General features: G+C 43.2%; 1 non-coding gene across 1 annotated transcript; it reads right to left on the bottom strand.

Annotated features, from left to right (window-relative positions):
- Positions 1-66372: 66372 nt before the first annotated feature.
- Positions 66373-66454, bottom strand: trnal-uaa (transfer RNA leucine (anticodon UAA)). The gene has a single exon. It is a non-coding gene; the product is annotated as a tRNA-Leu (tRNA).
- Between the last annotated feature and the right edge of the window lie 77725 nt (positions 66455-144179).

The following is a 144179-nucleotide window of genomic DNA, read 5'->3' as shown; positions in this document are numbered from 1 at the left end:
AAAACCTCTGTATGAATGAGTGAGGGTGGGGGAGTTTAGCTGATGGGCAGTGTCAGCAGTGCGTCCGCATCACCTCCTACTTTTGATTCCAAGTCAAGACAACAAAGCTACATGTTGCCACTTTATTCTGAATCTGCACAGCATTTGTGCACGAGCTGGCAGTGTCCGTGACTGTCTGTGTGTGTGAACGTCCATGTGTGTCTGAATGTGTGTGTGTGTGTTTGGAATTCCTTAGGTGTTATTTGTTATTGTAAATGTTGATATGTATGGCTATCTCTCCCTATGTGCTTGTGTTGTGTAAGTTTGCATATGTGGCTGTTTCCGTGAACCATGCATTTCACGTGCCTGTCTGGGGCGTGTAGTGTGTTTTTTGTGTATGTGTGTTTCAGTCACTGTGTTTATCTTTCTGTGTGCATTTATGATTCTATGCATGTATCTTTCTCTGTGTTTCTGTGTGCCTCTATGTCAATGATTCAGTCTCTGTGTATTGGTGCATTCCTGTGTGTATCGATGATTTTGTTTTATTGTGCACCTCTATTCAATGTGTTTTCTGTAATCGAGTAATAGAGACCTAAAGCATGGAGATATGCCCTTTGATCCAAACGGATCCATGCCGAACAAAATGGCCATCCACGCTAACCCCATTTCCTTCAAACCTGGCCCATATACTTCTAATCCTTTTCCATCCATGTATTTGTACAAATGACTTTTAAACATTCTCAAACCCTGAGAAAAGGACTGTTTGCATTCACGCTATCCATTCCTCACATGACCTCTTAGAAACTCATTCAGTCTCCTAAACGCGAATAAAAAAAAGACCTTGCTTGTCGAACCTCTCCCAATAACACAGACTACGGAAACCTGGCAGCATCCTTGAAAATTTTGATGCAGTCTTTCCAGATTAATATCATCCTTCCTGCAGCAAGGTGACCAAAACCGAACACAATAGCCCTGATGAAGGGCCTTTGCCGGAAAAATAGATTTTAATGCTCCTCGGATGCTTCCTGAACTGCTGTGCTCTTCCAGCACCAATAATCCAGAATGTGGTTTCCTGCATCTGCAATCATTGTTTTTACCTAGTTCAATAATCAATGCCCTGTCGAATGAAGGCGAGTGTTCCAAAAGCCCTCTGCACTGCCCTGGCTACCTGTGACTCCCCTTTCAGAGAACTGTGCACCTGAAATCCAAAGTCCCTCTGTGACAATCCGCTCCTTAAAGCCCGACTATTCACCATGAAACACAGACCTTGATTTGACTTTCCAAAATGCAAGACCACACACTTATCTATATTAACTATCATTTGCCATTTCTCGACCCACTTCCCATGATATCAAAGTTCTGCTTCCATTTCTGACAATCTTTCTCACCTTCCACCATACATTTTTTTTTTATTTTAGTGCCGTAGAACTTTGAACATGAAACAGCACAGGCCTTCCGGCCGTCAATGTTATGCCGACCTGTGAAACCCATCTGAAGCCCAATCAAACTCCACCATTCCATTTTTGTCCATATGAAAACGCAATGACAATGTAAATGCCCTTAAATTTGGCGAGTCCACTACTGTTGCAGGCAGTGCATTCCATGCCCCTACTACTATCGGAGTAAAGAAACTAACTCGGGCATCTGTCCTATATCTGTCAACCTTCAACTTAAAGCAATGCCCCCTCTTGCGAGCGAACACCGTCTAAGGAAAACAAAGCACACGCTGTCCACACGATCCAACCCTCTGATCATCTTATAAGTCTCTACCAAGTACCCCTCAATTCTGCTCACCCACGAAAACAGCCTCAAGTCCCTCAGACTTTCCTCGTAAGACCTTCCCTCCATACCAGGCAGCATCCTCGGAAATCTCCTCTGAAACCGTTCCCAAGCTTTTACATCTTTCCAATAATGCAGTGACCAGAACTATCCATAATAATCCAAGTGCAGCTGCAAAAGGGTTTTGTACCGCGGCAGCATGACCTCATGTTTCTGAAACTCAATCCCTCTACTAATAAAAGCTAACAATCCATATGCCTTCTAAACAACTGCATCAACGTGTGTGTCAACTTTCACGGATCTATGGCCATGGACACCGAGATGTCTCTGGTCATCTACACGACCATAAGCTGAGAACTCTGCATTGCTATTCCTCCTTCCAAACTTAAACACCCGACAATTTTCCGCATTAAATCCATTTGCAACTCTCAGCCCAGCTAGGCAGCGGACCTGAGAGCCTCTTAAACTAACAACATTCTTTTCCACTATCCATAACTCTACGGAAGGTAGAGTCATTAGCAGTTTTAACAACCCATTCTTCTGGGCCGTAATGCAGGTTGTTTATAAAATGACAGGCAGCAGTGGACATAAAACAGATCCTTCATGTATAGCGCTAGTAAATGAACTCCAGGATGAACAATTCCCATCAACCTCCACCCTCTGTCTTCTTTCAGTCAGCTAACTTCAGATCCAGACCGCTAAAGCACTCCCAATCGCATGCCTCTATATTTTTCACAAGAGCCGACGGTAGGGCACCTGGTTAAACGACTAATTTAAATGCATATGCACCACACTAACTGCTTTCCCCTCATGCACCTATTTTGTTGCCTTCTGAAAGAACTCAATCAGGTTTGTGAGGCACGGCCTATTTTTCACAAAGCCGTGTTGACTATCCCTATTCAGCTTATTCGTTTTCAGATGATTATGGATCCTCTCTCTTATAACCTTTTCCAACACATTAACCACAACCGAAGTCAGGTTCACTGCTCTCGCATTCCCAGAGTAGTCTCTACTCCCCTTCTTGAACAGGGGAAAAACATTTTCTATCCTCCAATCTTCTGGCACTGTTCCTGTGGAAAATGATGACATAAAGATTAAAGCAAATCTCCTTCCTGCCTTCCCAATGATTCTTATGATAAATCCCATCCGGCCCAGCGAGCTTATCAATTTTTACGTTTGCGAGAATTGCTAACACCTCCTTCTTGTGAACCTTAATTTATCCAGACTCGTCGACTCTGTAGCAGTATTCTCCTCAATAACATCATCTTTGTCTGGTGTGAATACTGTCAAAAAAATATTCATTTTGCGCTTCCACTATCTCTTTGGAATTCACGCCGAACTTCCCAGGACTATTCTTGCTTGGCGCTAGTCTGACTCTCGTAATTCTTTTATTCCTCGGATAACGAGAGATAGTTTTAGGTTTATCCTTGATAATATCCGCCAACAACATTTCGTGTCTCCTCCTGGCTCTTCTAATCTATTCCTTTAGTTCTTGCTTTGCTGATTTGGAATTCACAAGTGCCCTAACTGATCATTCACATCATATTGCAACGTAATTCTTTTTCTTCCTCTTGATAAGACAGTCATGAGCTAACTTATTAATCATATCGTATACATTCGCATCCAAATCATTGATATTGATAACAAAGAGTAATGGGCCCAGCGCCGATCTCTGAGGCACCTCACTGTTGTTTTGAGGATTAATCCATTGATGTGTGGGTCCAAGTCTCTCTCTCTCTCTCACTCGCTCTCTTCCGCTCTCTCTCTGTTTGTCACTGTTGTATTGGAAACCATGTAATGCTGCCCTCTGCTGAGCCCACATGACATTGCACGATAAGAAGAATTCAACAAAGAGTGGGAATTGCTCAGTTTTCACGGTTGCCTCATTCATCCAATAATTTTTTTGTTGTTGACAGATATCAATTCAGTCTGTCCTTCGCAATATAATCAAAAAGAGTATTAACAGATTAAGATGGACATGGGCAATGATGATCGTCCCGCACCATAGTGTTCCCTCCAGGAGTTTTCAACGATATCTCACTTAAAACCTGTGAGAGTCCAACAGAAAACATTGCAAGTTACTGAAATGGTAATTACATTCATTTCAACTTTTCCAATAATGTCGTCAAGCAGAAATGCTTGCATGTAGTTGCAGGGTAAATGCATGGTGATACGAATGATGCCCAAGGACAAATTATTTATTTAATGCAGAAACAGTATAAGCACTTCAGCTCAAGGGCATGTTTCAGACTGTGGTGTCTCCGTCCTTGGACCTTACGTCTCGTGTGTGTGTGTGTGTGCCTGTGTGTGCTTGTGTGTGTATTTGTGTGTGTGTATGTGCATATCTGTGTCTGTGTTTTGTCGCCTGTGTGTGTATTTTTGTGGGTGTGCGTGCGTGTATGAGTGTGTGTGTGTATAATTCTGTGATTTTTGTGTTGGCGCACTTGTTTTTCTGACTGAATCCCTTCTGTTTTTCGATGATGTCTGCTGCAGGCTGTGCAATGGTTTCAGAAATACCAAAATGGAGTGATTTCATCGCTTTAAACACCACACAGTCAGACCTGCCCATGCCCCCACACGCACGCTGATAAAGTAATATCGTGTGATGTAGATCGGAGTAAATTAAAGCTCGATAGAGTTTCTGCAATTCGACAAACTTGTCAATCTTGGCGTAGTAAGCCTGATAAATTGCAGACTGGAATTGAAGCGAAATCACTTAACACAGAGAACTGTTTCCTGTCAGGCTTCCAGAATCATTCCGAGAGAACTGAAGTGTGTCCACAGCCCCTCAGTCCTACAGGTCATGTCATATTCCTGAAGGGACTGACCACACCTTCATTTCCAAGTAGGCAATTCGATATGTGACCTAAACGCCAGGAATGAAAAGAATGTTTCTCGTTCTTATAATGGTTAGTAAACCGATCTGTAAGGTGGTAATCTAAGATTCAATTCCCTGAAAAGGCAAGTGTAATGATTTCATTTAAACAATGAAAACAGCGACATTGGAAGTAAATCTGGAAATCTTGCCCATAACGATTGCCCACTGGGGACAGACACGGGAAGTTTCTGTTTGAATCAGACACAGCAGGCCGAATCAATAGCCTGAGAGGAAGGGTACGCCACTTCAAATTCCAGAGGACAACTCCGTGAGCGTTTTCACACTTGTCTGAATCGGAATTTTTGGAAATCCAACGAGCTGATCCCTTGAATTCACGACCATTTGCTGGAGCACGATCGTAATGAACCGAGAGTCACCGCCATTTCGAGTTAATGTTGAGCAATCGGGCAGAATTCACGCATAATCTGACAGTTATCGAGTATCTAATAAACAATGACAGGGACATGACAGAGTAAACCAATTGTAACGTCTACTGACACTTTTTTTCTTTTTATTTACTCTTAGATGGTAACCGTTCATTATCCTGTCACTTACAGACCCAAATTCAGTTCCTTAAATTCTTTCATTCGTATTAAATTATTAGAGAAAGTATTCCAAGTCCCATCCTGAAAAAGAGTTAAATACATGGACATAATCCGTCAGGAGTGCAAAAAGTAACAGGGACCTGAGCGCTGAGTGAATTTTAACCTCGTGTACAACACCAGAGACTTTGAAATAAACTCTATCATACGCACTGACAGCCGGTAAGATAACAGAGACAGAATGAATCCCGCAATGAGTGCATGTCCAGAAACAGAATCCCAGACTCCTAGGCATTCATGAATCTGACAGTGAGAGACCATGGAGAAATCCTTAGTCAAGTACAGAAGCAGGCACTGGATAATGCAGGAGGAATTCTATATTCGCTTGTAATACCTGAGATTGAGAGAAATGGGCACAACCTGCTGCACTTGTTAACGCACAATACAGTTTTCGCGAATGCCAAACAAAACCCGTTGAATTAATGTCTCAATCTCTACTTTTCGATTGTAATATATTTAAGACATCGAAGGGAAAACAGTATTTAACTATATTACAACTTGTCCTTGACTGGACAAAGTGTCCCAGAGATCTTTGGTCATCCCTGTATTTGACAAAAGGGCCCCATTTACGTCATCAGTCAATATGTGGATTCGCTTCTCTACTTTGTAACCTGCATTGTTAAGGACTGCGAGGACATTTATTGCCCGGAATTTAGGACTCTGACAGAATTGTTCAAGTTTACATTTGATTTCAGTATTAAAGAAACAAGCCAGTTTGACCTTAGGCTGTGTGGGTATATCTATTCTATTAATGCAATTATCAGAGTCAAGCAGCAGAAATTTAACGGTTGCAAATTTTGTCCACCAGGTTTTTTCAGAGATGTAACAACATTTCTGACGGATTTCTTAGAACGTGGCTGATATTACATGAGACAATGTAATTCACAATCAGAACTGAGGGCTAGTCCAGTCAGTTCACAGTGACAAAAATTTGCAGAGAGCGAGAGAATACAATAAAATAAGAAACTTTAACGTTCATAGGAGACGTGATGGGCAGGTTTGTGAAACAGAATGTGATAGGATTTTGGAATGCATAGGCAGGGATAGTGGTGGAGTCAGTAACGATTCGGGTACTTACGGGACGTTTAGATAAGCACATGAATATGGAAGGAATTGAGGGATATGAAGCAAGTTTAGACATAAGGGATTAGTTCCGCTTAGTGTCATGTTTGGCACAACATTATGGGCTGATGGGCCCATTAGTGTGATGTGCAGTTCTGTGTCCTGTATCAGTGGTAACAACAGTGCAGCGGATAGATTCAAATTTACAGACAGAGCAGATCAGTGCAACACTCAGTCGTGTTGGTCTGGAGTCACATGTAAGGACGAGCAAGTCAGGGGAAAATAAGGTGGTATGGTTCTGGAGTCAGATTTAGAGACAGAGTATGCCGTTTGTACTGTGTGTCCAGCGTCATAGAATGACACAGTTAAAAAGCAAAACCTTTGCAAAACTCGGACTTGCAGAAAACATATCCGAAATTTATCGAACCCCATTTGGAATCATTTTCCTCATATCACTCTAATTGCTTCCTATTCAAATCCACAACCAGGTGCCTTTTAAATATTAAAACTGTTGCAGTATTTTGCACTTCCTCTGCCAGTTCATTTCATGCATGTGCCATCCTCTTGGCGAAAGGAAGTTGCCACTCAGGTTTCGTTTAAGTCGTTCCCCTCTCAGCCTGAAACAGAGGCTCTTTCCTTTGGTCTCCCCTATCGGGGAGAAAAGACAACACTTTTCACCCTATCCATGCCCATCATGATGTTTTAAAAAATTATAAGATCACCCATCAGCTCTAGGGAAAACGAAGAATCAGCCTCTTGAATCTAATCCTCAACGGCAAACCCGCCAAACGTGACGATATCCTTATAAGTCCTTTGTGGTACCCACAGAGCTGAGGGTCCAGAGTTACATACAGAGACAGATCAGACGAGTTGTAACTGCAGTTTTGTGGGCTGGAGTCACGTTTAAATTCACAGCAGGTCAGTGTTAACCAGAGTGCTGTGGGTCTGTTGTCAAATGTAGAGACAGAGTAGGTCAATGGTAGCCACAGTGCTGTGGGTCTGGAGTCACGGATGGGAACAACTTAAGAGAGTGGTAATCACCGTGTTCAGCGTCTGGAGTCACGTGCAGAAACAGAGGCGATCATTTCTAAGCATAGTTTTGTTTCCCTATGTTACTTACTGAGACAGAGTGCACTCAGTGCTATGGCCCTGTAGTCACAGAGCAGGTCAATCATAACTACAGTGCTGTGAGTCTGAAGTCACCTGTACAGGCAGCGCCGGTGGATACTGACCACATTGCTGTGGATCTGATGCAAATACAGGTACAGTGCAGATGAGTGGTAACCAAAAGCTGTGTTTTGGGACTTATACGTAGAGAAGGAGCAAGTCACTGGAAACCACAGTGCGTTGTGGCTTGACTCGCCCTTAGAGACAGAGCAGTTCATAAATAACAATTATGCTCTCCTTCTGGTGTCACATGTAGAGCCAGAGTCGAACAGTGGCACCCACAGTGCTGTGGGTTCAGAGACACAGATACAAAGCACATAGTGATAACGATGATGCCGTGGGTCTGGATACCAGTACTGAGCAGTTCAGTGGTAATCACCGTGCTGTGGGTCTGGAGTCTCATGATGATACAGGGGAGATCAGTATATTGACAATGCTGTTGGTCTGGAGTCAGATTAGTGATAGAGCAGATTAGTGATATACAGAGTGTTATGGATCTGGAGTCACATATAGATTATGCAGTAGACTGATAAGCACAGTGTTTTTGGTTTGGAGTCAAATGCAGGGTGAAAACAGGTCAGGGAAAATCATTGTGCCGTTGTTCTGGAAGGAGATGTTGAGACAGAGTGGATGAGTAGTACCCATATTGATGTCGACTTGCAGTCATCGTTCATAGAAACGTACATCAAAGAAACAGAAACTTTAGTCACCCATGGCGACCAGCTATCCTAAATTTATCGAATTACATGTACCAATATTTGGTCCATATCCCTCCAAACCTATCTTATTTAAAATCTCACTCTGATGTCTTTTAAGTGTAGTAATTGTAGCAGACTCCAACACTTGCTCCGCCAATTCATTTATGGTTGCACTGCACTGTGAGTGAAAAAGGAATTGCCCATTTTATGTCTACCCTCTCACACTGACAAGAATGCCATATAGTTTTGTACTCCAATAACCTGGGGGAAAGTCATGAACTATTCATCATACCCATGCCTTTCATGTTTTTATAAACTTCTGTAAGGTTCCCACGAAGCCTCTGATGCTCCAGAGAAAAAAGCAACATCAGTGCCGCTGTGTGTCTGGAGTCACATGCAAAAGGAGAAAGGAGTATTGGTAACCACAATGTTGTGGGTGTGTAGTCGCGTATACAGACACGGAACGTCAGTGGTAATTGCAGTGCTGGGAGACGGGCGTCACTTGCAGAGACAGTATAGCGGGTAGTAAACACAATGCTGCCGGTCTGGAGTCAATTGCTGACAGATATCCGTCCCTCAAGCGTACTTGGGGAGTCTGAGGAAGTTTTCCACAATGACCATCAGAAGATTACGATGAAGCAACTATTCCTTCCACAATTTTAATAAAATCAAATTTGACCTTCTGTCTCGATGCCATTCAAATCTACATCTCATATGGTTTTAAGTCGAACGTCTGGAGAAGCTTAGCATGTTTTGTTTGTTCCCTAAATCAATTTGATGTGTTACTTATTACAAGTTGATATGTCACTCGTTTTGTCATCAGGGTTTTTAGATTGATAACACAGATTCTACAAGGAAGTGAATGAATGTAAACAGGATTGATAGGGGCATTTTGGAGAAAATAATCAAGGCAGCAGAAGCAATGCTGGCTTCTACTCGGGGACTGGAGCATGAGGGCACAGAGGTTCTGCTGCGAATTCACAACACTCTGCTAACACACGATTTGGACTACTGTGAGCAGATATGCGAACCGGGTCTCGGAACTGTGATATTGACTTTGGAGCAAGTAAATTATGGGCTGACAAGAATGATGTCTGCTCTTCGTGGGTTGTTTTATCAGGAGGCCCGCATTCTCTTGACTTTAGAAGGTCAAGGGGTAACCTAATTGTTGTGTTCAATAGGTCATCAATAAACGACAGTGTAGACAAAAACAATGTAATGTAGGGCCATCGAGTCCATGTCGACCCTCTCAAGGACATCCTGATTAGACGATATCCTCATCCTCTCCCTTTAAACTTGGATTCCCCATGGCTAATCCAACGATGCTGCACATCTTCAAAGTATGGGAGGGAACCAGAGAAATCAGAGGAAAGCAAACAGTCATGAGTTGAATGCGAAAACTCCACACAGCCAGTTGTACATTCGTGAAATCAAGTCTGTGTCCTGGTGGTGTGAGATAGTAATGCTAACTACTGAGCTATTGTGCTGATGAATGAACGAATTTGAGGTGAAGTCAAGATTCTTGCAGCTGACATAATATTTTATAATATAATATAATAGCAAAATATAATGATACAATATCGATGTTGGTTTGCACGCTGAGCTGCAAGGTGCATTTTCAGACGTTTCATCACCATACTAGGTAATATGTTTCGTGAGCCTCTGAATGATTCTTGATTCGGAGGCTCGGTGAAGATGAAACCTGGTATGGTAACGAAACGTCTGAAAAGAACCTTCCAACTCAGCGAGCAAGCCTACATCCAGAAAGTCAACCTGATTTGCCAAACATTCTCAAGATTCGCCCTGATATAATATAATGATATAAAATCGTATAATATAATATGACATGACATAATGTAAGACAAGGTAATATAATATAGGACAATGTTACCTTCTTTATTTCACCTGTTTTGACCTCCTCATCTGAGGAAGAATGTTCATGGAGTCAGTTCATGAAAGGTGTACCAAACTGATTCCTGAGTTGGTGGGACTGTTCTATGAAGAAAGATGTGATCGTTTTGGTTATGTTCACTGTGGCTCGGTCATTTTGGTGCAGACAGTGGGCATTCTCAGAAAATCAGGTCACGACCTCTTTGAATGTCAGAACAAGGCTTAGGATTGTCAGTGTCCTGAACCTAATTAATTCTAATAAGACGATGTTGATTGAAAGCAGAAAAGCATTTTCCCAATAACTAGAGGACTTCTGAACCATGTGGGGTCTCAGTCTAAGGCAAACAAGATAGACCGTTTAGCACTGACGCACAGAAACCTTTCTGACCAAGTGAGTGGGGAGACTGTGGAATTATCTGCCACTGAAAGCAGTCAAGGAGAAAACATTGACATTTTTTGTTTGAAAGTATTTAGAAATGGTTCTTGGAGCTCAATTGATCAATGTGTACAGGGATAAAGCAGTAACAGAGATGGTTTCGAACTATCAGCCAAGGTCACATTGAATAGTGGAGCAGTGTCGAATGGTTGAATGGTTTATTCCTGCTCATAGTTTCGATGTTTCTCCGTGAAACGAATAACGCTGTGATTCATTCATGAAAAGCTTAATAAATTAGTTCCAAGCAGGCAGAATGGCAACTGACAATCAATTTGTTCCATGAACCTGGTAAATATTTGACAGGATGAAATAACATACTGGCAACATCAGGTGAAAGTTTCAGAAACTGAAATAAAAGTGTCATAGCATGTTGACGGCTTTGACTAGGTACATCATTTAATGTCGGTTAACGGAGGAAGGAACAATATTCTGTTTCCTCTCGTTTGTATGTCAGCACTAAGGGATTGACACGGTTAAGATTATCAGCAAGAGAGGTGGGAGTGAGAAGAAAAAAAGCAGGGATTCACTTCTGAGGCTTTATAAGACTCCAGTCAGATTGGACCTCATTTTGACTATTGTGAGCAATTTTGGTCCCGTATGTCAGGAAGAATGTATTGAGGAGGATCAGGACAATAATCTCAGGAATGAAAGGATTACCATGTGGGGAACGTGTTTGGACTGTAAGTCCGTTTATTGTAGAAGGATGGGAGGTGGGCGATCTCATTGAAACGTAAAGAATACTGAACGGCCGAGATATAGTGGAAGTTGGGAGATGTTTTCATTTGCAGGAGAGAACAGAGCCCGAATGCAAAGGCTTTGAGTAAAGTGAAGACTCTTTACTGCGGAGATATTTCATTAGCCACAGCATTGTGAATCTATGGAAATTACTGCAACAGAAGCCTGCGAATTCCAGGTCATTGAATATATTTAAGAAAGAGATTGATAGGTTATTCATGGTTAATGGGATAAAGTCTTACTGGGAGAAGGCGAGAGACTTTTTTGAGAAACTTACCAGTCATAATGGCATGGCAGAGCAGAATCGATTATCTGAATATCTGCTTATTTGTCTTATGGTCTTATGTTCCTTATCATCCATTTCTTCCAGAAAATTCGAAAAAAAAACTACAGGCATCATTATATGAGAAGATATGGAGACACATATAACACAACTATCGTCAGCTTAACTTCTGTCACTGTTAGCATGTTAGATTCTATTATAAAGGAAGTAACAGCAAATCATTTAAACATTGACAATATCATCCAATACACTCAGCACAACTTTAGATTAGATTTAGTTGTATTGTCTCATGCATGCATTGTTATACAGTGAAAAGTGTTGTTTTCTGTGCCATGCAGGAAGGTCATACCATCAAAGTACAGTACAGTAACATAACAGAGTGCAGATTTCAATGTTGCAGCTTCAGAGAAGCAGCAGAGGAAAATTAAGATGAGAATTTCAGAGGTCTGCTCAGAGGTCTGATATTGGAGTGCAAAATGTTGTTCTTGAATCTGTTGCCACGTGAATTAAAACATTTAAATCTTCTGCCCGTCGGAAGAGGATGGAAGGTAGTATAAAATGGTCGATAGAGTCAAAATATTTGGATACTTAGATTCATAAGGTATTACAGATTAATCGATGTAAGAAGAAAACAGGCTATTGCTCATATTGGGCAGTTGAATGTCGATCCTGCTGTGGTACTGGATCATGTGAGGCCCAGACTGTGTGATCACTGCACATTTCATTCCCTGACCTGAGCCAGATGGACTCTATTTAAACAGACTCACAGTGAACAGGTTCGAGCAGCTATTATTTCCATATTGCTTAAAATTCAAATATGACTTTAATCGATCGAGTGGTGGGGAATACCCAGTGGGCTAATGACGTGATTCTGCATCTATTCCTTCTGCTCTAACTTCGTGCCTGCCTGAAATCTGATCTGATTTTTGTACATAAAGTGTCAGCCTAGACCGCTGTGTGAGGTAACGTTAACACTGTGCCACAAAATCCTGAAGGGAGCATTTATCAGTGAATACTGGACACACATAAAATCGTGGCAGGAGTCGAGTGCTGCTGCCGTTGCCCGGGATTTCCCCTGTGCCATGAAGAAACTGGAAAGCTCCAAAGGTGATCGTTGCTGTAAGCAGCGATAGCATTTAGAGGGGGTTAAAGAGGAATATATAATATTACAGCAGAGACCCTTTGGCACATTGTCCTTCCAAAACAAAATACGACATCCAGCAGACCCGTTTTCCCACTTGACCTAGAGACATGCATTTTCAGTCGTGTCAAGTGGCTCATATAAGTACATAGGACTTTGGTTAGGCCACATTTGGAGAACTGTGTGCAGTTCTGGTCGCCTCACTTTAGGAAAGATGTGGAAGCTTTGGAGAGGGTGCAGAGAAGATTTACCAGGATGTTGCCTGGAATGGATAATAGGTCGTACGAGGATAGGTTGAGAGTGCTAGGCCTTTTCTCGTTGGAACGGCGAAGGATGAGGGGTGACTTGATAGAGGTTTATGAGATGATCAGAGGAATATATAGAGTAGACAGTCAGAAACTTTTTCCCCGGGTGCAACAGAGTATTACAAGGGGACATAAATTTGAGGTAAAGGGTGGAAGGTATAGGGGAGATGTCAGAGGTGGGTTCTTTACCCAGAGAGTGGTGGGGCATGGAATGCGCTGCCCGTGGGTGTGGTAGAGTCAGAATGTTTGGTGACCTTTAAGCAGCATTGGATAGGTACATGGATGGGTGCTTAAGCTAGGACAAATGTTCGGCACAACATCGTGGGCCGAAGGGCCTGTTCTGAGCTGTGTTGTTCTATGTTCTATGTACACTTTCCATTAGTGATGCTTCCCTTCTCAATTATCAACCCAGGCAGGGATTTGGAGACTAATCACCAACCTGTGGATGAAAACATTTTTTTGAACTCCCCTCTGTACCCCTGCCTTTCACTTTTTAATGGTGGCCTCTTGATATTAAAGGGTCGGATAAGGAAACTAGATGTTTTTTCGTCTTGTTCATGCCACTCATGTATCTCTCTCTTGCCCTCACTCGACCTTCTCTGCTTCTCACAAAACAAACCGAGTTTCTCCTGCTTCTCTGCATTGCAGAACCCGATCACGCTGGAGACATTCCTCTACTGAGCCCAGTGTCTAGTGAGATCATATCCTGCCCGTAACAAGTGGAAAAGAACAAATCTAAAGCCCAAAATGGGACTTAAATTCAGAGTTGCTAGCTTGGAGGAAGGGGAGTGTTCTAGGTCGGCTTTTAACACTTCTTATCAGAGTACTTGAGCCGACACATTGCACAGTAAGGCAAATTCGCTGTTCTCTGTTTGTGAACTGTCACTTTAAGAAGTCGAGAGCTCGCAGAGAAGTACGGATGGTGCTGCGCCTTGCCAAGAGTTTCAGAGACTATTCACCACAGAGTCTCTGAACCGCTGCATGTAACTCTTGTTATTCATCGATCTCACTGGGATATCGCGGATGTTTGTACGTGTTAATGAAAGCTCTGCTCTTGCTCACTGGAACGTGGCATTTTGATGAGGCGAACACTGATACCAGGAGGCTGAAAGGTAAGCAAATAGCCACAGGTGGATGCATCCATCAGGAACTGATGTGAAGGGTTCTTCACAAAGTGAAGACAGCATTCACCATTTCCAGCCACGCCTGCTGCTGATTTCGAGCCTGCTGGACTTAGAGATTCACACTGCATCGCAAAGTGGAACCGAAGAGAATGTTAAGACATCCAGAAGAAGGGGTAAAAGATAGAGTGAGAGTGCGAAATAAAGGTCGACTGAGTAATGAGGGATTAAGGGAGAAGCGTTATGGAGTTTGAGAAAGGCAGAGGAGAGATGGGAAGCGACAAGAAATGCAATAAATAAAAGTATTACAGAAAAAATGAGATGGAGACAGGAATGAAGGATAAAGAGACAGGTTAAGTTGTTAGAGAGAGATTAATGAGGAAGTCTGAATAAAGATAAAAGGGATTAGAAAGCGCAATCGAGAAGCGAGAATAATGAAGGACTGAGTGAAAAAGGATAGGCGTTGCCGTGTAATGTTTAATATAGACAGAATTGTGCGTGAGAAAGAGAGCAATGAGGGACAGGGAAAGAAGGTGAACAGGTTGAAAAAACAGGCAGACGAGAATACGAGAGAGGGAGACCAACATGGAAAAAGAATTGAAAAGAAAATTGACATTGATTGTGAGAGTGTTTGAATAAAAACTTCAGAGAAAGACCAAAACATGTATTGAATGACGACTGCGAGGGAATAAACATAGCGCCGGTCAAGATCGTAATTGAGACTGAGATTGATGAGGGGAGAGAGAGAGAGAGAGAGAGAGAGAGAGAGAGAGAGAGAGAGAGAGAGAGAGAGAGAGAGAGACAGAGAGACAGAGAGATAAGAATAAAATGTGAACAGAAAATAAACATCAGGGATTGAGAGAGAGAAGCTTAGTGTGGTCTGTTTGTTGATTGTACGCTCATCTGCCATCGTCAGGATCCTTGTTTCTTACAATCAGTTTAAATGCTTGCATAAAGTTAACTGTTTCACAGTCAGTTCTCGTAATTGGAGCAAGACAGAGTGGGGGAGGGCAAAAGGACATCCGACGTAAGGTCCACCTGAAACCACAGCGCTATTGTATTCACTCACCCTTCATTACTTTTCATTCGCAAGATATTGGTCTGCGATATTGACCGTTCCGCCGTATGTTGCCAATCCCCAGTTGTAACCCTTGAGGAGAGTGGGGCTGAACTCCTTCTCAGACTGCCTCAGTCCGTGTACCGCATACAGACCAGCAATAAAATGGCAGGGAGGCAGGTACGGGATTTTGTTTGATGACAGTGAAGGAACAATCGATATATTTCACTCACACTTCATCCGATTCATTCATGGGATTTGGAAGGCGTTGTCAGACAGTAGGTATTGCTCTCCGTAGTTGGTCCCGTGAGAAAGTGGCAGTGAGCTGCTTTCTTGAATAATGCAGTCCATGTGCTCAGGGTAGACCAGTAAGTCCATCAGGGAAGGACTTCCACAATTTTGATCGAGAGCACTGAATAAATGGTGATATATTTCCAAGCCAATATGGTGAGTGGCTTGGAGGGGAAAGTACAGGGGTTAGTGCTAAAATCCGTCTGCTGCCCTTGTGCTTCTCGATGTAAAGGAACATGAGTTTCGAAGGTGCTAACTAAGAACTTTTGTTAAATTTTTACAGTGCGTCTTGTAGATGGTGCACACTGCTACTTGGTGTCCGAGAGAGTGGATATGTGTAGGTGTTTTGCGAATCAAGTGTGCTTTATTGTCATGGATACCGTCGAGATTCTTGAGTGTAATAGCAGCTGCAAAAATCCAGACAGGTGGGTTTGACACTATTCACTTGTGCCTTGTCGATGATGAACCAACGTTGTGGGGAGTGGAGGTGGAGATGAGGAGCTGGAGAGCAAGGAGCTGAGAAAGGCGCAGCAGAATTCCTAGACTCTGACTCGCTATTTAGTCAGTGTATTGAGCTAGCTGCTCCAATTTAGTTTCTGGCTCACTTTGAAGCAGCTGAATGTAAATAGTTGACGAATGGGGGGCGGGGGAGGGTGCTTGCGAGGTGTACAATAATGGTGACACCATTGAACATCAAAGGGCAATGTTTAGATTCTCTCACAATGGCAAACGTCAGGGATTTGAAGGTTGGCAGGGAATAATACAGTTATGGTAACACCACTTAAGTTCAAGCGGTGACAATTACTGAAGGAGTGAGATGGGGTTCAACTCGGAAGATGATGAGTGGGCATAAGTGGTGAAGGCATGAAAGGATAACCTGAGAGGTAATTGGTTTCATGAAAGCCTCTGTCAGAGCGACTGAGGGTGGGGGAGTTGAGCTGATGGACAATGTCAGCAATGCGTTTTCCCTTTATCATGTTCATGAATGATGCTGCTTTGCTGAGAATGCTGCCACTTTAACAAGGTAACATTGTCCTTGGTTATGTTGAAAAGGGTTGGTAAAGACTGGGGTTCTGATATGCCTGGGGATGGCTACCTTCAATAATAGGAGGAGAGAAGCCAGTTCTTCCAATTCATGATGTTTTGTTTTTCGTTTGCATTAGTATTGGCAGGTTGTGTGAAAATCACTGGTAACAGGGAAGCAGCTACAAGGAAAAGAGTTTCCGTGCTTCAAAAGCTGTTTATTGTCACATTCCTCTCGGAAATATCTCCTGCCTAAATGAACCTGAGATTGAATTATCTGTTGGTAAATGGTGTGTTTATGGGAGGATGCAGAAATTGGAATAGCTCCTGCGTTAAGTTGTGTCGGAGCTGTTTGGTTTTCTAAATACGTGAAGTTATTTTAAATTCTCTTTTTGTTTAGTCATGTTTCAACGTAGTGTTTAAATAAGTTTTGCTGTGGATCAAGCCAAGTGGTTTGATCTGCTACAGCACTGCTGGAATCTTCATAAAACATCTGCCTAAAACAAAAGTCACGCCCAGGTCTACCTTCTTAAAATATTCCGAAGGCGTCTGGCCTGTTAGTAAACAGATGTCACTGTTGGAACTGCAGCATACCCTTTTGCCATCCACGACAAACCCGGGCCACAAACTGCTACATCAACAGATGCGAGCTCCATGATGGGGAGATGCGAGCTCCGTGATGGAGAGATGCGAGCTCCGTGATGGCGAGATGTTTTCCAACGGTACAGTTTCCCAACCTCTAACAGTGGCCATGCCCAATTTAGGCTTTTGGCTGAAGGTGTAGTTCCCATGACCTCGAACTTACGCCAATACCCACTCGCTAGTCCACAGCCACAAGTTTCCAGAATACATTTAAAATGCATTGGTCACTCGAATGTGTGTAATTCACATCCGTTTTGTGGTAGAGCCATGGTGAGACAGATGGGGTTTCGGCCTTCTACCCCTTTTAGACCGACAGATTCGGGAAGGTTAGGGGGCATTGTTGGGGAATATATGGGTTTCAGGAGGTAATTTTCCTGTGTGCGAACACTGAACCCATCGATCTGACCCTGAATGCATGGACCCAAAAGTTAATGTATGGACTACATACCGAACACACAAACCCCACACAGAACATACGAATGTCCTCGTGAAAACACAGATACAACACTGTTGTTGAACCAACTCTTCTCCAAATTTACAGCCATTAAAAATGTAATCTGTCTTCCTAGTTTTGATACCAAGTAAAGACAATAAAGTCACATTTTTCGATGGTATTCTGAATCTGCAAATCATTTGTACACGACCTAGCTGTGTCTGTCTGTGTGTGTGTGTGTGTGTGTGTGTGTGTGTGTTTATGACTCCTTAAGTATTATATGTTGTTGTATATCTTGATATGTAGGCCTCTCTGTCCCGATTTGCATGTGGTGTGTAAGTTTGTATATATAGCTGTTTCCATGAACCTTCCATTTGACGTGTGTGTGGGGCGTGTGGTGTGTTTTGGTGTGCGTGTTTCAGCCTCTGTGTTTATCCTTCGGTGTGCATTTATGGTTATATGCATGTGTCTTTGTCTGTGTTTCTGAGTGCGTCTATGTCTGTGATTCTGCCTCTGTGTGTTAGTACATTCGTGTATGTATCGATTATTTAGTTTTATTGTGCATCTCTGTTGAACGGGTTTTCTATGATTGAGTCATAGAGTCCTAAAGTATGCAGATAGGCCCTTTGATCCAAACTGGTCCATGCTGAACAAAATGTCCATCCACGCTAACCCCATTTCCCTTACACCTGGCTCATATGCTCCTAATCCTTTTCCATCCATGTATTTGTCCAAATGGCTTTTAAATGTTGTTAATGTGCCTGCCTCAACGAGGTCCACTGGCAGCTCATTCCATATGCAAACAATCCCATGTGTAAGAAAGGTTTACCTCACTTCCTTTTTATTCTTTCCCTTCCAACATCAAATTTGAGTATTCCTTTCCTCTCTTCTCAAACCCTGAGAAAAGGACTGTTTGCATTCACACCACCCATGCCTCTCATGACCTATTAGACACCCACTCAGTCTCGTAAGCTCGAATGAAAATTAGCCCCAGCTTGTCCAACCTTTCCCGATAACACAGACCATTGAGACCTGCCAGCATCCTTGTAAAATTTTGCTGCACTCTTTCCAGATTAATGCCATTCTTCCAAAAGAAACGTGACCAAAACCGAACGCAATACTCCAAGTGTGTCCTCACCAATGTCCCGTATAACATGACTTCCCAACTTCAATATCAATGCCCTGACTGCAGAAGGCGAGAGTTCCAAAAGCCCGCTGCACTGCCCTGGCTACCCATGACTCCACTTTCAGAGAACCGTGCACTTGAAATCCAATGTCCCCCTTTAGCAATCCGCTCCTTAAGGCCCGACCATTCAACATGAAACACAGACCTTGATTTGACTTTCCAAAATGCAAGTCCACACACTTATCGATACTAAACCTCATTTGCCATTTCTCGATCCACTTTCCAAGATATCAAAGTGCTGCTTCCATTTCTGACAATCTTCCTCAACGTCCACCATATATATTTTTAGTGTCACAGAACGTTGAACATAGAACAGTACAAGCCTTTCGGCCGTCAATGTTGTGCCGACCTGTGAAGCTCATCTGAAGACCATCTAACCTCCAATATTCCATTTTTGTCCATATGAAAACGCAACGACAATTTAAGTGCCCTGAAATTTGGCGAGCCTGCTAATGTTGCATGCAGTGCATTCCACACCTCTACTATTATCTGAGACACTAACTAGGATATCTGTCCTATATCTGTCAACCTTCAATTTAAAACAATGCTCCCTCGTGCTAGCCAACACTGCCCGAGAAAAAAAGGCACTCGCTGTCCACCTGATTCAACCCTCTGATCATCTTGTAAGTCTCCATCAAGTCCACCTCAATTCTTCTCACCAACGAAAACAGCCTCAAGTCCCTCCATACCAGGCAACATCCTTGGACATCTCCTCTGAATTTTTTCGAAAGCTTCTATATATTTCCTATAATGAGGTGCCCAGAACTGTACACAATAATTCAAGTGCGGCTGCAAAATGGTGGTGTACAACTGCAGCATGACCTCATGGTTCCGAATCTCAATTCCTCTGCTAATAAAAGCAGCAAACCATATGCCTGCTTAACAACTGCATCAGAATGTGTGTCAACTTTCACGGATCTATCTACAAGATCACCATGATCTCTCTACTCATCTACACTACAAAGAATCTCACAATAAGCCAAGAACTCTGCATTGCAGTCGCTCCTTCTAACGTTAAACACCTGACACATTTCCACATTAAAATCCATGTGCCAACACTCAGCCCAGCTGGGAAGCAGACCTGATAGTATCTTAAACCAACAACATCCTTTTGCACTCTCCACATCTCTTCCAAAGTTAGTGTCATTAGCATATTTATCAACCCATCCTTCCTGGCCGTCATGCAGAACGTTTATAAAACGCCAAGCAGCAGCGGACGTAAAACAGATCCTTGAGGAATACCGTTCATAAGTGAACTCCAGGATGAACAATTCCCATCAACCTCCACTCTCTGTCTTCTTTCAGCTAGCCTATTTCTGATCCAGACCGCTCAATCACTCCCAATCACATACCTCTCTATTTGCACAGTAGCCTACGGTGGGGCACCTGATTAAACGATTATTGCAATTTACATGCACCACATTGATCGCGTTTCCCTCATCCACCTATTTTGTTACATTCTCAAAGAATTCAATCTGGTTTGTGAGGCAAAGCCCTGTTGACTATCCCTAATCAGCTTATTCATTTTGGATCCCCTCTCTTATAACCTTTTCCATAAAATTAACCACAACCGAAGTCAGGTTAACTGGTCTCTCATTCCCAGGGTTATTTCGACTCCCCTCCTTCAACAGGGGAAGAACATTTTCTACTCTGCAATTTTCTGGCACTATTCCTGTGGAAAATGATGACATAAAGATTAAACCAATCTCAATCCTGACTTCCCAATGATTCATAGGATAAATACCATCCAGGTGAGTGGACTTATCTATTTTTACATTTGCTCGGATTGCTAACATGTCCTCCTTGTGAACCTTAATTTATTCTGTCTCGTAGACTCTGTCTCAGTATTCTCCTCGATAACATTATCTTTGTCTGGTGTGAATACTAACAGAAAATATTCATTTAGCGCTTCCCGTGTCTCCTTGGACTCCACGCAGAACTTCCCACTAGTATTCTTGATTGGCCCAAGTCTTACTCCCGTCATTCTTTTATTCCTCGAATACTGAGAGAAAGCCTTAGGGTTTTCCTTGATTATATCCACCAACAACCTCTCATGTCTCCTCCTGGCTCTTTTTGCCTCTTTCTTTAGTTCCTTCTTTACTAAATTGTAAATCACAAGTGCCCGAATTGAGCATTCACATCTCATTGAAACATAAGTCTTTTCCTTCCTCTTGACAAGAGAGTGATGAGCGGACTTATTAGTCATGCCTAATATATTCTCTCCCGAATCATTGATATTGACAAGAAAGAGAAATGGGCCCAGCATTGATCCCTGAGGCACATCACTGTTGTTTTGCGGATCAATCCATTGACGTGCTGGTCCAAGTCTGTCTCTCTCTCTCCCCCTCTCTCTCTCTCTGTTTGTCACTGTTGTGTTGGAAATGATACAATGATGCCCTCTGCTGAGCCCCCATGACATTACATGATAAGAAGAATGCAGGAAAGACTGGGAATTTCTCCGTTTTCACGATTCCTTCATTCTTCCAAACAAAAGCTTTTGCTGACAGAAAGCAGTTCTGTCTGTCCTTTGCAATGTAATCCAAGGGACTATTAACAGAATAAGATGGACATGGGCAATGCTGACCCTCCTCTACCATTGTGTCCTTACCAGGAGTTTTCGCTGATGTCTCGCTTAAAATCCGTAAGAGTTCATCAGAAAACATTACAAGTTTTCAGAAATGGCAAGAAATTCATCTCAGCTTCTCAAAAAAAGGCGTTACGCAGAAATGCCTGCATACTGTCGCCGGATAAATGCACGGTGTTACAAACAATGCCAAAAGACAAATTGTTTACTTATTGCAGAAGAAGTATAAGCACTTCAGCTTATGGGCATGCTGCCAACTGCAGTGTCTCCGACCTTACACCTTATTTCTCGTGTGTGTATGTGTGCCTGTGTGTGTCTGTGTCTGTGTGGGTGTGCAGGTCTGTGTCTGTGTGTGCGTTCCTGTGTGTGCAATTGGGTGAATGTTTGTTTTTCTGTGTGCGTCAGTGGTCTGTGTGTGCATAATTGTGTGATGTTTTTGTTTGTGTACATGTGTTCCTGACTAAATCCCTGATGTTTTCCGAAGAAATCTGCCACCGGCTGTGAAGTAGTTTCAGAAACCCCCAAAAGGAGGTATATCATCTCTTTAAATACCAGACAGACAGTCAGTCCTACCCATGCCCCCACACGCACGCTGATAAAGTAATATCTTGTGATGTAGATCGGAGTAAATTAAAGCTCAAGAGTGTTTCTGCAATTCGACAGACTTATCAATCTTGACTTAGTAAAATGGTAAATTGCAGACAGGAATTGAAGTGAAATCACTGAACACAGTGTACGGTTCCCTGCCAGCCTTCCAGACTCATTCTGAGAGAACTGAAGTGTGCCCGCAGCCCCTCAGTCCCACAGGTCGTCTTATATTCCTGAAAAGACTGGACCACATCTTCATTTCCAAGTAGGCGATTCGAAATGTGACCTTTATCCCAGAATTGAAAAGAATGCTTCTCGTTCCCAGAGTGGTTAGGAACCGGGTCTGTAAGGTGGTCATCGAAGATTCACTTCGCTGGACAGGCAAGTGAAAGGATTTCTTTTAAACAATGAAAACACGACATTGGAATTAAATTTTGATCTGGAAATCTGTCGGGTTGAGGAGACTGCTCATGACCACAACGAATACCCACTGTCGACAGACACGGGAAGTTTCTGTTTTATTCAGAGATTGCAACCCAAAACAATAGCCTGAGAGGAAGGGCACGCCGCTTCAAATTCCAGAGGACATCTCTGTGAGCGTTTTCACACTTGCCTGAATCGGAATTTCTGTAAATGCAATGAATTGATCATTGAATTCACGACAAATTGCTGGAGCAAGATCATATTGAACCGAGAGTCACCGCTATTTCGAGTTAATGTTGAGCTATCGGGCGGAATTCACGAGTATCTTGTAAACAACGACAGGGACATGACAGAGTAAACCAATTATAACGTCTGCTTCCATTTTCTTTCTTTTTGTTTACTTTTAGATGATAACCATTCATTATCCTGTCATTGACAGACCCAAATTCTGCTTCTTCACTTATTTTATTTGTATTAAAGTATTGGAGAAAGAATTCCAAGTGCCATCCCAAAGAAAATTAAAAAGTGGACGTAATCCATCAGGCGTGCAAAGAATAACAGGGACCTGAGCGCTGAGTGAATCTCAACCTCGCGTACAATACCAGAGACTTTGAAATAAACTCTATCATAACCACTGACAACCGGTAAGATTCAGAGACATAATGAATCCCGCAAGCAGGGCATGTACAGAAACAGAATCCCACACTCCAAGACATTGATGAATCTGACAGTGAGAGACAGGGAGAATTCTTTGTCAAGTACAGAAGCAGGCGCTGGATAATGCAGAAGGAACTTTATATTCGCTTGCACTACCTGAGATTGACAGGAATGCGCACAATCTGCTGCACTTAACAACACAAAAGGCAGTTTGCAAAAATGCCAAACAAAATGCGATGAATGAATGTCTGAATCTCTACTTTTCGATTGTGGTAACGGTCAGACATCGAAGGGAAAACATTATTAAACGATATTACTACTTGTGCTTCATTGAACAAAGTGTCCACAAACCTTGGGTCCATCCCTGTCTTTCCCAAATGGGCCCGATTTACGTCGTCAATTAATGTGTGCATGCATGTACTTCACTACTTTGCAATCTTCATTGTTAAGGACTGCGAGGACATTTATTGGCCGGAATTAAGGACTCTGACAGAGTTGTTCAAGTTTACTTTTGATTTCAGTATTATGAAACAAGCCAGTTTGAGCTTAGTTTGTGTGGATAAATCTATTCTGTTGCTGAAAATATCAGAGTGATGCAGCAGAAATTTCAAGGGAGTGTAAAGGACTTTTTCTCTCGTTAAATGGTTGTAAATTTCGTCCACCAGTTTTTACAAAGACGTAACAGCATTTCTGACGGATTTTTAGAACATGAATGATATTACATGAGACAATCTAATTTGCAATCACAACTTAGGGCTAGCCCAGTCAGGTCACAGTTAAAAAAACGTTTAGAGGGCCATAGAATACAATAAAATAAGAATACTAGGGAATGGCAAAATGTAGAAATATTAGAACGTCTTTGTGGAGAAGGGATGCTCGGGGCAACAGTTCAGGGAGCTGCACCTGACAATGGCGGATGTTGGACTTTCTTCCTCAGAACATTAAGGAACTCCAAGTTCAATGACACCAGAGTTCCAGTATGTCTCTATTTGTAGATTCCTATCTTGCATGACTCAGAGAGACAGTCATCTTGGCACTTCTGCCTTGCAGATATCCCACACACTTGACAATAGGGCCTAAACTATAGAAAGTTAAACATCACCCTCCTGATATTTTTTGCACCACCATGTGCAATTGCTGACTTCTCCTCCACCTGTACTCACAAGAACTTGGTTCTAAGAGGGGGGATTTCTACACCAACCTCTCCAGTCTGAACATTTTATCTTTTACGGGAAAAACGAAGTGAATCACATGCTCCCCCATTGCACACAATTCCCACTGCAAAACAATTCCCAAACATTATTATGCAACCGTTGAATCAGTTTGCGAAGGCTCCAACAGACTGAACATACGCTCCTTTACTGACCATGTGTTTTATAAGTTAATTCCTTGTGTAGATTTGCAATGAATCTGTCCCTGGTTAAGTTCCTTCTTCAGTATTCAAAACTGCTTCAAGAATATATTTAGGCCCTTATACGCGAGGCAGGCTTCCAGCGAAAGAAAGCTAATTGCTGTGTCAGCCATTATTTGGAGATGCTGGTATTGGACGAGGGTGTACAAAGTTAAAAATCACACAACACCAGGTTATTGTCCAACAGGTTTAATTGGAAGCACTAGCTTTCGGAGCGCCACGCCTTCACCAGGTGTTTGTGGAGTACACAATTGTAAGACACAGCATTTATAGCAAAAGTTTACTGTGTGACGTAACAGAAATTATACATTGAAAACAACCTTGATTGTTTGCTCAGTCTCTCATCTGTTAGAATGACCATGATAGTTTCACTTCTTTCATATGTAAATCAAAATATTTTTTTAAAAGTCACATTCTCAGGTTAACTGAAACAATTGGTGTCAGCTCAGATAAGATGTTGAGATATTGAAGATGTAAGCCCCCTGTGTTCCCTGTCTGTACCAAAATCTTTAAACTGATTTTAATCTAAAAAGCGAGTTAACAGATTCTTACATGGATTCATGCAGTTTTTGAGCAAAGTACGATATTACTCTGCAAGTACAAATTCACCCCACATACGTATATGTGTCTGTGTGCATGTCGGTTTTGTGTGTGCGTTTGTTTATGTGTGTGTGTGCATGTCTGGGGTGGTGTTTGTGAGTGGCTGTGAGAGAGTGTGTATATATGTGTGTGTGAGTGCAAAGTGATCTAAGTCTGTGAGAGGGTGCATGTGTGAGTGAGTGTTGGAGTGTGTGTCTCTGTCGGAGTGTGTGCGTATCTAGGGTGCGGGATTTGCGTGTCTGTGTGAGAGAGTGTATATGTGTGTGTGAGTGTGAAGTGTCTAAGTCTGTGAGTGGATGCATGTGGGAGTGTGTGTATCTGTACGAGTGTGTGAGTGCCTGTGTACATGTCTGTGCGTAGGAGTGCCTGTGTGTGTGTGTCTGGGGTGGCTGTTTGTGAGTGTCTGTGAGAGAGCGTGCATATGTGTGTATGTGAGTGTAAAGTGGTCCAAATCCGTGAGAGGGTGAAATGTGTGAGTGTGGGAGTGTGTGTCTGTAGGACTGTGTGTGAGTGTCTGTGTACGTGACTGTGCATAGGAGTGTCTCTGTGTGTATAGTGCAATGGAGGTCACCTGTAGTGTGATGTGAACCCGAAGTCCCGGTTGAGACCCTCCCTATGGGTACCGATCTTAGCTATCAACCTGTGCTCTGCCACTTTTTGCTGCTGCCTGTCCCGAAGTTCGCCTTGGAGGATGGGCACCCGAATGTCCGAGGTTGAATCTCCTGGAACGCTGAAGTGTTCTCCAACTGGGAGGGAACACTCCTGTCTGTTGATTGTTTTCTGGTGCCCATTCATACAGTGCAGTAGCCTTTGCTCGGTTTCACCAATGTTTCACGCCTCAGGGCATCCTTGCCTGCAATGTATGAGGTAGACAACGTTGCTGAATCGCAAAAGTACCTGCCACGTAAATGGTGGGAGGTGTGCCTACGTGCAATGATGGTATGTATGTCCACACTCTGACACCTCTTGCAGCGCCTACTGTGACAAAGTTGTATGGAGCTTTCCTGCACGCCGGGCGGTGATGTGTTTGAGGTTTGGCAGTTCTTTGAAGGCGAGCAGTGGAGCTGTGGGAAAGGTCTTGGCGAGGTGCTCATTCACGTTGATAATGTGTAGCGGGTCACGAAGAACATGGCGTAGTTTCTCGGCTCCTGGGAAGTACTGGACAGCGACGAGTACCCTGTCAGTTGGTGCACGTGTCTGTCTCCTGAGGAGGTCATTACGGTTCCTTGCTATGGCCCGTCGGAACTGGCGGTCGACGAGTTATTATGAGGGCATCCTTGAGTACTCCCAGGTCCCCATACGTTACTCCTCATCTGAACAGATCCGGTGTATGCGCAGTGTTTTCCCACAGGTGTTGGCTGTTTTCATAAGTATTGGGTGGAAGCTGGAGAAGTACAGGATTGTGAATTTATCTGTGAGTTTGAGGCAGAGTGTGGTGCTGAGGTGTCCAACATTGATGGAGATGCATGCGTCCAAGAATGAGACAGATAGTAGAGAGTAGTCCATGGTGAGTTTGATGGTGGGATGAAACTTGTGGATATCATTGTGTAGTTTTGTCAATGACTCCTCACCATAGGTCCAGAGGAATAAATTGTCGTCAATGTACCTGGTGTATAATGTTGGTTGGAGGTCCTGCGTATAGAAGAAGTCTTGTACGTACCTGTGCATGAAGATGTTGGCATACTGGGGTGAAAATCTAGTCCCCATAGCTGTTCCATGTGTCTGGATGAAGAACTTTCTGTCAAAGGTGAAAACGTCGTGGTCGCGGATAAAGCGGATGAGATGTAGGATGGTGCTGGGAGACTGGCAGCTGTTGGTAAGTTTGATACTGTGTCATAATGACCATTCAGATAGCTGCTTTAAACACAGTGAGCGGAGTGTTGTAACTCTGAAACAACAACGACAATGCTGTATTTGAATTGCGCTGAAATTTGGAAGTTGAGGGCTCCCAAATCATTTGTTGGCAAATGTCATTTTTTTCTGAAATGCGGAAATCTCGAGATTATATGTTTAAATCCCTTTTTGTTGTTATTGTTGTTGAATCACCTAGCCCTTTCTGTCAGAGTTTGACTTCATTCCTTGCCATTAAATATCCTGCAGGCACACAATTTTGATTTCTAATTTCCTAGTATGCCACATTCTTCCCTCAAACAAACTTTTCTATTGATTTTGAAGAACGATGTCGCCTCTTGATCTTGTCCTTCTATTTCTGGCTTGTGAAAATCTACCTGTCCTATAATACTGACCACTTCAAAGTTCATAGTGAATTTAATTCGCGGCTATGTTTCATTTCGAGTTAAGCCTGCTTATTTCTTCCAGGCTGCCATAAAGTTTATATTTGATCTGGGGCCACTGTAACTTTGTTGAATCAGACGTCAGCTGCGAATGTATTTCCTTTGTGCCTTCGTCTTAATCGGTCATCATTCCTTCTCTATTCTTTTTCCTCACGATGCTGGATGGATCCATTCTTTCCGTTTGCTCTTCATTTTTCGGCAGTTCTCAGTTGTTTTCTGCAGAAAGTATTTTTTATAACTGGATATTTCGCAGTCGTCTTCAACTGCACTCTGAACTTCAATTGAGTTGCAACACAATTAATGTGTCTGTACAGGAGAATAAAATCGGCAGTATTTCTGCAACTATCTCAAACTTGTAGTCATATTCATCATTTAAGTTTTCTTTACACTAAAATTAAACAGAATATACACAAAAACATGGCAGCATAAAACTGCACAATATGGTGTCGAGTATAATCACAGACTTCTATCTGATTTCCAACTATGAGTCATTTTGTTCTGACCCTTGCTCTGACCAGTCAGTTCCTTCCCAACTAGAATAGCACACTAAAATGTGTCCACTGGAACGTTCAACAACATAATTAAAGCTCATCTTAGGAATGTCGTTGAAGCTTTATCTAACATTCTAAATGCATCCCAACCTAGGTAGTAAAATAGCTTCACCTATAGAACACTCCAGTCTAACATTGCTATTTATCAGATTGAGCTTAAATCAAAAGAAGATGAGAATGTTTCTTAAACCAAGAAAAATATCGTATATTGCAAGAGGCACTGCAATAGTTTTTTTGGTTGGAATATTTATATATCAGCGTCTTGCAACATATCAAATAAAAATGAAGGTGATGGAGACACAGATTGAAAAGTCCATTCGGAGAAAGTGAGGACTGCACATGCTGGAGATCAGAGTCGAGAGTTTAGCACTGGAATAGAAGCACAAGTCAGGCATCATCCGAGGAACAGTCTATTACAATGCGAACCAGGTGGTAGCAACCTTTAGGCAAAGTGGTCAGTTAAAAAAAAGGTAAAGTGAATTAATAACTATTGTCTCTGTTCAGCATGACCTTAGTGAAAATTGTCAGTACATACACCATTACCATGCCAACCACATAACGAATGGAGCAGCTGGAGCGTCCCCAATTTCCCTGGGATAGCATCACAATTGCCACTAGATTTGCTGTGAGAGAGAGAGCTGGTAGAATAAACCGATTCTTGTTTGGATTCGTTTAGATATTCGTGACTGGCAGTGCATGCTGATATTTATTTGGAAATGTGCACAGCTAAAGTAGAACTAAGCCAGGTAAATGCTGTGGCCCTCAGTTTTTGTCTAAAGGCAGAGAACTGAAGATTACTTAAGATTCCAATCATATGAAGGTCAGAAGATTTATGATTTCACAGACTAATCATGGATTCCCTACAGTACAGAAATAAGTCATTCAGCCCAATGTATCTACACCAAAGTTCCAAACAGTGTGCAACAGAGGTTCTCCATCCTTGCAACCTCACATCGAGTACTCGCTTCCTCACAACTCTCTCCAACCTCCGTCTCCTCTTCACACCACCCCATATCAAAAACTGTGCATTTCACATAGCTAAACCACCAGCCTGCACATCTCTGGACGCGGTGACGCAATTTGGCAAAGATAATCGAAATAACCTGCATATCTTTAGAATGCCGGAGGAAACTATAGCACCAGGAGGAATCCCATGACAACACGGGAAGAATGTGGAAATTCCATGCAGGCCACCACGCAATGATAGAGTTGAACCCGTGTCTTTGGTGCTGGGAGGCAACAATGCTAACCACTAAGGACGCCATTGTATGTGAGTAGTTAAGTAAAGGTTCTGCAATGTCGGAATTGCTCAGAGTATCGAATCATTCATTCATGCTCAAGATATTTTGATGTGATCCATGGAGCGATACAGAACAGAACAGAACAGAACAGAAACGCTCATCCAATGCGTCCATGCCGACCAAGTTTCCCAACTGAACTAGCCTCTTTTGCCGGCATTGTTTCCATCTCCCTCCTCATCTTTTCTCTTTATGCACTTGTGCCTCTGCCTTTTAAATGTAGCAGTGCCTGCTTCGAGCACTTTCTCTGGCAGTATATTCGACATACGAACCGCAGTTTGTAGGAAACGTTTGCCCTTCAGATCCCTTATAATTCTTTCTCCTCTCGCCTTAAAATTATGCTTTCTTGTTTTGAACTGTTGTTTCCTCGGCAAAGGACATTTGTTATTCACCAACATCCTGTGAAACAGTGAACAATATCCCAGCCTATCCATCCCCTCGATGTAACTAAGTCACGGTCACAAATCGTACTCCCCGCCACCCCACACTAGCCATGAAACGTTTGGGCAACATTCCTGCAAATTTTCAACGCACCTTCTCCAGTTTCATAATCGCCTTGGGACAGTACCTGCGAGTCTGGAATCTGGGGATAACATATAAAATTAATTTAATTTAAAGTGAATGGATTTGGCGGTGTGATGCAGATGAAATAATAACATAATTCTCAAGAAGTATGATTACACGAGCATGGCTTTATTGATTTATATGTAAAAGCCAATGACAACTCATGAAACATTAGTCAGGTTTGTGAATTTCAAAGCTGCCAAGAAAGAACGATGCTGTACATAGCATGTGCACATGTCCTCGACAAGCATAATTCCACGTCAGTAAGATAATATAAATTTGAAAGCATTCAGCAGTCGTTGACATTATCCTGTTGTTTGGGAATTATGTGTGGTACTGAAATAGAGACGATTAAGCTTTAATCTGGTTTGTACATGGAATAATTGAAACTTGTGTGAGTGCTGCATTCTTCGTTGCATGCGGCAGTGATCGTGAAACCACAACAGAATAAGTCAGTGAATGCAGAAAATGCAATGACTTACTTGAGATGATGAGAATTGATTTGGTATTCGGTGGAAAATATATGCTGGGCAACTTTTAGCAGGAAGTGAGGTCGACAGTGATGGATTTCTACGTGGATAGATTCAAGTGAAGTACAATTGATTGAAAATTCTATATTCAGTTTACTTCGTGTTAATTCCCGTACATACGAATGAAGAAATTGCCGAATGTAATGCACCTCGCTTTTTTTAAATGATGCTTAAGTATCTGCATTTTGTAGAAACTAACGTCTCCAGTCAAATTAATTATGTGATTGGAATGTCAGCAATTATTTGCAACTGTGTCATTCCAAGCAGTGATTGCAAGGCCCGGGCAGCAGATGCAACCTTGCTAGCCTTTGCTCTCATAATCACAGCTGGCTGAAAAATGCCTCGGTCTCTGCCACAGGCTGCGGTGATCTCTAGCAAAGATGACCCAGTGCATATGCCTATACTTCACCCTCTTCATTTCGGCAATTTAAAAGTATATTTTAAATCTGAAATAATGATGGTGTCACTCGAATATGGGTCGCTCCTGAGACGGTGGATGGGGAGGACTGATTAGGTGGGAAGTAATGGGAGAAGATGTTACATTGTTCGGACCAGAACCATAACGAGAGTAAGAACAGTGGCAATCTCGATGATGAGATTTTCTCACTTCTTCTTGTTCGTTCTTTTGAAGAAGAATGGTGAAGTTCTCATCAGGCCCTTTTGTTCCTCCCCTTTGCATCTTGACTTCCAGGTTGATCTGTCCTCCAGAGTTGATGTCCTGCAATGTAGGACTCAGACTCGTGCTTTGTACAGTCCAAACACGACGCAGCAGATCACCTCTCCGTACAGGCATATCGTTTGAACTAAAACCATAAGACCCAGAATGAAATGAAGGCCTCTAATCGCAACGAATCTGCTCCGTCAGTAAATGAAAACCTGTCTTATCCAATACTCCTTAGTGTTGCCTTCTTACCTCATTCCCATACCCCTTGAATCCCATACTGATTTTAAAAAGTATGTCATAGTCTTGAATCGACGTAATTAAACAGCGTTTCCAACCAGCATAATGAAATATTCCAGGTCCATACCATCTGACAGAAGAAAATCCCATACACAGAACAAAGAGCATAAAACACTCCAGCGTATTAAAGGCCCTTCGGCCCTCAATGTTGCGCCTACCTGAGACATTATTCTGATGCCCATCTAACCTACACTATTTCATTATTTTCCATATATATGCCCAATGCCCATTTGAATGTCCTTGCCATCGAGAAAAACTACAACTGCTGTAGGCAGGGCTTTCTGCGCCCCTACCACGCTCTGAATAAAGAAACTACTCCGATAGCTGTCCTAAATCTATCAGCTCTCAAATTAAAGCTACTTCCCCTAGTGTTCGCCTTCACCATCCGAGGAAAAAAGCTCTCAATGCCCACCCTATCGGACCCTTTGATTATCTTATACGTTTGGATCAATTCACCTATTAACCTTCATCTTTCAAAGGAAAATAACCAAAGTTCTCTCAAGCTTTCCACATCAGACCATCCTTCCATAAAACGCAGCAACCTAGTAATCTGCTCTGAAACCTTTCCACAGCATTCACGTCCTTTCTGGAATGTGGTGAACAGAACTGTATGCAATGCTCTAATAAGGGCCTTACCAGTGTCTTGTACAGGTGAAGCGTGATCTCATCGAAACGAAACTCAATGCATCTACCAATACACACTAACACACCATATGCCTTCTGAACAATCTACCTGGGAGAAAGCCTCGCCTGAACCGTGTCAGCTTCTGGTGGAATGTACAGCATAGTCGGAGATCATTGTCCACTCCACCCCGTGAGGGCTATGAGTGGCCTGATGAGAACTTCACCATTCTCCTTCAAAGAACGAACAAGAAGAAGTGAGAAAATCTCATCATCGAGATTGCCCGAACTGAACATCCTGGTTGATTCTGCCATTACAGTATCAGTTTCAGTGGAGCTCAGAAAAGGCAAAGAGAAGCAAATGTTTGTGGGATTGTTGTATCGAGGTGGGAACTGCAGTACAAGTTACGTGCATGTAATAAGCAGATAACTGGATTTGCAACGATTGAAATTGTTGATGAAACTCAGCAAGTCTCACAACATCTGCGGGGAGAAAGCAGTTAATATCTCAATTCTGGCGAGTTTTCATCAGAAGAATTTTGATTTCAGATCTCCAGCATGCTCATTCTTTTCTTTTCATATGGAAGTATTGTATGTACTGCAGTGTGAATGAACCTCTTCAGGAAAATGATCAATCAAAGCTGCATAAAGTGACAAACATCACCACTCAGGTACGATGCAGCTGGCAAATATCTGTTGTGGGACACAACTGTAGAAAGAGAATTGTCAAGCACTGATATCACTGTTGCATGCAATCATTTTAATGCGATATGTGTAAATTCCCTTGCATTCTTAGTGGTTAGGGTGTGTGCAAAGTGCATTACATTGTGATTTCAATGACCTTTCTCAGATTAGGTTGATAAGGAGCTCTGAATAAAGATCCCATTTTAAACACAAGACACAATAAAGGGTTTTTTCCACCTTTAAAAGCGCGAAGGAGAGGACCAACGACATAGGTAGGAGGAGTGCCGAGGATGTTAGACAGGCTTTCAGGGAGCTAGGTTGGAAGCTCAGAGTTAGAACGAACAGAGTTGTTGTCTCTGGTTTGTTACCCGTGCCACGTGATAGAGATTCGAGGAATAGGGAAAGAGAACACTTAAATGCGTGGCTACAGGGATGGTGCAGGAGGGAGGGATTCCGGTTTTTGGATAACTGGGGTTCTTTCTGGGGACGGTGGGACGTCTATAAATAGGATGGTCTACACCTGAACCTGAGGGGCACCAGTATCCTTGGGGGGAGGTTTGCTAGTGCTCTTGGGGGGGGTTTAAACTAACTCTGCAGGGGCATGGGAACCCAGATTGTAGCTTCAGGGTGCAGGGCCTGGAGTGTAGGGAGGTTAGGAACATGGCATCAATTTCCAAGGAGGGCGCCTGTAAACAGGAAAGTGGCTTGAAGTGTGTATACTTCAATGCAAGATGTATACGAAATAAGGTAGGTGAACTTGCAGCGTGGGTTGGTACCTGGGACTTCGATGTTGTGGCTATTACGGAGACATGGCTAGAACAGGGACAGGATTGGCTGTTGTAGGTTCCAGGATTTAAATGTTTTAGTAGGGTCAGAGGTGGGGGTAAAAGAGGGGGAGGTGTGGCATTGCTTGTCAAAGATAGTATTACAGTGGTGGAAAGGATGATGGATGAGGACTTGCCATCTGAGGTAGTTTGGGCTGAGGTTAGGAATAGGAAAGGTGAGGTCACCCTGTTGGGAGTCTTTTACAGGCCTCCTAATAGTCCTAGAATCATTGAAGAAAGGATAGGGAAGGTGATTCAGGAGATGAGTGACAGAATTGAGTGGTTGTTATGGGGGACTTTAACTTTCCTGATATTGATTGGGAAAGCTATAGCTCAAGTTCGTTAGATGGGTCAGTGTTTGTTCAATGTGTGCAGGAGAGTTTCCTGACACAATATGTAGACAGGCCAACAAGAGGTGAGGCCATACTGGATTTGGTTCTGGGTAACGAACCAGGCCAGGTGTTAGAATTAGAGGTAGGTGAGCACTTTGGGGATAGTGACCATAATTCGGTGATTTTTACTCTCGTGATGGAGAGGGATAAGTGTGTACTACAGGGCAAGAGGGCGGCCTATCTCAAGATGAGACGTGAAGGTTCAATTGGGGCGATTGAGAGTTATAGGGTAGCCAGGAAGGACCTGAAGAGAGAGCTAAGAGCAGCAAGGAGGGGACATGAAAGGTTCTTATTTGGTAGGATTAGGGAAAATCCTAAGGCTTTCTATAGGTATGTTAGGAATAAAAGAATGACTAGGGTAGGAATATGTCCAGTCAAGGATAGTAGTGGGAAGTTGCGTGTGGAGGCGGAAGAGATTGGGGAGACACTGAATGAATACTTTTCTTCAGTATTTACTCAGGAACAGGGCATTGTCGTCGATGTGAATACTGAGTCACAAATAAGTAGAATGGATGGCTTTGAGGTATGTAGAGAAGAGGTGTTGGAAATCCTGGAAAAGGTGAAAATAGATAAGTCCCCTGGGCCTGATGGCATTTATCCTAGGATTCTCTGGGAAGCAAGGGAGGAGATTGCAGAGCCATTGGCCTTGATTTTTATGTCCTGTTTGTCTACAGGAGTAGTGCCAGAAGACTGGAGGATCGCAAATGTGGTTCCCTTGTTCAAAAAGGGGAGTAGGGATAACCCTAGTAACTATAGGCCGGTGAGTCTCACTTCTGTTGTGGGCAAAGTCTTAGAGAGAATTGTAAGGGATAGGATTTATGCACATCTGGTTTGGAATAATGTGATCAAGGATAGTCAGCATGGTTTTGTGAAGGGCAGGTCGTGCCTCACAAACCTTATTGAATTCTTTGAAAAGGTGACGAAGGAGGTTGATGAGGGTAAAGCGGTAGATGTGGTATATATGGATTTTAGTAAGGCGTTTGATAAGGTTCCCCATGGTAGGCTACTGCAGAAAATACGGAGATATGGCATTGAGGGTGAGTTGGAGGTTTGGATTAGGAATTGGCTGGCTGGAAGAAGACAGAGGGTAGTAGTTGATGGCAAAGTTTCTTCATGGAGTGCCGTCACTAGCGGTGTTCCGCAAGGATCTGTTTTGGGACCATTGCTGTTTGTCATTTTTATAAATGACCTGGAAGAGGGGTTAGAAGGTTGGGTGAGCAAGTTTGCGGATGATACGAAAGTCGGAGGAGTTGTTGACAGTGAGGAAGGATGTGGCAGGTTACAGCAGGATATAGAGAAGCTGCAGAGCTGGGCAGAAAGGTGGCAAATGGAATTCAATGTAGCTAAGTGTGAGGTGATTCACTTTGGGAAGAATAACAAAAAGATGGGGTACTGGGCTAATGGTCGGATACTTGGTAGTGTGGATGAGCAGAGGGATCTTGGTGTCCATGTACACAGATCTCTGAAAGTTGCCACCCAGGTAAATAGTGCGGTGAGGAAGGCATATGGCGTACTGGCTTTGATTGGTAGAGGAATTGAGTTCCGGAGTCCTGAGGTCATGATGCAGTTGTATAAGACTCTGGTGCGGCCGCATCTGGAATATTGTGTGCAGTTTTGGTCGCCATACTATAGGAAGGATGTGGAGGCACTGGAACGGGTGCAGAGGAGGTTTACCAGGATGTTGCCTGGTATGGAAGGAAGATCGTATGAGGAAAGACTGAGACACTTGGGGCTGTTTTCATTAGAGAAAAGAAGGTTTATGGGTGACTTGATTGAGGTGTACAAGATGATTAGGGGGTTAGATAGGGTTGACAGTGTGAACCTTTTCCCGCGTATGGAGTCGGGTATTACAAGGGGGCATAGCTTTAAATTAAGGGGGGGTAGATATAGGACTGAAGTTAGGGGTAGGGTCTTCACTCAGCGAGTCGTAAGTTCATGGAATGCCCTGCCAGTAGCAGTGGTGGACTCTCCCTCTTTATGGGCATTTAAGCGGGCATTGGATAGGTATATGGAGGATAGTGGGTTAGTATAGGTTAGGTGGGCTTGGATCGGCGCAACATCGAGGGCCAAAGGGCCTGTACTGCGCTGTATTCTTCTATGTTCTATGTTCTAATAATATTCTTTAAAATCTCTCGACAACACAGTCAAAAATAACAGCAACATAAGGAACTGGGAATGCTGTATTAAATGACAGAGAACGTGTAATAGTGGGGTGCTACTTAAACTAACAGACAATTTGTGTAAGTGGCAATAGTCGTTCACAAACAGGGACGTATGAAAGCAGGAATGTTTTCTGAAAAGACAGGGACGCATGGAAATACAAATTGTGTTGAAAGTGACAGTGAATATGTGCAAGTGCGAATCATATCCAAAATAACCTGGAACATGTAGCTGTTTGATTATCGCCGAAACAATAGAGAAATGCTGAATGAGGAACTCTTTCCAAAATATTTGGAACATGTGGAAGTGGTAGTACTGTTTAAACCAACAGCACGATCTGGACATTCGAATAGCATCTGAAATGAGATGATCGTGAGGCAGTGGGAATTGTTTTGAAACTAACAGGAAGATTTAGAGGTGGAAATACTATCCAAAAACTGTTTAATTATTCATTGTATTATTTATTGTCACGCAGCTATCATGACCAAATGTCAATAAAAATATTTTATATGGTCGCCACTCTCGAGTGCTATCTTGAAGCAAATTACCATAAATGAAAACTTCGAATAGAAAGGCAGACAAATGAAGAAAAAACGTGATAGGTGTGGTAGAGACCCTGCACTGTTGGAACAGCCGATTGTGACCAACAAGTCCACCCCGACACTCTGGAGAATATCCAACACAGACCTATTATCCCATGACCCTATATTTCGCGGATAATTGCAGTTAATCTACACAAGCCTGAACACTATGGGCAACTTATTCATAGATAGAACATTACAGCGCAGTACAGGCCCTTCGGCTCTTGATGTCGCGCCGACCTGTCATACCAATCTGAAGCCCATCGAACATACAAGGTTCCATGTACGTCCATATGCTTGTCCAATGACGACTAAAGTGTAATTAAAGTTGGCGAATCTACTGCCGTTGCAGGTGAAGCATTCCATACACTTACCACTCTGAGTAAAGACCATGGTCAATTCACCTGACCTGCACAACTTTGGACTAAAGAAAGTGTCCAACTTTACTGCTCCATCATGGGCTCCTTGTGGCCACGCACGAGGGCTTCCCTGCCGCCGCAACTGGAACGAACTTCACAGCTCTTCCACGCAATCTTGCCTCCACCAAAGCATTTGCGACTATGCGTCCACGCTGGGCTTTACCAATGTAGACCCAATCTGTGCTGACAGGTTCAAAACGGGCACAACCTCCGCCAGGAGAATTTCGAATGCAGTGGTTGGATCAGACAGAGTAAACATGGATTTACGAAGGGAAAATTATGCATGACAATCCTGTTGTGAACGGGTAAAAGCAGGATGAGGCTATTGAGTTGGACGATCATCCATGGTCGTAATTAATTTGAGTGCAGGCTCGACGGGCTGAGTCGCCTCCTCCTGCTGTTATCCTCTATATTTCTGCAACACCATTTCGGACATCCGCCTGTCATGCAGCGGATGAGGCCGCCAAACTCGCCTCCGCCACCGCCTCCAGGAATCTGCGTTCCGACTATTTCTACAATGCGAAAGCTACCATCACCAGTCCGGTCTGCTGAGACTGCACAATTCCACGCTTCTGGACCTACTTTCCGCCACAAATACTATCGCTGTGTCAGGGCTCTTCACCCAAAGGCAAGGAAAAGACATTATAAGATTATAAAAAGACAAAGAGAGGAGAGAAGTGCAAAGACTTGAGAGAAAAACCGATGTCATAGACGGCCCTGGGCTCAGAAACCTGACTCCACCTCCATTATACTGGAAGCCAGGGACAATAAGAGGGAAATAGAAATATTGTATGAAATAGGACGACCATGTCGACTGATACTTGAACACTCAGCAGACTGCTCTTGCATACTACCGACAGCAATATAATGGCTACAATGTAGGACAACTGATACTTGGACTTAGAATTGTGCAGCAGTATTACTACTGACATGCAACGTCTACAGTGCTGCAACGTACACGGCATGGTAAGTAACGACAACTGCTTTTCATCAACTTCTTCTGGTCAACTAAAAGAAATTCTTGGCACTCACTTTAAAAAAAGTAACAATTCATTTGTCAGATTCTAACAGTGAGCAAACTAACTGAACCATCAACAAACTAAATAATCCCGAATAAAACAAGCTAATTTTGTCAAGCTGTTCCAATAAATACAGTTCCTATCTCATAAAGAAAATTTGAACTTATTCTCCCAAAATGTAGTCTTCCAGAATACTGTTTGCTTTTTGTGTTGAGTCTAAGCTCAGGAATATTAGATAGTTGCGATGCTGTTACAGTTGGCATTCGATGAGGCTTCCTCTCAGTTATGGAGGATCTGTGAGAGCTATACATTTTCTGTCTGGAGCTGATGACCGTTATATCTAGTCCCTGGCAGCTAGCTCAGGGGTCTTTGCCCAACTGCTCCCTTCTTTTAATACACTTGATGACATACCAATAATTTTAAAAATAGGATTGATCCTGTGTTGTCAAAACCAGCAGGCATAAATGTACCGGATTTTGGAATCTAAGTGCCTGATTCAAAATGATTGGCTAAATTCAAAACCTGTCGCCTTGTTAAAAAAAACTGTTGATTGTCCTGTTTACTGTACGGCCTTTTTAATACATAAGTTGCAATTCTAGTTTTCTCTGTGTAGTTACACGCTCTCAGGCTACTGCCCACAGATATCCATTTTAAATCTGTAAGCACAGAAAAAGCATATCATCTGTGAAAGCAAATAAGCAATGCTTTCCTGCCAGCATTATGCAAACACCAAATTCTAACCTCCTGCCTCCCAATCCACAAGTACTCTACTCAGCTTCGCAACTGTCGGAAAGTCGATAATTGCAGCAGTGTGCAGTTTGCATGTTGAAAACACAAGCTCACAAAGAGATTCTGGATTTGTTTTTGTCTTTACTGTGAGACAATAAAAAATTTGTTGAACTCTGACAGACTGAATGGAGCCTTGTGGCCAGTGAGGTCCGTGTGACTGGCGAATATTTAGCGGACAGGTTGACTGTCCAAAATGGTTAGAGATTGTTCCTCGTCACATACCCAAAATGTAAGTATTTCTGTCAATTGTGCCATCCACAAGGAGTTTCGCCTGCTCTTGCAATCCTGTGTAGAGATTAGTCTGCAGCCGATGCTCACAAACTGCTTTACTTGTAATGACGTAACAATAATAGTCAAGTTACTGGGGACTCACGTGGTGCAATGCAAGAGTCCTCTCTTTGATTCAGGAGATCCGGATTAATCTCTCAAATTTCCTCTTCATACCTGGGCAGCACGAATCAAAATTTAAAATGAGGGCACTATTTTAATCAGAATTAAGAATGGTTGCTGTCTCTTGGAGAGACAGATTCATATTTCCTACAGCACAGAGACAGGTCCTTTGGCCCAAGCCGATGGATGCCAACCAAATGCTCATCCAAACTAACTCTATTTCTTTGTACTTGGCCCATATCTTTCTAAATCTTACCAATTCAAAGTGTTTGTCCAAATTCCTTTTAAATCTTGCTAGTGTACCCGCCTTAAGCACGTCTGATCGCTGTTTATTCCATCTGCGTACAGCCCCCTCTGCAAACGTTTGCACCTCAGGTTCCCTTTTATACTTTCCCCTCTAAACGCTAACTGATGCCGACCCTCCATGATTCACGAACCCTGACAAAAAGACTGAAGACCTTAAAGCTAACATTTCTCTCATTATCTTTTCTAATCCTATGAGGCCCCTGTTGTCTCCTACGCTCTCAAGAAAACGTCCTGGCTTGTCCTATCTCTCCCTATAACTTCGAGCGTTGACTCCGAGCAACATTCTTGCAAATACCTTCTGAACTCTCTCCGGTTTCAAAGCAACATTTCTATAGCAAGTTGAGCAAATTTAAGGACAATACTCCAAGTGCAGCATCACCAACGTCCTGCACAACTGCAACATAACATCCCAACTTCTATCCTCGATGCCCTGACTGATGAAGGCCAACGTGCAAAAAGCCGTCTTCTGTTCTGTTCATCTGTGATTCCACTTTCACGGAATGGTGCTCCTGAACTCCAACTCCTTCAGGCCTGACCATTTACAATGAAACTCCTACCTTGATTTGACTTCCAAAATGAAAGACCACACACTAATCTGTATTAAACTCTTTTTCCCATTTCTCGCCCTGATCACCGTCCTACTGCAATGTCTGATACCATTCCTCACTGTCCACGATTCTGTCTATTTCATGTAGTAAATGTTTCTTTAATAACGTGAAGTATTCCATAAGCCTTCTAAAATCCATCTCATGTACATAACCAGTTATCTTCAGAGACCCGTGCATATTAAAATGTTTGAGTTAGTGTTAGGATTCAAATTCTGGCAGTTGAATCATAAAATAGTCATGAACAAATTTGCGAGCGACTTTTTTGCGAATACATTGTTTAATTGTCAGCTATTTCCAGACTTCCCAGCGTCCCACCGATATGATATTATCATTTGTCTTGTGAGCTCGTCATGAATCGAGCCTATCACATTCTTTCAGTGGTGGACTCTCCCTCTTTATGGGCATTTAAGCGGGCATTGGATAGGTATATGGAGGATAGTGGGTTAGTATAGGTTAGGTGGGCTTGGATCGGCGCAACATCGAGGGCCAAAGGGCCTGTACTGCGCTGTATTCTTCTATGTTCTATGTTCTATGTTCCCCGATGTCTTATATTTGCCACGTTATCAACACGGTGATATCTGCCTGCAATTTCGAGCCAACCTCACCGAATTCCAACTGTGCAAAAAAGGCCATTCCACTTATCAAATTTGTACTGACCTTGTTAAGAATTTCCCACCCTGACTCACTCCACACCAGTAAATGTGGTTTTGCAGCGGATAATGTACCTCGCCTGCACGTCCCTGAACACTACGGGGTATTTGGCATGGCAAGCCACTCGAAATACCCCATATTTGGTCTGTGAGAGGAAACAAGTCCACCCAGTGGAACATTTGCAGACATGAGGAAAATGCGTGAGATCCACAGAGGCAGTCGAGCAACTACTGGAATAGAAACTGGGTTCTTGCGCTGTGAAACAGTGGTGCGAAGCATTGTGCCTCTGCTGTACTCTTGACTGTTAACCACCTACCAAATTTTATCTCAGCTGTGGACTTCTGACTTTTTAGTTCCATTCAAATCCTAAATTCGTACACTGCTCAGCAAGATCTGCAGCAATGAATGCATCCCCCTGCCATCCCTCTCACAGACAATTTTGTGTTCAACATGCTTTGAGTCCGATGGAATCTTATTATCTTCTCTCTGAGGCTGCATACTGAGTAAGGAAACCCTCCTAAACTCACCTGACAAAAACAGCTCCATTTAAACCATCTGCACTTGGGAGATTCCAGTGGAAATTGGGAAGGTTAAAATCACACATAACAATAACTCTGTAACTTTTGCATTTTTCCAGAATATGCTCGCCTATGAGATCTTCAATCGCTCTACTGCTATTAAATGGTTTGTAGAAAGCCCCCAAAGCGGTGGCTGGTCCCTTGCTGTTCCTAACTTCCAGCTATACTGACTCAGTAGGCAAATCTTACTCAACAAATTACATTTCTGTAGCTGTGATGCAATGTTCCACCGCCTCCTCTTTTGCCACCCTCCCTGTTATTTCTAAACGCTCTAAACCCTGGAACATCAAGCAACCATTCCTGCCACTGTGAAACCCAAGTCTCTGTTCTAGCCACAACATCGTAGCACCGAGAACTGATCCAGGCTCTAAATTCGTCACTCTTCTTTCGGATACTCCTTGCATTAAAGCAGACACACTTTCATCGCGTGAGAAACCTTCCTGATAGATTCCATGTATCCTGTCTTTAAAAATTCTCAGAATTCATTCGCTCCCCCCTCGCACCTCTTGGCAAATGGAGGCCCCGTCGCCTGAGGTAAGTCTTTTAAAAGGTCAGACTCACCTTCCCCGAATTTCTTCGCTTCTCCTTTGCACCTCTCAGCAAATATATGCCAATTTTGGAAAAAGATGAAGTTATTAGTGATAAGCAGCATGTTTTTGTGCAATAAGGGTATGCCTTAGAAACCTAATAGAAGTCTTTGAAGAGCTGACAAAGTTAATTGATGAAGGAAGGTATGTGGATGTCATATATGTGCATTTAGAAAAGCGTTTGTTAAGGTTCCCCATGGTAGGTTGATGAAGAAGTTGAAGTCGCAGGGGTCTATGGTGTTCTAGATGGATGGACAGAGAACTGGTTGGAAAACAGGAGACAGAGAGGAGTCGTGGTAGGAAGCTTCTCAAAATGGAGATTTGTGGTATTCAACAGGGAGCTGTGCTCGGACCACTGTTGTTTGTGATATACATAAATTATTTAGACGAATCGAAGTTTGCCAAATGAGCAAGTTTTCAGATGAAAGTAAGATTGTTGGAGTCGCAGATAGTGAACGGGACTGTCAGAAAATAGAGCAGAACATACGTACATTGGAGAGTTGGACAGAGACATGGAAGATGGAGTTCAATTTGGACATGTATGACGTGATGTATTTTGGAAGATCCAACTCAAGAGCGAACAATAGAGTAAATGGAAAAGTCCTGTGTAAACTTGATGTACACAGGGGTTTCAGGTCCATAGTTCCCTGAAGGTTCCAACAGAGGTCAGTAGAATCATTTAGAAGGTATACGGAATGCTTTCCTTCATCGGAAGGCGTATTTTACAAAATTTGGCCGGTCATGTTACAGTTGTGGAAGACTTTGGTTCGGCCACATTTAGAATACTGCATACAGTTCTGGTTGCCACATTACGAAAAGGATGCGGAGGGTGCAGAGAAAGTTCACCAGGATATTGCCTGTTATGGAGAGTGCCAGCTTTGATGAGAGATTGTTTAGGTTAGGACAATTTTCACGACAATGAAGGAGTTTGAGAAGGGACTTGATTGAGCCCTAAAACATCGTGAGAGGTGCAGACAGGGTGGGTAACAACAGACTTGTCTCCTTCCACTCGGAAAGATGTTGTAGAACTTGAAATGGTTCAGAAACGATTTATAAGGATATTGCCAGTGTTGGCTGATTTGAGCAATCGGGAGAAGCTGAACAGGCTAGGGCTGTTTTCCCTGGAGTGACGGAGGCTGAGGGCTGACCTTATACAGGTTTACAGAATTATGAGGGGCATGGATCGGATAAATAGACAAAATCTTTTCCTTGGGGTCGGAGAGTCTAGAACTAGAAGGCATAGGTTTAGGGTGAGAGCGGAGACGGGGGGTTATTCGCTAAATTGTGCAGAGATACCTTCTGCTGGTTCTTGAATTGGAGTAGTCAACCCACTCATGTAGACAAGGGACATCAGTGTAGTCCTAGAGTTTCCGTGAGCACATGTCAAGGTTAATGTTTGAGAACAACGTATTCAGATAGCATTTAGCAAGGAGACGTGATGATTCTGAAGACTCCGCGTTATTCATGAAATCAGGGGTAGTTCGACGCATTGTTATCAACACCCAGAAAGGAAAATGGGAGGACAATGCATGATCAAGGAAAGCAGCCTCCTCTGTTCCGGGAAAAATTGATTTGCGAGTGGGATGATGGTTTGGACTCGGCTCTCACCCATAATCTCTCCAACAGCGGCTAAGGTGACCGAGACTAAAGGAATGAGGATGTGGAATGGTATTTAGGGATTTACCAGTTGGACACCTGATGTTGCAACAAAAGTAACAACATCACACAAGATTGCTGGCGATTTGTCATCGGGAGACATGCAGCTTAATTTGCAAATTACATTGCTGGAGGTGCAACATGAATATCATCTTGTTTATTCTTCTCTTAAATTCAAAATCATTATGCTGAAACCAAGAATATATAAAAAAACAACATACATGAAAGAATGGCAAACCATTTTGATTACGGAAGCCATTTCCACTAGCTAAGAGGGACATACTGACAATATCAGTGATGATTCAAGATATACTAATGAATTGACTGTGAACAAGCCATTTCCGGATTGGTCGAAATACGTTAAATTGACGACCTGCTAATAGGATATTCTCACTGACTGGACAACACTTCACCTCCACACGCAACTGCATGTGTCCCGAAGGCTTTCCATCTCTCCGGGTAACCTGAGCAAAATCAATGCCCTTGCAGAAAATATTCAACCGAAAGCTTGATGTTGATGACCACAGAACATGACATACTGTGCACGGGATGTGAGTGGTTATTAAAATATTCGGTGCTATGAAACCAGTTGCATTGTTAGCCCTTTTTGATATAATGAACTATGTATTGGAGGAAGATCTGTATCCTCTTGTAATCAACAATCAAATATTTGTGCGCCATTACAATCTGAATATTTCTGTAACGGAGCAGAGAGGTGACAACTCATCAGTGCGGAGCGGCCATTCTCTAACTGAACTGTATTTGACCTTTTCCTATGTTATTGTGAAATATCAAGCGTATCAATTTCACAAGGTCTGCAACCGAGCTTTATTTGAAATTGAACAGTTCTCCAACCCATCGAATTATTGATGTTGGAAAACGGCAAACAAAAACATATATTGCTTGCAAAAATTTGCAAACTTAATGAAGAAGTTTTAAAGAGCTAACGCGAGAACTGTGCTTTCTCCCCACAAATGCGCACAGACCCGCTGTATTTTCGCAGCAAAATCTGTTCTTCTTTATCATTGCTCTCTAATTCCTTCTCCTTCAGGTACTTGCCCTGATGGATTCTAAACGCGCTTTATAGCACAATTTATGTTTCTATCATGTGAGAGTTGATGGCTTACATTCAGAAGAAATGGACAGAAAGTTGATAAGGAGATAAGGAGAAATGTTTTCTCTCAGAGAACTGAAAATCTTTGGATCTCCTTGCCAGAGAGCAATGTGCGTAGAATGATTGTGCCGATTTAAGACAGCGTTGAATATTCTTGATCAGGATGTCAAATTAAGAATTACCGTGAAAGCGCAGATGTACAGACGTGCGGAATGTCGGATCAGACATGATAATGTTGAATGGCGGAGCAGTCTCCAGGGGCCTGATCCTGGTCCCATTCCTTACGTGCTCATGGAAAACTCCAAGCAAACATGTATTTTTTTCGCAGCTGGAGCTGCGCAAGAACGTCAGATTAGACGACCAAATGCAGATTGACAAATTTCTTTCAGGGATTTTCATTTGGTATTTCCTCTCTCAACCTCTTCCTTTAAATCCAGACTCAGTCGTCGTTGATACATCTACCATGGGTAATGGTGCCTTATTGTCGAATTAATCTCTTCAACAAGACAGCAAACTGTCCACCCAGCAGAGCAAAAGTGACTAGAAGGCTTAAGTAGCCAGGTGGGAACCGCAAGTTTGAAAATCTTAAACTTTTCTTGTAAGATTCGAGTGCTGATACCTAGTTCCATTGAAAATAGAGCATGTCTCCCATAGAGAGATGTGTGAGACAGGTTGGGAAAGATAGAAGGAAATAGCAAAGACATTCATCCGTCTGATTAATGAGAAGCAGTACGGGGACAGAGCCAGTCTTTGATTCCATTAATGCTTTGCTCCTTTCAATTGTCTGTTGTGAGAAGAATATTTGGCCTGCCACTTATTATTAGCTGCAGAGTACATTGGTTGACAATTTAAGGAGCGTCTGCTCACCAGCCAGTTCATTACAATCCCAAGGAGGAGAAAGATCAGGATGTGGAAAGTTTTCACACTCTCCTTGGAGTCGGTGTTCTGACGAAATCCACGAGGAGCGAAGAAGGAATAAGAGTGGGGGCGCATCTTGAAGGTCGGAAATGTCGCAAGAAACAACCGATGCGGAACCATTAAATCTTCCAATCAATTAATCAACGTTGCTCTGTGCTGAACTACACATGGAGTGTGGTGTAGGGAGGGATACTTGCTCACATATGGCAATGGATTCTACATCAGTTATCAATTTTACAAAGAAAAATCAAAGATTATTTATTTGTAAAGCAAACATAGTAAGGGTTATGTGCAAAAGGCAATAATATGGAGGGATAACCGCATGATCTCATTGAAATGTGGATTCAGCTGGAGGGACTGAACGGCCTATTGCTGTTCGCATGTTCCTCGTACTCCATCAGTATTTCTTCGTTCTGTAGCTTTAAAAAAAATGTTGGGTACGTGGAAAGCCTGCTGACTCAAATTGGAAATAATTTAACTTTGTTTTAATTAACCAAGGGAAGCTTGGATTGCTGTTTTTTTTTAAATGACTTAATTCCAAATATCCCAGTGACGAAGTGAACGTTTCAATATTTCTGGACAAGAACACTTGTTTTCAAATGCTGCCTGCCTCACATGTGCCCTAACATTTCTGAACGATTTTGATAAATACATTTACAAGAACTATTTACAAAGGAGTAGCTTTACATTTCCCATCCACATGAAGTATCTCTGAGCCATTTTCGAGTAATCATACGGTCTTTTGCAATTTCATCTGCTCCCTTTGTCGTTCCTATCCTTGTAATTTGCTCCAGTCCAAACGCAGAATCCCTGCACTCTGAAAATTGGCCATTTGGTCTGACAAGGCCGCAGGGCCCTTCCAAACAACATTCTACTCAGAATAGCACCAGATCCTCTGAACCCTACACTCACCACGTACAGTGCACAAATTCTGCACATCGTTGTTCTGTGGGAGGACACAACTGAAACAAACGCAGACGCAGTGAGAACCTGTAAATCTACATACTCAGCCATCGGAAAATGAAGTTGAACTTGGTCCTGAGGCAGCATGCTAACTTCAAAACCAACGTACCTTCAGGTTATCTGCAGTCATCTAACACTTCATTTCACCTGCAGTTCAAGACTTACTGAGTAGTAACCATGTATTTGTAGGCATACAACTGTCTGGGGCGAGATTTGTGAAATTCCCTCCCTCATCCCATTCATGAGTGTCTCGGAAACTTCATTAAAAGATGTATTCCAGCAACTACTTCAGTGGGCTGCCCCGACTGCCTGCTGATGCGCAAAATGCAGCTGTGTTTTACAGAAACCAAGATTTGATTGCCTCAGACCGAGCATCCCTGGAACCCACCTCTGTGACGCTTTGTCAGAATGCCCATTGACCAGCCGGTTATGTTTACTTTCTTTACAAGCCTTGTCAAGGCGAGGCCTGACCAGAGGTATCGAAGAGTCTGCTTTCCCTATTTTTTTTTATTTGCAGCTTGTGAAAGACACAAAGGCACCTTGTGCAGACAAGGCTGGTATTCCTCAAATGAAGACAAATGCCATGGAAATGCTTAGAGAATGTCTGTTGTTCCAAGTTTTGTCCTGTTCGGGAACCTTACTTTTTACGGTGAAGAGGACGGTCTTACATTAAACTCCATTGCTAGCGATGACAGCTGTGTGTTTTTCCATCAATCTGAATGAACGTGTGCACACAACCTCGTGACCAATCTGAATAAAGCTCGTTGCAATGAAGTCTGCCTCATTTCCTCATCTTATTTCTGCTTCACACTTGCAGATTTCATTGTGGACGTGGAAGACAGGTTGTCTACATGGACCTTAGTAAAGCCTTTAACACGTTTCCGCACTACAGATGGATCAGTGAAGCTCGATGTCGTCGGTTTCAGGGAGACCCCGCCTCTTCGATACAAAATTAGGGTTGATTGTCAGACTGGAGGCCTGTGAGTAGCAGTTCTCCACATTTTTTTTTATTTTTGCTCCACTGTTGTTCTTTATTTGTAGAAGAATATAAGAAGCGATAAGAAGCATGTTTCGCAAATTTACAGATGACATCAACTTTATTGGCAGATGCGACAGTGTGGAATATATTATATGATGACAAATGTATCATGCTCAATTTTCGCCCACGGGCTGAGCAGTGGAAGATGGAGTTCAATCCACGTAACTGTGAAGTGCTACATTTTGAGAAAACCAAATCAGGTTAGGACTTTTACACTTAAAGATAAGATCCAGGGGAGTATTGCCCAGCAAAGGACTCTTGAACTGCAAACTCATAGCTCTACGAAGGCGGAGATGAATGTAGTAAAGAAATGAAAAAGACGTTTGGTTTGCTTGCCTTTAATGGTCAGTGCATTGAGTACAGGAGATGGGAGGCCATGTTCCTGCTATATGTGGCATTCTTGAGGCGACGTCTGCAATCCTACATTCAATTCCGGTCTCCTTGCTATCGGAAGAAAGTGTTTAAACTTGAAAAGGATTCAGAAAGTATTTGTAAGAATACTGCCAGTTTTGGAACGTTTCATCTGTACGGAGAGGCTAAATAGGCTTGGAACATTTTCTCCAGAGCATCAGAACTGAGGGTTTTATTCACCTTTTAAAAACATGAGGGGCATGGGTCGGCCGAAGAGTCAGGGTAGCGGAATACGAAACTAGAGGGTATAGGTTTAAACTGAGAAAGCAAATATTTAAAGTGGACCTAAGGGGTAACTGTTCTCTGCAGAGTATGGTGCGGGCATGACGATGTGACGGAGGTTGGTGCAATGACAACACTGAAAGGCATCTGAATGGGGATATGAACAGGAAGGATTTAGAGGCATGCAGGCCAAATGATGGCAAATGGGTCTTGATTAATTTCGGACATCTGATCAGCATGGCATGGATGAGTTTGACTGAAGAGCCTGTTTCGGTGCTAAACAGAGCTATGAGTACATGACGCTAAACTTTGAGATATTACACTTTGATGAGGCAAGAAGAGGAAGACTAATACATCTCATGGCTGGGACCATCGAGCAGAGTGATATAAGCGTTCAGATGCATAGTTCTTTGAAACATGCGTCTCAGGTCGTCAGGTTGTTGGAGAAAGCGTTCAAATGGCTTGAGTTCATTGGTCTGACCATTGAGTGTCGAAAGTCATGTTACAGTTGGAGAGAATGTTGATGAGGCCACTTTTGGAGTACCAAGTACAGTTCTGATCGCCCTGTCATAGAAAGGATTTTATTAAATTGAAGAGCATGCAGAAATGATTGACAAGGACCTTTTCAGGATTGGAGGCTTTGAGTTAAAGGAGGATGCTGGATGATGTGACAATTTCCCACTGAAATGCAGGAGTCAGAAGGTCGACCTTACGGAGCGTTATAAAATCACAATGTGCAAATACAAGTTGAATCACAAATGCCGTTTTCCTATTTTTGGGGACATTAAAGTAAATGACGTAATTTTACCGTGCGAGAAGAAAGATTTTAAAGGGAGTAGTTCTTTGTGCAATGACCTGGCAGAGGAAATGGTAGATGCAGGTTGTTTCAATATCTAAAATGTATTTGGAGCAATACATGAATAGAAATTTTTGAAAGTGACGAGAACTAAACGCAACCAAACGAGACTAGTTTAGTTTTGGAAACTTGCATCACATGGATCAGCTGAACTATAGAGTCTGTTTCTGTGCTATATGACTCCATGAGTCTAAACGGCAGTGTTTCGTTGACATCTTGTTGCTCCAAAGCAATTGCACTCAGATTCACTAGTTACACATCGAAAGCTGTTGCATTGCGCTTGACCACTGCTTTGCTGGAACCAAAACGAGATGATGGCAACCTCAGCCCACAGTCCGGGAGGACTGCACCTAGAAGAACTCAAAATTGACTACAGACTCAGTGAAGCACCTGTGGCTTTGGGCAATAAGTCGAAGAGAAACAGCGTTCCTGACGCAGTGCAACGTTCAGCGCAATTACGTTATTTTTCTTTTGATTCACTCGTGAGACGGGGGCTTTGCCAAAAATTGTTATTCTCCTCAGTTTCAACCATTTTAAAGGCGGTGAGTGATCTGTTTTGATGATAAAGGTTAAACATATGTGTAATGCTTCAGTGTTGAGCCATTGAAGATCCTGTAGAACATGGAAACGTATTTCATAGTTACAGGCCCTTCGGTTCAAACCTCTCCGCCAAACATAACGTCACCATACAACGAATGTCATCTGCCTGAGCCTTCTTTGTATTCTTCAATTATCTGCCTGTTTATTTGATTTTCCGCTATCCTTGTCCTTATACATGGAAATGCTAGCGTGCTTTGTAATGAACCTTGAACGAATTTCTGCAGAGAATTTGGAGCCAGTAAAAACTCACGGGCGCAACTGAGAGAGAGACAGACAAAGACAGAGAATTCTCATCTCCGCCCTGAAAGGGTGACTGTTCCACGCCACTAATTTTAAATGACTGCTCCTCTTGATCGCGGCTGACCCAAACCAGGAGTAGACCCTACCAACGCTTGCGTTGCTCAGACAGTTCGGAGTATTCACTTCAAACCCAATCCCGTCACTCTTCACAAATGTTGTGGGAGCACATCCATTATGTCGGAACTTCCTAATCAAGCAGCCAACTCATTTTAGGCATCAATCAGGGAAACTGCTGTGTGTCTCTCCATCACCCTGCATAACTGAAGCATGAGATTTATGTTTAACCTTGATCATCATAACGGAAACCACTCAATCAGTTTCCTTCTTTTTCTCTATGTTTATGCATTAATACTCGCAATTCCTGCACCTAAACATGTAAATCCCTCCAACTCTGAATTTTGCAGTAGCTTTTTTGTAATATTATTTGAACTTATTATTAACATTACTTACTTAACAGATCAACTTGACATTTTGCCACCTTATGATCCAGCTCCTGGATTTCCACCCATTTCTTTAAAACTGCCTTTGCGAAGATACAACCTCTTTGTGTATTTTTCACAACATCTATCCTTGCCTATCATGGTGTCTCTTGCGAAGTTTACTGCTACATGATCTTTCCCATCATCGCTATCCATGATTTGAAAAAAAGTCTGTTCTCTGTTTCCACGCGGTTTTGTCTCTAATTATCTCCAGTTTGTCTGTTTGCAATTCTTGACAGTTGCATTTGGAATATTTTAGGGCACCGTTTGTCAGCTGTGAGTCTTTTCTCATATTTCCCCGTCGTTTCTCGACTTTGTTTTTGTCAATTACCTTGAATCGTCTGTCTTCCACTTAGTTTTCATTTGTATTCCCTGTGGAACAATTGTCATCCCTGCACATTTCTTTCATTATCCTTTTTCCCTTCTCAACGCAGGCGCCCTACATTAGTTTGTCTTAAACTTTCAGCTTACGTAAGTAAGTGTTGATCCGACATATATATCATCCTGTTTTTAAATGTAGCCCATTGCTTTATTTTAGAATAGACTATGAAACACTCGTTGCAATTTTTCCACTCCCCCTCTGTTCCTGCCCCATTCAAGACATCTCTCGAAAAAGTCATATTCTCAAACGGGCATTGTCGTTTTCAGCCTGAACCTCCCAATGCAATAATCACTATCTCCTAAATGTGATCACATTTGATTCACTTGGTCAAACAAACCCAAAACCAAATCTAACAGCGCACCCATTATTTCTGGAGTGGGCAATGATTGTACACATAATTACAAGATTATACCGTCGGGATCTTTTTCTAATCCCCCGCCGGCCTCTTTATTTAAATTCCCCTGCATCCTTCCTACAATTGTGTGGACGTGTTTAATTGGCAAGGACGTTCTGCTGTAATTGTTAATGTTATTGGTGAGGTGGCAGCTGCATATTATGTGCAATTCTGGACTTCTTACTAGAGGAAGGATATCTGGCATAGGATGAGCCTCCTCTGCATCGCCTCCCCATGAGCAAAGGTTGAGCCACATGGAGTATTCTCTCTAGAATTTAGAATAATGGGTGGCATTCTTATCGAGACATACAATATTACGAAAGGAGAAAATAAGATAGAAACAGGCGAGTTGTTCGCTCTCTTGGATAAGACTAAGACTCAGGGACATGGCCTTCAAGATTAGGTGGAGCAGACATAAAGCAGAGATGAGGAGAAAATGATTTTACCAGAGAGTAGGATCCCATGGAATATTCTAACGCAAGAGGCAGTAGAGGTACCTTCTTTAAATATGTTCAAGACACAGTTGGATGAGTGTTTCCTCAAGGTAGGGGAATAAAGGGTTCTGGAGGAAGGAGGAGCTGATATGATAGGCAGATTAGCCATGATCTTACTGAATGGTGGAGCAGTCTCGACGGACCAAATGGGCTAGTCCTGCTCATTTAAAAAAAAAATATATGGAACTATGAAGTTCAAAATCATACAACACCAGGTTATCGTCCAATAGGTTTATTGGGAAGCAATAGATTTCGGAGTGGTTCGTAATAAACCTGTCGAACTGTAACTTGGTGATGTGTGATTTTTAACATTGTGCACCTTAGTCCAACACCAGTATCTACAAATCACAAAACAATAATTGTTTCTTTCTTGTTCCTTCGATCTTCTCAGATTACTTCCATCCTTGAACAGTCTGAAACTTCCTTTCCTCCCTGCACGAAAATGCCATTCTTTATTATGACTGTTTCCGCTCCTCCTTTCCTTCATTGACCATCTTTGCTGGACATCTTGTAACGAGGAAAACTTAATTGTCGGTCTGCTCTTCCTTGCACTTCAATTTATATGTCTGCTCCATCTCAAATTGTCAGTCTTTCCCCCTCACTCTGTCTACTGTCCTATCACTTTCAATCAGTTTCTTGCTCTCTATTCTTGCTTCATCTCTCTGTATGTTTTTCTCTGTTTCCCCACAATTTTTTTTGTCCAACCTCCAGTTTCTCCATCTCTCTCGCTCTCTCTCTCTCTCTCTCTCTCTCTCTCTGGCTGACTCTTTCTTTTTTATCTCTCTCATTCCCAGTATCTGTTTTTCTGTGCCTCCTCACTACCGAGGTTTTTTTTTAAATCTTGCTCTCTGTGTCACTCATTCTCACTCTTTCAGCTCTTAGAATCTGTTCATTATTGCATTCATTTCGTTCGTTCTCTCGCTTCCGTAAAGATGATATTTTTTTATTTTGCTGCAACTTTTAATTCTGGAGTCAAATTAAAAGAAAAGCTTGGTTAAGAAAATCAGGACTGTGGGAAGAATGGCTCCACACTTTAAAACCTTTTAACTCGGTGTTCACGGTAAGGGTTGTTGACACAGCAGCTGATGTCTTCAGACGTATTGCTCGGGGACAAAATATGCAGAATTTCTGGGATGGGCTCTATGCTGAAATGGAGATTCCGTGTACTAGTCTTTGTGTAAATAACATTCTGCCTGCCAGCCACTGACATTGACACCAGGTGACAGATCAACTTATGGTTGTGAAAGTTTCGGCAGAAACATTCCGAACAGCTGAAAGGACATTGCGATGTTTATCTGGGCAATATAACCACCTCAAGCCTGGCGCTCACCCGGTTTCATCGCCCTGTCAGTCGCTATAAGTGCACAACCTGTTATAGTGTACAAAAAGAAAATAAAACAAATGCATTAATTCAATGTCTGAACTGATTGGCAACTGCTATTAGGACATTCCGCAGTTTGCAAAGTGTGTGCTGTCTCTGGCAAGCCAACGTCTACAGTGTTGGACCCTGTTTGCAAAATCGACATTGTGTTTCTGCATCCATAGAAAAGCAGCGCCTTTAAAACGTACCATCTGATATTTTGACAGCCAACAGTTTGCAGCTTGTGTGTTGCAGCGAACACATGAGTGCACAATGAGATGCTGGACACTTTCCTGACTAAACTGTCAGACAACGCAGACTTTGTTCACCTCTGAGAGACTGTGTGGAGTGTTGTGGCTGGTGAGGTGCGTGTGAGGGATAAATACATAACTGACCAATCGCCTGTCCAAGGTGAGCAGAGACATGTTTCCCTTCATATCCCTGAGATGGAAGTATTTCTGTGAATTGTGTCCATCTCCAGACCTTTTGACTGCTCTGGTCTCCCTGAGGAGAGATCAGCCTCCAGCTTGTAATAACCCACTGGATTAATCTCAAGGATGTAAAAACAATGGGCGAGTTACTAAGGGTTCTTTTGATGCCATGGAAAAATCCCCATCGTTGATTAATGAGGGCACGTTTCATCTTCCATATCTGATGAGAACAAGCATCACTTTGAAAATAACCTCGATTGTGCTGTTTGCCACTATCACCGTGTGAAATGGGACAGACTTAAGAAAGATCTGTCAATTCAAGACTCAGAATCTGCAAAGTACTGTCGGCCAACAACAGCCGAACAATTATACTCCAGTAAAACCTGTCACCTCATGGCCCGGCATTTTCCCCAGGCAGCCATTACCTTTCATCCTGAGGAATTAGCCCTGGCTCAATGAAGACTTCAGGAATGCATGTCAGGAGTAGAAAGCTGCACAACTGAAGATGAGGAGTCAACCTTGTGAGGTCAACAAATGACCTGCATGCATGCCAAGCAACATAAGCAATTATTGCTAGACAGTGCCAAACGATCCCACAACTGCAGAATTGCAGTCCAGCACATCCAGTCGTGAATGATGGTGAATGGTGGTTAAACAACTCACTGAAGGAGGAGGCTCTTCAGACATCCCCATTCTTTCTGCAGCTCTGATGTTCCCCTGATTAGGAATGCCGCTCCCCTACCTCATTTACCCCCATCTTTATTGCTTTTGAAGAAACAACCCTGGAATATTCAAAAACCATTACTGCTGCTGATATCTAAGTCAACATAATGGCCACAGCATCATAGCTCCAAGTACCGATAAGTGCTCTAAGTTCACCACTCACATTCTGAAAATTCTTGTGTTAAAATAGACACACTTCAAATCATCACACTGACTGTAACTTTGCCCTAGCAATTGCCTATCCTTCTACACAGTCTCTCTGTGCGCTGCATCTGCCATTTCATCTGTTACCCCATCCTCTGATCTTTGATGCGGTTCACATCTCTCTGGCAAACGAATTTAAACACTTCTGAAGAGCTTTTGCGGATCTTCTGCCAGGGATATTGGTGCCCCTGCAGATCCAGTTCCCTAATGTGAGGAGCTAGATTTGGGGGCACTTCTCGCAGGGAAGTCAGCAGGGACACGAGCGGTGACCCTTCCTTCCCACATTCTGCAGGAAAAGCATGCAACTGCCCGTGCCTACATCTCCTATGCTCTAATTTGTCAAAAGAGGTTAATAAAAATGCAACCTTACCTCACCAACCCTCCCCATAGTATCTTCATTTATTGGATAGAGAGGAGGACGGGTGCCAGACAGGAGACATGTCGTGTTCCAGATTTAGCTGTTGCCTGAATATACTAATTCACTTGCCGAGCAGTTGACGTGTCTGCTTACGTTGTTCTTAAGATTGTACGCCAACGATTCATGAAGTAATTATTTAATATTTAGTCTAAGCTTCCCGGCTGTGCCTGGCTCGTGCTTTCTCGACTCTCGCTGCTGAAATATTGTAAATTAATCTCTTTCCCTTTGTCAGTACTTAGCCCCTGACCCGCTGTTCATATGCTAACACATGGGTGTTTAAAATGTTGCAATCGTATCAGTTTCTACGACTTCTCTGGCAGCTCATTCCATGCACACACCACCCTTTCTGTGACAAATAGGCCCCTTAGTTCCCTTTAAATATTTCCCCTCTCATCCTAATCTTACACACACGAGTTTTGGACTCCACAACTCAGTGGAAAGTCCTTGCCTACATATCCCCTGTCTCCGTGAGTTTCCTCCCGTTGCTATGCTTTCCTCCCACAATCCAAAGATGTGCAGGTTACATCAATTGGCCATGGTAAATTGCCTATCGTGTTCAGAGGTGTGAAGGTTGGGTTCTTTATTCACGGGTAAATATAGGATAATCGGGTAGGGGATGCGTTTGCGTGTGACATTCGTTGGAGGGTCGGTTAAGACTTATTAAGCTGAAGGGTCTGTTTGAATTCTGTTGGCATTCTGTGACTCTATGATTCTCTGTCCCGCATGATTGCATAAACCTCTATAAGGTCACACCTCAGTCCAGGCCTATTAAGCCTCTCTCGATAGCGTAAATTTTCCAACCCTTATAAATAAAAATATGTCACGAAACTCCTACATTTTCCACCATTTGTTAATTCTCTCCTTCCCCCAGCACCCCCATACTACTGACTGAAACTGAAAATTTCTCTGTCTAAAATTTGGATTCCTATCTCCTCTGCAATTCTGGTGACAGAACGTTCACGGCCTTCCTACAGATTAGAAATACCGCTCAGATCCGACTTCCTCAAGCTCTCCCATGTCCTGAGGAGTGGTGACCTTTTGGTTAAACATCAAACACTTGTATTCCAATGGTTAAACATTTCATATGATCTGCTTTTGTTTTCTTCACTGTTTACCTCCGAAGCGGCACCAGTCGCCAACCTGTCCAAATCTCTTTCTCAAAGCTTTTTGCAATCAGTATCCTCATTGTGAATCACCAGTTTTCTCACTGCCTGTTTTGCAGCAAGCCATGAGTAAGGCACATGGTATAGCGGCCGTTATTTCAGTAGGGCGGGAATTCAGCCGGAGCGATGACACATTAACATTACGAGTGGTGTGAGTGAGGCCACACCTGGAGTATTATCTGTACTCTCAAAGACGACATTCTCACCATAGTCACACTGGCTATCAAGACTGCTCCGCGACTTAATAAGATCACGGCCGATCTGATCATCCTCAGTTCGATTTTCATGCCCATAACATCGATTCGCTTCCTGATTAAATCTTTCTCGATCACAGCCTTGAATGGACCCATCATCCACTCCCCGTGCGATTAAAATTTCCATTCGTTATCCTCTGAGAGAAGAATTTCCTTTGCATGTCTTTGGGTATCTCCTTTTGATGAGATCAAGCCCTCCCAGCATGGATTCACTCCCACAAAGGAAATGACATCCCTTCAGTTTCCCTGACAAGTTCTGAAACAATCTTGTGTATTTGAATAGAGTTACTTCTTCTAAACTCCAATGAGTACAGGTTCAATCTACTCAAACGCTCCTTATGGGACATTCCCCCATCCCTTGAATGAACCTGGTAAGTATTCTCATAAGCAAGATTGGAAATTAGGCTCCAAGCCAGGGGTGAAATCAGGAATGAGAGTCACCCCTCAGGCATTGATCGGCCTTCCACGAATCTGGTCTCCAAGTAGAAATAACAACTTTTGACGGAGCTTCTATAAAACTGATCAGGGCTCCATTTGATTCTCAGACTGTGCGTACGGGGTTGAGCAGTTATCTAAATTGGTAGTGATGCCTCGAGAACTATTCCGCTGGAACATTGAATAACATTGTTCATGTCACAGGAAGAGTACTGAGTGCTCTTCTGGAATGCATAATATAGGAGCAATGCGATAGCACTGGAGGTAGCATACTGTTGCGGTACTACGACATGCATGCTGCCTGTGCTGAAGAGATTTAGTCATGAATTGAGATTTAGCAGACTGAAGTTGGTTTTCTTTGAACAGAGGAAATTGGGAGGACACATGACTGACGTGTATATACGATTAGAGGAATAGACAGGAAAGACAAGAAAGGATCCCCTTGATGCAGGGCTTAATGACGGGCAGCATAGATTTACAGGAAATGGGAGAATTTACATACTATATCGATTTTCTTTTAGCCAGAGCATGTTGGGAATGTACAAGTCACTGCCTGTCCGGATGGTCGAGAGGCCCAAAAAAAAAAATCTGAAGATGGTGTGATCCAAAATGCACGGACAGAAGGCTGGAAAAACACAACAATCCAGGAAGCATGTAAGGATAGTCGAGGCAGAAATCCTCATAACATTGAAGAAGTTTTCAGACAATACATTATAAGTTTTCAGACAATGGTACAAGTCATTAGCTCCCTGAAAGTGTAGTCAGCAGGTTTGGCGCCACACCTTTGGAAGAATATTTTGCTCTTGAAGTGAATGTTGTTCACGTTCACAAGAATAATCCCAGGACTTCAGAGGATATATTATGAGGAAAGCTTAGACAAATTATGCTTGTATTCTGTAGAATTAAGTAAGTATTTTTGAAGAATTGGTTGTCGGGTTGTTTGTGAGATTGCAGATACATTCGCTGAGCTGATGTGTTTTCTTGCTGGGTAAGATCATTAGTGCGCCTCGGGTGAAGTGTTAGTGCTCTGTTAAGGCTGGTATTGACGTGCCGCCAGAGACGACCAACACTGTCTCATGTCCAGCCACACAGACAAAGACAGACACAAATTCAATTGGGACAACCTAACCATCCAAGCACAAACAACGTAGCGAACCGCAAGAGAGTTCCATAAAGCCTGCAACTCAAACCGAAACTCTATCCATCAACGTATTGAACTGGATCACGTGGACAAACCTTTCAGATGCATAACCGGAAGTACCAGAAAACTGACGCACAGAAACAGCAGGCATGACAACCCACTAAAGCTTCACTGCAGGTACACTTACGACTTGTCAAAACGTCGGCAGAAAAACACATCAGCTCGCAAATAAATCTATGAACTCGGAATTTAGAATGTTAAGGGGTATATAACGAAAGGCTTCTCGATAGTAACAGGGAGAGATAGGATCGGTAAACTTATAGTATTTCTACTGAGTGAAACTGAAGTCAAGAACGAGCAGTGACAAGATCCTGGAATTGTCTCTGTAAGGACATTATGGGTTTACGTGCAGCACAACAATTACTTCTGTTTAAGAATTTGGTTCGCCACCACCTTCACAAAGACAACGAGGGACTAGCAACAGCTACTGGTCTCAGCCAGTGACGCCCACATCAAAATCTAAGAATTAAGGCCCTTTCTAAGAATGAAGGAATTCAGCAGAGATAATAGAAAAAAAAACTTCTGCACACAAATATTAATGTCGGCTCAAATTCCCTGAAACAAATGGCAATCAGTTGTTAAATTTAACTTGGACATATAGTTTTTTTTTAAGTTAGGAAGGGCATCAATGATGTGGGTCCAAAGCAAGGGGATAGAGTTATCCCACAGATTAGCCATGTTCTTATTGAGGAAATGAACTGGCTTGAGGGGCTGAATACCCTCCCCGTTCCAATAAAGAAATTAATTTCATCTTAATTCCTTCAATCTTTTCTCAGTCCAGTATCTGTGTTCAATGTCTGATGTAAACGTGGCTTCAAGTGGACAGTGCCTGGGAAATGAATATTCAAGGCTGAACGTGCTATCGTAAGGACAGACTGACGGGCAGAGTGGGTGGGGTTGCCATGGTGGTAAGGGATGATGTTCAGTCCCTTGAGCGGGGGTCCTAGAATCAGGGGATGGAGAGTCAGTGTGGAGAGAGCTGAGAAATACTAAGGGTAAAAAGACCCTCTTGGGAGTTATCAACAGGCCCCCAAACAGTAGTTTGGATGTCGGATGTAAGTTAAATGAGGAGCTGAAATTGGCCTGTTGCAAAGATGTTACTACAGTTGTTATGGGGGATTTCAACATGCAGGTAGACTGGGAGAATCAAGATGGTATTGGATCTCAAGAAAGAGACTTTGTGGAGTGCCTCGGAGATGGATTCTCAGAACAGCTGGTGCTGGAGTCGACCAGGGAGAAGGCAATTCTGGATCTGGTTTTGTGCAACGAACCAGAATTGGTCAGGGACATCGAAGTGAAGGAGCCATTGGGAAGTAGTGACCATAATACAATAAGCTTCAATCTGCAATTTGAGAGGGAGAGGGTACAATCGGAAGTGACAATATTTCTGTTGAATAAAGGGAACTATGGAGCTATGAGGGAGGAGCTGGCCAAAGTTCAATGGTGCAATACCTTAGCAGGGATGACAGTGGAGGAACAATGGCGGATATTTCTGTGTATAATGCAGAAGTTGCAGGATCAGTTCATTCCAAAAAGGAAGAAAGATCCTAGGAGGAGGCATGGGTGGCCGTGGCTGACGAGGGAAGTTAAGAAACATATAAAGTTAAAAGAGAAAAAATATAACATAGCAAAGATTAGTGGGAAAACGGAGGACTGGAAGCTTTTAAAGAACAAGAGAGGATTACTAAGAAGGAAATATGCAGAGAAAAAAATGAGGTTCGAAGATAAACCGGCCAATTATATAAAGTAGGATAGTAAAAGTTTTTTTTAGGTATGTGAAAGGCAAAGAAAATGGTTAAGACTAAAATTGGGGCCTTGAAGACAGAAACAGAGGAATATATTACGGGGAACAAAGAAATGGCAGAAGAACTGAATTGGTACTTCAGATCTGTGTTCACTGGGGAAGACGCAAGCAATCTCCCTGAGGTAACAGTGGCTGAAGGACCTGAACTTAAGGGAATTTATATTTGCCAGAAATTGGTGTTGGAGAGATGTTAGATGTGAAGGTTGATAAGTCCCAAGGACCTGATGGTCTACATCCCAGGGTACTGAAGGAGGTGGGTCGAGAAAAATGGGAACTGATCAGATGAGCTCATTATTTTCATTTGCTTTATTCTGAACAGAACTGACGCGATGTATTTCGCATAATATTATGTCTCTGCTAGTGTCCGTGTGCAGATAACATAGAGTGTCCTCATCACACACACGCAAAGGTTGAAGATGGGGGATACTCCAAGAGCGAGTAGAAATAATTACAGTGAATGTCTTCAGAAAGTTGTGGACATCATTCTGATGTGAAGAGATTCGATTGAAAACAGTTATACTGGCACCAAAGGAGTCGAGACACTAATTCTGAATATCGTGCACTGTGCTTTGCCATAGGATCCAGCCTTGATGTGTAATGCTCAGGCATCACTGTTGAAGGTGGTGTATGTGGAATTGTCACAAACGTTCATTGTAGATCAGGTGACAGTAAAAGACCCATCAAAATGAATGAACTGCGAATATCTAATGAAACATATCGATGGGGCAATCGCTTTTTGACTTCTAGCTAATGAATCTTTATTGCAGCTTCTTCCCCTTGGGCCACATCTTCACGGATAAGAACACATAGCAAAGAAAACTACAATGCAGGATCAGGCCGTTCGGCCCTCTAAGCCTGCGCTGAATCAGATCATTTGGCAAAATCTGCCGCCTAATTTCGAAGGATCTGTATCCCTCAGCTCCCTTGCTATTCATGCATCTGTCTAGATCCATCTTAAATAGTGCTATCGTTCCTGCTTCTACCACAGTCTCTGGCAACAGTTTCCTGGCACCCACCACCCTCTGAGTAAAGAAATTTCCACACGTATTGCCCTGAAATATTTCGTCTCTTACTTTGAACTCGTCTCTCTTAATAATTGGGAAAGGACTTCTTGCAATCCACCCTGTCAGTACCTCTCCTGATTGTGTAGGCCTCAAACACATACCCCCTCAACCTTCGTCTTTTTAATGAAAATAATCGTAATGTACTCAACAGCCCTTCATTGATGGCTGCATCTATACCAGGCAATATCCTGGCGAAACGCCTCTCCATCCAGCCATAACCTCTTGGTAATAAGGCGATCAGAACTGTACAGAGTAACGCATATGTGGCCCCTCAAAAGTCGTATATAACAGTACATGACCTGTCAACTCTTATACTGAATACCGCGTGCAATGAAAGTAAATATGTCCAATTCCTTCCTTTCCACTCCATCAAACTGTGTTGCCACCTACAGAATACATTGGACCTGAGCACCCAGATCTCTCTATGCATCAATTTTCCGCAGGACATTTCCATTTAACGTATATTTCACTCTCGAACTGGATCTTCCAAAATGTATCATCTGGCAATTGTTCGGTTTGAACTCCATTTGCCAAATCTCCGATGTGTCTAAGTTCTGCAGCATTATCTTCACCAACGGCTGCTCCACCAACCTTACTTTTATCTGCAAACGTACTCATCAATTTACCTATACCTTCCTCAAGATCATTTCTGTAAATCATTTAGACATTAGGGCAGATTTTTTTTTACTGTTGTTTAAAAATCAGCGAGTGGAAATTCCATCTAAGTAAACACCTATTTGAAGCCTTCAGAAATCTGATTGTGTCACTGGTTCATTCCCGGTTTCTCTGAATAAAGATTTACCACCCAATGTATCCTTTCATTGTTCAAGGGAGAATGCTGTGTCAGATTCAAAATTTATCGGAACCTGCAGCTCACAACAGAGGGTGAGGTTTGATTGCAATCTCAGAGATTATAACGGGAATGGATAAGGAGTTGGGATCAAAACTTCCCAGCGTTCTAACATTGAGAAAATGGTTTTCATCTGAGGTTAGATATACTTATGAGAACAATAAATATATGCATTTTGTATCGTGGATCTATTGATTTGTTCGGATTCTGGAAAATTTTTACTATCCATTCTGGCTATTGTTTGGGTCGCAGGTAAGTGTCTCAATCAGGGTTTGAATCTGGAATGCAAGTTTTATGCAAGAACGCACTTGTCCCTTACTATACTCTACTGCCGAGGTTAGTGTTCCTGCGAAATATTTATATAAAACTGTAAAATATAGTTACATAGATTTCCGTATTACTATTCTTCAAATGTACAGACTTACACCTTCTTCAAACAGAAATAGCAAAATAAACCAAATCTATCACTCAGTCCCTCAATTCGTAATACATTGAATTTTAAATGTTCAATGACACTCAAGATTTCTCAACTGTTCCAAACAAGAGTCTTGAATAACTGGACTTGGGCACTAAGTTTATACGTTATCTCAAAATTCCGATTTATTATTCATACATTCCCTTTGGTAAGGCAATGATAAAGAGCATGATAATCTAATTAATGACTATTAATTATTCATATTAATCGCAAAATCCCTTGATCATGATATCCACTCATGCTCCGACAGCCAGTGTGGAGAGAAGAATTACAAAGAAAATGAAATAATTGTAATTTGCAAGTTCGATTCATCAGGTTCAGATGATGGATTCCATGACTTCTTAGTGCAATAAATTGTTCGTAAAATCAAACCTGCATCTATAATTTGTACGTCACGGGTGATTGCATACTTTTTCAGTACACTTCGTCCAGTAATTTCTTCTTACTTTTGTCAGAAGGTTCAACAGTTGTTGAAGTGGACAATAAACGAGACAGAGTAAAACATATCAGCCAGTCCCAACGATTTCAAAAATCACTCAAATCCTGCCAAAACCAGGCAGACGGTCTTTTCTCCTTTTTATTTTTATCAATATTATCTGTGTTGGTCGGTAAGCATCTGACCTCCCTTGATTAGCAAAATCAACAAGCAACTAACTGACTATGCAGAGGATAGCAAGATTCGATGTTCAATCATCCATAGCATTCCCCATATTTTTAATCGATTTCCATTGTCGTCCAGCTCATTTGTCAATGAAACAAATCCCTGTGCATTTTACGCGTTTTTGACACAGGTAGCTGTTCAAATTTCACTTCTCATCTCACACTCAGATCCATCAGAAATATCGATAATTAGCGAGGGTCTCTCCAATGTTCTCTGCTATTTCTGCACTGGCAAGTGCGTACTATTTGATGTTCGATTTGAAGCTATGTGTCAGTGCCCCACTCTAATCCTTTTTCAAATCTTTGGAAAACCCCAGTACATTCTCTTCACTCATCAGCATGCACTCTGCTCAATACTGTGGGATATAGGTGAATTAATGTTATTTCTGCAATTATAAGTTCTGATACAGAGTAAATGAATTCACATTAGTTTGGGATTGTTTCGGACGAGAGCTGACTTAGCAAAAATGAGGAAACATATAATCTGTTAAAGAAAATGGTATGTTAGCATGAGACATGATTACAGAACAATGGTGGATGTATGGGCAAACAGGAAAAACATCTATTTCCCTACTTGTACAGAGACACAGGACCAAACCCCAATTAAAAGGGCTTAGTGATAAGATGCTGTGAGGGGCAGCGCAGATGGAGGGAGCAGATCATGGTAAGCAAAGGATGGGATGAAGTCAAACACCCTTATGGGAGCAGAGACAGACATTTGTCACTGACAAGGCCGGATAAACAGAAGTTGCGGGATCAGTCTTAAAGAAATGAATGACGTAAGAGAAGCAGGGAAGAAACAATGGAATAAGGAAAACATATGGGAAAAAACTGTATAAATTGCGAGAGTTTGTTGGGGTTTACTGTGCATTTGTCATTGCCTTACCTAGCAATTAGACAAGGCACCCACTTGCAAGTGTAGAAATAAACGACTCGGATTCAGATATTTGGTCTCGGACTGAAATTATTAAAGTGAGTGAGCTTTTGTTTCTCACAATACCCACAGAACATCGTCCTGAACTGCAACTGTAAACAATCGCATTATTGGCACATGTCAAGACTACGATTTCAACCAACTTTGCCTCCAGCCATTTCCATCATTGTCTCCAATTCCAATCCTCCTAAACTCATTGCAACGTCAAAACCCATTGTTAACTTTGTTAAATCCACACTCTGCTTGTCCAAACGTTTCCCAGGTAAAGTCCAAAGATATACGCTTCCATCAAATTCCATGGTTGTCAGTCACTCATTAGCACATATCAAGTCCTGTCATCATATGACTCCTGTGTTCACGTCAATCATGAGGTGACATCCAGGTGAGGTCTCGAATTTAAAATTCTCATCACTGCGTTCTACTCCCTCAATAATCATAAAATCCGCTCACCACCAGGGTCCAGCTCTTTTCACAAATTGTTGTTAATTTCCCATTTTCAAATCGATATCCTTTTCTTCCATCTCCCTTCTCAGTGTCTCACCGTCTGTATTCATTGTGCCATTTTTTTCTGATTCTCTCTCATACACGCTTTTCCAATGATCACAGACTCACTTCATACGACGGGTCTGTCGTCTGCCATTCAGCTCATCAGGTACTTGGCATATATATTGAAATTTGCATCCTTTCATTTCAATTCCCATTTTATTGGACACCAAAAAATCTATGATTTCTTCCTTTCCATCTCAAAGATTGAATTTTGGAAGAGATTGTGTCATATTCAATTTCAGCGAGGAAGCTTCAGATCAGGACAGCTCTCTCCATGATAACATGTTGAATCTTTCACCTCTGCATCTTCGTTTGTTATTTGATACTTGTTTAATCCCTGCACCCAAACTTTAAGAAAACATCATCAATATCAGTCTCATCATTCGATAGGGAAATGTCCCACAAGATACGCAACAACAAGAGGATATTTCCTCATAGAATTGGTTGGGTAGTTTGGTTTTGTACACGTGCAAATATAGAAGAATGGGTGTCACCTTTAATGAAGTTTCCAAGATTCTTAGCTGAAATGACAGGCTACGTGTGGAGAGTGTGTGGGACAGGCTGGTACCGTAGGGCATAGCCTTACTAGAAGGTGGTATGCATTTCAGGCAGAGATAAGGAGAAATAGTTTTTCTCATAAGCTCGTGATTCTGTAGAATTCTTCACTGCAGAGGGCTGCTGCGATTGAGTCATCAAGTGTATTCAAAGGTGGGATAGACAGACTTTTAATCAGGAACCGAATCGAGGGTTTTTGGAATTGGGCAAGAAAGTGATTTTGTGGGAGATTGGATTCAAACACAATCTCACTGAACGGTGGAACAGTCTAGACAGAATGAGTGACCTTATTCTGCTCCTCCAGCTTATGATTCTAAGAAGCCGATTTTGGTGAAAGTCAGGGGAAATAATAGATTTTGGGCACAATGCAGCCTTAATACAGATCATGTTCTTCTCAACACGAGCTGAGGTATTAGAATCTGAATCGTCACTATCATAACTTTCCTCCACTGATTTTCCTTACGTCTCCATTAACTCCTGGTTGCTCCAGGAATTGCCGTGTAGTAACCTGCTATGCAGTCTAACCAGGCTTCTCGTTGAAAGGAAATTCGGATTTTCTCGAAGTTGTTTTGCCTTGCACTCATCAGGCCATTTCGCACGAATATGAACTGAGTTGGGAAAATCACGTTTATTCTGCATGACAGCCGATCAGGGATTAGTTAGTTCATGGCCACTGATTAGTCTGGGTGCGCCTGTCGAAAATTAAACTATTGATGCGAAATGACACTAAAGTATCAAGTTTGATTACGTTCAAACTATGAGCTGTGATCCTCATTTGTCAGTACATGCCTGTGGGGAACGCAACCAAGGATGCAGATTGAGATTTATATATCAGGCTTAATGCATTTAAACTGGACAATGTGAATCTGACAAGTCAACGTCTTCCTGTTGACAAGACATGCATTGATCCAGATTGTCAGTTAGCTGCCAGGCTTTTGATGAACTTTAAATTCGTCTGTGAGAATCTGATCTGGAGGGGTGTTCCCTTCGGAAATGCACCCATTGAAGTTATCTGAGAATCAACTGCAAGGATTCGTGAAATTTAAACTGTGCAATAGAAAGCTGGTTTATCTGAGATATAGACCATCATTTAGCGTTCGCTTAGTTTGTTGATGTGGGTCAGGTGACGGAAACTGGGATCTATACCTGTCAATTCTCCCAGAGGCGCTGAGGTGAGTTAAACCATTTGTTAAGCACATTTATCTTCACTACATATGATATTTCCTTTTGAATCCCGAAATATTTTCGGCGCTATTTCCCATTTAAGAGCCTGTTGCTCAGAGTCAGTGTCGTTATTTCACTAAAATGTCTATTCAACAGCACCCCTTTCTCTCAATTTTCATAAAAATAGACATCAGGGAACGTTGTGATTAACGTAGAAACTTCACAACAAAATTCAGCAAAGTATGCGGAAATATAATTTACCTCTCTTTAACTCATTCCTGAGCTCTCTGTGTCTTTACAGAGTGAGTGCACTGTGAAGCCAATATGTTAGAATTTCCAGAGCTGAGGAATATCTACATAAGGGTATGGCAAATATTTGTAGATGCACACTGAGTATTTAAAGTATTGTTTTTATTCTAAAGTGACTCCGGAGCCTCATAGAATCCGATTGCTAAATAAGTCATTCAACCCATCATATGCACACCAGATGTCTGCAGGGTATCATACCGTGCAGAAGAATCAAACTGGTAGCAGTGGGATTCGAACCCACGTCTCTGAAGAGACTGGAAGTTAAATCCAGCGCCTTAGACCGCTCGGCCATGCTACCACTGTCGCAACACAGCAGCATATTTGGTTTTGTGAATGCTGACTGCCCCGAGCTGCTTGAAGATCATTGGCTCGTACTTCATGTATAAAAGCACGAATACTCTTCAGACTGATCGCTGGTTTTGTGGTACGGAAGCTGCCACTGTCAAGACATTGTTCTGAACAATAATCGATTTTCTGCATTACATTCTGACCCCATGCGTTCCATTTGTCTTGATTCTGCTCTGAACACTTTCACCCTCAGACACATTTTAACAGCCAGTTTTGCCCGCAGGAGACTCCAGGTCCACAGAAGTGGGGAGAGAAACAGAGATCCAGAAATGGTGTGTCGAAGAAAATCTATCATTTAACTATTTGTGCTCTCGGCTAATTTTATATTTTTCTTGTCAACTTTAATGATGTATTCACTGTGAAAGTGATTGCATTTAGTCAGTGATGTGTCATTTGGGATACCTAGCCTTGTAAATAAAATAGTTTCCATGCTGAAGGTCTTGAGCTGCTGCACTAATACTCTTATTTATGCTGTGACACAGTTTATTTTTCGAAATCAGTTGAAAAATATGCTGAAATATCCCTTCACTATTCTCATAAAACAGGTTCTATAAGGAGATGAGCTATAAAAGGCCGATAAAAATGGACTGAATCTCACGTGATTTTATGAATGGACACATCTCCTGTGTAAATCAGATCTATAATTTTCAAAGAGAGAATCTAGTCCTTTCTCCACGACACTCAGTTGCACTTCCATGCTGTCCAGAAACTCCAGGCGTTTTCATTGATCCAACGTTATACTGAATTAATAATATTAACTTTTGGTTTTCACATGTTGTTAAGCGGTTCATGCATTCTATAGCACTTAATTCACCAGCTGACTGCCTGATGTCTGGCCTCTTAATCCAAGGTATTCATTTGCCGGGATGAGTGCATCTTCAGTAACACGCGAGAAGGTCAAAACCAAAACCAAGGAACATCTGTTGTAGGCAGAAATGTCAAGAGGAGTCGTTAGCCCCGTTTTCCTTCACTCCTTCGGTATTCTACGACCGCGTATGTTAGAGGCCAGAAACTATCCCAAAGCTGTTGTATTGGGGTGCGGTTTTCCTCTTACTTGGGGGCCAGTATAGTCAATAATGCTCTGGGGTCCCCAGTGAAATACAACATTTTATTTCCATCCGCGTTACAGTAGTTGCTGCAACATTGGTACCCATTGTTAGACACATTCCCCTAATGTGAACATTCATACCAAAAAAAAATGCAGTCAATAATGGAAATCTCTATAAACAGCCCCAGGCGCAACCAAATTGAAAGTATACCTGCCAGATAACTCCCCACCAGCGCTTGGGGCCTACAAAGCTTCTGACAGCCTTAATACTCTCCAGCTGCATTGCATTATTTACCAATAAATTAAATTGCCGTTTCTCACAAAGAACTCTTCCAGCTATTGTACAAATTTGAGACTGGCCAATTGGGAATGATATTAATTTCAATCAATTGTTATCAAGTTTTTTTTCAAATAAACTTTAATATAAAGTTCTGGTTGAATTGAGAAGAGCCCCTCTCTCTGTGTGTCTTCAGGCTGAGATCAAACAACAACCACTCTCAAACGCAACTGTAGTTTACGACCTCTGCTACTTACAGTCATAGAGTCATAGAATTCTTTTTGTGTGAAAGCAGGAAATTGGGCCCAACAAGTCCACACCAGCCCTCCGAAGACTATCCCACCGAGTCCCATTCCCCTGCAATCTTATCCTATATTTACCTCTGATTAATGAACCTAAACCTATGCATCCCTGAAAACTATTGACAATTTTGCATGGCCATTCGACCTGAGCTGCTCTTCTTGGGATTGCTATGGAGTCTGTTCAATGTCGCAAAGTCCTACTTTTTTTCCTTTATGAATGGAAACCTTTTTCTGATAACATGTGCAATAGTTCACTGAAATAGGTTATCTCCACGTTTAGATTATGGATTGCTGGGTACATAACAAGACCAGATCTAGCCCTTCCAGTTTTATCACAACTTGCCTCTGTAGCTTCACCCTGTTCTGTGCTGTTTGCTCTGTACTAATTGAAAAGTGTTACATTTGTTGTAAATTTCTGTTCAACTTTTGGCATGGAAACTTCAGTATCCAAATGATTATCCCTGTGACAGGTGGTGGATGACAAGCAGTTTGAATATGTTGCTTATTTCTTTTCAGGAATTGACTGTAGCTGATTAAAATATGACATGACCGTGACTGCACACAATGACATATGATATTTTTACAAACACATACTTGTTTGAAAATCTTAAACTTTTAACCATAATCCTCGTTCACATTGTGCTGATTGTCCACATACATGTTGATCGTGATCTTGTACCATTTTCTTCCTTCAGTGCATCACTGAATCATACATTAGATTTTGCCAGTGAGGTGAAACGTTGCTTACAGCAGCAACACATGGATTAACATATCTATCTGAAAGTCTTGGAATGTTTCTTTACAATTGACAACTCATGAACGTTACTGTATGAACAGTGCATTCTGCAAGATCAGGGGACTGATAGGACATAACGAGGAAATTGCGTTTCCTGAATATCTTGTAGGGGTATTAGTACACTGTGAACTGTCTAACATGAAACACACTGAATACAATTGTCAATGTGACAACAACCCATGCACACGTCCGATCTGATTTCTTACAAAGGGGAGAATTGAGTGAAATATTCATCAGAAGGAAATCTTGTCCACGGATACAGAAATCAACAGTAATAACCTTGCTCCACATCTCGGAAGGCATCTCGTATGGAATGAGAAGTTCTCTCAATTTATAAGATCAATGGAAGTGACACGTTTCATATGACTTGATTTGTTGATATTTTTATTCATGTCATGTTAATTCATGAATTCATACACCAATTGTTTTCTTCTGCATGTCTGTGATCTGGCCATATATGGTTGAGTAAATACTGACAAGAGCTTGGAGATTTTACACATATTTACTTTGGAGATGCCATTCCAATCAAATCCTTATTTATCGATGAATGACCTGTAAGAAAGCGTTTCAAATCATGTTTGAGACGTTCAGATATAACCTTAAAAACCTCATAATTTTGATAGTCATAGAGATGTACAGCACGGAAATTGACACTTCGGATCATCTAGTCCATGCCGACCAGATATCTCAACCTAATCTAATTCCGTTTGCCAGCACTTGGCCCAGATCCCTATTCACATACCCATCCAGATCCCTTTTAAATGTTGCAATTATACGTGCCTCCACCACTTCCTCTGTCAGCTCATTACATACACGCACCACCCACTCCGTGAAGAATGTTACCCATTCGGCCCCTTTTATATCTTTAACCTCTCAACCTAGAACGATGGCATCTAGTTCCGGACTCCTCCCAACACAGGGAAACTTATTTGTCTACTTGTCCTATCCATGACCCTCATGATTTTATAAGGCTCTATGAGGACATCCCTCAGCATTCGATTCTCCAGAGATACCAGCCCCAACCTTTCAGCCTCCCCCTCTAGCTCTAACTCTCCAATACTTGTATATATTTATAATCGACTTATAAATATTTTCTGAACCTTTACAAGTTTCACAAGATCCTTCAGATAGGAAGGAGACCAGAATTGCACGCAACATACCAAAAATGGCCTACCCAACATCCTGTCCAGCAGCGACATGACCTCTCACTTCCTGTTCTCAGTGCCCTGACCCATAAAGGAAAGCATACCAAACTCCATCTTCACTCTCCTACTTTCAACTCTACAATCAAAGAGCTCTGAACCTGCACTCCATGGTCTGTTTGTTCAGCAAAACTCCCTAGGAACTTACCATTAAGTGTAGAAGTCCTGCTAAGATTTGCTTTCTCAAAATGTAGCATTTCACATTTCTCTAAGTTAACTCCACTGCCACTCCTCATTCCATTGGCCCATCTGATCAAGATCACTTTGCAATCTGACGGAACCTTCTTCACTATCCACTACACTCCCACTTTTGGTATCATCTGCAAACTTAGTAACTATAGCTCCTGTTTAAATTTCGAAATCATTTACCTCAATGACGAAATGTAATGGACCCAGCAGGCGTGTCTTGTGGCACATCACTGATCACAGGCCTCCAGTCAGAAAAACAACTCTCCACCACCACCCTCTTTCTTTATCTTCCAGCCAGTCCTGTACTAAATGGCTAGTTCTCCCTGCATTCCATGAGATTTAACTTTGCTGACCAGTGTCCTGTGGGAAACCTTGTCGAATGCCTTATTTAAGTACAGAGAGATCGCGTCCACCGCTCTGCCCTCATCGATCCTCCTCATTACATCTTCACAAAAACTCAATCATATTTGTGAGACATGATTTACCAAGGACAAAGCAATGTCGAATATCCCAAATAAGTCCTTGCCTTTCCAATATGTGTAAATCCTGTCCCTCAGGGTTCCCTCCAACAATTTGCCCACCAGCGATGTAAGCCTATCTGGTTTGTAGTTCTCTGGCTTGTCCTTACCACCTTTCAAACATGGCGCCACGTTCGCTCACTGCCAGTCTTCTTCTGGCACCTCACCTGTGCGCATCGATAATACAAATATCTCAGCAAGGGGCACAGTAGTCACTTCCGTAGCTTCCCACAGAGCTCTGGTGTACACCTAATCAGGTCCTGGGGATTTGTTCAACTTCATGCGTTTCAAAATATCCAGCAGTTCGTCCTCTGTAATATGGACATTTTTCATGATGTCGCCATCTATTCAGCCACATTCTGTATCGTCCATGTCCTTCTACACAATAAACACGGATGCAAATAGTCGTTTGCTATCTTTCCAATATCCTTCAGCTCCACACTAAGGCTGCCTTGCTGATTTTTGTGTGGCCCAGTTCGCTCCATAGTTACGCTTTCTTCATTAATGTATTTATAAAAACCTTTTGGATTCTCGTAAACTCTATTTGACAAACCAATCTCATGTCCCCTTTTTGCCATTCTGATTTCCCTCTCAAGTATACTCCTGCTGCCTTTGTACTCTTTCCTGGATTCACTCGATCGCTACTGTCTGTATGTGATGCCTGCTTCCTTCTTTTTCTTCACTAAACCCTCAATGTCTCTAGTCACCCAGCATTCCCGACACCTACCGGCCTTTTCTTTCAACCTAACAGGAATATACTGTTTTTGGACTCCCGTTTTCTCATTTCTGAAGACTTCCCATTTTGCACCCATCCCGGTACCTGCGACCCAATCAGCTTTTTAAATTCTTGCTTAATGCCGACAAAATTAGCCTTCCTCCAAATTACAATTCCAACTGTTTGATCTGGTTGATCCTTTTCTATTACTGTTTTAAACCAACAGAACTATGGTCGCTGATCCCAAAGTGTACCCCCACTGACAACTTAGTCACCTGCCATGCCTTATTTCCCAAGAGTAGGTCAAGTTCTGCACTTTCTCTGGTAGGTGCATTCACATACTGTCTCAAAACATTTTCTTAGATCAGATTACTTACAGTGTGAAAACAGGCCCTTCGACCCAACAAGTCCACACCGACCAGCCGAAGCGCAACCCACCCAGACCCATGCCCCTAAATTTACCCCTTCACTGTACACTATGGGTAATGTAGCATGGCCAATTCACCTAACCTGCACATTTTTGGACTGTGGGAGGAATCCGGAGCACCCGGAGGAAACCCACACAGACACGGGGAGAATGTGCAAACTCCACACAGTCAGTCACCTGTCTCCATCTAAACTCTGAACACTATGGCAGTTCCAGTCTAAGTATGGACAGTTCAAATTCCCTATAATGACCACCCTATTAATCTTGCAGATAACCGAAATTTTGTTACAGATTTGTTTCTCAGTTTCCCGCTGATTAATATGCGGCCTATAATACAATCCCAACAAGGTGATCATTCCCTTCTTATTTCTCAGTTCCATCCAAATGATTTCGCTGGTTGTCTTTCTGGGAACATCCCCCCAAAGTACAGCTACAATGCAATCCCTTATGTAAAACGCCACTCCCCCTCCTCTCTTGCCTCCCTTTCTATCCTACTATAGCATTTGTATCGTACAACATTCACCTGCCATTCATGTACATCCATGAACCATGTAATTGCTGTTATATCGCAGTCCATGTTCATAGCCATGCCCGGAGTTCAATTGACTTCCCTGTTCGGCCCCTTGCATTGAAATAAATGCTGTTTAATTGATCAGTACTACCTTTTTCTCTGCTTTGTTCATGTCTGCCTTCGCTGATTGACTTGCTGCTTTTCTCCATTGTTCCAGTCTCAGATTGTTATCATTCCTCAATCTCTCTCTGGTTCCCACCCCACCCCTTACTAGCTTGAATTCTCCCGAGACATTTTAGGAAATCTCCCTGCCAGTATATGAGACCCCTTCCAATTCAGGCGCAATCCATCCTTCTTGTACAGATTCCAATGGTCCAAAAATATGAACCCTTCTTCCATAAACCACCTCCTTAGGCACGCTTCATCTGCTCTATCCTACTATTTCGAGCCCCACTAGCTCATCTCACCAGGAGGAATCAAGAGATTCCTCCTGGTGAGATGAGCTAGTGGGGCTCGAAATAGAATCAAGAGATTCCTCCCCTCGAGGACCTCATTTTGAAATTCCTGCCTAACTCTCTAAATGCTACCTTCAGAATGTCATTACATTCCCTTCCTAAGTCGTTCTAACCAATGTGTGCAATGACCTTCTGCTGGTCCCTCTCTTCTTTGAGAGCATTTTGCACCCTGTCTGTCACATCCTTGATCCTGACAGCAGGGAGGCAACACACTATTCTGATTTTTCGCAGTTGAACGCAGATATGTCTGTCTGTCCTTCTGACTAGAGTGTCCCCTAAAACGATCGATCAGTTGGAACCAGACGTAGCCCTCATTAAATCATCGCCTGCCTTGATACCAGAAACTTGTGTTTTCGTGCTAAATTCCCCTGAAAGTCCATCACCCCCCACATTTTCCAAAACCGCATACTTGTTTGAAATTGGATTAGCCACAGAAGACTATCTGCCTATCCCTCCTCCCTTACTTGGAGTTAACTCATCTAAGGCTTTTCTCCCTTCTTATAACTGCCATTCATCACACCTCAAGCTCTTATAAATTCCTGATTGCCTGAAACTGCCGCTCTAACCAATCCATTCTGTCTGGCAGGATTCGCATTAATTGATATTTATTGCAGCTATAAACCTCAGTAAACCGTAAACTCTTCCGATACTCCTACATCTGACAAGAACAGGATATCAACCGACTAAAGGCCACTTTGCTACTTCCAATCTATGCACACAGCATAGCACCATCTTATTTTCTCGCACTAGGTCAACTTAATACTTTTGCCTTATATTTCTCAAATGTAATCAATAGACACATCCAATAAAAGCATATAATCAAGAAAAAACCCACTCTACTCAATATTATATATTTACAGTAAGGCTATAGTTGAAATAATAGACTTATCTATTTCTATGCTGTAACCTTTCCCAAACAAGGTGCTCCAAGGTCAGTTGCCAATTTCGCTGTTTGTTAAGTTTTCCTCGACATACTCCAATACATGAATTCAGACAGCGAAGGCAGTAACTGCGCAGATTCACTGTTATGTCAGTCAGCAATGTCGGTTTCTTTCGTCTCTCCTTACACACCACGTGTTCGCTGCCTTTGTCTGTCTTTCCCCCTTTTCAAAGTGCCGTTGTTTGACTTTGTTTTCCTCCAAAGTTCCCAAACAATTGCAACAGCATATAAAACAGTACTTGCTGCTCATGGAATTCAAGAAAATCACCTCCAGCACCGAAAATATATCAAAATAGGAGCAGCTGTTACAGTTAATTTTTCCCGTCCTCCATCTTGGATTACCTAGAATCCTCACATGCTGTAAATGGAATTTAAAATAAAGTTCCTTCTTTCGATTAATCTTATTTGTTCCCACTCTAAGTACTTTCTAGTTCTAATTAGCTTTTCTTAATAAATAAAACATCTATTCGTATTTCACTGAAAGAGTGAAATTCACGCACTTTACAACTTTACCAAACTATTAAAAGAAGCTTATTTAGATTTCACCAACAACGACATGTCGTTCTGGACTTTCTAATTTCTCTTTGTCATGTTCCCTTAATTCTTTGGATGTAAGAATTTGTTCGAAATATCTTCTTATGATTTTAAATTTCAATTGTCAATGTTTCCCGAATCGTGGATTCTTCTGTTCCCTTCCTGCGCCAATGTTCTTTATTTTATGCAGAATTTGTATTTGGACCATTCATTACTTCATCTTTTCTAACAATACATTAATCTTGTTTATCGCTGATATGAATGCAACTAACCTTTTCACAGTAATTTCTTGTTTGCATTTCTAATTCTACAATTACCTTAAGAATCCAGAACACTGTAGCAATATACTTTTCCTCCTGCTTTTTTAACTATATATCAAACATAGGGCAGTGGCTAAACTTGGCCTTACAAAAATGTCCCTTATGAGAATGCTGAAGTAGTGAGAACTGTCTATTTACAGACAGCTGATTAACTTGCCTAATGTTTCCTTCTGCGTATAATCTTTGCTGTTTGAATTCATGCATTGGAGTTTGTCGAGGAAAACTTAATATAATCAGTATATCCAGCTGAAGACAACAAGTTTAACTGTGACCGTCTGCTGTCCGTAACTGTCAGACCATTTCAGCCATTAGCGTAAGCTGCAAAAGCCCAAGCGGCCATCTTGTCCAATTTAGCCCTGGTTCGCCACAACAGCTCCCATCCACAGCCCCATTGCACAATTGGTGGTGTGCAGAATATTCTGGCAGAAGGGTGCTACTATTTATTGAAAAGAAGCTTTTGCACGCCAATTACATGGGACAGGGATAGATACAAATGAACGATAATAATAGGAAGTTATCTTTAAAGTAACGCACTTTTCTGATGTGGAACCCAATAACCACTCTCTGCCGATCACTGAATGCAATTTCTGGAATAGGTCTGCTAACAGCGTCACGGCTGTTCCATCATAGGTGGGGACCTATTTTCAAGGAGTTTCAATTTCACACTTTCAAAGACAGTGAGTTTCTCACTGTGTCCAAACGTGTAAGTGATTGACAACAAATCGACAACCATCCACTCCCCCCTCTGCAAATACTGAGTAGCAACAGCGTGTACCATCGACCAAGGATGTGAGATTTTATACTGAAGGAAATATAGGAGAAATTGGATTATCTGCGGAATAGAGATGAGGTGAATTATTCAGTTGTTCGAAATTATGAACAACTTTGACAAGATAAAGTAGAATACTTTGTTTCCACTTGTTGGTCGGTCAGGAAGTGGAATTATAATTGCAGGGTTATCAGCTAGACATCGAGAAATGGAATGAGGAGAATGCTGTTTAGTCAGAGAGATGTTCGTGCTTCTAAACAAATGCTTCAACTGTACCTATCCACCTTCCAGAAATATGGATATGGATCCCCAGGTCCGACTGCGACTGTTCTCCCCTCATTTTGTACTATTGAAAGGGATTACTCAGATGTTGTGATGTTGTGGTGAGCCACCTTTGTGAACCTTTGCAATCCATTGTTGGGTGATTGGATCAATCACTATGGATTTCGAGTCAGACGTCCATCGACAGTGAGTGAGCTACTTGTTCATGTTCAAGGGCAACGCATCTCTTACATGTTTACTCAGGAATGTCACACAGGATGGTGACTTGAGACAAGTATTCGAGGGAAATACCGATTAATCCATCAATGGTTAAAATCAGAAACATTAAACGTCTTGTAACGGAGAGTGACAAACGGCACACAGAGAGAGAGAGAGAGAAAGAGAGAGAGAGAAAGAAAGAGAGAAAGGTCGAATGAGGGAAAGCTGGAGAAAGATGAAATTACGAATACGAGCATAATAATGAAATCGAGAAACTGAGAGGGAAATAGCGAAAGTGAAAATAATTAGGGAACATAACGGAAGGAGACAATTATCCATCTGTTTATCACCAGTAGTGGCTGTATCCTGTCCCAATGGGAGTTTCGACACACCAGAAGTGGCAGAACAGTTTGACACAGCCGGGAAAGGGTTGGTTCTGGGAGTTTTCAATGTTGAAGACACTTTGTGATGGCTCATTAAATGAGGAATGATACACGAAAGATTTCTCCTACTGACTCTCCCAGAGCACCCCTCCTATCTGACGAATCGGTCCTCTCTCCAAGTTAAACAGCATTCGGAGGATCGTCTGAGGAGACCAAATGGCACGGAATAGAATATTGTCTGTCGACTTAGTCAGGCAAAATGTAGAGTGTCTACGGCAGAGACTGAAAGCATCACTACTGAGCTAGTTCATCATGTGTAATGAGATTACGTCTCAGGGGGTGAATATACCGAGATGGAAACATTCACTTGGCCATCTCCTCTTGGGAGTTTTCTATAGGTCTCCGCAAATTCACGGAAATATAGAGGAAAGGATTATAACGGTGATTCTTGGTTGGAAAGAAAGTAACAGGGTAGTTATTATGGAGAACTTTAATGTCGGAATATTGACTATAAACGCTCCTTTAGGAGTACATTAGAAGGGTCCGTTTTTGTCCATTGTGTACTGGAAGGTTTCCAGACACAGGAGGTACATAGGCTAACAGGAGGTGACGCCACATTGGATGTAGTACTGGAAATTAACCATAACAGGGAGTGGATTTGGAAGTAGGTGGGCACTTTTCTAATAGGGACAATAATTTGTGCCTACATTCCAAATGACAAGGGATAAGTACATACCCCAGGGTTATGGCGGGATCAAAGGCAATTATGATGCAGTTAAGCTAAATTTAGGATGCATAGGATGGGCAAAGAAAATGCAAGGAATGAGCACTATTGAAATATGGATCTAGTTTAAGGACAAGCAGCTGCATGTCCTTGATAAGTATGTACCTGTCAGGCAGAGAGGAAGAAGTCGACCAAGTGAACTGTAGTTTACTATCTGAGTTGAATGTCTTGTCAACACGAATAATGAGGCTTTTGCAAGAATGAAACGTGAAGGCTTAGCTGGGACACTTGAATGTTACAAGTTATGCAGCAAGGCCATAAAGAGAGAGCTACGACGAGCCAGGAGGAGATATGAGAAATGTTTGGCTGGAAGGATCAAGGAATATCCTATAGCTTTCGAAAGGAATGCAGGAAATTTAAAAAAAAAAATCGTCAAGATGAAGTGTAGACCCAGTCAAGGACAGTAGTCACTCGTTGTGCGTGGAGTCCATACTGGGAAACAGGCTGTTAGATTAGAAGGAATTGAAGTTCATAAGAAGGAGGTGTTAGCAATTCTGGAAAAAGCGCAAATAGATAAGTCCTATGGCCGGATGGAATTTATCCTATGAGCCTGTGGGAAGCAACGGAGGAAATTGCAGAACCTATAGCTTTGATTTTTATGTCGTCATGGTCGACTTGGAATAGGACAAGAAGACTGGAGGATAGCAAATGTTTTCTCCTAGTTAAGAAGGAGAGGAGGGACACTCATTGTAACGAAAGACCAGTGAACCTGATTACGATTAGAGTTAAAGAGTTCGTAAGGATAATAACGAGAAATAATATATAATAGTTAGAAACGAATAATTTGATTAGGGATAGTCACATTGTTTTATGAACGTTAGGTCGTGTCTCACAAACCATTTTGAGTTCTTTGAGAAGGTGACCAGATAGGAGGATTATGGTAAAGCGGTTGATGTGGTGAATGTGGACTCCAGTAACGCGTTTGATAAGGTTCCCCAAAATACTTAATTTCAGAAAATACAGAGGCATGGGATTGACTGTGATTTAGTGGTTTGTATCAATGATTGGCTCGATGAAAGATGGCAATGGGTTATTTAATGGGGAATATTCATCCTCGCGTTCAATTACGAGCAGCACTTTGCAAGGATTTGCTTTGGGGCCACTGGCGTTTGTCATTTTTAAAAAAAAAATGACGTGAATGATGGCGTACAAGGATGAGTTAGTAAGCTTGCGAATAACAACAAGATCAGTGGAGTTTTGCACAATGCTGAAGGATGTTGCAAGTTACATAGGGACATAGACAAGCTGCAGGGCTGGGCTGAGAGGTGGCAAATGAAAATATAATGCAGAAAAGTCTGAGGATATTCACTTTAGAAGGAATGACAGGAATATAAAGTACAGTGATAATGGTAACATCCTTGATAATGTGAATGAGCTGAGAGACCTCGGTGTCCATGTACAAGTATCGCTGAGAATTGCCCCCCAGGTTGATAGCGTTGTTAAGAAGGCATACGATATGTTTGCTTTTATCAGTAGAGCGATTGAGTTTAAAAACCATGAGGTGTTGTTGCAGCTGTACAAAACGCATTTGCAGTTTTGCGTGCAGTTCTGATCAATGCATTATAGGAAAGATGTGGAAACGTTGGTAACGGTTCAGAGAATTTTTCCCACGATATTGCCTGGTATGTACGGAATACTCAGTTCAGGGTTTTATTTTTCCCCTGGATTGTTTAGGTTTTAACAAGGAGTCTGTTCAAACCTGCTGTGAATACAGGTTTTCTCTGATTCAATGCAGGTTTCTGGCTGACTCTGCCGCTTCCACCTCTCCTGCAAGAACCTATGTTTGAATTTGCATTTCTTCGCAATGGATTTCTGGGATGTTGCAGCAAATCGGGACAGATCTTTGTTAAGTTGTGGGGGAGATCAGTCATTATTATTTTCAAATCATTTTTCTTCTAAATTCTGGGTTTTTTTGCGTTTTCTTCGGTAGTGTGTAAATTAATTCTCTTTGACGTGAAGCCAAGTGGTTTGATGAGCTGCACCACTCCTGGGATACCCACATTCGATCTGCTTGAAACAACTGAAAAAGTTAGTGATGAGCTATCTTCTTAAAATGTTTTAGGGGAGCCTGGCCTGGTGTAAAATAACAATGCCGATAAGAATTGATGTAGTCCGATTTATCTTGTTGGTCGGCCACCAAGCAGGATTCGTTTTGTCTGCTGGTCCATCTCATTGGTATTCATGATCCTTTTTCTTTTAGTTTGGAGTCCAGAGTTTGTGACAACGGAGATTCTCGGGCGATGCACAAATTCTGCACTGAGTGGAGCACCCCTACAGAAGGGTGCGGAATTTATCAGAAAACAATGGCTGAAATCTATTTTCTAGCACAGAATCCCAGCACCAGATAGTCTAGGAGAGGCCCTACATCACGAATTGCTATCTGAAATCTACAGTAAACTCACATTCCTTGCATGTTCGCACACAGTCAGCATCCGAGGAGTAGGAGAATCGATGTTTTGGGCAAAAACCCTTTATCAGGAATGTCAATGAAGGGTTTCTGCCCGAAACGTTGATTTACCTGCTCCTCGGATACTGTCTGACCTGTTGTGCTTTTCCAGCACCACTCTAATCTTGGCCGGCATTGATAGCACGTCCCTATTTCCCTTTGATAAGCTACAATCTTGAATCGCTGCAGTCCATTTGTTGTGAGTTGGCCCACAACGTCGGTAGGGCATTATTGCGATTTCCTAGCGATTGATACACCTGAGTGGTTTGCTAGCCCATTTCTGAGGGCAGTTGAGAATCAACCATGTTGCTGTGGCTCTGGAGGCCCACATAGGCCTGACCAAGTAATGATCGCAGGTTTCCTTCCAGAAAAGATACTAGTGAACCAGATTCGTTTTTGTTTTTCAATAATTATCAATGGTTTGATAGCTATCAGTTGAACCTTCAGCCAGACTTTGTTTTATTGAAAACAAATTCGAAAATCTGCCCTGGCGAGATTTGTACCCACGTCATTATTCTAGGTTTCTGGATTAATAGTCGTGTGATAGTACAACAAGGCCATCGCCTCCCCAGGTATTATTTGCTAAACTTCCAAATACTACTTGTTCTGCTTAGTAGACATTATATTTCTGTCGACATTCCTTTACTGCAGACGTTGTGTCACTATCGTCAATACACAGTGTACACACTACTGTGGTTCCAAATGCCAGTACTGCTACAGTGTGAACACTGTACTACTGTTGAAGAAGCACACTTTACACGCTACTGAGTCTTCATATTTATTTCGTCACACTGAAGAAGTTGTCTTACCGTGGGCAGAATACTGCCTGAATAATGCTGAGTGCCAATAAAGCCGTGATACCCCAGCATAAATACGGTATTATTGTAGATTGCGTTCCCTTGTGTGTCAGTTATTTCTTCAGTTGTGCATGAGAGTATGTGAGTGCATGCTAATCTGCATCAGTCCTTGTTTGTGTATGCATTTGTGCAGTTTTGTCTGTCTGCATATGTGCACAACTGTGTGCATGCATGTCTGCTCCTAATCATGTGAATGTCTGTATATGTGTTGCTCTGTATTTATTTGTATGTGTGTATCTGAGTGTGCGTGCATCTGTGTGACCGAGTTACTGCGAATGTGAATGGTGTTGTTGTTTAAGTCAGTGTGAGTGCATCTGTGTCTGTGAGAGTAACTGTGCATTTGCGTTCATGTGTGTCTGACAGTCTGCATGTGTACGTGATTGTATGTCAATGTGCGTGTTTTCAGAGTATGTGTGTCATTCAGCACATTTTATGTTGCGTGCATCAATGTGTATCTCGTTGTGAGTGTTAGTATGTCTGTTTATGAATCCATATGTCAGTATGATTTGATGTGGATGTGTGCATGTCAGCGTATGCATTTCTGTTCATATATCTGAGTGTGTGTCTGACCGTGTGTTAGTTTGTGTGTGAGTGCGAGTACGTGTGTATGTGTGTGTGTATCAGTGTGGGCATGCTGTGTGCACAGAGTCTCGCGGAGGGACAGTGCAGTCAGTGAGCATTCCTTTGTGTTTTTGTGAGAGTGTGTATACACAGACTCCAACAGTGGAACAGTGTTGTTATTGATGTGTTGGAGTTGACGCTTCCCTGGGTTGGAACATCTTTAGCACAATCGTTGCCAATCAGATCTTTCTTGGCATAAACAGATGAACTCAGGACAATTGTAAAAAAGCAGAACATTCACGCAAAGACCCGCGGCAGATTTGGTTTTGAGGAATGAAACACATTTGTAGAAACAAGAAGCATTGTAGAAATCTGAAGGTCAAAAAACAAACATTCTGACCTTACCAGTTCATTTTCACGTGAACAATTGCGTTCATTTTTTAAAGTCAATGCTTAATTCCTAAGGTGAGCAGCCATTGGCCGGAAAGAAGGGATGTCCAAACATTGAGGCTTTTACTGTTCTTGGAGTTGAGAAGAATGAGACAGGATCTAACTGAGCTCTGTAGATGCTTAAAGGTATTGATTATGCAGACGCAGAGAAGTTGTTTCCTCATGTGTGGCGATCTTTAAAAAGAGGTCATCGTCTTATGATAAGGACTAGCAAGTTTAAAACAGAGATGAGGACAGATTTCTTCACACGTGTGCGGGCATCCATGGAAATCATTACCGCAACATGGAGTGGATGCTGGGACACTGAGTATATTTAAGGAGGACATCTATTTTTAATTAGCATTGAGTTAAAAGAGCTGAGCAATATGATCTTGAGGCCGAGATGACATCAGCCTTTATCTTCTAAAATGGCAAGCCAGTCTGGAGGGATGGAAGGACATATTTCTGGCACTGATGATATGATCTGCGTGGAAGTTACAACCATATAGAGCCAGAGAAAAGTTGGCAAAATGGAAAGAGAGATTGCGAGGGAGTGGTACATTGTGATGTAATATATGTTTTTTTTGGGTGGGGGTTTAAACTAACTCTGCAGGGGCATGGGAACCTAAACTGTAGCATTAGGGTGCAGGACGTGGAGTGTAGGGAGGTTAGGAACATGGCATCAATCTCAAAGGAGAGTGCCTGTAAACAGGAAAGTGGCTTGAGGTGTGTATACTTCAATGCAAGAAGTATGCGAAATAAGGTAGGTGAACTTGCAGCGCTGGTTGCTACCTGGGATTTCGATGCTGTGGCTATTACAGAGACATGGGTAGAACAGGGACAGGATTGGCTGTTGCAGGTTCCAGGATTGAAATGTTTTAGTAGGGTCAGAGGTGGGGGTAAAAGAGGGGGAGGTGTGGCATTGCTTGTCAAAGATAGTATTACAGCGGTGGAAAGGACGATGGATGAAGACTCTCCATCTGAGGTAGTTTGGGCTGAGGTTAGGAATAGGAAAGGTGAGGTCACCCTGTTAGGAGTTTTCAACAGGTCTCCTAATAGTCCTGGAGATGTAGAAGAAAGGATTGCGAGGATGATTCAGGAGAAGAGTGAAAGTAATAGGGTGTTTGTTATGGGGAACTTTAACTTTCCAGGTATTGACTGGGAAAGCTCTCGCTCGAGTTCGTTAGATGGGTCGGTGTTCGTCCAATGTGTGCAGGAGGGTTTCCTGACACAATATGTAGACAGACCAACAAGAGGTGAGGCCTAACTGGATTTGGTTCTGGGTAACGAACCAGGCCAGGTGTTAGAATTGGAAGTAGGTGAGCACTTTTGGGACTTTGAACACAATTCGATGACTTTTACTCTAGTGATGGAGAGGGATAAGTGTGCACTGCAGGGCAAGAGTTATAGCGGGGGACAGGGAAATTATGATGCGGTGAGGCACGACCTAGGATGCGTGGCTTGGAAAAGTAGGCTTCAAGGCATGGGCACAATTGATATGTGGAACTTGTTCAAGGAGCAACCATTGAGTGTCCTTGATAAGTATGTACCTGTCAGGCAGGGAGGAAAGGGTCGTGTGAGGGAGCCGTGGTTTAATAAGGAATTGGAATCCCTTGTTAAATGGAAGAGGGCGGTTTATGTAAAGATGTGGCGTGAAGGTTCAATTTGGGCGATTGAAGTTATAAGGTAGCCAGGAAGGATCTGAAGAGAGAGCTAAGAGCAGCAAGGAGGGGACATGAAAAGTCCTTAGATGGTAGGATTAGGGAAAGCCCTAAGGCTTTCTATCAGTATGTCAGGAATAAAAGAATGACTCGGGTAGGAATAGGTCCAGTCAAGGATAGTAGTGGGAAGTTGCGTGTGGAGGCTGAAGAGATTGGGGAGACACTGAATGAATACTTTTCATCAGTATTCACTCAGGAACAGGACATTGTTGCCGATGTGAATATTGAGTCACAATTAATTAGAATGGACGGCTTTGAGGTATGTAGGGAAGAGGTGTTGGAAATTCTGGAAAGGGTGAAAATAGATAAGTCCCCAGGGCCTGATGGCATTTATCCTCGGATTGTCTGGGAAGCAAGGGAGGAGATTGCAGAGGCATTGGCCTTAATTTTTATGTCCTCGTTGTCTACAGGAATAGTGCCATTAGACTGGAGGATAGCAAATGTGGTTCCCTTGTTCAAGAAGGGGAGTGGGGATAACCCTAGTAACTATAGGCCGGTGTGTCTCACTTCTGTTGTGGGCAAAGTCTTAGAGAGAATTGTAAGGGATAGGATTTATGAACATCTGGATAGGAATAATGTGATCAAGGATAGTCAGCATGGTTTTGTGAAGGGCAGGTCGTGCCTCACAAACCTTATTGAATTATTTGAGAAGGTGACTAAGGAAGTGGACGAGGGTAAAGCGGTAGATGTGGTGTATATGGATTTTAGTAAGGCGTTTGATAAGGTTCCCCATGGTACGCTGCTGCAAAAAATACGGAGGTATGGCATTGAGGCTGGGTTGGAGGTTTGGATTAGGAATTGGCTGGCTGGAAGAAGACAGAAGGTAGGAGTTGATGGTAAAGGTTCATCTTGGAGTGCAGTTAATAGCGGTGGTCCGCAAGGATCTGTTTTGGGACCATTGCTGTTTGTCATTTTGATAAATAACCTGGTGGAGGGGCTAGAAGGTTTGGTGAGCAAGTTTGCGGATGACACTAAAGTCGGTGGAGTGGTTGACAGTGAGGAAGGATGTGTTAGGTTACAGCTGGATATAGATAAGTTGCAGAGCTTGGCAGAACGGTGGCAAATGGAGTTTAATGTCGGTAAGTATGAGGCGATTCACTTTGGTAAGAGTAACAAAAAGACGGTGTAGTGGGCTCATGGTCGGATACTTGGTAGTGTGGATGAGCAGAGGGATCTTGGTGTCCATGTACACAGATCTCTGAAAGTTGCCACCCAGGTAAATAGTGCGGTGAAGAAGGCATATGGCGTACTGGCTTTTATTGGTAGAGGAATTGAGTTCCGGAGCCCTGAAGTCATGTTGCAGTTGTATAAGACTCTGGTGCGGCCGCATCGGGAGTATTGTGTGCAGTTTTGGTCGCCATACTATCGGAAGGATGTGGAGGCACTGGAACGGGGGCAGAGGAGGTTTACCAGGATGTTGCCTGGTATGGTAGGAAGATCGTATGAGGAAAGGCTGAGGCACTTGGGGCTGTTTTCATTGGAGAAAAGAAGGTTTAGGGGTGACTTGATAGAGGTGTACAAGATGGTTAGGGGTTTAGATAGGGTTGACCATGAGAACCTTTTACCACGTATGGAGTCAGCTATTACGAGGGGGCATAGCTTTAAATTAAGGATTGGTAGGTATAGGACAGATGTTAGGGGTAGATTCTTTCCTCAGCGAGTCGTGAGTTCATGGAATGCCCTGCCAGTAGCAGTGGTGGACTCTCCCTCTTTATGGGCATTTAAACCGGCATTGGATAGGAATATGGAGGATAGTGGGCTAGTGTAGGTTAGGTGGTCTTGGTTCGGCGCAACATCGAGGGCCAAAGGGTGTTAAATGAACCAACCGCCCAGAAATACTCACTTCCCCTCGTAATCTGTTAAACGTTGAGTGGCATAGAACTCCCAAATTCCACCATTAAAAAAGAATGTATACTTTTACTCTAAATGTGAACAGGAACACAACTATGAACAACTCTAATCACACCCATCAACCCTCACCTGCTTGTTATCTGCTTCCAAACCTATAATAATATACTGTTCCAATAAAACACTGACAAAAACTAACAGCAATTTATTGCAGAGCCATACAGAGTGTGGTCTTTGGTGTCTTTCTTCCTTTGGCAAGACGTTCTCCCTGGGTCGACTTCTATCTTTTACTGTGAATACGTTTCATATGGAAAGATACCTTTGATAACGAGTATTTCATATGGCAGTTGCTCTGTCTGACTTTCAAACTGCTTATCTTTTTTTGATCCCGCAAAACTGGATAGTCTTATTGCTTCAATGCTGGCAAAACAATAAACGCAAACTCGATTGAGTTTTACTATCCGGGGGCATAGTTTAACCTGATTGGTTAAATGTGTACTGTGTCAAAATAGCAACCAAATCAGGTGTTTATTTCACAGCCAAATGTTACATATTTTCAATTTTCCAGTACAATCTGGGACTGGAAGTAAATCGCATGACAAGTGCTTGTAAGCTCTCAGTCCAAAACACCATTCACTTTCTAAAAGCCACAGTACCCACCTTCAACTTCATATCGATACTCAGTAACCTGGCCTCCACAGTCTTCGGTGGCAATGAATTTATTGACTCAGTACTCTCTGGCTGATGAAGTTTCTCCTTATCTCCGTTACCTTCAGCTCAAACATCCTCCCTGATATCCCATGCTTCAAAAATTTCCACTCCTGCCCACTCCCAGATTTGACCCAGTTCACAATTTGTGGCATGCATTCAGCATCCAGAGACGTCATCTGTAAATATCCCACCATTACACTATCTATCGCCCTCTCCTCTTCGAAAGCTGCCACGACTCGTGCCACTTCAAGAGAGCAGTTGGTCTCTTGCTCCTAATATCTATTCCATTGATTCGCTATGAAAATCATCTTTCATGTATTACCACAACAAATCATTTGAGACATTATAACTTCATCATCAACGATTCGATTTGTGCTAATCCCTTTTATCCATTCAAGTCTCATGTGACTTGGGCTGAGCACACTGGGAGAATTGTCTAACTTTCTTCGCCTTCCCCAGCTTTGATAGTCTCAAGGGGAACATTGTGCACTTCTGTGGTTTCATTCTACCTTGGGCAGACCACACTAGCAGCAATGTGCACTCCTCAGGTCCCAATCTGCATTGGACAGACCAAACTTGGAGCACTGTGTAATCGTCACGCTCTAAACTATATTGAGAAAACCACACTGTGAGAACTATGTAATACTGAGTTTCCTACCTACTTTGAGCAGGCCACACTGGGAGAAGTTTGTAAATCTCACGTTCCAGTCTATATTGGACTGACCACATTAGGAGCACTGCGTAATCCTCAGTTCCAAACTGCATTCAGTAGAGCACATTGGGAGCAGTGTACGATTCTTATGTCCCTATCTACCTTGGAGAGATCACACTGGGAGCACTGCATAATCCTCAATTCCCAATCTACATTTAGCAGGCCACACTCTGTGATCGTCATACACCAAAGTAGACGGAGAAAACCACACTGTGAGCAACGGGTAATCCTGAGGTCCAAACCTACTTTGAGCAGACCACACTGGGAGCAGTGTATAGTCCCGACGTCCCAATCTTCATTGGACAGACAACAATGGGAGCACTTTTCATTCCTCAGGTCCCAATCGATATTGTGCAGACCACACTGGGAGTACTGTGAATTTCTCAGGTCCCAATATACGTTTGACAGTACACACTGGGAACACTATGCACACTTTAGGTTCCAAATATATTATGCGACCAGACCGCGAGCAGTGTCGATACCTCAGGCCCTAATCTACATCGGGCACAAAACACTGGCAGCACTGTACACTTCTCACCTCCCAAAATCCATTCAGCAGCCGTATCCCTCAGGAAGATATTGTTCTGTCGCATCCAACGGCAGATGAGAAACCAAAGTATTTGCATGTTAGGATCGTTGCATGTTAGGATCGTTGCTGCATCAAGTAATGAGTGGCGCAACACAGAAGGTGGCAAAGCTCCCACCCCCTCCGCACACAGCATGATCCCTTTAATCGTCTGAGTTATGGTGATAGCGATGTCTGTCATTCAGGCACTTATAGATCAGGTGGAACCAAGGCCCCTTGCTCCAGTGATTTCAGGATAAATTTAATAATGCTTACTGTATTAAATAGTGCCTTTTGATTACCTTTACTTTCTGAATCCGATCGACGTATTTTGTATGAACAGGAGAGTGGCAGCACAGAGATTCCGAGGGCCCGTTTGAAATGTGGTCGCTCTACTGTTCCTCGTAGCGGAATAATATTTTACACCCAATGCATTGTCCTCGTTCGTCACCATCCTGGGGATGTTCTGTTTCAGATCAGACATCCCTCAGAATACCGTTCAACCCACTTCCTCAACTGAGGAAGATCCACGTTTTCTTTGAGTTCCTTGATTGCAGATCTCCGTGACTGAACTGTCCCTTTAACAGATTCGTGTTGGAGCTAACCCTCTGCGTGTGTGTGTGTGTGAGTTTGTGCATGAGTACGCTTGTGTTCGTGTGTCTATGTGCCTGTAAGGGAGAGCGCGATAATGAATGATAGAAAATAAAGAGCTTCTGCCTTCCAGTGAACACAACTGGTAACGAAGAGCTCAACAAAAGCCTTGCTTTTACTCCTTTGAACCTTGTTGTCGATGCAACCCATTACTGCAGGAGGAATAATGAGTGCAAGATACTTTACTGAATGTGAGTGTATCTCTTTACCTACAGGGACTTCTTTCAGGGATGAAGAAGTGGAGAACATACAACACCCGCATATCTTGTGGTCATATTCAAGTAAATTTAGTTAAATGTATGCCCTAACCTGACAAACAATCTTTATTCATTAATATTTAAAACCCAAGCCTCATGCAAGTTACCAACTGTGGAGTAGAAATTTCCAAGTGTTTTTTAATCATCCAGCAGCACTTCATTTTCACCAAGGAGTTTGATGTGCCTGTCGAATATCTGTTCATGCTGTTCCTTTGGCAAGGTTACATTTTTCTCGTTTTCATTTTTCAACAGGGTTTTAAAAGGCAGAGGATCCAATTTGTTTGCTTTGGGTCTTTGCTAATGGCTATCAGATACGACTCAAATCAACCATCAGGGAAACCGTTTTCAGGTATTTTCAAACACTTGTCCAATTGAAGGTTAGTGGCTAGTTCTTCAAGATCATGTCTGCTTCTGCTTTGGTGTATGTTTTAGCTGGGAATCCAAAGAAAAGTTGCAGTGAAAAGAATGTAAATGCTGATTCTCTCTCCGACAGCTCTCCTGTAAGGATCTGTGTTTGAATTTGAATTCTTGCCAATGGGGTATGTTATTGGGATGTTGCTGGGATTTGGAACTTTATCATTAAGCTGCGATAGATTCGGTTGTGTTTGCAGATCGGGCAAAATATTCTATATCCTGTTGTTTTTTACTTTCGTGCTTCATTCGAAAAATCTGTTTTGTTCAGAAATATGTGGTTTGACAGCTATATCACCCCTTTAAAGACCGCAATTTCCCTCCGACGTGGATGATGATCCCTCCAGCGCATCTCATCCACTTCCTGCAGCTCCGCCCTCAAACACTAATCATCCGATTGCACGAAGGAAACAACCCCCTGGTCTTTCCCTTCCAACTCGCTAACCTCTGTATCCATCGCAACACCGTCCATCATTTCTGCCCCCTACAAACGGATGCTATTAACGTATATATTTTTCCCGCCCAACCCTTTGCCGCATTCCATAAAGAATGTTGGCTCCGCGATTCGTTCATTATTTCCACGCCCCAAGCAATCCTCTCCTTCTGGTACTTTCTCCTGCTACAGCAGTTTTTTGCAAAACCTGCGCCCAACCTCTCCCTCATCTCCATCCATGTTCCAAAGGAGCCTTTGGCATACATCAACGTTTCACCTGCTCTTCTGCACATGTCATTTACTGTATCTATTGATCCAGATGTGGTCTCCTCTACACTGGGGAGACAGGATGCCTAATCGCAAAGCCCTTCGGAGAACATATCCGCAGCACCCGCAACAAACCAACCCACCGCCCCGTGGTTAAACACTTCATCTCCCACTCCGACTCCTCTGAGGATATGCAGATCCAGGGAATCCGCCATCGCCACTCCCTAACCACCTGACGTCTGGAGGAAGAACGCCTCATCTTCGCCTCGGGACGCTCCAAACCCACAGAATGAATATGAATTTCACAGGTTTCCTCATTTCCTCGGCCACACTTTACCCAAGATCCATGCTTCCCATTCGGCACCACCTCATGACCGGACTATCTGTTCATCGTCCTTCTCACCTATCATCTCTACCATCCCGTCTGACCTATCATCATTATCCCATCTAAATTTAACTATCACACTCTCAGCTAATGTCCAAAGCCCAAACTTCTCCTATTTACTTCTACACCCCCGACGTTTTCAGCCTCATTCATGATGAAGGGCTTTTGCCCGAAACGTCGACTCTGCTGCTCCTCGAATGTTGGCTGACCTGCTGTGCTTTTCAGCACCACACGCACGACTGCAATCTCCAACAGCCGCAGTCCTCACTTTCACTCCAGTGGTAGGTCTGGGCTACCTTCCTGATATGTACCTTCAACAATCCGACACTGCATATATCATTACAAGGGTGGATGAAGTACTGACATTTTTTTAAGACGGACATTTCAATCTTTTTGGTGTTTTATTTTTCCCAAGTGGAAAATGATCCATGTTTCAGATGTCTTAGTCGGACAGTCATGGTGCTCACCTATCCTGGCTGAAGATGTGTAAGTACGTCGTTGTCCAAACAAGTAAACAGCTGATTGTCCTCAACAGAGATCAACATAAACAGAGCAGCAAGACTTGATCTTATTCATTCACAGATGGGGGTGCCACTGGCTGGAAACAATATGAATTGGCCCCCTGTTACTGCTCCTTCAGAAGGTGGTGCTGAGGTGCCTTTTTGAGCAGTTGCAGTACATGTGGTGTAGGGACTGTGTAATTATGAAGTCAGTTGCAGGGTACTTTCTCCCGGCACTGAAGGATCAGTGATATATTTCCAGGTTGGAATGGTGAATGACTTGAAGGGGAACGTACAGTTGGAGATATTCACATGTATCTGCCATTCCCATCATTCAAGATAGACCACCTGAAGTGGTCGTGGCTTCGGAAGATGCTATCTGAAGATGTTTGGCGAATTTCTTGCTGAGACTGAGCGTTGGTGGTGTAGGGAATGGATGCTTGTAATTGAATTTCCCAAACAATTAGGTTGCTTTGTCCCAAATACTAACGCTTCTTTTGCGTTATTGGAGCTGCACTGATCCAGGGAGTTGGGGAATATTCCATCATACTCCTTACTTTGGCGTTGTTGACAGGCAGTGACTGAGTGGCTATAGGATTCTGTATTTTCAACCTGCTCTTGCAGCCACTCCTCTTATATTGCAAGCCTAATTTGTACAGACTGCTGATACTGAGCGCAGAGATGAGTTTGAAATCAAATGATCCATTAACTTACTGAATGGCAGAGCAGGCTTCTCATGATCAAGCTCATATGTTCGAAAGGGTACCTTTCTCTGGGCAGAGGAGAGGTTTGATAGAGGTGATTGAGAAAGTATAAATGACCGGCCCAGACCCATCCCCCCAATAAATAGGGATATGAGCATTTGATTTGTGGCAGTGATGTGTATGGAGAGGTCCGGTTGTGAGTCAGACCATCCGAGGAAAAGTGATACCATCTTGTGATAATGGCATGCCTATAAAATGTGTACTGTATCGTGGTTCCTGTTTAGAAATAGATTGAACCAGAGGCACAGAACTCGCCGTGGTATTGTAAACAGCTTGTAAAGCCTTGGTTTAATAAATAGCTGGAACAATAGATGTAGCCTGGATGGGTGGGTCCTGTTCTCACAGGTTAGGATTTCTTGATTGTTTTTAGGTCTTAAATTCAGCAGAAGTAGAAGAGATCTTTCACCCGCTCGCGTGTACAGCCAGAAGGTGGTGTTTCTCTTTTTGATGCAGATGTTGCATGTGAGGAACTCAGACTTCTAAATTTGCGTTTTTGCGAAGAGGTGTGTTCATGGCATGTTATTGTATCAGAACAGTTCATCAGTAAGATTTAATGTATCCAACACACTGTTAAACTTTCCAATGGATTAAAGTGATTCTCAAATCTTCACTTGGCCTTTGCCTTTTAACGATAGTGTTTGAATAAATTGCGTTTTGTTTAATGTTGTGTTATTGAACCATTAAGTTCGTATCTGGAACACGGTACCTTACATTTGCCTTAAAATAAAGAAACCATCCTGTTTAGACAGCAATCTTAAACTATTTGGCGATTGTCTGGTATGATCCTGACCATAACAATCCCTTTGGAGTTAGCCTACATCAGCCCGATACCAGGCCAGCAAAAAAGACACTATTTCAAATCCATTGCCCACCATCATTCCTCCAACTCTGGATAGACCCTGAAGAACAGTACCATGACGAAATCCCTCCCATATCTTTAAAAAAAATCATCAGGATCTGTGGAAGTCTGGCCGATTATCACAAACTGTGGAAATTGCAGAAACCCTGCATTGAGAATTATGCAAACCGCAACTGGAAGGCAGCATTGATATCAGCATTACAATCTCTCCCATGTTTACAAAATTAACCATCAAACACCTGGTTATTGTTCAACAGGTTTCTTTGAAATAAACCTTTTGCACTATAAGCTGGTGTTTTATTTTATTTATAAGGTAGTCCACCTCCACATTATGTTTTCCATATTGGCTGTTGTAGAAACCAAAGATTCCAACTACTCTTCATACGTCAGTGAACCTATCGTTTGGATCAGTCGCAACGGCTTCTTCGCAAAAAGACATTCCAGCGATGGAAAACTTCCACAGCAGAGAGATTGGGCACGGTCCAATTAAAGTCAACATGACATTCAAGACCAATGATTCAAGGAAACAAGAAATTTGGAAGAATTGGGAATCTTTCAGACACAGAATTTGTGACTTCGTAGGGTCGGTTGGATATAGGTGGTGTTGATGCAGAAGTTAAGCATACACACCGAAAATGTCGATGCTAACTCTCGTGTCAAGAATAAAACTTGGATGGAGCTCATGTGTCATCTCACGGTTTTGAAATAAGTATGTCAAAGATCAGATTAGACCTATCCAATCTAATTCTGTCGAAAATGCATGGATTGAAGATTTCAGCTCCAGATCACAGTGTGTTATATTATCTCCGGTCTCTGAAAGTCAAAGAACAGTTATTGGTGAGACAAAAAGTGACAAAGTAACCTCCTGTTTCAATGCAATAAAGCACAATTTCATATGAACACGAGAAAGGAGGAGTCGGTTGAACTCTTCATGCACATTACCGACATAGGTGTTGCCTCTCTTGCCGAACTCCAAATTCCTGCTTTTTGCCCATAATCCCTAGTGTCTTTGGGCAACAAAAGTCGAAAAACCCATCCAGAATTCCCTCTTGTTTGTGCAAGATCGTTTCAAACACCCATGTGAACAAGTCTTCGCAACATCTCTGGCTCTAAATGTCATACAAAGTCCACTACTTCCATAATAACCAATCCGCAAAATAAATTTATGTTTATCCACCCTTCCCCTCCCCCAACTCCGACTCCATTGACAGTATGAAGATTTCCATCAAACCTTTACCTTTCTAAATTCTAGAGTCAAAATGCTAAGTTGTATAATCCTCATACCGTAACCAGGAAGAACATGCATCATTTCTGTAATCCTGTATTGTACTCGCTCCATCGCCAGCATGCCCTTCCTATTCTTGAAAACAAAGGCCCATGGTGTGCTTGCCTTCATTGGAAGGGGCAAAGAATAGACAAGTTATGCTGCAATTTTATCGAACTTTGGTTCGGTCACACTTGTGATATTGCGCACAGTTCTTTTCACCACACTACCAGAATGCTTTGCCGACGGTGCAATAACGTTTTAGGGGGATGGGCAATGTTAGCTGTGAAGAATGTTTGCACAAACTGGCTTTGTTTTCAATGGAATGCAGGAGGTTGAGGGGCGACTTGATAGATGTTTATCAAATTGTGAATGCATGGATAGTGTGGAATTCAGGACACTTTTTTTCACATTTTGGAGAGTCTGTTTACTAAGTGACTCAGGTTCCAGGCGTTGGAGGAAGTGAGGGCTTTGCTGTGGAGTGAGTTTCAGGATTGTTGGTAGCTTTAAATGAGATTTGCAAGGCAAGTCTTTGACGCAAATGGTGTTGAGTGCCTGGAACAGGTGGCCAGAGGAGGTGTGGATGTAGATACAACAGCAGCATTCAAGAAGCACTGGACGGATGCATGATTAGAAAGAGAAAGGATGAATACAGAACCTGCAAGTTAATACAATGTAAAATTTATCACCACAGGCTTGGGGGCGGAGGGGTTGTTCCTGTTCTGAATTGTTATTTGTTGTTGGATAAAATTGACTGTAGAGACAGTAGAGGGCGAGAGGGAAGAAGAGAGAGCAATGGAGATATGGAGAGATAGCGAGTTGGTGAACAATGATGGAGAGGAAGGCAGGAAGGAAGAAGAGATACAGTTGTCCAGTGGAATAGACGAATGTAGAGAGTCAAGCAAATTGTACAGCAGAAGAGTTTTAGGGAGTGAGAGTGTGCGCGATGGCAGACCAACCGAATGATGCCTCCTTTTATTTTGAACCCAGAGTGGGCAGACTGATCGAAAAGTGCCAAATAACCTGTGCTGGAAGATTGAAACAAGCCAGCAGTACCTTTAGAGATTTAATACAGCGACAGGCAGCGTTATTGCTGCAATTTTTAAAAACAAATACACTTTTCTGGATATAATTATTAAATTTGTGATTTTTGGTCGATTGATTGATTTGACGATACTCAGCACAATCTTCAGCTGCTGTCTGAATGTAGTCTGGGTCACAGCATACAGCGTAGGCTCTGTTCAGCAGCTGAGGATCTGTAGCAAGAAGCCCTATTCTGGCACAAAGTAATGACATTGACTGACATTCCGAACGATACATCTGGTACCAAAAAATATCACTGACAATGTTGACCATGCCAGGTCAAAATTATCCGCAATCACAAACAGTAAGACATTTTTTATTCTTGAGATTACACTTCAGGTTCTCTCTGACTCTCTTCATCGCTGTAAGACCGTACACTCCTTCATGTCTTTTCTAGTCATTAAAGTGTTTCTCATGTTTAAAAAATGGGAAGCATAAACGGGAGAAATGTCGCTTTGGGGTTAGAATGTGGTGGAGATTCTAAACTGTGAACCAAACTCGAGAATACATAACACTAATTGTTCCACCACGAAATCAGAGGGTTTGCGAAATTGAGTGAATGCACTTCCGAAATACAGTACTTTGTCATCTTCAATCTAACCCCCTCCGACATGGCACTCCCTCAGATTATTTCGGGTCATTTACCCAGTCATGATTAAAGCACCTATCAACAAAACTCGTTGACTAGCGCGTGAGCCATTTTCTTCCTGGACCATACAGCCCATGCTCCTCAATGTCATCAAGCACAGCGAATTAAACAGAATCAAAATGAAACAGCACCAAGGTTACTACGTGAGCCCCGAGAGTGCTACGAAGGCAGAATTGCAATTAAGACTACACAGATCAAACACTGGCAGCGTCCCTATGTAAACATGTGGAAATATGAGTATTTCGACTCCAAACGTCTGTTTGCAATTGCCAGAGTATTATTGGTGCCCTTTCGTCCGAATTACCTACATAAATGCTCTTTCCGCAGATGAGAGTAATATAGAAACTATGAAAACTATAAAAAACCGAGGAAATGCCAGTTCTTACAGACCTGTTGCCTCAGGAAGTTACTTGCAATTCTAACTTCATTGACTCTCTTTGTTAATGTCATTGATTTACTTCTGAACTGTGCGGATCAGAACAGCTTTCATGACCCGAATAGAAAAGGTATACAATTGATTTTGCACGAGTGTAAGGCCAGCACAAAGCTGAATGTTCTCACTGCAACACAGTGAGAGCATTCTATATGTTACAGAATGCAGCAGAACTACGACAGAATTCCTAGCATCTGTGGAGAGATGTTAATATTTTATGTCCAGCAACCCTTCTTTAGCACAATTCTCATTGGGGAATTTGAACTCAATTACGCAGAGATGACAAGGTGGGTGTCGTGGTCGGGGGTGAGGTGGGTAAATATCTTAAATTCAGGACTATTGCTGAAAATAAAACCGTCGGTCTTTCATATCCTTTGTGGAAACTATGTGCTTAATTTGTCTTTTTCTGCTTGTGACTCCAGATCCACAGCAGCGTGGTTAACTCTTAACGTCCCGCCGACAATTTGGCCAACAAAGTCTAATCCATGCAGTGAAACTAATTAACGTAAAAGCATGTTTCTGAAAATTGTGTCGTCATTGGATTGTCTGTATTTCTCCAAGGAACAGATTTACACACTTCAATTGCCTGCTTAGAGTTGTAATAGTGTCAATATTTCGATATATCTGTCCGAACATATATTCGTTGCCCTTCGCTTCAAATCATGGGACAGATTTTATTTGGAGCAGTATTTGGCTGTCGATGAATCATTGTGTTCGAACGTTTGGCTAAGCTTACTGTTGCTCTGTATTTCTTTGAGAATATTCTCCCGTTATGTTGTACACCCGTTATCATCCAGTCACTGAGGAGAGAGGAGAATTGATCACTTTTTACTCCCGCAAAACTTTCCTCAAATTTCAGGAAGCATGTTCATATTAATCCCAGTTTTAAACCTGTCGTTACAGATAGATTCTGCATAAAGTCTTCAAAAACCTTTCTGTCTATCTTTGATTGCACAGTTGGAGTATGAATACCATTTTATCTTGCTATTGTGAACTGGATTTCTCGTGACTCCTCATCAACCCTTCACATATATTTTAGGAAAGTGATCTTTAAGTAGACACTGACGTGATTTCTGCTTTTATTGTAAAATGTAATTTATGGTAATAGGATGACAGGATTACAGGAGTTTGCTCGTCATACATTATCCAGGTTATTTTCATTGTCACCCATTCTCTTTCTCGGATATTCCTGACAGATAAAGGCAAGATGACCAAGTTTGACATTGCGAAATTTTTAAAGCTGCATGTCATTTTTAAGTTGCAACTTAAGCGCCTCAGAGGCAAAAACAACATTATTTGTTTCCTCAGAATGGAAGTGAACACCGCTTAAGAAAGGTATTTCGTCTCAAAACACTACTTATATGTCTCTCTGCCTATCCAACAGGAACTATTTAGTTACTCTAACACTTTCTGTTTCAATGACTATACAATTAATATCAGTTCTATTTTTTATCAGAATTGTTTGTGATGTCACAATAATGCCTGATTTCTGCAAATTCGTTATTATCAAAACTTAGTAGGATGGAAATTGGTATGTTGCCTCAATTAACGAATCTGCAAAAGCAGAGATGACACGGTTCAACACAGAGAGAGTCTATTAACTCATCAGGCTGTCTTGTGGGACGGTGGCAGTGCCCGTTCCCACGGAGTGAGAAAAATTGGGTCATGTCCTGCCTACTTCAGACGTTTCTAAAATTATCTTTGAACAAGTTGATTAGAAAAAAACGGTTAAACATATCAACTTAATAGGAATAGCTACTGCTGCGAGTGAAAGGTAATAAATCACTTTCACGAGCTGAATTGCAGGCTTCTTCATTTTGTGTGAGAGTGAATGATTACTGGATACAGTGTAGTACTCTGAGTAGCCACAGCCGTGGCAATGGAAGGGAATCTATATTTATACATGCATCATTCCTCCGGGAAGCGAGTCAATTGCATGAATGACAGTTATTCAAAAAATAAAGTCAGGGAAGATTTTTTTTTGGCTGGAACAGTAGATTGAAAGAAACAGTAATTTCAAATGCAAACAAAAAGTCTGGCTTCTTACTACCGAAGAAGCAATGGGTTTTTTTTCAACTGAATTACACTGTCAATATTGGTGGCTACCTTCTGGTGCCCCAAATGCATCTGATAGCGCACCATATGTCTTTAATCTGTTTCAGGCTGACACCCTCTGAACTATCTAAGCTATTCCTTTCCTGCATCTTGAGAACCTCCCACTCTGGTGGTTGTCCTTGCTCTGAACTCCGAAACGTCCCATTTCCCTACATTCACTCGGCCATGTCGGTCTCAGCATTTAAAGAAAGCTGGCGATATTACTGTTCTCTGGGCTATGCCGCCTTCTCCTGTGTATCAGGAGCGCTTTATGTATCTTCATCAATTGACTTGTGTTTTGTCCATGCCAACTAACTAACAACTGAGTGTTTGAGATACATGGTGACTCACCAACTCTGATAGTTGCTCAGGGCCTAAAAGTGTACGATCTGTCTTACGGGTAAGTGAATATATTCTGATATTTTGATTGCATTCTTTACAACCACTGTCTCCCCATCTCAGTTATCACTTTGCCTATTCTTTGCAGCTTCCCAAACAAAATGCAGAGAATGAAAAGTTGTCCAGCTGGCTATGCAATGGTGTAGATTTTTTATTCTGTTACATTTCTGCTTTCAGAATCTGAACCATCCTCCGTGAATCTCAGAGTATTCAACAGAAAAGTTCATGAATGTACGAAGTGAATTCTTTGCCTGATCTCCCCACACTAATGTTGATGTCAGCTCACAACCTATCTGGTCGCATAAGATTCTAGGGAGAAACAAATCGATGGTCCTGAAACTTGACTCACAGAAACATACTACTGAGGAATGTTTTAGTTGCTGTAGTCATCGCGAAAAGATGTACATTATCTCACATAGTAAACACCAATCACCTCTGTTGTCACGAAATTCGTTGATTGCTCAATTTGGTCCCCATCTGTAAGCAATATTTTCTCTCAAACATGTATTTTATTGCACAAGACGACATCTTATGATAATAAGATGTCGTCTTATGCGATAAAAGAGAACTTTGAGAGAAAATATTGTTTACAGATGGGGAATAAATCTGCAAGAACGAAATGTTTAGAATAGAGAACAATACAGCACAGAACAGGCCCTTCGGCCCCCGAAATATACATCCCCCCGAAACCTTCCACCCTTCACCTTAAATTTATGTCCCCTTGTAACACTCTGTTGTACCCGCGGAAAAAGTCTCTGACTGTCTACTCTATCTATTAGGAGAAAGTAAGGACTGCAGATGCTGGCGATCAGAGCTGAAAATGTGTTGCTGGAAAAGCGCAGCAGGTCAGGCAGCATCCACGGAACAGGGGAATCGACGTTTCGGGCATAAGCCCTTCTTCCCTCCTGTTCCCTGGATGCTGCCTGACCTGCTGCGCTTTTCCAGCAACACAAGTTCTACTCTATCTATTACCCTGATCATCTTATAAACCTCTATCATGTCACCCCTCATCCTTCGCCGTTCCAATGAGAAAAGGCCTAGCACTCTCAAGCTATCCTCGTACAACCTATTCTACATTCCACACAACATCCTGGTAAATTTCCTCTGCACCCTCTCCAAAGCCTCCACATCTTTCCTAAAATGAGGCGACCAGAACGGCACACAGTACTCCAAATGTGTCCTCACCAAGGTCCTGTACCGCTGCAACATCACCTCACGACTCTTGAATTCAATCCCTCTGCTAATGAACGCTAATACACCAAAGGCCTTCTTACAAGCTCTATCCACCTGAGCGGCAACTTTCAAAGAGCTATGAACATAGACCCCAAAATTCCTCTGCTCCTCCACCTTACTACAAACCCTACCCTTAATCCTGTATTCCTCATTCTTAATTGTTCTTCCAAAATGGACAACCGCACACTTGACAGGGTTGAACTCCATCTGCCACTCCTCAGCCCAGCTCTGCATCATATCTAAGTCCCTTTGCAGCCGACAACAACTCTCCTCACTATCCTTAACTCCACCAATCTTCGTATCATCTGCAAATTTACTGACCCACACTTCGACTACCTCTTCCAAATCATTAATAAACATTACAAACAGCAGAGGACCCAGAACGGATCCTTGCGGAACTCCTTTGTAACTGGGCTCAAGGCTGAATATTCACCTTCTCCACCACTCTCTGACTTCAACCGGTTAGCCAGTTCTCCATCCAACTGGCCAAATTTCCCACTATCTCATGCCTCCTGACGCTTTGCATAAGCCTACCATGAGGAACCTTTTCAAATGCATAACTAAAATCCATGTACATTACATCCACTGCTCTACCCTCATCCACATGCTTGGTCACCTCCTCAAAGAATTCAATAAGATTTGTAAGGCAAGACATGCCCCTCAAAAATCCGTACTGGCTGTCGCTAATCATGCAGTGTCTTTCCAGATACTCATTAATCCTATCCCTCGATACCCTTTCCATTACATTGCCTACAACTGAACTAAGATCAACTGGCCTGTAATTCCCGGGGTTATCCCTATTCACTTTTTTGTACAGGGGCACAACATTCGCCACTCTCCATCCTCTGGTACCACCCCCGTTGACAGTGAAGACGAAAAGATCATTGCCAACGGCTCTGCAATTTCGTCTCTTGCTTCCCACAAAATAGTAGGATATATCCCGTCAGGCCCGGGGGACTTGTCTCTCCTCAAGTTTTTCAAAATGCCCAACACATCTTCCTTCCTAACAAGTATCTCGTCTAGCTTACCAGTCTGTTTCATACTCTCCTCTTCAACAATACGGTAAGTCTCATTTGTAAATACTGAAGAACAGTACTCATGCAAGACCTCTCCTATCTCTTCCGACTCAATACGCAGTCTCCCACTACTGTCCTTGATCGGACCTTCCCTCGTTCTCGTCATTCTCATGTTTCTCACAAAAGCATAAAAGGCCTTGGGGTTATCCTTGATCCTACCCGCCAAAGATTTTTCATGCCCTCTCTTAGCTCTCCTAATCCCTTTCTTCAGCTCCCTCCTGGCTATCCTGCATTCCTACAACGCTCTGTCTGAACCTTGTTTCCTCTACCTTATGTCAGCCTCCTTCTTCCTCTTTACAAGACATTCAACCTCCCTCGTCAACCAAGGTTCCCTCACACGACCATCTCTTTCCTGCCTGACAGGTACAGACATATCAAGGACACGTCGTATCTGTTCCTTTTATAAGTTGCACATTTCAACGACATCCTTTCCTGACAGCCTATGCTCCCAACCTATGCCCATCAGATCTTGTCTTGCAGCATCGTATTTACCCTTCCCCAATTGTAAAACCTACCCTGTTGCACGCACATATCTCTCCCCATAACCAAGGTGAAAGTCACAGAATTGTGATTACCATCATCAAAATGCTCACCCACTAAGAATCCCATCACTTGCCCCGATTCTTCACCAAGTACCAAATCCAATATGGCCTCCCTTCTGGTTGGACAATCTACATACTGAGTTAGAAATGCTCCCTGGACACACTGCACAAACAGCGTCCCGTCCAATTTACTTGATCTAAAGAGCTTCCAATCAATATTTGGGAAGTTGAAATCGCCCATGACTACTACCCTGTGGCTTCTGCACCTTTCCAAAATCTGTTTCCCAATCTGTTTGTCCACATCTCTGCTGCTATTGGGGGGCCAATAGTAAACACCCAACAAGGTGAATGCTCCTTTCCTATTTCTGACTTTAGCCCTTACTATCTCCAAAGGCAAATCCCCCTCGAACTGCCTTTCTGCAGCCCTTGTACCATTTCGAATTAGCAACGCCACCACCCCCCTTCCTTTATTACCACCTTCCCTAATCTTTCTGAAACATCTGTAACCAAGAACTTCCAACAACCGCTCCTGTCCCTCTTCTATTCACCTTTCCCTGTTGGCCACAACATCGTAGTGCCAGGTACCGATTCACACCTTAAGTTCACCCACCTTATTTCTGATACTCCTTGCGCTGAAGTATACACACTTGAATCCATCTCTGTGTCCGCAAGTATTCCCTGTCAGTGCTACATTCTCCACAGCCTCCCTACATTCTTGGACATCCTGAAAAACAGCTAACCTACTTGCTGGGCTACAAGTCCGGATCCCATCCCCCTGCCAAATTAGTTTAAACCCCCCCCCCCCCCCCCCCCCGCCAAAGAGTGCGAGCAAACCTACCTCCCAGGATATTGGTGCCCTTCTGGTTCAGGTGCAACCCGTCCCGCTTGTACAGGTCCCACCTTCCGCAGAATGCAGTCCAATTGTCTAAATACCTGAAGCCGTCCCTCCTACACCATCCTTGCAGCCAGGTGTTCAACTGCACTCTCTCCCTATTCCTTGCCTCACTGTCACGTGGCACCGGCAACAACCCAGAGATAACGACTCTGTCCGTCCTAGCTTTTAGCTTCCAGCCTAACTCCCTGAGCTACTGAATGACCTCCCCACCCTTCTTCCTACCTATGTCGTTGGTGCCAATGTGTACCACGACTTCTGGCTGCACACCCTCCCCCTGAAGGATTCTGAAGACACGGTCTGAGACGTCTCGGACACTGGCAACTAGGAGGCAACTAACTATCCGAGAGTCTCGCCCATGTCCACAGAACCGCCTGTCTGTCCCTCTAACTATAGAGTCTCCTATAAGTAGCGTTCTCCTCCTCTCCCCCTTTCCCTTCTGAGCTTCAGAGCCGGATCTCGTGCCAGAGATCCGGTCACTGCAGCTTACTCCTGCTAGGCCGTCCCCCCCAACAGTATCCAAAGCGGTATACTTATTGTTGAGCGGAAAGACCACAGGGGATCCCTGCACTGCCTGCTTCCTCCCCTTCCCAGCTCTAACTATTACGCAGCTAACTCTGTTCTCTGGCGTAACTATGTCCTGTAGCTTCTATCTATCACCATGTCAGCATCGGAAATAATCATCAGTTCATGCAACTCCAGCTCCAGTTCTCTAACGCGGTTTGTGAGGAGCTTGAGCTGGCCGCACTTCCTGCAGATGAAGTCAGCAGGAGCATCGGTGGTCACCCCTACCTCAATCATCCTGCAGGAGGAACATTCCACTGCCTGCGCTGCCATAACTCTACACTTAGTCTCTACACGTGTAGTGTCTCGGGTTCCTTCTCTACTCAAATTACAATAACTTACCTTCCCAACCAGCTCTGCGCTCCGACTTCACTTCCGCCCAGCTCCCGCCGCTCTCTGCTGCAAAAAGACCGTTGGCATCGAGGTAAGTACTTAAAGAACAATCACTTACCTTCCCAACCACCTCTGCCCTCCGACTTCACTTCCGCCCAGCTCCTGTCACTCTCTGCTGCTGCTGCTGCTGCAAAAAAAATAGTTTCTGAACTAATCACACATCTTCAAATTTTACTAAGGCCCTTTATTTTTCTACTAATGGAAAACTATAAAAAAAATGGTATGGTGACTCTGTTTGTTTACCAGAATTATTCGTCCATTAGCTGTTTCTCAGCCTTTCTTCCTGTGCTGCTGTGTTTACATCACTTCTGCATCTTCCTGAACGGCTCATCTCCATTATTGGTATGACTGCAATTGCTATCAGTAAAATATGTCATGCAATTTGAATACGTTCACCGTTATACTTACCCATGTGTTATGGACTAGGCCAGAAGCCCTAAAATATTTTACAACCTGGACCATCAACTTTTCCAGTTCTTTTAAGCAGATGTAGCGTGGATATTCTAGGAGGAGAAAGTGAGGACTGCAGATGCTGGAGATCAGAGCTGAAAATGTGTTGCTGGAAAAGCGCAGCAGGTCAGGCAGCATCCATGGAACAAGAAAATCGACGTTTCGGGCAGAAGCCCTTCTTCCTGAAGAAGGGCTTAAGCCCGAAACGTCGATTCGGGCAATTATTTTAATGTCAATTATTTTAGGCAAGAATCTTCTTCCTGTTCCACAAAGTACTTTTCCAACTTCCCACAATCTACCTGTACTTGGACAGTACCCTCTGACCTTTCATCTGTAGTCGACCTCTTCATTGCAATCTTTTAACTTCACATTCGTCGCCTCAGGTTGCCTGTTCCCCGTTCTCCATTCTAGACTATCTCCCTCTTAACTGACTGCATTTCGTGCTCTCAGATCCAACCCTACTATTTTCTTCAGATTGTCACTCGGCATGGTGCGGTTACTGTCTGGCCTACTGAACAAACATTACAGACGCTCGATGTTAGCTTTTGGATAGTGTCTGCCTTCTCCAACTGGACAGTGACTCCAACATGGAACATCAGACCATAGTGTCTACAACGGTCACGAAACATATTTCATCCTGTGATCTCCTGTCCACTGCTTCCACGCTCTTAGTCTCCAACCCCGCTAAAGCGTGCATTTGCCTCCTTCCTAAAATTCACAAACTCTTCTGCCCATCTGCGTTTTCTGTCCACTCTTGTTCCGCAGAGCACGTCTGTTCCAAAATCGATTCAATGTTTTTCTCCTCTTCATCGGTTCATTCTGACGTACATCCACCAGTCCTCTGTCGCTTTACTCCAGTTTCACAACTTCCAGTTCTCTGGCTTCTCCCAGCTTTTCTTCACAATGGGACATGCAATGCCGAATCATCACCACCACATGACGGTGTTCCGAAGGCGCACCACACTTTCTTGAACAAAATGCCCCATCCACCACCGCACCCCTCTGCCTTGCCCACCTTGGCCTCACCCTGAAGAGCTGTTCTTTAGGTCCCCTTACCTTCTTCAGATCGACGAGGTCTGGAAGCCATTGTTCAGGCATGGTTCCAAGTGCAGCCTTCCTCTTTGTGAGGTATATGGGACATTCCTTATTGCGGTCCGACTATGGTCCCCACCCACAAATCTATCAGTGAGGTATCAACGACATTATCAGTACTGCTTCTCTCTCTCTCTCATTGGGAATTGTAAACGTTTACCTATTTTGCTTCCAATTTCTACCCTTTCTTACCTTCAGGTGCTCCACCACTGATCTGGCCGGTTCCCTTCGTTGAAATCTCTATTTAAATTTATGATGACAGATTGTTTACTAATAGCCAGTATAAGCCCACTGACATGCACAGTTACCTTAACTGAGCATCCTCACTCACTGCTTTCTATAAGTACGCTATTCCATTCTCAATTTCCTCCATCTCTGTTGCATCATTTCTGATGATGCCACCTTCGACAAGAAGGCCTTACGGAGTGTGCATATTTATCCGCAACCGAGAATTCCTCAGCACTGCAACTGAGGTACAGATCTGACTTTCTCTCACTTCAACCTTTTCACCTTTCTCCTTGCCCCACAGGATCGATAGGGTCCGCCTTGTCCTCACTCACCAGCATCAGCGTCAAGAGGAGCATTCACCGCCGTTTGTGCCACGTGAGCGGGGTTGTCACCACGACTTACATGTTACCCTCCCGTCCTTTGTTAGCCTTCCGCAAGGAAGATTGCATCTGCGGCGCACTGATCTACTCCGTGATTGTCATTTTGTCTTTTTTCTGAAAAGAGAGCTCGTGACGGCCGAGGTGCCGCTGAGACTAGGAAATGCCTAGTTTAACTTTGGTAGTGGAAGGGCCATTTTTTTCCAGTTCAAGTTAGTTCTTGTTTGGTTCAGCTGTGGCAGTTACACGATTTGATAGCCCGTCTTTACAAACAAGCACCCATTAAAGTGTTCAAGGTTTTGCTTCTGAACATGATTTCTTGAACAGGACAGATTGAGAATGAAAGGGGTTAAGCGAACAAACTCTAAACTGGTGCAGAGCTGTTCCAACAAACCTCTGTCTCTCACGTGTTCTGTTCTCCGTTCTCCATGCAGATATCGAATTCAATTATTTTCATCTGTCTTTTTGTGTGCCTCTGCCTGTCATTCCATAAATGGCAGGATCAGTCCTGATCATGTCGAAGTTTCAAGATAGTGCAATGGACCAAGTTAGCTATTTCTGCTGTTGACGTTTGTAAGTGTTCATGTGTGGATGTGTGTGAGCGTATGTATTTGTGTATGTGTGTTTATGGATGTGTGTGTGAGTGCATGTGTATGTATCTGTTTGTGTCTGAGTGTGGGTGTGTGAGTGGTGATTCTGTTGACAAGTGCGGGTGTGTGTGCTTGTGTGTGTATGTGTATATGTGGGAGGTCTGCCTGGGTATGTCTGTGTGTGCGTAAGTGCGTATGTTTTTGTGTTTGTGGATGCATGTGTGTGCAGGGTATGTATGCGTAAGCCCGACCATGTGTTTGCCTGTGACTGTGTGAGAGCATGTGCATGCGTACGTGTGTGTGTGTGTGTGTGTGTGCGCGCGTGTGTGTTTGTTTTCCCCTCTCTCTGTCCCTTTTTTAACTTGTCAGTTTCAGGCTGAGCGATTGTTCAGGTTCGATGGGTCGATTGGCCTCATCCAACTGAGAATTGCCATTTCAAATAAATAGCAATGAACTGAAACAGTTCCAGGAGTCCAAGGACGAAGAAGACTGGACAGCACAAAGGGCAAAATTAATCAGACACCAATTGCAATCCCAGGTCCACGGGTATGATCTCCAAAAGTTCCACAGCAAGGGTCAAGTGACAAGTGGAGCCCTCCATCCTGGTACCAGGAAGAGAGCAGAAATAAATGGACTGATCGTATGAGCTAAGAATCCGATGTCTCTCACCCAGTTTCTCTCATTCTGTCTTGTACCATCTTCCCATTCTATCACTTTAGGTATCTCCTACTCTCTCGTCTATCACTTACCTTTCTCTTACCTTCCATCTTTCTCTGATCTTCTGTCTCCCTCTTTAATTTGTCACTCACTCTGCCTTTCTCTCTGTCCGTCACTATTTGTCTGTTGGAGAGAGTGAGTTCTGCAGATGCTGGACATCAAAATTCAGTGTGCATTGCTGGAAAAGCACAGCAGGTCAGGCAGTATCCGGGGAACAGGGAAATCGACGTTTCGGCTCGGAGTCCTCAGGAATGAGACTGGGAGCCTCGGGGGTGCAGAGATAAATGAGAGCAAGTTGGAGCTGAGGAGAAGGTGGCTGAGAGTGCAATAGTTGGATGGAGGAGGGGGTAAATTTGATAGATCGGAGACAAAGGTGGTGAGGATGGATGTGAAGGAAGATTGACATGTGGGACAGTTCACGAGGCTTTGCTGAGCTGGACGTTTGGAAGTGGAGTAAGGTGGTGGGCAGGGAAAATGAGGAAACAGGTGAAATCCAAATTGATGCCCTCGGTTTGAATGGTCCAGAGGCAGAATATAAGGTGTGTTTCTTCCAGGCGTCGGGTGGTGAGGGAGTGGCGATGGATGAGGCCCAGGACTTGCATATCCTCGGCGGAGTGGGACAGGGTGTTGAGATGTTCGGCCACAGGGTGGTGGGGTTGATTGGTGCAGGTGTCTCAGAGATGTTCTCTAAAGCACTCTGCGAGAAGGCGCCCGGTCTTGGCAATGTAGAGGAGACGGCAACGGGAGCAACAGATATATAAAATTACATATGGAACTGCAGGTAAAACTTTGATGGAGGTGGAAGGCTCCTCTGTGGCCTTGAACGGAGCTGAGGAGGGTGGTGTGGGAGGAGGGGTTGCAATTCCTGAGGTAGCAGGGGAATGTGCCAGGAGTGGAGGTTAGCTTATTTGGGAGCATGGACCTGACAAGGTAGTCCCGGAGTGAACGCTCTTTGCAGAACGCAGATAGCGGTATGGAGGGAAATATATCCCTGATGGTGAGGTCTATTTGTATGTGGCGCAAATTTCGGTGGATGTTGCGAATTGTGCGGATGTTGGTGGAGAGAAAGTGAAGACCGGGGGTGTTCTGTCCTTGTTGCGGTTGAAGGGGTGGGCGTCGAGATCATTGGTACGGATGGTGGATGAGATGCTGTGGAAGGCATCTTCAAACACATGGTAGGTGAAATATGAGCCTTCAAGGGATGAGGTCATCTTTTGTTTACTGTGGTAGACCTGGCCCTGCTGGGAGCAGATGCAGCAGAGGTGGAGGAATTGGAAATACCACATGGCATTCTTGAAAGAGGTAGAGTGGGATGAGGTGTAATCCAGGAACCTGTGAGTGTCGGTGTGTTTGTAAAAACTGTCAGTGTTGAATGAGCCTTCGCGGATGGAGCCAGAGGGGTCTGGGAAGGGGAAGCAGGTGTCAGAGATAGTCCAGGTGAATTTCATGTCGGGGTAGAATGTGTTGATGAAGTGGATGAACTGATCGACCTCCTCACGGTAGCACGAGATGGCGCCAATGGAATCATCAATGTCGCAGTGGGGAGTGTTGCCAGTGTAACTCCGTAAGATGGGCTGTTCTACGCCGTTGACGAAGAGACAGGCATAGCTGGGGCCCATGCTGGTGCAGAGGGCGACCCCTTTCGTCTGGACGAAATGGGAGGATTGGAAGGAGAAATGGTTGAGTGTGAGGACCAATTCAGCCAAACGAATGAGTTTGTCAGTGAATGTTTTCTGGCAGCAGCGTCTGGAGAGGAAGAAACGGAAGGCTTGGAGGCCCTAGTCATGGCGGTTAGAGGTTTCGTGGGAAATCAGTCCATGGTGAAGATGAGGCGTTGGGGGCGGGGAAATGGAAGGCTTGGAGGAGGTAGAGGGCGTGTGTTATGTACCTTACGTGTGTGGGAATTTCATACTTTTTGTTTCATTCCCTGATTCTCCTCGTCTGTCCCACCTTCTCTCTCCATCTCTCTTTCTCTGCTACTCACACAGTGTGTCTTGAGCTCAACCTCTGTCTCTGTCTGAAAGTCTGTATGTCTTACTCTATATGCCAGTCTACCTCTTTCAGTTAGTCTTCTGCTCGTTTTCTCTCACTCTGTTTCTGTCTGCCTTGGATCGCCATCCATCCGAATTCGTTTCAGGCTCTAATCACACTGATTTTGAAATTTGATTCCAGATTCTCCATAGCTGGTCGTTTCTCCAATAGTTTTTCAATCCCGCTTGTAAACGTTCTTGACTCGACACTTGGATGAAATACCCTTCTTAACCTTGTTTGCTTGAAGACGAACAGGTCCTGCCTAAGTCTCTGCTTGCACAGTGCAATTCAGCATTGGGGTCCTGCAATAAGCGCTTCTGCACAAGATCATTCCGAAGACGCTGGAACTGAGTTGTTCCGAACTGAATACGTTTGCAACAAGATGAGTGAGCTCTACTTTCTCGGATTAAGGAACTGGAAATACTGACTCTGCGATCGGGTTTCAGAACAATACAATGCCAAGTGAGATGTGGTGCTGACATGCAATGACTCTCCTCACGATACCTGCATAGTGTTAACTCACCGCTGTCCCACTTTGACAAAGGGCTGAATGTGTAACCTCTATGGACTTTGGTTGATACCGTATGAAAATAGAGAAGGAAGGGCGTCATTGGTTTGAGTATGTCCCACGAATTTGAGTGCCTTCCTTATTTCATTGACATTTGATACAATCTGGGTATGTTCCATCTTACTGCCTTGGCACTTCAAAATCTGCATCTGAATTTCAATGGTTGAAACTGCTGATCATGATACCCATTCCTATACAAGACCCCAGGCAGATGTCTATACAAAGATTTGGGAAATGCATGTGTTCCTTGCGGAGAAGGAACACAGAATCAGAAGTAGACCATTCAACCGATCAAGATTGCTCAGCCATTCAATGTGTCGTCGTTCATCTGATCATTCTTGCTTCCAGTTTCTTCTTCTACCCGTTAACCCACGATTCACTTTCTGATTAAACATCTGTCTCTGCATCTCAGCCTTGAATATACTGACTGACCCAGATTCGACTCCTCCTTGTGGTAAGCAATTCCACATGCCCCTGGGAACACAGCCTCTCCAACAGTCTTGTACTCCATTAACACTGCCCCCCCACCTCCCAAGCTAGTGCTCACTCCTTCAACACTGAACCTCCGAATGTCCGGCACTCCCTCAGTACTTACTTTCCAACAGTGTGCCACTCATTCAGCCCTGATCCTGTGACAGGGCCCAGTCTTTCTGCAAGGATCCTCCGACTGTGGAGCTCCCTCAGCGTTAATCCTCTGACATGACTGCACTTCTTCAGCACTGAACCTCCGATAATGCGAAGATCTGTCAGCACTGACGCTCCACAGTGCAGAGCTCCCTCAGCACGGACCGTCTGACAGTGTGTTACTCTCTCGGAACTGACCTTTTTCCAGGGTGGCACTATTGTAACACTGCCTTTCCGACAATGGAACTCCCTCAGTGCTGACACTCCAGCAATGCAACACTCCCTCAACACAAACCCTCTGGCAGAGCCTACTTCCTTAACAATGACCTTCTAACAATGCCCACATTCTCAGGGCTGACCATGCAATAGTGCTTCCTTCGTCAACACTAAGTCTCTGACAGGTGAGGTCTGACCCTCTGACAGAGTCCACTTCGTTAACACCGACCATGTGACAGTCGTTTCTTCCTGGCACTCTAACAATGCCATTTTCGTTCGTACTGAATGTTCAATGGTGCGAAGGGTCGCAGACACACTGTCCCTCTGAAACACATAGGAGGTTGGGTATCTCGGAGTGAGATCTGGACCCTTTAGTAAATCCTGCAGTCGGTAAGATCACTCACAGGAGACAGCATGTGGAGGTGAGCGGACTGCTATATTCAGACCCACAAAACAGGGCATAGATACAGTACTGGGCAGGGAAACGCAACGCTCGCGGCTTCATTGCCACCAGCTTGTGAGGGACAGGCATCACCTCTGTTGATTGGTCTTTACTGAGACTGCAGAGGGGATTCAAGTCATCACTCCTGCCCCGTGCTGAATGAGTGATCCTTGTGATATCCTTTCGATCATTCTTCTGTTTGTAACCACCCCTAGAACACTCCCTATCTCTGTCAGCTTCAGAAATCCCTAACACTTTAAGCCCTAAACGTCTCCAGTCGATACTACCTTCTTTTGTCTCTGTAAATTCCGACAGTCATGTCTATCGCTGTAAGCTCCTCCTGCCAAGACATCTCTCCAGGGTCTGTATATTGAATTATTTCAGGATGTGACAAAACACGCTGATTGCCTGTTCAGAATTTACGGAGGCATGGGGTACAGGGAAATTTGGATGTCTGGATACATAATGAGCTGGCCTATAGAAGAGAGAGTGGCAATAGACAGAACGCATTCAGTCTGGAGCAGGATGACCTGTGGTGTTGTGCAGGGACCGGCTCTGGGAACTCTGCGCTGTGCGATTTTTATAAATGACTTGGATGTAGATGTGGAAGAGTGGGTTAGTCATTTTGCTGATGACATAAAGGTGGATCAAGTGGTGGATAGTTTGTAGGGGTATTGTAGGTTGCAACGGGGCATTGATAGGATGCAGAAATGGGATGAGACGTTGCAAACGCAGTTACAATTGTAAAGGTTGAAGTGATTAATTTTGGTAGGTCAAAGTTGAAAGCAGATTACAGGGCTCAAGGCAGAATTCTTGGTAGTGTGTAGTAACAGAGGAATCTTGGGGTTAATGTACATTGATCCCTCAAAATTGCCACACAAGTGGATTGGGTTGTTGAGAAGGCTCATGGTGTGTTGGCTTTCATTAGCTGGGGGACTGAGTTTAAGAATGGTGTGGTTTTGATGTAGATCGCTCGAGACCTGGTAAGACCAGACTTGCAAAATTGCTTTCAGTTCTCGTCCCTTCATTACAGGAAGGATGTGAAAGCTTTTTAGTGGGTACAAACGTGCTTCACAATAACGCTGCCTGGACTCCGGGGTATTTGTTATGAAGAAAGGTTAAGGGAGCCAAGATCTTTCTGATTGGAGCGAGGAAGGTTGTGGAGCCACTTGATAGAGGTGAACAAGATGATGAGAGGTATAGATAGAGTGAATAGTCAGCGATTTTATACCATGGCAGAAATAGCTATCACAACAGGGTAACTATTGGAAGGCCTCGGGAAGATTTCAGGTTTCTGTTCTTTACACAGAGTGGTGTGCATTTGAATTGCACTGTCAATGGTGGGAGGAGAGTCAGATACGTTAGGGACATTTAATAGACACTTGTATAGGCACATAGATTATAGTAAAATGAAAGCTATGCGGGTTTGTTTGACCTTAGAGTAGGATCAAAGGTTGTATTGTACTGTGTTCCGTGTTTCACGTTCCGGATGGTGGACTGGGCAATCAGTTCAGATCAACGTTAAAGGAGGTGGCATCTAGGAGGAGCTAGTCAAACGGATATAAAATTGGTTTGATAGGTAGAGACAGAGGGTGATGCGAGACGCTTTGATTTGCTGACTGGAGGCATGTGCCAGCTGTGTAGTGAGTCCATTTTTATTTGTCTTTTGGATAAATGATTTGGATGAGAATTTTGGTTTCCTGGGAAGTAAGTTTGGGTGACACTAAAATTGGTAATATAGTACGTAGTGAAGAAGGTTATCTTTGATCCATAAGGATTATCAGCAGTTTTGGAGTAGGGGGACGAAGAATTCCAGATAGAGTTCAATTCGATAAATTTGAAATGATCCATTTTAGTGAAGCAAACCAGGACGGAACTAGGGCAGTTTTGTTTTGGCATTAGGGTCGTGTTGTTAATACGTTACCTCGGGTTTCAGGTACACAGTTCTTTAGAAGTTGCGTTGCAGGTGGACAGAGTAGTGAAGCAGGCATTTGGGTTCCGTTTCTTCATTGATCAGAGCATTGAGAGTAGGAGTTGTGATATTATGTTGTGGTTAAACAAGACTGTTGGGGCCACCATAAAAGCATTGTTGATCAGTAGGAAGAACTCATCTGGTTCACTTACGTCTTTTAGAAATGGACATCTGACATTCTAACCTGGTCTGGCTCATAGTGACCTCAGACCAAAGCAATATGGCAAGAATGAGCTGCCCTCTGGGCGATTAGCTGTCGGGCAAAAAAGGCAGGTAAAATCAGTGACACGTTTAAATAAAAATACATATTTCCCTCCCTACCACTGCAAACACCTCCAGTTGCAGCATTTCCTTTTGGCTTTGTAATACCGTCAGACCTGGCGACTCTCTGTAACACTCAAACCACCGCCAGCACCTTCACATCTACCTTTTCCACTGTATGTCATTATACCCCGACTATGATTACTCTTCCCACGACCCTCCTCCTGCTGGTATGCAATACCTTTAACATTTATTCCTAAAACACTCTCTCACTTCAGATTTTAATGTAATGTTTGGTGATCTTCCAAGCCTCATAATATACTAGAATCCGTTTTGGCGTCAGTGAGGGACGAGTGGGAATTTCATGCTGAGGTTTTGTCTGTTTCAATGGAATATCATTTGGTTGAGTGATTTACATTGTTCCTTCAAAATTTTATCACTGCTAGTTTGCAGACATACATTTTACTCTGTTTAGCCAGTTTCCCTTAGTCATTTTTCCCCTCAAACGCATGTTAAAGGCAATTTCATTTCTACTTGTAGCTTCCTGTGATTTTCTTTAAAACTTTATTTTTCTTTAAACTGCATGTAATCAAAATTTCCCAGGGGATCTCACCATGTGACATTACTCATTCACTCAGTTTCATGACACATTGGTCGATCTGAGATAGTTACGTCCCTAGCCAGTTTCACAATGTGTTATTCAAAGAGACACTGGCAGAAACATTCCCAGAACTCATTCTGCTATGTTACTCTTGCTAATGTGATGGTCCAAGATTATACGAATATTGAGGATTCCCAAACTTATTGCAATGCCATGGTTAAACATTCCAATGAATTCCAGTTAAATGCAGTGATCAGCAATGAGATGCTGTTAGATGCCCTAAAACCTTTCTCCTGCGTGAGTCCTTGGCGGGTAGGAGCCAGAACTCACATCCATACTGACATTAATTCATGAACTGAGACCTCGTGCTTTCTCGCTCATATCTTTATTATACATTACTGTCAGTGTTATCCATACTGCTTTTCACAATCTGGCAAAGACCCCAAAACGTTGTGTGCCATTGAATATTTATGTTCCACCTTTTATTCACCCTGTAACCGTGTATCTCAGCTGGCACAAATCAGTCTACCTTATTGTGGAGACTTTGTCCATTCCAGAGAAATCACATAATTTACTCTTTCCCACAATTTCCTGTCACAGACCTATACGCTGATACGCAATTTTAATTAAATTCCGCTCCATCCTGTTCTGGTGTGCTCATATTCAGCCACATCCCCATGTTTTCCCGATGTTTCACGTTTTCTCTTGGAATTTGGAAAACTCCTTTCACGTGAACCCCTGTCTCTGCATCCTCTCTGTCGGTTTACAAACCTATCATAAACTTATCGGCTTCTATGCCGCTCATTTAATACTTTCACTATCCTCTCTGTGGACAATGTTCGCCTCCGATCCCTTTTAAGTATTCCTATCTCACCTATGTCCTCTAGTTATGGATTCCTCTACCCTGCGGTAGATACCATATTTATTCCCCTTATTTATATCCCTCATGGTTTTATTAATCTTAATAATGTCATCCCTCAGTCACGTACGCCCAATTGAATACGAAGGACAATGATACAAATATATCTGCTCCGTTTCCCGCCACTATTTTGCCACAATGTTCTGGATACACTTGTTCAGGACCTCTAGCTTTCTCTACCTTCATGTTTTAAGACCTCCAGCAACAGCTCTTCAGGCATGGGAATCTCTTTACAAGCCATCACTGCTTCTTTCCCTTTGTTTAAATGTCTTTGTCCACAGTACAATCTGACATGAATTACTCATTTCCGGTCTCGCCCAATTCTTGTGATTCCACACATGGATGGCCTCATTGACGTTTTAGGGCCCAATTGCGTCTCTAGATGCTTTTTTGTACTTGTATCCGGAGAGATTCTGTTTGCATTCTCCTTCACCTTATCTGCCACAGCTATCTCATTTCCCGTTTTGCTTTCAGCTTATGGAGCCTCTCCTTGTACGTCAAATCCTCCAGTGTCAGTAACACCATTGTCAATCTTTGCTCCATTTGCATTTTCCGAGAATGCTTCGTAAAGCGGAGTGATCAGAATTCTACGCAGTACTCCAACGAGAGGTTCAGCAATATCTGGGTATCAACTCATGCACAAATTCCTCTGACCAATGAGTGCAAATGTGCCAAATGCAGCTTTCACCACCTTTTCCACATGTGATGCCACCTCCAAATAGCAATGCAACTGCACCCCTTTGGCTCTCTCTATTCGAGAGAACTGCCCAGCGTCTACCATTCTCTCCGTTAGTCCTCCATGTTCAAACTTTACAGAAGCCTACACCTGAATTAAATTCCGTCTTTCATTCCTTGACCTATGGACAAATGATCAAGATGCCCTGTATTCACTTTCCGCTGTATCACTAATTTTGGCATCCGCAAACTAACAATAACTCCGATATTCATGTAACAGATTAACAGAAGTGGATCCACCACTGATCATTGGCCTCCAGTCTGATGAACAACCATCTAACACCACCACCTCTCTCCAACTTTCAAGCCAAGTTTGTATCCATTTGTAACCTTACTAACCAGCGTCGCCTGGAAAACCCTGTCCAAGCCCTTGCTGAATTAACTTCAGAGAGCGTCTTCTGCTCTGCCAACATCTATCTTCTTGTTGAGCTCATCAACAAACTCAATCATGTTTATGAGATAGTACTTTGTATCCACCGACACCTCCAAATGGACCCCACCACAGGAATACATTTCCCTCTCCAGTCTTATCCACTTTCCGCAAAGATGGTTCTCTCCCTGCCCCCAAACAAGCCACCCTCAACTCCTGGTACTTTCCCCTGCCACCGCAGGAATTGTAAAAACTGCCCCCACACCTCCTCTCAGCATCCGTCCAAGGCCAGAAAATAACCTTCCACATCCATAGAAGTTTCACCTGCACTTCCAGATATGTCATTGATTGTATTCGTTGCAGTCTCCTTTACATTGTGCAGACTGGACGCCTTCTCGCAGAGTGCTTTAGAGAACATCTCCAATACACCTGCACCAAAGAACCCCAACGCCACCGTCTGAATATTTCAACTCCCCCTCCCATTCTTCCGAGGGAATGCAGGTCCTGGGCCTCCTCCATCGTCACTCCCTCACCACTCGACGCCTGCAGGAAGAATGCCTTATCTTCTGGATCGGAACTGTCCAGCTTGAGGGCATCAATATGGACTTAAACATTTTCCTAATTTTCTTTACACCAGTTCCAACCATGCAGCTCAACATCGCCCTTATGACTTGTCCCACTTGTCAATTTTCTTTCCCACCTCTCCGATCTATTACTTTACTCCCGCCTCCATCGACCTATTGCACTCTCAATTACTTTCTCCCCAGCGCCGCCGCTTCCCTTATATCTCTCCATCCCGCGGCTCCCAGCCACATTCCTGATGAAGCGCTCTGGGCCGAAATGTCAATTTCCCTGCTCCTAGGATGCTGCCTGATCTCCTGTGATTTTCCAACAACACACTCTCAATCCAAGCACAAAGTTGTGCCGACTATCGCTTAACAATGCTTGCCTCTCCAAATATACGTGATTCCTGTCCCGCTGAATCGCTTCCAACAAAGCACGCACAACGGACATCAAGATAATTGGTGTTTGGGTCTCTGGCTTTCACTTGCAGGCTTTGTTTTCAAATAACTTGCTGGCATAACATTAGCCAACCTCTAGGCTTACCTGTGGCGGTCAGTAGAAATATCTCTAAGGGACTCCGATATTTCTTCCTGAGCTTTCCATTATAATCCGGGATGTACATGATTAATTCCCAGGGATTTGGCTATCTTTATACGTTTCAAAAACTCAAGTACGTCCTGTTCTATAATGTAGACGCTTTTGAAGACATCCTTCTTTATTTCCCTGACTTTCCCAGGTTTTCTCCACAATGGCGTGAAATTTTCGATTAGGTTCTCACCCATTTCATGTGGTTCCACGCATCGATGGCCCCATTGATCTTTAAAGGACTACATGCTGTCAAAAGTTCATGTTTCGTTATTAATATGCATGCAGTTTCTCTTTGGATTTTCATGAACCCGATCCGCCAACGCTTTCTCAGGCCCCCTGTTTGCTCTCCTGAGTTCCGTGTTAAGTGCACTACCACACCTGAAATGTTATTCAACTGATTCACTTCATCCTGCTGACTATATATATTGTGTGTCCCTTTTTCTTGACCAGAGCCTCAATATGCACAGTCATCCAGTATTTCCTCCCTGTGTCAGCATTATCCTTCATATTAACAGGAATATGCTTGCCCTGAACTCTGGTTGTTTCTCTCTTTTGAAAGTTTCCCACTTGCCACACGTCATTTAACTGCAATTAACGTCCAATAATTAACGTTTGAAAGGTCTTGATTAATAATTTCTGGATTGCGGCAATACCAATTTTACTCTTTAACTTGTGGAACAGGCCTGTTCAATTCCATGACTATTATCAATCTAATAGAATTGTGGTCTCTTTGACAAAATGCTTGCGCACTAATACCTCAGTCCCTTTTCCCTAATTGTTTCGGAAGGGGAGGACAAGTTTTGGCCCTTTCTCCAGTCCGCCTATTTACATATTGACTGAGGCAGTTTTCTTGACCATAATTAACAAATTCCTCCCATCCAAGCTCTGAACACTACCGCATTCCCAGTCTCGATTTGGAATGTTACAACGCTCTCATTCTTATAGATATCTGAGATCTTCTGACATGTTTGCTGCTCAAATTCCCGCTGACTGTTGGGGGCCTTTCTGACAGTCATGTGAAAGAGATCATCCATTCTCATTTCTCAGTTCCACTAAATGGTTTCACTGGGCGATCCCCAAGATTATCCTCAAGTGGGTGTCGGGTTGTACTTGAACCAGAGAGGCATGAGGATCCCTGGGGCAACATTTGCTATTATTAACTAGGAAGCATTAAACTAGTTTGGCAGATGGTTGGGACTCTGAAGAAGAGAGGGGAAAATACTTCAGCCATTGAGAGGAGGTTTACTGTTCAGGAGATCCAGCGGCACTGAAAAGGGAGGAAAAAGACGTCGGGTTTATTTATTTCACCACACGCGGCCTGATTGATAAGGCATTCAAGCTCATAGCATTGATTGGCTCTGGGATGGGGATACTATAGCCAAAACCAGTCCAAAGGGTAGGACTGGTGGATCCATTTTCCAAGATGCGGAAGCTGCAGGCGTGACAGAAACACAAGCAAGTGAGGAGGGAATGTTGTCTTTTTGATAAGGGAGTAAATCACATCAGTGCTAAGAGATGATACACTTAAGGAATCATTTAATGAGGCCATGTGTTTAAAATTTAGAAACAAAACGAGGATATTCACTCTGTTACGACTGTATTATAGAATACCAAATAGCAAACAAGTACCAGAGGAGCAGATGTGTCGCGAAATTACAGATACCTATAAGAACATGAGAGTAGTATTCGTTGGAGATTTTAGTTGAGATGAGATTAGATTAGATTTGGCAGATCAGCGAGGAGAGAAGGTGGAGTGAAGCGTTTGGTTTTGCTTCTTGTAAAGCTAAGCTGACAGTGGTAGGGGACCTCTGACCCGTGGCATGTCCCTCTCGTTTGACGTGTCTGACGTTCCTGACTCTTTTAATTGCTGGAAATGTGTCCAGCAGCTGCTCCTTTTTGACCGCATGATGGCTCTGGAGCTGTGGATGGACTCACTGTGGAGCATTCGTGATGCTGAGGGGGTGACGCATAGCACGTTTAGTGAACTGCTCACACTGCAGGTTAGAGTTGCTGAGGCAGACAGAGAATGGGTGACCAATCGACAGAAAATGAGGAGGAAAGCAGATCAGTGCAGGGTCCCCTGTGGTCATCTCCCTCCAAAAGAGGTATACTGTTCTGGATACTTTTGGGGGAAAATGGCACATCAGGAGGGGGCAGCAGTTGCCAGGATCATGGCACGATGGCGGGCACTGCTGTTCAGAAGGTCGGGAAAAAGACTCATAGGACCGTAGTCACCGTGGATTCTATTGTGCGGGGAGTAGATAGGCGGTTCTGTGGCCGAAAACGGGATTCCCGGATGGTATGATGCCTCCCTTGTGCTCGGCTGCAGAGCTTTCTGAAAGGGGAGGATTAACAGCTAGTTGTCTTGGTGCATATAGGCACCAACGATACGAGTAGAAAACGAGATGAGACCCTGAAAGAAGAATTCGGGAAGCACGGAGAGTGGTGAAAGAGGAGGACCTCAAAGGTAGTGATCTCGGGATTACTACCAGTGTCACGTGCTAGTTTGCGCAAAAATAACAAAATACGCAGGATGAACACGTGGCTTGAGAGATGGTGTAGGAAGGAAGGGTTCAGATTTGTTGGACATTGGGACCGGTTCTGGGGAGGGTGGGGCTATTACAAATTGGACAGTCTACATCTGAACCAGACTGAAACCAATGTCCTTGGGGGAGTTTTTGCTACTCCTCTTGGGGAGGTTTTAAATTAATGTGGCAGGGGGCTGGGAACCAGAAGAGAAAACTTATAGGCAGTGAGGTGATGACTGGAGACTGTAAGATTTATGAAGATGGCATTAATAAAGGGAGAATATGCAGAGAGCAGATGACTGCAAAAAAAACTAGTGCCATGAAATGCAGCTACTTAATGCAAGGAGTCTCGTGTGTAAGGCAAATGAACTTAGGGCTTGAATTGATGCCTGGTAGTATGATATTGCAATCACAGAGTCTTGGCTGAAGGAACAGCATGATGATTGGTTATTAAATGTTCCAGGATACAGACGCTTCAGACAGGAAAGGGAGGGAAGTAAAAAGGCGGGAGGGGGGGGAGTGGAGTTGTAGTGCTGTTCAAGGACGACACCATGGCTGTGCTAAGGGAGTACACTATGGAGGTCTTCGGTATTGAGGCATTATGGGAGGACCGGAGAAGTACAAAGGGTACAGTCACACTGGGGCTGCATTACAGGCCTCTGATCAGTGAGCGTGAGGTGGAAGAACAAACAGTTAGAGAGATTATGGAAAGATACAGAGGCAATGCGGTAGTGGTGATGGGAGATTTTAATTTTCCCAACATTGACTGGGATACACTTAACGTCAGATGTCTGGATGGGATCGACTTTGTAAGAAGCGTTCAGGAGAGTTTCTAGAACAGTATGTCAATAGTCCGACGAGGGAAGGGATCATGTTGGACCTGGTAATGGGAAACGAGCCAGGACAGGTTGTAGAAGTTGCGGTGGGGGATTTCATTGGAAACAGTGACCACAATTCTGCATGTTTTCGAATAAAAGGTAAAGAAGAGACTGGCCCTAAGGGTCCTTAGGGAAGAGTACTAAACGGGGCCAAGGCCAATTATATCAAAATTAGGGAGGAGTTCGGAAATGTGGATTGGACACAGCTATTTGAAGGGAAGACAACATTTTAATGTGGGAGCCTATCAAAGATAGGTTAAAGTGCAGGATGGGCATGTCCTGTTGAAGGCAAAGGTTAGGAAGGGCAAGTTTCGTGAACCGTGGCTGACAGGAGAAATTGTACGATTAGCTAAGAGAAAAATGGAAGCATGCATATCGTCTAGGGAGCTAAGAACAGAACGGGCCCCGGAAGAATGTCGGAAGAGTAGGACAAGTCTTAAACGAGGAACGAACTGTGTACAATCCGTCATGAAATAGCTTTTGCGAGCAGAGTTAAGGGGAATCCCAAAGCATTTTATTCTTATATAAGAAGGAAGCGGGTGACTAGAGAATGGATGAACCTGAGAGAATGGGTGAGATTCTGAATGATTACTTTGCGTCAGTGTTCACTGAGGAGAGGAACATGATGAATGTTGAGATTAGAGATAGAAGTTTAATTAGTCTGGATCACGTTGACGTACGTAGTGAAGATGTGGTGGGTAGGCGAGAGGTTGTTAAGGTGGACAAATCCACAGGACCGGAAGGGATCTACCCCAGGTTTCTGAGGGAGCCAAGTGAGGTAATAGCTGGGGCCCCGACAGATATCTTTGTGGCATCTTTAAATACAGCTGAGATGCCGGAGGACTGAAGGGTTGCTCAAGTTGTCCTCTTGCACAAGAAGGGTAGTCGGGATATTCCGAGTAACTGCAAACCCGCAAGCCTGACGTCGGAGGTAGGACAGTTGCTGGAGAAGGTACTGAGGGATACGATCTATTTATATTTAGAAACAAATGGGTGTATCAGTGATAGGCAACATGGTATTGTGCGGGGGAGGTCGTGCCTTACCAACGTAATAGTGTTCTTCGAGGAAGTGACGAAGTTGATAGATGAAGGAAGGGCTGTTGATGTCATAAACATGGACTTTAGGATGACGTTTGATAAGGTTCCCCGTGGTAGACTAATGGAGAAAGTGAAGTCATATGGTGTGCAGGGTGTTCTAGCTAGGTGGATAAATTACTGGTTGAGCAACAGGAGACAGAGAGTAGTAGTTGAAGAGAGTTTCTCGAAATGGAGAAAGGTGACCAGTTGCGTGCCACAGGGGTCAGTATTGGGGCCACCGTTGTTTGTAATATACCTAAATCATCTGTAAGAGGGCACTGTTGGTATGATCATCAAGTTTGCAGATGACACGAAGATTGGTGGAAAACATAAGGGACTGTCAGAGAATACTGGATGATATAGATAGATGGAGAGTTGGGCGGAAAGGTGACGGATGGTTTTCAATCCAGACAAATGTGAGGTGATGCAGTTAGGCAAGAGTAATTCGAGAGCGAATTATACAATGAACGGAAGGGTCTTGGGAAAATTGATGGGCAGTGAGATCTTGGAGTGCAGGTCCATTGTACCCTGAAGGTTTCTGCACAGGTGGATAGCGTGGTCAAGAAGGCGTTTAGTATGCTTGCCGTCATTGGACGGGGTATTGAGTACAAGAGCTGACAGGTCATGTTAAAATTGTACAAGGCATTGGTTCGGACGCATTTAGAATGCTGTGTACAGATCTGGTCGGCACATTACCAAAGGGATGTGGACGCTTTGTAGAGGGCGCAGAGAAGGTTTACGAGATTCGGTTCATTTTCATTAGAAAAAAGGAAATTGAAGCGGGACCTGTTTGAAGTTTACAAAATCATGAAGGGTAGAGACAGGGTGGATAGAGACAAGATTTTTCACAGGATGAAGGATTCAATAACGAGAGGTCACTCTTTCAAGGTGAGAGGTGGAAAGTTTAAGGGAGATGCACGCGGCAAGTACTTCTTTATCGGGTGGTGGGCGCTTGGAACGTGTTGCCAGCAGAGGTGGTAGAGGCCGGCACGGTCGATTCATTTAAGATGCGTCTGGATAAATGCATGAGTAGGTGGGGAGTGGGAGGATACAGATGCTTAGGAATTAACCAAAAAGTTTCTACTTTACATTTTAATCGGCTCAGGCTTGGAGGGCCGAAGGGCCTGTTCCTGGGCTGTAGATTAGATTCTCTACAGTGTGAAAACAGGCCCTTTGTCCCAACACGTCCACACCGCTAAACCGAAGAGAAACCCAAAAAACCCATTCCCCTATCCTAAACTTGGGGAGCATTGCGTTGGAAAGAAAAGCTGTCAAGTCCGGGTCAAATCCAGAGGTATGAACAGCTTCAGAATCTGGAGGAAGGGACGTGGATCTTGCAGGTGGTTAGAGGTAGCAGGTTTCACAGAACCTGCATGTTAGTACCGATAATTGTTTGTGGATCCTGAAGGATATTAGAATTTGACCCACAGATCTTGTTTGATCGGATCATTGTGCCGATCTTAATGACGTAATTCTGGGCGTGTTTACCAGAATGGGTGAGCACAGCTTCAGATTCCGAGACTGGGAGATAAAAGTTCAGATGTGGATCTATTTATCCACTCTGTACGTGTATCTGTCACTTTACCTGGCATTACCCTGATTGAAAGCACTCTCCGAACGTCTTGTGACTTCCATATCTACAAGACTGACCAGAACTCTCCTCGTCCAAGCCTTTGTTTGGAATGTTCTTCATTTTTAATATTTTAAACTGTCAATTTCGTGAGATGCAGGAATTCAGGAGTTCCATTTTGAGAGAATGAAATGTTTATGATTGATATTGACCCATACTGTGTCATTTCGTGAATTCTGTTTTTTTTTTTTGCAGATTATCGCGCCGAGGATTGTATAACCAAGGAGTCTAAGTGCAGATGTTCTTTGCTTGGTAGAGGGGGACCTGAGCACCAGGAGCTGGGAAACCATATGCTTCTTGTAGGTGGGGCTTGGCACCAGACTGGGTGAGAGCAGCTCACTGAGTAAATAACAGGTACGGAGCTTGGGATCTTCCTGCGGTGTTTCACCTTGCGCCATATATTTATCTCCCTCTTAAGAGTGAGCGTATCATGTTCTCCAGACCTGACATTCCAAACTCACTGAAAAACTTTCCACCTGTTGGACATCTCCCTTCATTCTAACTACCTCCATCCCTTACAACCTGGCTTTCGTCTCGTCTCTACTGCATTCCCTACCGACCTTGTTCTTTGTTATCACAATGCATTGCTTTGAGCTGTGTGGAAGCAAACCTGAAGTATGTTTGTGCCAGTGAAAACAAGATAACTCTGTCGTTCTCTATGTTAGACTTACAAAGCCTCCTTTTTTATCTTTCATCCATAAGGGGAAGGAAGGATCGTTTCGCATCCACCCTGTCCATTCTCCTGAGAATCTGTACATTTTGCAGAGAACAACGGTCCACCTAATGACCATCAGCAGTATAACACCGAAGTGACATGTTGATATTACTCTATTTTCTGCAAACACTTCTTGTTGCTCCATCCTTCTCTAATTTTGAAACCTTCCCCTGAGTGAGCAGTACTCCAAACCGCTAATTACTGGGAATGCACAAAACACCCTTACCCCTGAAAATTCCTCATATTCCGATAACCATCCTTGTCTGTGGGGACCGCTCCAGCTTCTACAGTCGTCCCAATTCATTGCATGTCCTACAACCCACACCACCTCTGCATTCTCTAGTCGTTACATTTCTCCCTGTCTACTCTGTTCCTTCAAGCCTCCTACCTCTGGCAGATCCTGTAGTTCTGAAAACAATCCCACTCACAGGAATTTCGACGAGAGACGACAACACTCCACGTCTCTGTGATCCCTTTCAGTTCTCTCCATCTTTGTTCCCACCTTACTTCCCAACAACCCTACTTGCATGTTCAACATCAACAAGTCTCTTCAACTCTCCTGATCTGTGGAACGTCAAGCAGACCTTACAACTCTTTGCTATCTCTGTAACTGCCTGCAGAGTTTTGAAACCTCCCCAATTCTGTAACATCTCCAGTCGCTGTGCCCCTCCCTATCATGGTGAGCAGCTTCAATCCCCACAATCTTCACTGCTTGTGTACGTCATCTGGATTGGTATAACTCTCCTTTTTCTGTAGTGCCCTGCAACCCCAGAATCCTCCATGTCTGTCCCAATTTTTCCTTTCACTCGTACTCGCCCGATCTGTGTAAAGATTGTGAAAGTACAATCCCCATTACCATGTTGCCACCCCCAAACCCGAGAGCCATCGCCATTTGTATAACCTCCCACAGACACATATACTCCCAAATGCTGAAACCTGCTCTCACCAATGCAACCCTCCCTACCCTTTTAACACTGTTCAGTTTTTAGAAACGTCCCTATCAGTATAATCTCCTCCAGTCCCTGCAGCATTCTCGAGCTGCGTATCCTTTTAAATCCCAACAGCACTCCCTGTCTGTGTAAACCCCTGCAGTTGCTGCATACCTCGCTATAATTGTAACTGCTTTCAGGCCACTTTCTCTTCCATTTGTCTGGAAACAGCTCCCTGTAGCCCATCCTTCGTTCGTAAGTGAATAGTCTGCCATAACCCCTTCATGACTGTATCCTCCTCCACATTCAACAAGCCTTCCCATCCCTATCACATCTTCCAGCATGCATAATACTCACTCTCTTTTAAATATCTTCCAGTGTAGAAATAATTTCTCTCTCCTGGACTTTCTCCACGCTGTCCCAGTAATATTCTCCAGTCCATACCACCATCCCTATCCTTATAATGATCTCCAGTTCTGACCACCCTCCCTATACTTGTAACATTCCCCAGTCAATGCCACACTCCCTATCCCTGTAACATTCTCCAGTACATACCACGCTCGCTATCACTGTGATATTCTCCAGACACCACAACTCCTGTTATAATATACCACATCCGAGCTGCCTCCGAATATTTCGACACCTTGATCAACATCGTCCCTGTAACGATCCACAGCTCTGTACTCATCCCTATGTCTGGAATGAAATCCAGGACGCTCTATCTGTGGAACATCCTCCCATGTCTCCCACTACCATTCTTTCGTATCCTTAACGTTGCAACATCCTCGAGCCCGTGAACAACTCTCTTACTCTGTAACCACTGCCTATTCCTTTATCCCCGACTCTCACTAAGACACTCTGTGCATTTACAAGAAGTCAGTTGGAACGAGAACCTTAACTGAAGTGATCAGACATGATTGAAATGTCATTATGGACTTATGGGCCAGAATGACAATGGCTGGGAGGTGAACATTCAAGGGTTGTCAGGATTTCGAGTCATTTTTAGGTCGAATTAAGAAGCCGCAAGGGGCAGCAACCATGAGCAGGAATTCGTTTCTGCACACCAGAGGGTGATAGTATTGTAAATATGATTACAGTCAGGAAACTGAATATGCTTGCAACAGGGGGAGTACAGTTACTATGTGTGACAGTAGTGTCCATCCCGACTGGATAAATATTGAATATCGGGAGTTCATGGATAGAAACTTGGATTGTGGAGGAGATGGTTTTCTGTAATAACATGTCAAGGAACAATCAAGGGAGTGGCCAATTCATGATGAAATGTTGTGTAATGAGAAATATCAAATTGTCTGATTGCAATGCTGCTTTGTGAGCAGAAAAATCACAATACTATGTCATTGTTTGAGTTAAAAAGTGATTTAGTTCAGCGAATGAGATGGAGAATTGAATTAGACCATTTGGCCCATCGAGTATGTTCCGCCATTCAACGAGATCATGGCTGATCTGGTAATCCCAAATGTAATTTCCTGCCTCCTTGTTCAGGATTCTCACACAACGGAAACCAAACGAAGCGGCAAAGATAAATATTGAGGGTAAGGTTATGTATGTTGCAGACATGGACTTTACTAAAGCATTTGCTAATATTAGCTTGGCCTAGAAAATAAAATCACAATCCATGCTATCCACGAGGATTGGCAAATTGGATGCAATATTTTCCTGTGAATAACATACAGAGGGATGTGAAGGGATGTATTTCTGATTGGAGCTCTGGGGCCAGTGGTGCTTCAGAAGGATAAATTCTGCGAATTCCGTTTGACATTTACGTCAATAATAAAGATGTATCTGTCAGCGGCTTCATTAGTAATCTTGCAGACCACGTTTCGAAAGGCATATCGTGATTAGGAATAGTTAGGGGAATTGTGAATAATAGGGAAGAATGTTAAAAGGTTCAGCAGAATATCGATCAATTGGAAAGACTTAATAGAGACATGCAAGGTAATCAGAGGATTAGACAGGTTTGACAGTGAGAAGCTTTTTTCTCGGATGGGGATGGCGAGCACAAGCTTTAATTTGCGGAGTGATACATACAGCACAGATGTCAGAGGTAGTTTCTATACTCAGAATAGTACGGGCATGGAACAGCATACCTGCAGTAGTAGTAGACTCGACAACTTTAAGCCTGCTTAAATGGTCATTGGATAGACATATGGCCTAAAATCGAATAGTGTAGGTTAGAGGTGCTTTAGATTAATTTCACAGGTCGACACAACGTCGAGGGACGAACAGCCTGTACTATGCACTAAGGTTCTGTGTTCTATTGAGAAATGGCGAATGGAATTTCATTGGGACAATTGTGAGATGATGCATTTTGGAAGTCAAATGCAAGAGAAAATTACACTAAAAATGACCAGAACTTTTGAAACAGTAATATACTGATGGAACTTCAATGCAAATCCATAGCTCCCTGAAAATAACAACACAACAGGATGTGGTGATAATGAAGGAATATGTCATGATTACCTTCTGTGGTCGCAGCATTGACTTTCAATGTTTGCATGCCATGTTGTAACCGAATAAAACATCAGATCGACCACTTTTGGAATGCTGTGTGCTGTTCTCGTCACTATACCATGGGAAGGATGTGGAGGCGTTGAGAGCGTGTAAGAATGATCTACCAACTTGTTGCCTGGATGTTAATACGTTGACTATAATGAGTGTCTGGACCCAGTTGATGTGTTTTGCGGGAGTGTCGGAGGCTGTGGGGCGACCACGTATAGGTATATTGCGTTATGAAAGGCATGGATGCTGTAAATAGTCGAAATCTCATTTGCAACGTGCAAATGTCAAATACGAGGTTGCCTCGGTTTCAGATGAGAGTGAGAATTTCAAGTGAGATGAATGAGGCAAGGTTTATATTTCCAGTATGGGTAGAATCTGCTCAGAAGTTGGTCGAAGCGGAAATGTGAGAAACGTTTTGAAGTGGCATTTAGACAGAAACATGAACAGGCAGAGCATGGAAGGGTATGGAACATGTCGAGACAGATGGTGTTGTTTCGAATAACATCATAGTCAGAACAGTCATGGTATGCTGAAAGGCCTGTTGCTATGCTGTGTTGTTCTGTTTTCTAACTTCCCAGCCTCCACCATGTCAAAGCTCCTCAGATTCTTGAACGTTTCATAAGATTTCTCCCTCATTCTGCAAACTTCCGGTGGGTTCAAGGTCAGTCAACTTCACCTCTTCACATTATAAAAGAATTCCATTCCCAACATTAGCTGAATGAAGCTTCTTTGGCCTGCCTCCAATTCAAGGATACCTTTCCTTCGGGCATTCCGACTGTTCATAATATTCGAAGTGCGATCTGACTCGCACCTCGCATAGTTTTAGCATAACGCCTCCGTATTAGATTGCATTCTTTTTTTCATAAATACAAACATTTGATGTATCATCTCTAATAACTGCTGACAATGTAAACTACCATTTTCAGATTGATACACAAAACCTCCCACAACACTTTGTGCAATCAGTCTGAAAGCAAACGGTGTCAGCCTGGGTGTATGTTGGGAACATGCTGGAAGGCATTGTAAAGGAGTTGGCAATAAACAATAACTGGACACTGACAAACAACGGAAGATGCATGATTTTATAATAGGCGAATATTTTTAAATATGTTGGATTTTATATTTTCGTGCAAGGATGAATTTCAGAACAGATAAAGGTGGGGGGGGAGAGTGGTGGTATGGGGATATTTGAAGGTACAGAAGCATTTTGACATATTTCAACAAGGCAGGGTCCGTGGAACAGGAGAAGCAGGGCTTTTGCCTTAAACGTCTATTTTCCTGTTCCTCGGCTACTGCCTGACCTGCTGTGTTTTTCCAGCACCACTCTCACCTTAACTCTAATCTCCAGAATCTGCAGTACCCACTTCTATCATGTTTAAACAAGGGACTAATGGTTACCGAGGGAGGGAATAGGGTCTCTTAAAAGTCAATGAGGCTGTCCATATGGAACCAATGCTGATGAGGGAGTTCGCAAACTAATATATTGCATTAGGATTTACTGCGGAGTAAGACATCGAAGCTCGGGAACGTGGTAAAATTAATAATGATGTCGTGAATACTGCTCACATTGGAGAACAGGAGGTTTAGGATGACATGAAATGCGACAAAAGTAGAAAACACCTTGGTGTCACGAGGTGATATGTATTCTAACACCTTGCGAGAAGCCAGGGCAGAAATTGTACGGCCCCTGGCCGACATATTTGCATCATCTACAGACACTATAGGCCAATGAGACTGATGGCAGTGAAAGGTAGGTTGTTGGAGGAGCTTCTGAGGCAAGGTCTTCAAACATTTGGAAATGCAAGGACTGATTGGCCATCGATAGCATGGCTTTGTGCGTGGACAATCATGTCTCACAAACTTGATTGAGTTTTTGAGGAAGTAGTCTCGTGATAGATCAAGGGAGAGCAGTAGACATGTCTACATGGGCTTCAGCAAGGCCTTTGACAAGATCCTTCATGGCAGGCTGGTTTACATGTTTAGATCACACATAATCACGGAGCACTTTACAGCTGGATTCAAAATTGGATTGACGGTAGGAGACAGATGAGTTCATAAATGGTTTCGACTAAAACTGCAGGCCTGTAACCAATGATGTGCCACGAGATTCGGTGCTGTGTCCACTGTTGTGCATCATTTATATCAACAATTTGGTTGAGAATAAAGGAGTCATAGTTAGGAATTTTGTGAATGACACTGAATGTGGTCGGCAAATGGACAGTGAAAAGGTTATCTAAGTGTAGAATGGGGTCACCAGTACTGATGTACAAATAAGTTGAGGAATAGCAGGTGGGGAAATGCACGATGCTGTATTTTGATAAGGCAAGCCGGGGCAGTACTTGTACAGTTAATTTTAGGGCCCTGGGTAATGTTGTCAAACAGAGAGAGCTAGGAATGCAGGTAAACAGTTCTTTGAAATTTGTGTCACATGTGGACAGGTTGTTGATGAGAGAATTTGGACCGCTTTCCTTCATGGATCAGAGCATTGAGAATAGGAATTTGGACGTCATGTCATCGCTGTACAGGATATTAGTATATCCACCATAAAAGCATTGTTGATCACGTCGAAAAACTCAACTGTTTCATGTGTTTCTATTAGGGAATGATATCTGACATTCTTAACTGGTCTCTCTTACATGTGAAATCAGACCAACAGCAATATGGCTGACTCTGAGCCGCCTCCGGGCAATTAGCAGTGGGAAATGTATTGTGGTCCAATCGGTGATACACTCAGTCCATGAATGAATAAATAAAACTATATATGTCCCCCATCCTCCCACCCCCAATCACCTCTGCAAATGCCTCCAACTACAGCAATTCAAACTGGCTGTGTAAATGATTTTAGTCCCTTGTTCCTCTTGGTATCAATCTCACCACCTCTATCTTCTTCAAGTCTCCCTGTTCCTATCATCTCATTTAAACCTGGCACTGTTTCCTCTTCCTGTTGCACTCTTGCTATTAGGAGATTCGTCGCGATCCAATTAACAAATGTTCCCATATCTCCAAAGCATTGGTTTTTCAGAATTGTTAGTTTTTCTGTCTTTTTCAGCATCCCTTAATCAAATCAGATCCTTCATCCCTGCGTGACGTGCAGGTAGGAATGTCTTGCTGAGGTTTTGTCCTTTTGTTCAATATTTTACACAGTTCAAGGTTTGTGAGAAGATTTATAGCTCGGGTGCTCGTTGCAGTGGTTCTGTACGCCGAGCTGGAAGTTTTTGTTGCAAACGTTTCGTCCCCTGACCAGCTATCCCTAGTAGCCACACACGCAGACGACAAGCAACATGAATTTGACTGGGACAACACTACCATTATAGGGCAAGCCAAACAAAGAACAGCCAGGGAATTCCTAGAAGCATGGCACTCATCCACAAACTCAATCAACAAACACATAGACCTGGACCCAATATAGCGGTCTCTACAGCGGACAGCTGAAACTGACAACCGGAAGCGGAAGGGACAGGCCACAATAAATGCCGGGGGAAACACCACAGAAGCGCTTCACATGAAGCTCCCAAGCACCGAGTGTGTCACTTCCAGCTCGGCGAACAGAACCACAGCATTTTACTTAGTTGCTTAAAATGATTTCCACTCTTCATTTATAATCATACCTTTCAGTCTGTTTCACTTGTTTACCTTGTTCAGTTCTCCTCTCAAACCCCTTGAATTGGCCTTGTTTTTGATTGTCGTGTGTAATTTATGTTCACTATATGAGGTTTTAAATCACTATTCATTCCTCTATATTACAATTTCCCGGAGGATCTCTCCATGTGACATTACTCATTCACTCAGCTGTATTACCCAACGGTCGATTTGAAATAGTTACATCCAGAGCCATTTGCACAACATGTTATTCAAAGAAACACTGACAAAAACATTCTCCGAAAGCCTCTTTGCACATGACATTTCCAATTATGTAAAGATTAAAGTCTCCCAAAATTATCACAATATCTTTGTTACGAATTCGAAAAATTCCTGTTTGATGCAGTGTTGAGCAATGAAATGCTGCTAAGCAGCAGAAAACCTATTCTCCTGCTTGTATTTGGGGCACATCGTACTCAGAATCTGGATTCCAGCTGACTCAACTGCATAATCGGAGGCCAAATGCTTTTTTTTCTATTATGCCTTTGTTGTCCATTACTGTCAGATTTACTCATCGCGCTTTCCCATTCTGCCAGAGGCCCTGCAAGGTTGTTCACTGTTACATATTTATGTTCTACCTTTTCTTCGCTCCGTAACCACATCTGTCTCGTGTTGAATCGCATTTATCTCTTTGTCACATGTCCATGTACGGTATTGTAGATAATTTGTCCGTTCCATAAAAGAACTTTGCAATGTAGGTTTCCCAATAATTTCCTGCCACAAACCTATTCGCTAATGTATATTTTTAGTGAAACTCTGTATCTTCCTGTTCATTCCTTCCTGTTTATCTTCAGCCACAACACCGTGTTGTTCTGATGTTTCACATTTTCTCTTTGGATTTGGGAAGATCCTTTCACCTGAACAATATCACAGCATCCTCTCTGTCAGTTTAAAGCCCTGTCCTTCAACCTACCGCCATGATTGACCAGGACAGAGGTCCCAGCATGTTTCCTTGGTGCCCAGTGCATTGGGACTTTTTCTTATTCATTGGTGAGATACAGACGTTTTATGGTTGGCCAGAATTTCATGCTCACCCACAGCTGCCCTTGCGCTGAGTAGCTTGCTCGTCCATTTCAGACGGCAGTTGAAAGTCAACCCCATTGCTCTGGCTCTGGAGTCATATGCAGGCCTGAGCCCTGCCTAAAACACATTTTCTTCCTTAAAGGATATTAAGCAATCAGATGGGTATCCCTGACACCCGCATTAAATGCTCGATAAACAGTCTCGTGAGAATGATACTGGGCCGTTACCTGTCCCACTCATACATCACTCATCCATGAGTACTAATACCAGTGCACCATGAGTCAAAACACTTTCAGCCTGACCACTGTTTTAACCTGATACCTTCCTACATTCTGGTGATGTCATTCAGTATATCTCCATGTGGTGTCCCTCACTGTGTGAGTTTAATTGTTGCCTCTGTCAATGCCCCTGGCTCTTGCAGCCATTCCAGATCTCGAGACAACATAATTCTCCACTCCAGAGAGGCAGGACTGCACAGTCCAGGGATGGAGACTGGAAATTTCCAGATCTCTGAGGGACTGAGTATTATTTTCCATGTGTAATCCTCGCTGCAATACTCAACTTTCTGATTCTATCTTTTCCCTGACTACCATAAATACTTGGGAAGTTTCTGACTCAATAAACTTTGTGTTTTATCCAAGTCACAGTAAACCTCTCCAAACACTGCTTCTCTGCACCTCCTTTTCCAGTTATCCCCATCAGCCTCCACATCTCTGCATTTCTCCATACTCTTCGCCAGGCTGAATGACGCTCTCCACCTCTTTAATATCGATCAGAACCCACAACCTTCCCGATCTCGATGACCTCCTCCAGTCCCTCCAATTCTTTCTTTTTCTGTCACCTCCCCCAGTCACTTCAATCCTTCCGATCTTCATCAATTCCTCCAGTCACTATAACCCTCCATATCTCTGGAACATCCCCACTCATTCCAACTCTTCCTATTTCTGTAACCTTCCCCAGTCACTCCATACCTCGCTCTCTCTTAAACTCCCCCAGTTATGACAGACTATGTTTGGGACAAAAGCAGCAACATTGCACTCAGTTAATAAGTCAGCTGTGATCATAATCAATTTGGAAACAGGCTCGTGGAGTTGAATGGCCTGCCCCATGCCCCTCTGTACTATGTTTCTGTGTAACACTCCCTATCTCTATATCTACTTGATTCCCTGCTACCTTTCCCATCTCTGTAAACTACACAACCTCCTACAACTGGAACTTTCTCAGACCACAGAATTCTCCATATCTGTCAAACCTACTCCAGTCCCTACAGCTCTACCAATCTATTTAATCCTCCAGCCGATAACCCCCTGTATCCTTGTAACTTCCTCTAGCTGCTGGAACCTACATATATCTGTAAAATCATATCCTACAGCGTCCCTACCTTTGCGTTCCCATCCAATCCCGACCACCGTACCTGCCTCTGTAACCTTTTCCCACACAATGACCCCTCTTCCAAAGTTGAAACCTTCTCTGTCTCTGTTACATTCACCTGCTCCTTCAGCCCTCCATGTCTGTATGATCCTCTGCAGTTCATCCGCCTGCTCTATCTCTACTATATCCTCTAGCCTCCATAACCCTCCTTACATTTGTAACCTCCTTTGGTCCGTATGAAAATCTCTTTGTAACTGCTCCAGTCGCAATATCACTCCCCATCTGTCAGGCATACTCCAATCCCCACAGATTCTGCAGCCCAATCTCTCCCTCACCTCCCCCGGACCCTGCAAGTCTCCTATATTCGGTATACTTTTCCAGCCACAACAGCACTCCACATTTCTCTTTGCTCCTCCACTCCCCACAGCCTTACCCGTACCTCACATCCTCTTCCTTTGTGTTCTCTGCAACCCTCCTCAGAGTTTCGTGTTACTGTTCCTCAAAATATCCCTCGATCGGTAAACAGTTCCAACTCTCCCATCTCTGTAAACTCCAACAGCTCCAACATCTCTCCTCATTTGTTTAACTTCCTCCAGTTTTTAAACGCTCTCAAAATGTGGAGACCCTACAATCCTCCCGATGTGTTGTCCTCTGCAATCCCGGCAAAACTCCCGATCTGCAGAACCCACGCCAAAACCTGCGACTCTTTCGATCCTTTTCCTACAAGGCTCAATGTTTATTTAACTCCCTTCTCGTGTTGTCAACCACCCTGTCCATGTGAGCTCCTCTCGTCTCTACATCCATCTACTCATCTCCATACCCTTTTCAGCTCTCACACCCCTGTCTGTGTAAACGTCATTCTCCCCTTCAACCCTTCCTACCGCAGGAATATCCTCCAGTTTGTGCGATCCTCCCTATCTGTGTAAGTGTCTCCAGGCCTTATTGTTTTTCGCGTGCCTGTAAGACCTGCCAGATAATTACTCAGTAATACGTTCATTTGTAGAGCTGGTGTAAACGTATTGGGCTAAATGACATCCTTCTGTGTCATAAGACATCTGTGTGGTCCTGTGTGATGTCGTGAGAAGCCTTCAACTCGAATAATCTCCTATCTCTTCCATACGATCCATTCCGATCTCTACACTATCCATCAGCAAATACATCCCTCTTTATCTCTGTAACTCATACAGACGTAAAGCCATATTCTTGGTCTAGAATCTGCTCCAGCCCCAACAATGTTCCCTCTTTCTGTAAAGGTTCTCAAGTCCTTATAGCTCGCCCATTCTCTGTAACAACTCCGATCCATGCAAATTTTCCAATCTTTGCGACTTCTCCTTTCCACAAAACTAATAATATCGCTAACTCCCTTCTGCCCTGACAAATCTCATTATTTCTATAACATCCTCCTGTCAATAGTGGGCGTTATGTCTGCAACATTTTCCAGCGAGAAAAACTCTATCAATGTCTATATCTTCCTCCTCCCCTAAACGTTTCCCTATTGTGTAACCTCCTCCAATGTCTAGAACATAGAACATAGAACATAGAACATAGAACATAGAAAAATACAGCAGAGAACATGCCCTTCGGCCCACGATGTTGTGCCGAACTTCTAACCAAGATTAAGTACCCATCCATGTACCTATCCAAATGCCGCTTAAAGGTCGCCAATGATTCTGACTCTACCACTCCCACGGGCAGCGCATTCCATGCCCCCACCACTCTCTGGGTAAAGAACCCACCCCTGACATCACCCCTATACCTTCCACGCTTCACCTTAAATTTATGTCCCCTTGTAACACTCTGTTGTACCCGGGGAAAAAGTTTCTGAATGTCTACTCTATCTATTCCTCTGATCATCTTATAAACCTCTATCAAGTCACCCCTCATCCTTCGCCGTTCCAACGAGAAAAGGCCGAGAACTCTCAACCTATCCTCGTATGACTTCCTCTCCATTCCAGGCAACATCCTGGTAAATCTTCTCTGCACCCTCTCCAAAGCTTCCACATCTTTCCTAAAGTGAGGCGACCAGAACTGCACACAGTACTCCAACTGTGGCCTAACCAAATTCCTGTACAGCTGCAACATCACTTCACGACTCTTGAATTCAAACCCTCTGCTAATGAACGATAATACTCCATAGGCCTTCTTACAAACTCTATCCAGCTGAGTGGCAACCTTCAAAGATCTATGTGCATAGACCCCAAGATCCCTCTGTTCCTCCACCTGACTAAGAACCCTACCATTAACCCTGTATTCCGCATTCTTATTTGTTCTTCCAAAATGGACAACCTCACACTTGGCAGGGTTGAACTCCATCTGCCACTCCTCAGCCCAGCTCTGCATCATATCTAAGTCCCTCTGCAGCCGACAACAGCCCTCCTCACTGTCCACAACTCCACCTATCTTCGTATCATCTGCAAGTTTACTGACCCACCCTTCGACTCCCTCATTTAAGTCATTAATAAAAATTACAAACAGCAGAGGACCCAGAACTGATCCCTGCGGAACTCCACTTGTAACTGGGCTCCAGGCTGAATATTTACTATCTACCACCACTCTCTGCCTTCGACCGGTTAGCCAGTTTTCTATCCAATTGGCCAAATTTCCCTCTATCCCATGCCTCCTGACTTTCCACATAAGCCTACCATGGGGAACCTTATCAAATGCCTCACTAAAATCCATGTACACTACATCCACTGCTCTACCCTCATCCACATGCTTGGTCACCTCCTCGAAGAATTCAATAAGACTTGTAAGGCAAGACCTACCCTTCCCAAATCCGTGCTGGCTGTCCCTAATCAAGCAGTGTCTTTCCAGATACTCATAAATCCTATCCCTCAGTACCCTTTCCATTACTTTGCCTACCACAGAAGTAAGACTAACAGGCCTGTAATTCCCAGGGTTATCCCTATTCCCTTTTTTGAACAGGGGCACAACATTCGCTTCTCTCCAGTCCCCTGGTAACACCCCCGTTGCCAGTGAAGACGAGAAGATCATTGCCAACGGTACTGCAATTTCCTCTCTTGCTTCCCACATAATCCTAGGATATATCCTGTCAGGCCCGGGGGACTTGTCTATCCTCAAGTTGTTCAAAATGTCCAACACATCTTCCTTCCTAACAGGTGTCTCTTCTAGCTTACCAGTACATTTCACACTCTCCTCTTCTACAATACGGTCCCTCTCGTTCGTAAATACTGAAGAGAAGTACTTGTTCAAGACCTCTCCTATCTCTTCCGACTCAATACACAGTCTCCCACTACTGTCCTTGATCGGACCTATCCTCGTTCTCGTCATTCTCAGGTTTCTCACATACGCATAAAATGCCTTGGGGTTATCCTTGATCCTATCCGCCAACGATTTTTCATGCCCTCTCTTAGCTCTCCTAATCCCTTTCTTCAGGTGCCTTCTGGCTATCCTGTATCCCTCCACTGCTCTGTCTGAATCCTGTTTCCTCAATCTTATGTAAGCCTCCTTCTTCCTCTTTACCAGACATTCAACCTCTCTCGTCAACCAAGGCTCCCTCACACGACCATTTCTTTCCTGCCTGATAGGTACATACATATCATGGACACGTCGTATCTGCTCTTTGAAAAAGTTCCACATTTCCACCACATCCTTCCCTGACAGCCTATGCTCCCAATGTATGCTCCTCAAATCATGCCTTACAGCATCGTAATTTCCCTTCCCCCAATTATAAAATCTACCTTGTTGTGCGCACCTATCTCTCTCCATAACCAAGGTGAAAGTTACAGAATTGTGGTCACCATCACCAAAATGTTCACCCACTAACAAGCCCACCACTTGTCCCGGTTCATTACCGAGTACCAAATCCAATATGGCCTCCCCTCTGGTTGGACAATCTACATCCTGCGTTAGAAAAGCTTCCTGGACACACTGCAAAAACACCGCCCCATCCAATCTACTTGATCTAAAGAACTTCCAATCAATATTTGGGAAGTTGAAGTCGCCCATGACTACGACCCTGTGGCTTCTGCACCTTTCCAAAATCTGTTTCCCAATCTGTTTCTCCACATCTCTGCTGCTATTGGGGGGCCGATAGTAAACACCCAACAAGGTGACTGCACCTTTCCTATTTCTGACTTCAGCCCATACTACCTCCAGAGGCAGATCCCCCTCAAACTTCCTTTCTGCAGCCGTTATACCATTTCTAATTAGCAATGCCACCCCCCCTCCTTTTTTCCCACCCTCCCTAATCTTACTGAAACACCTGTAACCAGGAACCTCCAACAGCCATTCCTGTCCCTCATCTATCCACGTTTCCGTGGCCACAACATCGTAGTCCCAGGTACCGATCCACGCCTTAAGTTAACCCACCTTATTTCTGATACTCCTTGCGTTGATGTATACGCACTTGAGCCCATCTTTGTGTCCGCAAGTAGTCCCTGTCAGTGCTACCTTCTCCACAGCCTCCCTATAGTCTTGGGCATCCTGACACACAGCTAGCTTACTTGCTGGACTACAAGTCCGGATCCCATCCCCCTGCCAAATTAGTTTAAACCCCCCCCGAAGAGTGCTAGCAAACCTACCCCCCAGGATATTGGTGCCCTTCTGGTTCAGGTGCAACCCGTCCTGTTTGCACAGGTCCCACCTTCCCCAGAATGCAGTCCAATTGTCCAAATATCTGAAGCCTTCCCTCCTACACCAGCCTTGCAGCCACGTGTTCAACTGCACTCTCTCCCTATTCTTTGCCTCACTGTCACGTGGCACCGGCAACAACCCAGAGATGACGACTCTGTCTGTCCTAGCTTTTAGCTTCCAGCCTAACTCCCTGAGCTCCTGAATGACCTCCCCACCCCTCTTCCTACCTATGTAGTTGGTGCCAATGTGTACCACGACTAACGAGCTGTTTAACATCCTCAAGTCCCTACAACTTTGCCAATGGTGTAACCTCCTCCTGCTGCCTCACAGCCCAGTATCTCTGCAAACTCCACAAACGAAATCACTCCCTATCTGTGGGAACATCTCGCCCTCCCTATCTCTGTAATCTCTACCAGATGTTAAAATTCTTCACGTAACTTTAAACGCCATTATCTTCTTCAAATCCACAACTTTCTAAAACATCCACCATCTTCTTAAATCCTCCCTATGTCTGTAAAACCCTTTAAGAAAAGTCACATCATTTTCTGTAGAAACTCCTGTTATTAATTTCCTGCAGCATCAATGTAAGCTTATTTTCTGCTTTCTGCAATCTCTCGTTTTCAACGTTCTCCACCAATAATATTCCTTATTATCTCTAATCTGTTCCAAAACCTCAATCCACCCGTACTTCTGTGAACCTTTCCATGAGGAAAATATGTGTTTGAAACTGGTGCTATGAAGTTTGGAAGAATGTTATAAATTGAGGACAATTTGTAGAAACTAGAACATTTACAGAGGTTGGAAGAGCTATCGAATGTAAAAGATGTTACAGAGAGTGGCAATTTGTAGCCACAGAGGTACGTGTGGCTGATTGGCTGTGGGGTTCAAGAAAATATTGAATTGACCTGCAAATGCACAGAATGTGATATACCTACTCTGACTGTGGGCCTCGGGACTGGAATAGGTACCAGTAGTTGACTCTGAACAGGCTTGGCAAATTGTATTTGATCTTCCTGATGGGATTTTGGAGCTCGGTTCCAGGATGGAAGATAGCAGCTGTCCAGTTCAGGCAACAGAGGAAACCTGGTACCTTCCTGATCTCATTGTGAGTTCGTTTTCCGGAATGGTTGTGAGATCTATAAATACCTAATGCGCTGGGGTTTGTACAGTTCTGAGTGTATTTCCCTATACTTTGTGTTTCGATGTGATTCTGAAATGAAACAATTACAATGGAAGTTACGCTCCACAATAACAAGTTCTCGGTATCAATTCATGACAGCGGTCAGCCCACGAGAACCTCACATCAGAATAACTTCTCACTTCCCGAAATGTTACAACTGAAAGCAACGTTTCAACTCGTGTGAATTGCTTCTGCATCATTGACCATAATCTGTGAAGATAGAAAGTTCACTTCCCCTGTCACTGTGTGGGCTCCATCCTCAGGACTGATGTGCTTGAGTTCCCTGTCCCTGTCCCTGATGCATTTATTTCTGGTGCACAGAGACTCAGGGCTGCTTCATGTGAGAGGTTCTCCGTGTATCATTTTTGTCAGCGTTCGTAAACGGCTTCTGTTCAAAATGGTTTTGTAGCCAAAATATTGATCTGGCTGGTCCAGCTCAGTTTTCACTTGAACCAAAACCAAAAAAGTACTTGTCTTTTGAATCTCCTTCAGCACCTAAAAAAAATCCGTATCTCAATATTGTCCCCCATCCTTCACTATTTCTGCAATCTCCTCTGTACCCGACAGCCATCCTGCTATCTATCACTTGCTGCCAACCCTGAATTCCTTCCAAACTTTTCAACAAGGCCAATGAAATGAGAGTTTAAAATAGTATGAACGAAGTCAGACGTAGCTGTCTTATGAAGATGTGGCTGCAGAGTGCCCAAGGCTGAGAACTGGATATTCAAGGGTTTACAACGTTCAGACAGCAAGGATTAACAGGCCAACACGTGAAGTAGTATTGTGTGAAAAGGATGGAATCCGACCTATTGTGATGTTAATCACTTTTCGCACTGATCTTCCCTGCCCTCTTGCCTTATCCCTGTACATTGATCAGATATTGGTAATCTTTGAACACTTCGGGAAATCGCACCACATACAGGAGATCATTTTGTAGACTTCTGCATTTGACAAAAAAAAAATTACGCCCTTGTTCTTACTCCCTGAAGACTATCGCACATCAGGTGCCGATCTAGGCACCGTTAAAATTGATTTGAGAGTTTCTGTCTCTCCTATGCTCCCGTGTATGACTTCAAAATCCCTAGCATAACATTGCTGAAATAACAACTTTCCTCACTGCTTCTCTAATGTTTCAAACAATTACATTTAATATTCACCGCTGGTCTGGTGTCATGGAGGAACGTAATGTCCCTCTGCTGCACCATGCCATCCACCAGAACCTTAGAGGCTTGTCCACAAATGGGGCTCCCACCTCTGCCATGTTCAGGGCGGTTTCACATTGACAATTTTAGAGATGGCACCTGTAACAGGGAGGCCGGTTCATTCTGAGATATCAAGGCAGTGGGCTGTTGTTATAACCAAGGGAAAATCATCGGGATAATGCCAGATCAGAGGAAAACCACGCGGGCAGGGAAGGTAGCTGATGAGGGAGATTGGGGATGGTGTAATGAGAAAACACACTTCTTATTCACAGGAAGAATATGGTATCTCCATTTCTACTGATGCCCCTGAAAATATGTGCACTCTCATCCTTTCTGCATCCTGCATTCTAATCTTTTCTCATGACTGCACTTTCACTTTCGCAGGATAACTAATATCCTCTGTACTCTCTCCAGTCAAAATCCCTCCTTGCATGTGATGAGGTGACCAGGACCGCACACAGCTGTAACTGAACTCATTACTTATGCAGTTCTGACAAAACATTCCTGCTCTTAAATTCTCCACTTTGGCTGACAGAGGGACTAATGAAATTTCTGCTTAAGGAGATGATTGATGTGTCCAGCTACCTTTTTGCATCTGCCTAAACTGACCATAATCTCATTTAATATCCATTCCTCTCGGTTGTGGATGTCCCCAAAACGTCTTGTGTTTCATGTCTCTGGCTGGTTTGCTACTTTCACCTGGACCCCATTGTTTCTGTTTCTAAACAGTCTGCAATGTGACCTCTTGTCAAATCCAAGCAAGTCACATCAAGTTAGGAGAAACTGTCTCAAACCAGCAGTCAGATTAATTGCACACGATCTTCCTTGAATAAATCCAAACCGACTGTCGTGGAGTCGCTCAGACTTCCTCAGCGGCCGTTTTACCTGTGTCTCAGAATTACAACCTCAACTCTTCAATCTGTCCCTTGATTCATATTAAACAAAACTGCAATGTTTGCCCTTCTCCAGTCGTCAAGCACCATCGTCGTATTCAGTGAGGATTGGACGGTCACTATAAGGTGGTGTTTATTTTTGACCTCTTGAAACAGTCTGGAACATTCTGTTGTTCATTTTCGGGATTTGAATGTCGTTTGTAATTTTCCTCCCTACATTATATTTCTCTTGATATGCCGCACTACACCGTGTGGACCGCCTTCCTATTTTGGTTTAGACAGACAGGGGCCCAACATCATTAACTACATTCCCTACCCGCGTGGTTTTCCTCTCATCTGGCATTAGCCCGATGATTTTCGCTTTGCCGTAACAACTGCCCACTGCCTGGATATTCCAGAATGAACCGCCCTCCTTGTTACAGGTACCATCTGCAAAAAGCCATTACACTCTTCGATTGTCAATCTGAAACTGCCCTGAACATGGCAGTGCTGGTAAAACTGATTCCCCTCTTTGTGGTCAATCCCCCAAGCTTCTGGTGGATGGCATGGTGCAGGAAAGGGACATTATTTTCCTCAACGACTATGAAGGGATGCCATGACGCCAGACCATGCCAGCTTGGTCCAAGGTTGACCCTGAGTCAGTGAGGTATCATCCTCCTGGGTGAATGCCCAGCAGAGTAAGAAGGAGGTCAGTGACCTTCTCCACTCTACCAGGGTAAAAGCCACCTTCTGCACTTTGTGACATCGCGGTCACTCGATCTCTGTTACTGTGACCATCTCCAACAAAGGTTCACGTTCTTCCACTCTCACTGAATGCAGCACCTCCTCTCATTCTCTCTGTTAGATCTTCACGTTCTCTCTCTCACCTCTTCACTGTCCTTCTTCCCAAATTCGCCTGGTGTCTGCGTTGCCTACTCAGTCACTCAGGACAATTCATCACCTTTCCCCCAGCTTTACCAGCACTAATAGGTGTACCAACCTCTGCCATCTCCCTTAATATCTCTTAGTAATTCTCACATTCCAGATGGAATAATCCCACAATAAGTCAGAAAGAGTCGTGATGAATTGGGGTCTCCCCAACATTCAGCTCCTCAACCTAAACAGGGGAAGGATCCTGACCCTACCAACCACGAGAGGCTGAATGACAGTTTCCGAGCTCCTGGACTGGTATCAGAAACTCCCCTTTACCCATTGTGCTGGGCAACTTGACTTACTGTGGACAATGATATCAAGTTTTCTGGTTTTATATCTGTCTACACAACAAGGCAATGCAGCAGGTGTGTGAGACTGGCCGTTCTGGCTGAGGGGAAATACAGAGAAAGGCAGGGTAAGACAAGGCAATGAATCAGTCAGCATTCAGGTAAACTCAAAGTCAGTGTGTCCACTCATTCACTGAGCAGCCCAGATGTGCAGTTCATGAGCTGGTTGTGTATCCCTGAAGATAACGGACTTGAGGCAGAATTACAATGCGAGTTGTCAGTGAACCCCGATCTGCAGTTCAGAATTATACTGTCACTGACTCGGAAATGTCGTGTGATGGCATGGTGAGGCTGGAATGTGACAGATGCCAGCATTGGTCGGTATGGAGTACATGCAGCTTCTGTCTGTGCAGTGTAGCCCTAGGCGTTGTTGTCCAAGGTAGATGTCCGCGGATGCGAGGAGCGAGGTGTAGTCACTAGTTACCAGCTCTGAATTTCATGTCGAATTCCCCATATTGATTTTCCCCACAGTGGGAGGGAGGTTATGAAGCTGTGATTTGATGAGGAAAGATCGACGTAAATGTGTCTTTTGATCTTCAGTATTCATGAAGTCAGCATCTCGCCACTGTCTTTCTGAAATCTTGTCTTATAGAACAATACAGAACAGAAACATGCCCTTCTGCCCGCCGAACCTGCACTGACACAAGATGCCTTACCAGAAGTAAAAAAAATAAATCTATAGCACTCTATTCTCTGTTTACTGACCTCTGTGGGAAGATACCTATTGTTTCTTCTACAACATCCTCTGTCAGTGCATTCGAGGCACTTCCACATTCTGTCTGGAACAGAAGGAAAACAACTTGCCTATTATAACTCTTTCAAACATTGTCCTTTTTATCTAAGATGATGGCCGTAGTAATTGATATTTCTATCCTGGCAAAAAGCTCTGAGTATCTATTCTGTCCATATCTGTCATACGTTTGGAATGCTCCTGAGGTTGCCCCTCAACCGGTAACGTCCAATTGAAAACAAACCAAGTTTGTCCAATTTTTCCTTCGGGCTAATATCCTCCAAACCAGGCAACATCCTCGTGAACGTTTTTCAAACCTTCTCCATCACCTCTACATCGTAGTGCTGATGTGTTAACCAGACCTGCAGGCAAATTTCCAAACGTGGCCAAAACAAAGTTTTATCCAGCTCCAACGTGACATTCTAATTTTTATACTTTGTGCTCTGATTGAGATACACAAGTAGACGATAGGTTTTCTTGGCCGCAATGTTCACCTGTGTTGCCACTTTCAGGGAACTGTGGTTTGTTACCTCGATACCTTAGATGTTGCAATTATTTCGAGTTCTTCCATTAACTACATACTTCTCTCGTACTGAAGACCTTCTAAAATGCATCAACGGGCATTGGCCCAGATTAATTTGCATCTGCATTTTTTCCATCCAAGACTCCATCCTATCTATAGCCTGCGGTATGCTGTGCCAATCATCCTCACAATCCGCAGCTCATCCAATCTATTCACAGATCTCCAGTAACAAAATACGCCCTTTCCCCACCACTCCGTCTTATATGACCAACGAGTTCTGTATCCATCTTACTGACTGCCCGCTAATCCCATTTGACTTCACCTTCTGTATGAACCTGCCATAAGGAACCATATCAAAGGCCTTGCCATGGTCCATATGGCCTGCATCCAGCCCCGTGGCCTCATCAATCACCTTTGCCACGTTCTCAAAATATGCAATCAATTATTTGAGAGACGACCTTCAACACATAAAGCCATGTTGCCTTTCAAGATAATTCCATTTTTTTTTCTTAATGGGAGTCAGGTATATCTCTAAGAATCTCCAATACTTTCCCTACCAGTGAGATAAGGCTCAAGACCTGAACCTTCTTGCATTTTCCGTGTTATACTTCATCAAAAAGGAACAACACGAGCTCTTCTCCCGTTCTCTGGAACCTCTCCTGTGACTGAAGAGCATGCAAAAAGTGTGCACTATGGTCAACCAAATTACTCCCTCGATCTGGAATTGATCCCATCATAACCTGGAGACTTGTCTACCTCATTGCTTTTCAAAACTGCCAGCACAGCATTCATTTTTTAAATTTCGAAATGCTCTGGAATATCAACATATCCTTCTCAAGACTCACCATCCACCATGTTCTTCTCCTTTGTGAAAACCGATGTAAATTATTAAGGCAGTCACTGGCTTCATCCAGATCCATGCATTAAATTCTTCCTTTGTCCTTGAGTGGACCGATTCTTACCCCAGCGACATTCTTCCTCTTGACAAACCGGTTGGGAAGTTCCTTAATCATGATTCTCAAAGACAATTCGTGGTGTCTTTTATTCCTCCTAAATCCTTGTTTATGTTTTTCCTGTTTTTTGTTATGTTTTTCGAGACACCGATCCACACACTTTCATGTGCCTCCTTTATCTTTTTTGACTGAGCTCACAGTTTCTCTTGTCATTAAATGTTCCCAAAGTTTGATATCATTGCCAACTGTTTCGATGACCAGGTCTCAGAAACTTCAATACAGTAACATTGCAAAGGGTCTCATGTGCTTCTCAGACATTTCTACCGGACTCATCATGATAGCCCATTCAGGCTTCAATTCAAACTCAAAACTATAACGCATCTCCTACAGTGACGTGTGGTTTCCATTGATTGTCTTTTGTTCCCTTACTAAATTCCATTCTCTGCTTTGAAAATGAATCTGTGAAAGATTGCTTGTCGTTTCTTACCAACATGAATTTGCACACACAATGTTCTTCCTAATTTCTTTTTTGGATCCCACTCCTTTGCATTCCAAACACCCCTGAGCTTTCTGTTGTATTCAGGAGAGGCTGATTAGGCTGGGGCCGTTTTCCCCGGAGCGTCGGAGGTTGAGGGGTGAACATTTATAGGTTCAAAAATACTGAGAGGCTTGGATAGGATAAACAGGAAATGTATTTTCCCTGGGCTGGGAAGTCCAGAATTGGAGGACAGGGTTTCGGGTGGGAGGGAAATGATATAAAAGGGACCGAAGTGGCAACTTTTGCAGGCAGCAGGTGGTGCGTGGATGAAATGAGCTACCAGAGGAAATGTTGGAGGCTCGACAATTATAACATTTAAAAGGCATCTGAATGGGTATTTGAAAAAGAAGGGTTAAGAGGAACATGATTCCAGTGTTGATAAATGTGATGAGATTATGTTAAGAATTTCTGTGGCATTGACATGATGGACCAAAAGG

This window comes from Chiloscyllium plagiosum, unplaced genomic scaffold (genome assembly GCF_037043375.1).
Source record: "Chiloscyllium plagiosum isolate Xiang-an unplaced genomic scaffold, Cpla_swu_hap1 HiC_scaffold_41, whole genome shotgun sequence".
In the NCBI taxonomy this organism is placed as follows: domain Eukaryota; kingdom Metazoa; phylum Chordata; class Chondrichthyes; order Orectolobiformes; family Hemiscylliidae; genus Chiloscyllium; species Chiloscyllium plagiosum.
The sequence above is the reverse complement of the archived record's forward strand: the minus strand, read 5'-3'. Positions and strand labels throughout refer to the sequence as shown.